Below are 124100 nucleotides of genomic sequence, written 5' to 3'. Positions count from 1 at the left end.
AGATTAAAAAGGTACCCTTTGAGTTTCGAACTGTGCAAATTGCAGAGGGTCTGAAAATGGCGTGGACAACAATGGAATCAAGGAATTCATGGAAATATTCACACACATTGAGACAGTACATCTTAATAAATTGTTCCCTGGAGTTTGGGCAAATCACAAAAGGTTTTAAAATGGCCACAGAAAGCTTGGCCAAAAGGACAAAGCAGCAAAACAGCTCACAGTGAGTTGCCTGTGTGAAAAAGTGGGAGGATACAGGGGCTGTGAGCCAGACCTGCCAATCAAAGGGAGTTTCCCTCTCAGCACTTGAAGTTGTTTGTTGACTTAAGCAATTGCCCACTTGAGAATTGACCACAGGACAATCAATTTGTAACTGCTATGTTTACACAGCAATTCAAGGCACTCACAGTCAATGAGACATTGAAACCATGGAACTGGATCTTGAATGGGAACCGTTTAAGCATTGAATGTGTTTAAATCACCCATCATTCTGGACAATAGAGCAGTTGAATATCCCTTTTGTTTTAGCCCAGGTGGGCTCTGGATGTGGGCGGGAACATTTCGGCCCCACAGTGCAGACACACTAACCCAGTCCAACCACGTTGAGTTAGCCAATCACAGCTTTTCTCTTGTGAATTGGAACTTTTTGGACGCAAATCTTCCAGACAGGCAAACAGCAGGCGGGGGCTTACCAGGTATATAAGATAGCTGCTGAGAAGCTATCGCTCTCTTTACTTCCTGGGACCACAGGTGAGCCTCTCTCTCTCTCTCTCTCTCTCACTTCACTGGACCACATGTGAGCAGAGTTTTTGACTCCTCAGCAAAGCAACCTAGTAAGGAGTTGGGGGATGGTAATTAAGGGGATATTGCTAAGACTGTTTAATTAACATTGTAGTCACTTACCCCTCGTTTTTACCGTCTGCATTCCCCCATTTAAGCAATTTTACTGTAATTACTGAGTTCGTGTGGTATAGTTTGATATTTGATTATAGTTTCTTGTAGTTAATAAAACTTGATTTTTCACTCATCCAAACCACGTGTCCATTGTAATATCATTAATTATAAGTCCTGCAGTCAGAACTGGAAGGTGGGGTAGCGATTCAAAACCGCTGTTTTAAAATTGGTTGATTTGGAATTGGTCAGAGTGCAGGCAAAGGCTGCAGACCAGGTGAATTACCTTAAACCAGTTAAATGAAGCCCCCCGCTACACATGCCTAACCCATCCCCCGTGATTGGAGAACACCCAGAAGACCTCTGATTGCCCGCACCAAGCCTGCACCCCACACAAGGCCTCCATCCACAACCAAGTCTCCGATACCTCCACACGAAGCCTCCGCCCCAGGCTTCCGATCGGCCCAAGAGGCCTCCCGACACCCCAGGTCTCCGATTTCACCCCCCCCACCTCTGACCCTCCTCATGCTGCTCCGCTCGGCCACCCCCATCTTTCTCCGGCCCCTGATCTTCTTGCCGTTCCTGGCCTGACCAATCGATCTCTCTCGACCCGACCCCCGACCCCTCGATCTTCTCCCAGCCCGACCCCTGACCTCTTGATCTTCTCTCGGCCCCCGACCCCTCAATCTTCTCCCGACCCCCGACCCCTTGATCTTCACTCGGCCCCCGACCTCTTGATCTTCTCCCGTCCCCCGACCCCTCGATCCTCTCATGGCCCGGCTCCCCCCACCCGATCTTCTCCTGGCCCCTCAATCTTCTCCTGGCCTGACACCTTGATCTTGTCCCAGCCCAGCCCACCCCCCTCCCCGCTGACCTTCTCCCAGCCCGATTACTAGAGGCTTCCCATTCAAATCAGGCCCTGCTGGTAAAGTTGGCAAGTCCTGCGGGAAACCCATTCTCCCGGGTTTCCAGACCGCCTCGGAGACCCACCCCCTCCCCCCACAACCCACCTTCCCCGTTAAAATTCAGCCCATTGTGTCTGATGCTGTGTTTGCCTTTTTCACCCTTTTTGCAGCACATCTCTACCTCCCTCACTTGAGCACTAAGAATGTCATGGGCGTGCAACTTACCCCACTGTGTCTCTGAGTATCTATCTATCTCTCTCTGCAATATCTCTTTTTTTGCCTCTCTTCCTCTCATAGTATCTCTCTCTCAAGCCTGTCTGTCCATTCACTTTGATTAATGCTCACATTTCCCACAGAAAGTCACACTTCTGTATGTTGGGTGTTTCTCCACTTAAATTGCCTCATACTTGGAATTATCGGCACAGCAGCTTGCTAAGAATTATTGTCGGTGTCACTTCAGCTGCCATTGGTCGCTCTGTGAAGATCGTGGTTTCAAGTTCTAGACTTTTCAGAGAGGCACAGGCCTCCAATGAAATTTTTTTTTTGAACACAGGAAAATGCTTGTGTTAATCATTTGTTTGTAAATTTTGTAATTTGTATGATATTGTTATTTTACTAACATTATTTGAAGAAACTGTTTCACAGTTAGTGAGAATTCAAAATGGTGGCCAAAGGAATTCTCACAAATATTTTGAGCAATCCAGTTGCTTTATCTTCTCACTCATTTTATTGGTTTAGTTTATTGACTGTTTGTGTTTAATCTGTTGTTTCATATAACAGTTTATTCATAGTTTTTCTGTCTGATTTACTTTTTTTAATTGAAATGTTCCCTACCGGTTCAGTTGTTAATGACTGTTTTATGAAATGTGAGTTGATAAGCTCCAGAAAAATTGCATTTATACAACTGATGCTCTGAAGTACAACACAGGAAGTGTAATAATGTGATGAATAGAATATGTGCCCAGATGCAACACTTTTAATTATTATACTAGCAAATCTCCTAGGGTGCAGCTCACAGCAAGTGAAAAATACAGTTTTATCAGGACAAGGACATTATACCAGGTGAAACTTAATGTATTATCCTTCTGCTAAAGTATGGATGTGTGTTTATTAAACCTGTAAAATCTAGTTGGTGTCAAGTCAACAGTGGGTGTTTTAATTTATTAAGACCACAATTTTGCCAGCGGAAGCAGGATCGTGGTGGGAGAGGTGGTTGGCGGGTCTCGGTCCTGCTCCCGGTGCCAGCCCGCTCTCAAAGAGATTTTACGTAGATTGGGCTTGTTAAGCCCGCCCTGCGTATTTCCCAGACAATTAAATGGAAGCGGGTCTGATGACATTATTTGATGATGCGTCATCAGCTGGTTTCCTTAAAGGGACCATGCCCACATTCATTTTGACAGTTGTTCTGTCAGTGTTCTGCAGCTTTGAGGTGCTGCAAACACTGATGAGCACTGCACAAAGGTGCCCGGCTAAACCCAGGCTCTCGCATGACTCCCTCCATGTGCTTATGGAGGGAGTCACAGCACGCAGGGATGTTCTCTTCCCTTCTCTTCTCCACCCGGGCAGAAATGTTGTTGGGTGCTGATGGCCTGTGTCCTGAGCAGCATCAGGTGATTGCAGAGAAGGTTGGTATTGTTGTTGGTGTGCCTGGTGATGTTGGTGTTGGGGCTGATCATGGAGGGATTCAGGGGACCAAGTAGAGAATTTTTGAAGGGCACTGATGTTGCTGGAATAGATGGCAGCTGAAGTTGAGATGACAGAAGTGATCTGTCAATGGTGAGAGAGCTTGCTCCAAGGAGGTGACAGTGGATAGGGAGTTTAATCCAAACACTTCCAAACTGCATAAAGCTCAAAAGTGTCTTCCAAGTCCTGAAGGCTCAAGCTTCTGACATTGGAAAGTGAACATCTGAGAAATGGTAGCTCTTATACCACTTTTACAGACGTCACCTATTCACAGCAATGGGGAAAGATAGAGAACCCAACCTACTTACCTGACATGATCGCCAAATGATGTGAACCCCGTTAAAAATGTGGTAAAATAGAAATAGGCTGGCAAAATAGTAGTTAACAAGCATTTAACTATCTTAAATGCCTCCCCCGCCGCTTGGTGTCGGGTCTGTTCTGAAATCGCAGACCCGACATTTTGGAAACTTACATGGATGTGGGTTGGGAGTGGGCTCCCAGGTGATTCCTGGCCTCACGGGCAGCAATGTGTTCGTGTAGTGGTGGCACTGGTACCGCCGGCTAATCAAGGTCTTCCTCATCATCGTCCTCAAACTCATCCTCCCCCTCTGCAGAGGCTGTGCGCTCTGCATGTTCTTCCTCATGCAGTGATAATCCTCGCTGCTGTGCTATGTTGTGCAGGGCGCACGTCCTTAATGGATAGCCCTGGTCTCTAAGCAGCCAGCCGGTAAGACTGTTCGGAGGAATGAAGAGCTGAGGAATGGTGGAGTGGTGCAGGATGTAGGAGTCAAGGCCACAAGAGCAGGTCAGAGGCTAGGTATTCTCCAGCGAGTGTCTCACCTCCTGACACCCCAAAGCTTTTCCACTATCTACAAGGCACAAGTAAGGAGTGTGATGGAATACTCTTCACTTGCCTGGATGGGTGCAGCTCCAACAACACTCAAGAAGCTCAACACCATCCAGGACAAAGCAGCCCGCTTGATTGGCACCCCATTTGCCACCTTAAACATCCACTCCCTCCACCACCAGCGTGCCGTGGCTGCAGTGTGTACCATCTACAAGATGCACTGCAGCAACTCACCAAGGCTTCTTTGGCAGCAGCTTCCAAACCCGCAACCTCTTCCACCTAGAAGGACAAGGGCAGCAGGCGCATGGGAACACCACCACCTCCAAGTTCCCCTCCAAGTCACACACCATCCTGACCTAGAAGTATATCGCCGATCCTTCATCGTTGCTGGGTCAAAATCCTGGAACTCTCTACCCAACAGCACTGTGGGCGTACCTTCACCACACACACTGCAGCAGTTCAAGAAGGTGGCTCACCACCACCCTCTCAAGGGCAATTAGGGATGTGCAATAAATGCTGGCCTTGCCAGCAATGCCCACATCCCATAAATGATTAAAAGAAAATCCTCCCAGGGAACTTGGCGCAAACATGGAGAATAACCTTCCTATGGTTGCAGACCAGTTGCACATTGAGAGAGTGGAAGCCCTTGCGGTTGATAAACACTGCTGGGTTATGATGGGATGCCCTGATGGCCATATGTGTGCAGTCGATTATGCCCTGCACCCATGCAAATCCAGCCAGAGCCGCAAAGCCAACCGCACACCCAGCAGCACTGGCTTCATCAGTTGCTCAGTTTACATAATTTGCTGACTTGTCAAATAGGGCATCATCACATGCGCAATACATCTGTGAGCAGCCGACTGCGAGATGCTGCAAATGTCTGCTGCAGATGCCTGGAAGGAGCCTGAGGCGAAGAAGTTGAAAGCAAGGGTGACTTTCACAGCTACTGGTAAGGGGTGTCCACCCACTCCTCTGGGCTGCAGCTCTTGCTCCAGCAATCTGGAAATGTCCACCACTTCCTGGCGCAATAGCCTAAGCAACCGTTGGCACTGCTGCTCAGTCATATTGAGGAAGCATGTTGAGGTCAAGCATGGGCAGGAAACCTCCTGCTGATTACCACCTACTGTCCTCCCTCAGCTGATGAATCGGTAGTCCTCCATGTTGAACACCACTTGGAAGAAGCACTGAGAGTAGCACGGGCACAGAATGCACACTGGATGGGAGACTTCAATGTCCATCACCAAGAGTGGCTCGGTAGCACCACTACTGACCGAGCTGGCCAAGTCCTGAAGGAGATAACTGCCAGTCTTAGCCTGCAACAGGTGGTGAGAGAGACAACACAAGGGAAAAACCTACTTGAACTCATCCTCACCAATCTACCTGTCGCCGATGCATCTGACCATGACAGTATTGGTAGCAGAGACCACCGCACAGCCACTGTGGAGACGAAGTTCCGTTTTCACACTGAGGACACCCTCCATCGTGTTGTGTGGCACTACCACCCTGCACGGTGGCATAGTGGTTAGCACTGTTGCCTCACAGCGCCAGGGACCCGGGTTCAAATCCGGCCTCGGGTGACTGTCTGTGTGGAGTTTGCACATTCTCCCCGTGTTTGCGTGGGTTTCCTCCGGGTGCTCCAGTTTCCTCCCACAGTCCAAAGATGTGCGGGTTAGGTTGATTGGCTGAGATAAATTGACCCTTAGTGTTAGGGGGATTAAATACGTGGGGTTACGGGGATAGGGTGGGATATGTGTTGGTGTAGGGGTTACGGGGATCGGGTGGGATATGTGTCGGTGCAGGCTTGATGGGCCGAAATGGCCTCTATCTGCACTGTGGGGTTTCTGTGATTTCTGTGATAAATGGGATAGATTCAGAACAGATCTAGCAGCTCAAAACGGGGCATCCATGAGGCGCTGTGGGTCATCAGCTGCAGCAGAATTGTATTCCACCACAATCTGTAACCTCATGGCCTGACATATCCCGCACTCTACCATTACCATCAAGCCAGGGTACCAACCCTGTGTAATGATCAGTAAAATGTCATTCTAGGATGGTACACTAGGTGGAGCTGTATGTATATAAGAGTGGGCTACCCACGATGCACCAGGCTACCCACAAGGCAGTAATCAAGATGGATGCTGTACAGAAGTCCACATGGCTGAATAAAGTGACTAGCTCAAGCTAGCTGTTCATAATAAGAATGTCTATTTATTTATGAACATAACATGGTACCATGATTGGTAAAATCTGCTGAATATTGTGTAACGTGACATGGAGAATTTGAAGCCACCGGAGGATTTGAAACTCACGGAGAATGTCGACTGCAATTGGCGGAATTTCAAAGAACAATTCGAACTCTACATTGCTGCCATCGGGTTCTGTATGATGCCAGACACAAGGAAAATAGCATTGCTGCTCATGGTTGCAGGCCCACAGGCGATAGAGGTATTTAATACATTTTTATTTGATCAAGAGAGGACAGAGAAAAACTGAACGATGTGCTAAAGGAATTTGATACACATTGTTCTCCCAAAAAGAATGAGACCTATGAGAGATACGTGTTCCGTTCACGGACACAGCAGCAAAATGAGATTTTGATAGCTTTGTGACCGATCTGAAACTGAAAGCACAGACATGTAATTTCTCTGAACTGAAATCATCCATGATTAGTGTCCAGATTGTGTTTGGTATTCATGATAAAAAGGTCAGGGAATGTTTGTTAAGAGAAACCAAACTAACATTGGAGAATGCTGTGAAAATATGCCATGCCAGTGAGCTAGGTCAAAAGCACACGAAGACTTTCAGTGAAATTAATAATAATGCAATTGTAGTAAGTGATAGTGCTGCTGTCGGTGCTGTGTCCTACAAAGGGAAGAAACGTGGGCAGAACAGAAATGCAAAGCAATCGGAGGAAGGAATTTTTAATTGTAAATGCTGTGGTTACAAACACCAGTCACGACAATGCCCTGCGTTTGGGAAAATGTGCACAAAATGTAATGGAAAGAATCACTTTGCCAAACAATGCTTTTCAAAAGTAAACAAAGAAAGGGCAACAAGTCAATGTGATTGAGGACACTGATTTAAGTGAGACATTTTTTGTAGGAATGGTGTCATGTGACAACATAGAAAAGGATACAGAAAATGTGCAGCCCTCAGGAATGGACAATGCTGAACATAAAGTTAATGCAGTAAAAGAGGACAAATGGATAATGTCACTGCAGGTAAATGGAGCATTAGTTACATTGAAACTAGATACTGGGGCAAAAGCAAACTTAATCAGTATGAGTGACATTAAAAATATGAAAGAAAAGCCCAAAATACAAAAAAAGTCAGTACTACTGAAGAACTATAATGGACAGAAAATAGATAGCTTAGGTGTATGCAGACTTAAAGTGACAATCAAAGACAAAATGCATCATCTCATGTTTTATGTTGTGGCTGAAGGATTGGATTCACTATTAGGTGACAAAGCTTGTGAGGACTTAGAACTGGTCAAGAGAGTCTACCATATAAACTGTGCCATAAGCAGACCAGATGACTTGGTGGACTCTGTAGTGAGTAATTTCCAGGATGTGTTCAAAGGATTTGGAGTTCTACAATTCACATACAAGATCCAGCTAAAGGAGGATGCTCAGCCAGTGGTACATGCTCCACAGAGAGTTCCAGCACCCCTGCGTGACCGGCTCAAGAAAGAACTGGGCAGAATGACCACACTAGAAGTCATCAGGAAAGTCAAAGAGCCAACAGACTGGGTTAACTCCATGGTATGTGTAAAGAAAAAGAACAATGATCCAAGAGTATGCATGGATCCAAAGGACTTAAATGCAAACATAAAACGTGAACACTACCAGATTCCCAAGCGAGAAGAAATCACCAGTGAAATGTCAGGTGCCAGATACTTCACAAAGCTCGATGCTTCACAAGGATTTTGGCAACTAAAACTGGATGAAGAGAGCACCAAATACTGTACCTCTGAATGAGATGTCTCCAAGGATTCAATGACTCATGATGCAGCTGCAAAGATATGACTTTGAACTGATCTACACACCAGGCAAACACATAGTGTTAGCAGATGCACTATCCCGAGCACCCACAATGAGTCATGTGAGCTCTGCTGAGGAAGGCGTGGATGTTCATGTGAGTAAGGTCACTGCTGCGCTGCCCGTGTCAGACACAAAATCAAAGCAAATAGCAGAAGAAACAGTAAGAGATACCATGTTACAAACAGTAATAGAGAACATTCATCATGGTTGGCCAAAAGGTTCCTGTCCAAAGTACTTTCACATCAGGTCAGAGTTGAGTGTCGCAAGTGGAATATTACTAAAACAGAACAGAATAGTCATTCCACAGGCCCTACGTCAAGACATGCTCAAAAAGATTCATGAGGGACACCTCAGAATTGAAAAATGCAAAAGGAGAGCAAGAGACACTGTTTATTGGCCTGGCATAAATAAGGACATTGAGAACATGATAGGTGAATGTGAGACATGTCAGAAACACCAAAACAAACAAGCAAAGGAACCAATGATAGTCGCTGACTTACCAACAGCACCATGGCAAAAGGTTGGTATGGACCTTTTTCATTTGAATGGTAAAGACTATCTAATAGTGATTGACTACTATTCTAACTATCCTGAGATGGCGCTGCTCTCAAGCACCACAGCAAGCAATGTCATAATGCATGTGAAATCCATCTTCGCCAGACATGAAATTCCCAGGATTGCCTTTAGCGACAATGGTCCGTGCTTCAACTGTAAGGAGTGGCAACAGTTTGCAGCACATTATGACTTTCAACACATCACATCCAGTCCTCTGTATGCTCAGTCGAATGGTAAGGCAGAGAAAGTTGTTCAAGTTCTCAAACAGCTACTGAAGAAAGCATCAGAAAGCAAGTCTGATCCTTATCTCGCCCTGCTGAGCTACCGAGCCTCACCTTTAGACTGTGGTTCTTCACCTGCTGAACTCCTAATGGGTCGCAAGTTTTGCACCATGCTACCCTGCTGTGCAAAAGAAAAGCAGAGTAAGGAACTGAGACAGAGACTTCAACTGTTAAAGCTGAAACAGAAATCACACTATGACAAGTCATCCAAAACTCTGAAACCATTGACAAGGGATGATGTTGTCAGGATTGAGGATCCAGATGCATGGAACAGGAAAGCTACAGTTCTTGAGGAAGTAGGACCAAGGTCATACACTGTTAGAACTGAGGAAGGACAGATTCTCAGGAGGAACCGCCGTTCCCTCCTGAAAACACAAGAAACTATCCAAGAGCAAATCGATGACAATGCCGCAACTGAATCTTGTCAATCACCATCAGAACAATCTAACACAAACACACATATAGGCTCTCATGAAAACACATCAGACTTACCTGTGCTGAGAAGATCCACACGTGAAGTAAAAAAGCCTGATAGACTTAATCTTTAAGTATAAAGTAAATCTTTGAAAATGTGTTGACTGTTGTGAAAATGTTTATGTTTATAGAGCACTAACAAAAGTGTTACTGATATCTTCTTTATTGTGTTTCTTGAAAGTTGATTGATATTGATTGATATTGATTTTGTTTAACCTCAAAGAAAGGGGATGTAATGGTCAGTAACATGTCATTCGAGGATGGTACACTAGGTGGAGCTGTATGTATATAGGAGTGGGCTACCCACGATGAACCAGGCCTCCCACAAGGCAGTAGTCAAGATGGATGCTGTACAGAAGTCCACATGGCTGAATAAAGTGACTAGCTCAAGCTAGCTGTTCATAATAAGAATGTTTATTTATTTATGAACATAACACCCTGGTTCAATAAGGAATGTAGAAGAGCATGCTAGGAGCAGCACCAGGCATACCTAAAAATGAGTTGCCAACCTGGGGAAGCTGTAACACAGGATTATATGCCTGCTAAACAGCAGAAGCAGCATGCTATAGACAGGGCTAAGCAATCCCACAATCAACGGATCAGATCAAAGCTCTGCAGTCCTGCCACATCCAGATGTGAATGGTGGTGGACCATTAAACAACTAACGGGAGGAGGAGTCTACATGAATATCCCCATCCTCAATGATGGTGGTGCCCAGCATGTGAGTGCAAAAGGCAAGCCTGAAGCGTTTGCAACCATCTTCAGCCAGAAGTGCTAAGTGGATGATTCATATCGGCCTCCTTCTGAGGTCGCCACCATCACAGAAGCCAATTCGATTCACTCGACGTGATATCAAGAAATGGCTGAGCACACTGGATACAGCAAAGGCTATGGGCCCTGACAACATCCTGGCTGTTGTGCTAAAGACTTGTGCTCCAGAACTAGCCACGCCTCTAGCTAAGCTGTTCCGGTACAGCTACAACACTGGCATCTATCCGGCAATGTGGAAAACTGCTCAAATTTGTTCTATCCACAAACAGCAGGACAAATCCAACCCGGCCAATTACCATCCCATCAGTCTACTCTCAATCATCAGCAAAGTGATGGAAGGTGTCATCGAGAGTGCTATCAAGTGGCACTTACTCACCAATAACCTGCTAACCGATGCACAGTTTAGGTTCCGCCAAGACCACTCAGCTCCCAACCTCATTACAGCCTTGGTCCAAACATGGAGAAAGGAGCTGAATTCCAGAGGTGAGGTGAGAGTGACTGCCCTTGACATCAAGGCAGCATTTGAACGAGTGTGGCATCAAGGATCACTAATTTAACTGAAGTCAATAGGAATGGGGGGGAAAATGCTCCAGTGGCTGGAGTCATACCGAGCACAAAGGAAGATGGTTGTGGTGGTTGAAGATCAATCATCACAGCCCCAGGAGTTCCTCAGGGCAGTGTCCTAGGCACAACCATCTTCAGCTGCTTCATCAACGATCTTCCCTCCAACATAAGGTCAGAAATTGGAATGTTCGCTGATGACTGCACAGTGTTCAGCACCATTTACAACTCCTCAGATAATGAAGCAGTCCATGCCCGCAGGCAGCAACAATTTGATGAGGTTCAGGCTTGAGCTGATAAGTGGCAGGTAACATTCGCACCACACAAGTACCAGGCAATGGCTATCTCCAACAAGCGAGAGTTTAACCACCGTTCCTTGACATTCAACGGCATTACCATCACTGAATCCCCCCACCATCAATATCCTGGGGGTCACCATTGACCAGAAACTTAACTGGACCAGCCACATAAATACTGTAGCAATAAGAGCAGGTCAGAGGCTAGGTATTCTGCAGTGAGTGTCGCACCTCCTGACTCCCCAAAGCCTTCCTGCCATCTACAAGGCACAAGTAAGGAGTGTGATGGAATACTCTCCACTTACCTGGATGGGTGCAGCTCCAACAACACTCAAGAAGCTCAACACCATCCAGGACAAAGCAACCCACTTGATTGGCACCCCATCCACCATTTTAAATATTCACTCCCTCCATCATCGGCATACCGTGGCTGCAGTGTGTACCATCTACAAGATGCACTGCAGCAACTCACCAAGGCTTCTTTGGCAGCACCTTCCAAACCTGCAACCTCTTCCACCTAGAAGGACAAGGGCCGCAGGCGCATGGGAACACCACCACCTCCAAGTTCCCCTCCAAGTCACACACCATCCAGACTTGGAAGTATATTGCCACTCCTTCATCATCGCAGGGTCAAAATCCTGGAACTCCCTCCCTAACAGCACTGTGGGAGTACCTTCAGCACACAGACTGCAGCGGTTCAAGAAGGCGGCTCACAACCACCTTTTCAAGGGCACTTAGGGCACCCTCCTGCCATCTGGGAGACGCTACAGATGCATTCGCACCCGTACGACCAGATTTAGGAACAGCTTCTTTCCCAGGGCTGTCATCCTACTGAACTCCACAAATAAACTCTGAAGCCTGCACATCTGCCAATGCACTTTATTATGGTTATGTTTATGTTAATGTATTACAAGCCAAATGTATGTTGAATGTTATAATGTCTTAATCTAAATGTACACTCTCGGGAGCCGCAAGCCTACATTTCGTTGTACTGCACTTGTGCACTAACAATGACAATAAAGTTGATTATGATTATTATGATTATGATTAAATGCTGGCCCTACCAGCGACGCCCACATCCCACAAATTAATTTTTAAAAAGCTCATCCTCTGCCTGTGAACCCTGTGCTGGGGGTATTGCCTCCGGCGAAGTCCAGCCCTGTGCTGATACCCTCTGTCCTGTGCAGCATCAGGTGGTTGAGGTGAAGCTTGGCGCTCTTGCTGTTGTTATGGCTGCTGGGGTGCCTGGTTCTGCTGGTGTTGGGGCTCTTTGTGGTCTGATTCTAAGGACCAAGTTGAGAGAGTGTAAACCGTAACCATTCTGATGTAATCGATGGCAGGTGAAAGAGAGATGACAGAAGCAAATCTGTGAATGCTGAGAGAGGTTGTCCCAATGAGGTGGAACTGGATAGAGAGTTGGCTCCAAACACTTACAAGCTGCCGAAGGCTGTATGGGGGAGAAATTCGGTATCGCCCCGATTGGGGCGCAATTATCGGCTGGGTGCAAAGTTTAGCGCCTGGCGCTAATTATCGCTTCCGACTGCAAACTTGGCTTTTATCGCCCCGGAGGTGATTGGAGCACTAAGTCAGGCGCTACACTACTGTCTTAAGGCTCAAAGGCCAAGGAGCGAGGCACTAACTCAGAGCGCAGGTGAAGCGCAGGTGTTGTCAGTTAGCAATGGAACACAGACACACTGGCGCCGGCCAGTTCTTAAAGGGAAGGGTCGATCTTGCTCTCCAGCCACACCCTGCTGATTGCAGGCTTGAATCTCATCGTGGACAGACCAGTGCCTGAAATTTCCAGCCAAGGACTGTGAAGAAGCTGAGGGAATGAGCTCAGCGCTTCAGTGACTGGGCCTTGGAGGCTCTGTGGCGTGGTGGAGCACAGAAGGGCTATACTGTACCCTGAGAGTGGCAGGAGGCCATTGCCGTGCGACTACAGAAGAATGTGGAAGGAGATGGCTCAGCATGTCTCCTCTAGGAGCATGGTGCCCAGGTCCCATACTCAATATCGTAAAAACTTCAACAACCTCACTCGGGTCATCAGGGTGAGTGGCTGTTTTTCAATACCTCTCCATCCCTCCATCTCAACCGCACTCTATGACCAGAGGTTCTTAAAACCCCAATGCCCAACACTCATCCAAGACCTACGGCCATCTCATAAAACACACACGCACATTCCACAACTTGCATACATTAAGGGCTATTCAACTATGGGAGGCACATCAGGGAAGGCCATGGATGCATACATTAAGGGCTATTCAACTATGGGAGGCACCTCAGGCAAGACCATGGCTGTATATTTACTCAAATGCCGTCTTTTTTCTTGCAGGCCAAGCTATCTCATAACAGGAGACAGCAGCAACGGACGGGTGGAGGACGGCTTCAGCTGCAACCCCTCAGCGATCTTGAGGCGCACATCCACAGGATTGTGGCAAGCCAGGTGATTGGTCCCGTTGCCCCTGGAGAGGCCGACCCCATTCGGGACAGCAATGATAAGGTCATCAGCTTTCTCTGCCCTCTCATTCCACTTGTCCATCACACCAGCCTTTGACACTTTCAATCTAACTTACTAAATTGCTGCGCTCCTTCCTCCCTTACTGCCCCCCTGTCCTCATGCTAAAGCCACTCTTGTACCTCCCTGTTTTCAGATGGTGATTCACCAGCTGAGGAGATGGGCCCTCAAGCTGCCAGTGGGAGCAAAGCCGCAGGCGAGGAGGAAAAGGAAGCCGGAGCCTCAGCAGCACCCTCTCCCGAGGAAGCCCATGTGCACACTGGGACCACGTCTTCCCTGGAGGGGAGCAGGGGGGGAAGGGTCTGATGAGGGTGAAGCTCTGGGGCCCAGCAGGCTGCAGCAATGCTATGGGGGTAGGGAAGTTCGGGGGCCTTCTCCCTGGTGGGGGAGTAGGCCAGCGAGTTCTGCTGCACTGGACGCAGAGGAGGAGCGGCTCATCGCTGAAATGAACACCCAGGCGGTGGACATGCACACTTAGCTCATGGGTGCAGTGGGAAGGGTGCCCGAAAGCATTGATGCACTGGCAATGAGTGTGGAGCACTACACTGTAGCACAGGCGGATGCCATGCAAATGCTTAGTGCTGCAGTTGAGTCACTGGCTGCCGTGATCCAAACTCAGACTGCTCTCATGCAGACTCAGATTGAGGCCGCGCAAGCACTGACTGCTGCCATCATTGCTGGTTTGGACACATTGCCCCAGGGCTCTCACGGCACTGGAGCAAGCCAGCAATCTGTGCTCCAGCAGATTGCTCCAGATGCTGAGGTGCTGCCCCGTAGGAGTGCCAGTGTGTTGGTCGAGCAGGGAGGTGCTGTTCTCTCTCAAGATGACAGCAGTCCTGCTGCCACCACTGTCACTTCCCAATTGCACTTGCCACCGCCTGTAGCCCAGACTGCTGTCGCCCATGCAGAGTTGGTGCAGTCTGCAGCCGAGCCCTACAGGCCCAGAGCTGGTCAAGGGCATCCTTCAAGGGCACCTGTAATCTCAGGATCTGACATTCAGCAACCTTCCACCAGTCTTGCTGCAGCCACTGGAGCCCCATTACAGAGGAGCAGTAGGGTGGGAAGGGAACAAGTGGGCAAGGGAAGGAGATCACCCTCGAAGGTCAAAAAGTAGGAGGTCTGGCGAAATGTTGGGAATGTTTTTATTAAAGACCGAGGTTCGTGTAATTACTTTTGTTTAGTGTTTTGTCCATTATCTCCAGCTTGTGAGAACCAGTTATGTTAATGAGTGATTTTTTGTGTTTGTTTCTATTAGTTTGTCATGAATAAATGACACACACTGACTTTGTAAAATAAAAAAGTTGTTGTATTCAAAATGTACATGTTTGGCCATTGAAATCATTTCTGCCTTGGCCGGCTATAGGGGTTGCGCGTTGCTTTCCATCATGTTGTTCTCCATGCCAGAAGCGATTTGCAGAGAAGGGGCCTGGAAGTGGCTTTTTATCAGTTTTTGACGGATGGCCCTTGCAGTTTCAGCATTGTGGGCCTCCCTCCTGCCTCAGTGCTGCTGCTGATCATCCTCCTCCTCTTCGTCCTCCTCTTCCTCCGGTGGTGCACCAAGGCCTGGTGGCATTGGCTGGGTCCTGAGGATTGCAAGGTTATAAAGATTGCAGCAAACAACTGTGAAGAGGGAGACTTGCTCAGGAGAGTACTGCAGGGTTCCTCCTGAGTGGCCCAGACAGCGGAACCGTTGCTTGAGCACACCGATCGTCTGCTCACTGATGTTCCTGGTGGTGAGATGGCTTTCATTATACCGCAGCTCGGCAGGGGTGTTGGGGTTACGGAGCGGTGTCATCAGCCAGGTGCAGAGTGGATAACCCTTGTCCCCGAGGAGCCAACCACTTGGCTGATGCACTGCCTGGAAAAGATGTGCCACACCAGTCTGACGCAGGATGAAAGCATCGTGGCTGCTGTCAGGATAGCAGGCATTGACAGTGAGTATCAGCTGTCTGTGGTCACACACCAACTTGAAATTTAAGGCATGGAACCCCTTGCGGTTTTGGAAAACCTCTGCATTCACCTGCGGTGTCCGCCATGCCACATACGAGCAGTCAATGGCGCCCTGCAACATGGGAATTGTCATAAATCGCAACTTCTACAAGAAGTAACACAGGAAGTACTACTGAACAGCCAGCTGAAGGCGCCGCCCGAGGAGTATAAATACTCGGGTGTGGGCCCAACTTGGCAAGAGACAATCTGGAAACAGGAAGCTAGTGAATATTAACTAGACCTCCATGTTTTGTTACAAGTCGATTAAAGCCTTGCTTTATGTACAACCAAGTGCGTAGTGAGTCTTTATTATGTCAGGGATGCCCGCTATCCTCGCAAAGCCCAATGCGCATTCATGCTGTTTGGCCCGGGTCATCGGGAAAGAGATGTACTGGTGTCACCTTTTATAGAGGGCAGTTGTGACCTGCCGGATACAGCAATGTACCACGAACTGGGAGATATTGGCGATGTCCCCAGTAGCTGCTTGAAAGGAGCCGGTGGCGTAAAAATTCAGAACAACTGTGACCTTCACTGCCACCGACAGAGCCGTCCTGGTCCTCAATTGAGGCTGCAGATCTGGTTGCAGCAGATGGCAGAGCTCAGTGAGCACCTCCTTGCTAAAGCGCAGCCTGCGCAAACACTGCTCCTCAGACAAATGGATGTAGGAGAATTGTTCCCGGAATACCCTGGAAGGGTAAGGTCTCCTGTGCAGAGGCCTGTTGACCCTCCTCCCTCTGGCCATGATTGCCACTCTCTCTCTGCGTTTCTAATGCCTCCGATTCTGCAGGCGCAGGACGATGCCCCTAATCAGTGCGGTCCCAATAGTCTCTTGACAATCGAAGTAATGAAGGTCAAATCCAAAAGAACCTGCAAAGTGATGCTCAGTAGCCAAAATTGCTTCACACAGTGTTGACTCTCTGCAGAAGTCTCTCTCTCTCTCTCTCTCTCAGAATATCTCTCTGTCAGAATGAGTGGTGCAAAAATTACTCCCACAAAAAAAGGCAGGAAGGGGCTGCCTTTAAATAGCGCTCCCCCAGCCCCTTACCGACTGGAAAATGTTCCAGTCTCCCTGTCGTTGCTTGCAGCAGGCGGAAAAGAGGGGGGCGCCACTCAATATCCGGTCTGGGGCATTGCACGCTCGACTGGCGTCATGATCTGCAGTCACAGGGGATCGGGGCAGTAGAGTTTAGCTCCACCACAAAAACTCTGGTCAATTTCACTAGCGGTGCAAACATCGCCACGCCCGGGCGCTAATTGTATTGCGACCCATTAGCGCCCTCTTTGGGCGCTAACGGGAGTCGCTAAGCAACCTAATTTTCCCCCCTATATGTCTTCCAATGGTTTCTGAGCTCTGAAAGTGAACAATTGCAACATGGTAACCTTTATAGAACTTCTGCAGCTGTCAGGTAATCAGATAATGTAATGCAGGCATGGTGAGCTGAAGTGTTCCCCGAGCAGCGGGTAACCCGTGGGGGAGCACGTATAATTGAAATTTAGCCTTAAAATAGAATTAATTGGATGTTAACTACCCAGTTAATGATGTGAATTGTCTCCCCCGCCGCTTGTTGCCAGGTCTGTTTTGCGCTGACTGACCCGTCACCTGGGACACTTGCGTGGAGGTGAGTTGACAGCGGGTTCCCTACCTGCTGTTAATCTTTGCCATTTTGACACCTGACCCATCTCCAAACCTGCCCTCTGAGCACGGCCTTTGTTTCTTTGTACCTTTTTGAAGTGTGAGTGTGAAGCTTGAATTGTGACAGACAGGAAATCCATGTTAAATGCACAATTTTTATGTTACGAATATGTACCACATAGTCCCAATATTCTAAAAAATATAAATTCTTAAAGACAAGAGAGAAAATGATGTCCTCATAAGGTGGCTTGATGGGGCTGATGTTGTGAGGCTCAGCTGCTGGAATGGAGCCTTGCTTTATAGGAGCACAGATCAGAGAAATGGCGCTTGGATCCTCTGATTTGTGACACTCCTGATGCTCCAGTGATAAATATTCAATCTGACCTCTTCGCACGGTTTTGTGACCCATGTTCCTATAGATAGGGTTTTGAGCAACAAAACAGCGTTTATATTCTTAATGTAAAGAGATCCATTCAATGTAAAACTACTGAATTTTAAAAAATCTTTTAAAATCTCACAGCTGCATCTTACTTACATCTTCCACACTGATTTCATTACTTTAATTTTACCACTGTTATTAAACTATAAGTTACCTTTCTCTACCAAGTGCACACTTACTTCGATATGCAAAAGCTGCATCCACGTTATTAGAAATTTCTGGAAAAACCTCGCTTATTGACCTTGGGTATCCACGGAACATTCGATTTCTATGTTGATTATTACTAAATAAGAAAGTACATGGTACAGTATGTTATGATCTCCGGGGAAACAAACAACAACAAAAACATCAGAAAATGGGTCAAAGATAGAAAAAGTTATGAAAGCACTTAATGCCAGATTTGATCTCTCACAAAGAACATTATCCTTCTACGAACTTTACGCATTGCGGCATCTATTTTATTAACACTGCTTGGAAAACCAAGGTCAGAGATGGGCTTTGGGTAACCTGATCTCAGAACAGTCCCATTGAAATGCCAGTATTGAGATCCTGCAAGATGAAAAGCAATTTATTGTAAAAATAATTGCAAAATGATTGGCCAATCCTCTCACTCAGTTTTATATTAAACAGACCTTATCTTGCTGTGTATAATTGTGATACTCACAGATGCAGATTGATTGGCCTCCAGTGATGGCACACAAACAGACTTCTGTTGTGCCAACAATATTTGGAAATGCCCATATTATTAACAACAATGAGGAGGAGCATCCTCTAATAATTTGAAAATCATTACTGGAAGGACAATCATGAGAATGTTGCAGTACTAAGGTCTAAAGAATATTTTTCTGCAACAACTTTTTGGTTTGTATGTACTTCAGCAGTGGCATGATGCATGTGCTGATACCAGTCTGATGTATCATTTTTACTGGTTTACAAAGCTGCTCATTAATACATTAAATACCACCTCAGCTGATCCCACACTCAACTTCACTTCGGTTTGCTATTTTTTTCCCTACTACATTTTTGTTTCGATGGTGCTGTGAATAATTGCAACCAGTTTGGGGAAGTTATTCCAGGTATTAACTCAAGAAGACAGGGGCATCAATCAACATCTGTGTGGTGAAACCGCCTACCCACCACTGAAACTTTAGTATTGTGGAAGTGGTGAGACACTGAAAGGCAGAGGGAAAAGAGATTCTGTAGGATTTCGCAATAATATTGAAATTTCCTACAGTTCTAAAAATTAATATTGATTAAAGAATACCTGGATAATATACCTTTGAAAATCCAGGGGATCAAAATGGCCGCCAGACCGCATGGCAAAAGACAAAGGACTTGACAAGGCAGCTTGTGTGTGTGTCTGTGAAAAAGGGGAAGATCAAAGATGGCTGACCAGTCTGCCAATCAAAGGCAGTTCAGGGAGTTTCCCCTCCCTGCAGAGACAATCGATGTGTTTACAGAAACTGCTACACAAAGGATTAACCACTTGAGACTGGTTTCAGTCTGACCACAAGGACAATGACTTTTTGTTTACAATACATTCAAGGCTATTTACTCAAGCAAGTGGGAATTTTGTTAGAACTGTGATTTTAGTCGATCTTCCCTCGTTGTGTCCATTCTCTCCTCTTAAGTAAGATGGTGTTGCACTGAGCAGAGAAGTGCTCCAGTGGACACTGAGTGGCTGTATTTAAAAGTGCTGTATTTTAATAAAGGAGTGTTGCACTGAGCAGAGAAGTGCTCCAGTGGACACTGAGTGGCTGTATTTAAAAGTGCTGTATATTTAAATAAAGGAGTGTTGCACTGAGCAAGGAGCGCTCTAGTGGACACTGAGTGTACTGCGTTAAGCAAAAGTGCTGTACCAGGCATAAGTGCTTTATAGATTCCATTTGAAGTTGTTTCTTTCTTTTTTATTCAATAAATACTGGTCTGTTTTGCACCCAAACCATGAGTCTCAGCATTTTTCTGTCCACATCGCTACCGAATAAGTCCTGCGGTCAGAACCAGGAATAGGGGAGCGCTTCAAAACCGCACGGGGGTCCCTGGAGCAGCTCAGAGGCTTCTGACTGGCCAGAGACAATAACCCCAACCCCACCAGCGTGTGCTAATTCCTTACAAAATGGCGACCATGGCAGAACCATCGGCAACGGTGTGCGATGTGGCAGACAGTGGTTTGAGTCTGGAAAGAACAGCAGTTATTGGGTCTCTTTTTCACCCACTGCTTTGTTTGTGGTTAGTTTCCCACAGGCTTGGGGAAGTCACCCGCAGGCTTAGGGAAGCCAGGGCAGAGAGTTGCGATAGGGAAAATGAGGTTGAAGAATACCAGGCCAAGATAGAGCACCTAGTGTTCCAGTTTAGTGAGGGCAAAAGCCACATGAGGCATGAGCCAGAGTACCTGAAGTGCCTAGTTGCAGAGGCCAAGATCAATGAGATGAGGGCACAGGAGTTGAACGCTCGCCTCATACAAGAATTAAAAGAGCAGGAGGAAAAGGTTAGGGAGGTAAAGGCAGCATATAAGCTGGCCTGCGAGCAAGGGTTTGAGGAAGCAGATCATGGCCCCTTTAGTTCAGAGATAGAAAGCCTGAGCATGGCTTTAAAAAGAGCAAAGGGGATGATATGTCTGATCAGCCCGAAGGCAGGTCAGCTGGAATTTACTGACAACCAAAGTAAAACCGTCCCACTGGCAGCACTCAAGGAAAGGTTGGTCAGGGAGTCAGAGGTCCCACAACCGCCACCCACGGCTCTGAGCTTTCGGGAGCTCTGGCAGCAAAGGGGGGTGGAGGATGGGAAGGCAGGGGAAGCACAGCAGGCCCCACTAGATAGGCCGGGACAAGGACCAGTGTACCCCCTCCGACAACAGAGGTACAGTCCGCCCATTGATGAAGCTGAGGGGAGCAGGCCCTATGTTGAGATGGGGGTGGAGATGGTGCAGGGGAGATATTCGGTGGACACAGGAGCCTCCAGCACAGTGGTCCACTCGGAAGATCTGACCAATTCACCCCGGTCTAACGGGGTCCCATCTAGCTTAATGGGACCCATAGGGAAACAGGCAGCTGGGAGTGAACCTGAGAATAGAAATCCCTAGCCCACAGCAGGTCCAAGTTCACAGGCTGCACAGGCAGGCGCTGTGGCTTGTGTTGGGGAGGAGCCATTCATGATTTTGAACAGGATTACTGGCAGGCAGCCAGTTATAGCAAATAACGTGGGTTGTTTAAGCAGGGGGCAGGGGAACAGGCAGCTGCGGTTGTAGAAGCTCCCCAGCAAATGGCCCGAGCGATTCACCCTCTCTTGTGGGACTCCGGGGAGGAGCCTGAACCAGGTTTTAGACCTGAAGGGGAAGGCTCTCAGCCACCGGCAGTCGGTGGCAAGGAATTGCCTGTCCCCAGCCCAGGTTTGGGAAGGGAGGGACCTGAAGGAGGAAGTCCCCAGCCAGCAGGGTGTGTGACCCGAGCTAAGGGTCTGCTCGCCAGGGTAGCCCCACCAGCGACACTCCCTAGGAGATCTCTTCGGTTACCCCAGCCCAAGAAAGTATGGTCACCCACTTTCCATTGAGGAAGTGCGGACTCCCAAGTCAGGGAGAGGCCAAAAGGCAGAGCTCCCCAACTAGCAGCCATAAGCTGCGAGGGACTATAAGCTGGAATCAGGCCAGCCATGCCACAGGGAGCAGCCTGTGGCAGCCCAACCAGGGATTAAGCTGTCTGCCCGCAGACAGGCGGCGCTTGTATATAGTTTGTTCAAGTAATGTGTATAAGGTTAAGGTAGAACGTGTTAATGTTAATTTTTATATTGCAATTTAAGGTAACGTAGAACATGTTAATTTTGTTTTTATATTGAAATGAATATTAGTGTATAAGTTTCAAGTGTGGTACCGTCCCAGAATTGTATTGTGGATGAAGGTCATGGGACCTGATTACGCTCCCCCCCGAGCCAGGGGACCTGGCGAGATGTTTTCTTTGTCTTTTTCAGAGTTCCGGAAAGCACAGGGGACCAGCGTGTCATGGGATTCAAGAGAGGAAGCACCCCTAGTCCACGAAGGAATGGGTCTGCAGGAAACAGATGCCCACAACATTTAAAAACTGCTGCTGGAAATACAATTTAAGACTAAGAATTTACAGAACTTGTTAATTATTTTACTGCTTGTTTGGAGTTAAAGGAAGCTCGTTTGTCTTCCATCTGTTTTTTTAGCAGATATGTTGGCTGGGTGACAATCCCTTTAAAGATGTTGGGGGAGAAATTTGTTTCGTAGCACCAGCGATTAGCGCCTAAAGAGGCCGAGAAGTGGGGCGTTAGCCAATTTTCGGCCGGGCGCAGTGAACCCAGTGCCTCCTGCCATATTGAGTGGGTTTTAGCGCCGGCGTTAAATCTTAACGTCCGCTCGCGGGCGCAGGCAGATCATGACATCATTTCAGTGTGCAATGCCTTTTTGGCGCCCCGGACCGGAAATTCAGTGGTGCACCCCTTCGTTCCCCCTGGCGCTAATAAGGACAGCTTACTGGAATGTTCCCCAGTCGCTCTCAGGCTTAGGGGGGGCGCTCTTTAAAGGGGACTGCACTGGTATAAAAGTGGCAGCCATTTTGGGAGCACAGCTTCTTTGAGATTTTCACAGAGTTGCAGAGTTGCACTCTGAGAGCCATATCACTAGTGACCCAGTGCTGCCAGAGGACCTTCAGCCTTCAGACCATCACCCTGCTGCTGGTGAGCATTTACACCCTGTATAATTTCTTGTTATCTATTATTATGGGGGCTGCTTTGGAGGGGAACGTCCTGCTACTCGACCATCTGGAAAGGGCACAGAGACGGAGGGAGAGAGGGCCAGGAATGGTCAGACGGAGGAGGGCCAACAGACGTCGCCACACCAGACCTTACACTGCCAGGGTATTCAGGCAGCAGTTCTCTTACCTCAACATGTCGGAGGAGCAGTGTTTTAGGAGGCTGCGATTCAGAAAGGAGGTGGTGACTGAGCTGTGCGACTTGCTTCAGGCAGATCTTCAGCCACAGATAAGGTACAGGACCTCTCTGTCGGTGGCTGTCAAGATTACAATAGCACTGAATTTCTATGCGACCGGCTCCTTTCAGGCAGCAACTGGGGACATTGCCGACATCTCCCAGTTTGCGGTGCATAGCTGCATCCAGCAAGTAACAGATGCCCTGTTTAAAAGGCGGCGGCAGTACAGCTCCTTCACTGCGACACCGGAGAAGCAGCGGGAGTGCGCAGAGGGCTTCGTGGCAATAGCCGACTTCCCCATGGTGCAGGGCGCCATTGACTGCACGCACATGGCTTTGCGGGCTCCTGTTTTGAATCCTGAGGACTTCCGCAACCGCAAGCGGTTCCACACCTTGAAAGTGCAGCTGGTCTGTGACAACCGGCAGCTGATCCTCGCGGTCAATGCTCAGTTCCCAGGCAGCAGCCACGACGCATTCATCCTGCGCCACACTTCAGTAGCCGACCTTTTCGAGGCCCCGGCTCACCCAGAAGGCTGGCTTCTCGGTGACAAGGGCTATCCTCTCTGCCCATGACTGATGACCCCACTCAGTTCGCCCAGCACCCCTGCAGAAGAGCACTACAACGTCAGCCATCAGGCGACAAGGAACATTGTGGAGCACACAATCGGCGCGCTGAAGCAACGGTTCCGCTGTTTGGACCATTCAGGAGGCGCCTTGCAGTACTCACCAGAGCGAGTCTCCCACTTCATCGTTGTCTGCTGCATGCTCCATAACCTCTCCACCCTGCGCACCCAGCCAATGCCAGCAGACATTGAAGGACCAGCAGAGGAGGAGGAGGAGGAGGAGGAGGAGCAGGAGGAGGAGCAGGAGGAGGAGGAGGAGGAGGAGGAAGAGGACCAAGACGGGAGGGTCCCAGAAACTGGAAGGGCCATCCGTCAGAGGCTGATAAGGAGTCGGTTCTAGGCCCCTCTCTCGGAATGCTTGGTGCCAATCGAAGACCAGGAATGGAACCATTCGGATAACCCAAAGCCTATGAAGGCCAGTATGAATGTAAATAGCAGACATGGCCAATGTCAATAAAATAATTTGTTTATTTTGAAAACTGTGCTTCCTTCCAACATGGAAAAGCAATGGCACCAGAAAGCTTAACTAACAAACTAACACATAAGTTCCTCGCACACCCGGGAGACTATCCAAAACATTACTAACATTCAGACCAAGTGCCTCGCACACCCGGGAGACTATCCACAACATTACTAACATTCAGACCAGCATCCACAGCCTTGATTTCTAGAAATAAGACGTCTCAGCAGCACCTTCTACTATTTCCCCTTTGATGGTGATCTACTTCTCTTGTGAGAACGGCCCCTTCCCTCCCTGCAGCTCCTCCGTAATGGGACCCCAGTGGCTGCATGAAGGCTGGGGGACGCCTGCTGACTGTTCAAAAGCACAGATGCCCCTGAGGAATGGCCTGGATGGACTCTGGGCTTGGAGGGCCCGGATGCTGACTGCTCCAACTGGGCATGGGTGGAAGCAGTCTGTCCTGCAGGTGATGGCAGCTGCAGTGGAGACGTGCCAGCGGTGGCATCAGGAATGCTGACATCATGAGAGCAGACACCTGCTCCGTGGTCGGCCGACACACTGGCACTCTGACGGGGCAGCACCGCAGCATGCGAACCAATCAGCTGGTCCACAGATTGCTGGCCTGCTGTGGTGCTGCAAGGGCCCCGGGTAATCCTGCCTGATCCATCGAGGGTGGCAGCAGTCAGTGCTTGCGTGGCCTCAATCTGCCTCTGCATGAGACCAGCGAATGACTGCGTGGCAGCACTCAGCACTTGCGTGGCAGGTGCCAGTGCTTCGGTCAAGCCCTGGACAGTCCTTTCCAGTGATGTACTGAAGCCCTGGACAGTCCTTTCCAGTGATGTACTGAAGCCCTGGACAGTCCTTTCCAGTGATGTACCGAAGCCCTGGGTACTCCTTTCCTGTGCTGCCCCGAAGCCCTGGGCACTCCTTTCCTGTGCTGCACAGAAGCCCTGGGCACTCCTTTCCTGTGCTGCCCCGAAGTCTTGTACACTCCTCGCCTGTGCTGCGCTGAAGTCTTGCACACTCCTTGCCAGTGTCTCGATGGATTCAGGCATCCTTGCCACTGCAGCCATGAGCTCGGTGTGCCTCAGCCCAGCCTGGGTGCTCATTTCTGCGAGGGAACGCACCTCTTCTGTGCTCTGTGCAGCAGTCATCGTGGCCTGACTCACCCTCCGGGGAGACGGCTCCCGAGCTTCCCTACCCGCCTTGTGTTGCTGGAGCCCGCTGGTTCCTGCAACTGGTTCCTCCTCAGAGCCATCCCCCCCACTCCCCTCCAGGGAAGCACTACCCCCAGTCTGCAGATGGGCTGTCTCGCCTGAAGGTGGTATGGATGGTCCGGCTTCCTCCTGCTCGTCGCCTCCGGAGTCAGTGTCCCTGGCAGCTTGATGGCCCGGCTCCCGAGCTGGTGATGCAGCATTTGAAAGCAGGGAGGTTGAAGAGTGGCTTTAGCAAAAGGACAGGGTGGCAGCAAGGGGTGCAAGAGTGCTGCAATGCTCTGACATTGTTCTAGAGTGGAAAAGCATGCTGGTGGGGGTAACAAGTGGAAGAAGACAGTTCAAAAAGGTGATGACCTTACCATCGCTGTGCACAATGGGGTCGGCAGCTCCAGTGGTGACAGGACCACTCATCCAGCCTCCAACAATCTGGTGGACTCTTTCCTCCAGGTCCGTCAGTGTCTGCAGCTGAGGAGGGCCTCCTCTGGTACGAATCTGTTCCCTCCGGTTCCTGGCCAGCTTGGCCTGCAGGAGAAAGGACGGGAAGTGATGAAACATGCTGCCCTGAGTTGTCATCTCATGCCCCCCATGGTGGAACAGCCCTTACAGTATGCCCTGAGTTGTAATCTCATGCCCCCCATGGTGGAACAGCCCTTACTGTATGCCCTGAGTTGAATGTGTGTGTGCGTTCCCAGAAAGGACCATGGGTGCTGGCTGACAGATGGCCATTGGGGCATCGCGCACCCTCTGGCCATAAAGTCAGATGCAGATGGAGGGATGAAGATTGCCAAAAGCCACTCACCCTAACGACCCGAGTGAGATCGTTGAACTTCTTCCTGCATTGCACAGGAGTCCTGGGTGCCACGCTGCTGGATTTGACTATTTGCGAAACTTCCCTCCAAGCTCTGCGGTACTCGTTCTGATGAGGCTTCCTGCCACTGTCAGGGTACAGCACTGCTCGCCGGCGCTGCACTGCACTAACCAAAGCATCCAATGCCCCATCGGTAAAGCGCTCCACTCTCTGCCTCACCCCCTCCATCTGGTCAAAGTTTGTAACGCCACAGAATGCACAGCACCGATTTTGAGGCCTACAGGGTGATGAGTGTGGCTGCTGATCCTAAATGACCTGCCCCTTTAAGAGCTGGCCGGCGCCAGCATGTCTCATGGTCATCGATAATTGACAGCACCTGTGCTGCGCCTGGCCGTCCAGATATTGAGTAGCGCCACCAGGTTAGCACCTTAGGAGTCCCGTGCAGCGCTTGATTTTACGCCGCAATCACCTCCAGGGGCGATGCAACCCAATATCGCTCGAGGTGGCAATAAGTTGCGCCTGGTGATAGAATTTGCGCACCGCCAATTTTAGTGCCCCAAGCAGGGCTATACCCAATTTCACCCCTGTTGTATCATGTTAAAATTATGTTACAAGTGGTACAGGGGCATAGGACCCCTCTGTGCTTGGCTTACTGTTAATATAAGTGGTGCAGGGGCATGGGTCCCCCTCCATGTATTGATTATAATTAATTTTGGGTTTTCTGTCAATAGATGCCTGCCATACTACGATTCTCTCTGGGCAGGGGAGATGGAGGTGTCAGGGGATCAAAGATAGATTTAGTTAAGTATAAGGGAAGGTTGTTTGTGGGGGGTCAGAAATTATTGCTCACTTTTGGCAAGGATACTACAGGCAAGTTTTAGTATCCGATGGGAGACTGTAGGATTTTGCAATAATTCGAAATTTTCTGCAGTTCTGAAGATTAATTTTGATTAAAGAATACCTGGATAATATACCTTTAAAAATCCAGGGGATCAAAATGGCCACCAGACCGCATGGCAAAAGACAAAGGACTTGAAAAGGCAGCTTGTGTGTGTGTTTGTGAAAAAGGGGAAGATCAAAGATGGCTGACCAGTCTGCCAATCAAAGGCAGTTCAGGGAGTTTCCCCTCCCTGCAGAGACAATCGATGTGTTTACAGAAACTGCTACACAAAGGATTAATCACTTGAGACTGGTTTCAGTCTGACCACAAGGACAATGACTTTCTGTTTACAATGCCTTCAAGGCTATTTACTCAAGCAGTCAAGGAATGGACACATTTCAAACCAATGCAGCTCTATTCGAATGCGCATCACAAACAATTGAAGACACATTTAAAACTGAAAAGGAACTGTTTAAACGAATGGGTAATTCATCCAAACCCATCCGAGGCAATGGGGCAGCTTGGATCCCTTTTGTTTTAGCCCAGATACATCCGGATCTGGGCGGGAACATTTTGGCCCCAAATTGGGGTATAAAAGATAGCTTCTCAGATGCCATCTCTCTCTCTGTGGCCTCGCCTCAATGCTCTCTACAATGTGAGAGCCTGCCTGAAGGAGTGGAACACCAGCAGTTTACTTTTAAAATACTGGGGTGTTTTTACTTTGGGGCAGTGAAGATCAAAGATCGTAAAGGCACGGGGAAGGCGTTTTCATTGGTGAGCATATATTTTTCTCGCCCCATTGCAAGGCAACTTAGAATAGGTATAGGGGTGGGAATTAAGTGGGAATTTTGTTAGAACTGTGATTTTAGTCGATCTTCCCTCATTGTGTCCGTTCTCTCCTCTTAAGTAAGATGGTGTTGCACTGAGCAGAGAAGTGCTCCAGTGGACACTGAGTGGCTGTATTTAAAAGTGCTGTATTTTAATAAAGGAGTGTTGCACTGAGCAGAGAAGTGCTCCAGTGGACACTGAGTGGCTGTATTTAAATGTGCTGTGTTTTAATAAAGGAGTGTTGCACTGAGCAGAGAAGTGCTCCAGTGGACACTGAGTGGCTGTATTTAAAGGTCCTGTGTTTTAATAAAGGAGTGTTGCACTGAGCAGAGAAGTGCTCCAGTGGACACTGAGTGGCTGTATTTAAAGGTCCTGTATATTTTAATAAAGGAGTGCTGCACTGAGCAGAGAAGTGCTCCAGTGGACACTGAGTGGCTGTATTTAAAGGTCCTGTATATTTTAATAAAGGAGTGTTGCACTGAGCAGAGAAGTGCTCCAGGGGACACTGAGTGGCTGTATTTAAAGTTCCTGTATATTTTAATAAAGGAGTGTTGCACTGAGCAGAGAAGTGCTCCAGTGGACACTGAGTGGCTGTATTTAAAGGTCCTGTGTTTTAATAAAGGAGTGTTGCACTGAGCAGAGAAGGGCTCCAGTGGACACTGAGTGGCTGTATTTAAAGGTCCTGTATATTTTAATAAAGGAGTGTTGCACTGAGCAGTGAAGTGCTCCAGGGGACACTGAGTGGCTGTATTTTTAAGTGCTGTATTTAAATAAAGGAGCGCTCTAGTGGACACTGAGTGTACTGCGTTGAGCAAAAGTGCTGTACCAGGCATAAGTGCTGTATCGATTCCATTTAAGTTGTTTCTTTATTTTTGTTTCAATAAATACTGGTCTGTTTTGCACCCAAACCACGAGTTTCAGCATTTTTCTGACCACATCGCTACCGAATAAGTCCAGCAGTCAGAACCAGGATTAGGGGAACGCTTTGAAACCGCACAGGGGTCCCTGGAGCAGCTCATAGGCTTCTGACCGGCCAGAGACAATAACCCCAACCCTGCTAGCGTGTGCTAATTCCTTACAATTCAGAGATGAAACAGAGGAGGAAAAGGAAAATGTAAAGAAAATCATAGTGAAGAGTGGTTAGGGGAAGGTGATGAGTGCAGGCTTAATAGCTTCTCTACAGGAATAGGAAAATAAATCAGCAGGTAAATCTGCAACCCCTCAGTCACTGCCTATTTACATAGAGTTGGATAAATTCCAACCTTTGCACTGGAATATGTTTTGCACCATTGCCTTTGTAGGGGGTGGCGTGTGCAGTCAGCTTTGCTCCTGGCTGTTTTCCAGTGGTTTGAATCACTCCCACACCCCTGGGTTCTAGACACCGGACTTAGGTACAGGCGGTGATACAGAATTGGAGTAGACAACTGGTTTGGTGCAAGAAAACTGTATTTTATTTAGAGTCACAATAAAATTACACACTCAAATTATTGGAATGATTACAGGCATACAAGAGTACACTTAATTAAGAATGGGGAGCACACGGCACAACAAAGGAAAATCACATTAATAATCCCCCTACCCTTGTCCCACCCCCAATATCTAACTAAATTGCACTACAAGAGCCAGGGATTACGCTCACCAATATCGGTTTCTTGACAGTTTGAATCCTGTCAATTAAGCCGGTTGCATTTTGGGGTTCGCTCCTTGTGTCCTTTGGGGCCTGCCATCGCCATGTGGTCCCAGCCTTAGAATCTGCGAAGATTCTTCAGTTGGGTGGAGTCCACAGATGCGGTAAGTGCGCGGTTGTGGATTTGTCTGGGTAAGTACCTTCTTTTCTCCGTTAGAGATAGGGAGTAAAGTCTTTGTTGGGTACTTTAGCTTGTAGAGTGGAAAACTTCGGGTTTTGTTCTTCTGGTGGTGGTCTGGTCGTCAACTTTTGTTGCGGTTGGGGTTCAGCTGGCGGTCTTCGGTGTCGGCTCGGTCGCGGTGGCCTAGATCATTACCTGTGCAGTGGTAATGATCTGAAGGTATGGTTTACCTGGCCCTTTGTTACCACGGCGCTTGTGGTCGGTCTCTTTGTAAGGCTGCGGTTGCGGCCTAGTCGTCTTTGGTCGAGCCTGTCCCACCGTGCCTCCTCTCCGTGATGTTCCGTGGGCCTTCCAGTTGGATGCCCCTGTGGCCTGAAGGTTTCTGCAAGTGTTGTCAGCGAGCCTAGCCATGTCCTGCTTCTTTGAGTTTTGAGCTTCCCTGGTCCCGAGCGTGTGCCTGCTTGCTAGTCTGCTTTTGGTTACCGGTGGGCCTACAATTATACTGTTTCCGAGTTCGTTATCTGCGCACCAATCAGGGCTAGTTCTTTGTCTGATTTTTTGGCGGGCTCGTTAAGGTGATTATAGTCGTTCACCTTAACTGGGTTTTGGGCAGTTGTCCCGTTGTTAAATGGTTTTTAATGTCTTGTTGTTTATTTATGCATAATGTAAATCGGTGTCTTCCTGGCTTGGTAGCAAGTTTGAACTGTAGGCGATTATATATGTATAGTCTTGATGGGTTTTAAGTTTGCGCAAGATTAAATCATTTCCTGGGTTGATTTGTTTTAAAGGGAAGAATGTGTGTTCTGTCTTCTTCAGGTGTCTGGTTTGAATTCACAAATTAAAGCTATCTTCCACAGGCCTGGGCATGTCAAGTTTGAGTTTTGAACTTGACAGGCTGCGCAGGGCCCTGCTTTTAACCTTGCAGGTCTTTGCCATAAAGTCCAAAAGCCATTGTCCTTCAGGGTTCCCTTATTTAATAACTTGGGAAATGTGGGAAATTTGTGAATCCTACACACCCCCCTGTGACACTTCAACTCACTTCAAGTATCACAGAAGGTGAGCAAAATTCCCGACACTCCATAGCCAATATTCCCCGGTAATTACCTATCTAAAATCCCATGACACCCATTCCCCATTCTTTAAGAATGTAGTGTACATAAGCATACATATGGAAACATACAATTATTTACATACATCCAAGCATGGAGGGGCCCAACACCCCTGCATCACTTGGTACACTTATAACTTTATTAAAAATAACACGTCAAAGTCTTTATTAAAAATAACAAAACACACAAAAACAACAATCTTTATTCAGAAACACAAAAAAATTCAAACAGGTGTATCTCTCTCCACCTTAACATAATGCTTCTTCCAAGTCCTTTGGTTTCGGAATTCTAGTGTTTTGCCTTTTCCCTTGCACTGAGTGCACAACAGATACAATACTATTCCCAGCTGGCAAAGCACGAGGATGTGGGAAGCCATTCTAACCCATGAAGGGACCTCTATATTTTCGAAAATGTCCCACCAGGGTGGAACTACAATATCCAATATCTTGGCCCCTATCTCTACTGTTTCCTGCTCTAACGTGTAGAAATGTTTTTGTGAGATGATTACTGCTTTTAGCAACCTGGTAAGATGTTCTGGTAGAGGGGGGATTTCGTAGCTGAAATGTGCTACATATTTTTGCAGGTTTGTAAAATTTTCTGTTACAGTGCGGTGAACAGCGGAGGGTTCAGGAATGGGAACAATCCATTCCTGGGCCACTTGAACTTCCACCTCGGGTTTAAAGCAGAAACTGCTGTCACTTGCCGGACACCAGCTATGCTGTCCAAGCTGATAGTGGGGCACACTGGTGGTGACACAATATGTCCCACCTCCTGTATATGCTACCTGTGGGGGAACATGGGCCTAGAAATTCAGTGGGCTGCGCCACCAGTTAGCACCTAAAGAGGGCACTCAGTGGCTTTAGCGCCACTGGCCACACCTCCCATGATATTTAGCGGGGTGCTAATGGCGGCGTTAGCCTGTAGCGTTGCGCCGCCACCGATGGTGTCATCGGTGTGCACAGCACCCCGCAACTGCCCCGATCGCGATATTTGGTAGCGCCCGCCTCTGTAACGCCGTTCGCAAATCGCACCCAGTTCACGGGGCATACCTGTGGCGGTAGTGGCGCAAATTAAGGTGGAGGTGCGGGGCGGCCATTTTTTCAGTGCCCGCCTGCCAGCACCTCCATCCCCGGCCTCCTGATCCACCCCCCCCTGGGCAGTGCCGGCTGTGTCCCGAGTGCCCGGCACTTCTCCTCGGTGCCGGGCTCTTTTGCCGGCACTCGCGATCGGTCATTGCGCTGGTGCAGGCCCCTCCCCCTTAAGAAGGGGAGGAAGGCCTGCAGTACCGCAGCAGGCCATGCCGCAGCGTGTGGCGCTGCGGCACGTTGCGCTGCGATATTCAGTTTCAGCGCCCCAAGAGGGACGCGGGACGCTTCGAACAGCGCCCCGCGTCCCTCTTGGGGCGCTCAAGCTGAATTTCTGGCAGACGCAACGGCTCCGATTGCAGCGGTAATTCCGGTGCCCAGGCGAGCTTGGTGCCCTGCTTGGGCCTCCACCGAATTTCTAGGCCATGGTCTTGAGCCATTACCTCCATGGTACAGTTTATAGGTCTTGCACCAGCGGCATTATGCCTGCACTGTGGTTTAGAATAGGTGTTCAAGTGCTGGGGACAGTGGAAGTACAGTTTCTCATTTAGACATAAAATGGCTTCCTGGGCATAGAATGAAATCCATTTAAACTTTAAAATGGCTAACAGCATGATTCACTAATCATGTTTCAAGGGAACGAGATAATTTAGGAATGCTATATACGTACTCCTTGTTTGTGATAAGCTTAACAAGGAGCCTCATTTACCAAACAAGCAGCCAAGGACATGATAAGGTAAACATCAGCCCACAGTCCCAGTTGGTACAGTGAGAGAACAGAGGGAACAGAGAGATCCCATAATAAAGGATTAGTTAATCTTATCCCAAGGTATTTCTGTTCGTTATTCTAACGCAGCCCGGAATACGTTGTTTCAATAATTCGCAAGGTCTGTGCCTTTGTAATCAGTTATGATTCAATACTATGTCATGTGGCATAGAAAGCCTGTTTTGCTTCTGTACTGTATAAATATACTACAACTCCTGTATTACTTTGAAGAGGTCTGATGTAGCCCTTGTCTACACAACTCTTCCCTTGCAAGCAAATAAAGCCTGTCTTTAACGATACTTTGGCCTATAAATTCGGTGATGCCCCGCCAGCACGTTTGTGCCGGAAATTTAGCGCCCGCCGCCGAGCCAGTTGTGCCCGCCCCAAATTCACTTTCAGCGCCCCAAAGCAGAAGCGGGCGCTGGTACAGGGTGTGCCCGCCCCGCTTGGGGAGCTGAAAGTGAATTTCAGCACTGCCGGTCCCGCTGCGCCACCCGATGCGGAGCGGCAGGCTGCTGTACTGCCGGCCTCCCCCTTCTCTTAAGGGGGAGGTGCCTGCAACGGCCGGAGCCCCGTTGAAAGTGCCGGCAAAAGAGCCCGGCACAACGGCGAAGTGCTGGGCTCCACGGAAACCAGCCGGCAATGCCGCGGGGGGGGTGGAGGAGGCCGGGGAAGGAGGTGCGGGCAGGCGGCTGCCGAAAAAGCGGCCGGCCGCACCTCCGCTTTAAATAGCGCCTCTAAGGCTGCAGCACGGCCAGGTTTTCAAAACGTTGTTAGCGGCCGACAGGGAAGAGGCGGCCACTACTGAAGATGGGGATCGGCGTGGTTTTGGGCGGTACCGGGGCACTGCGCACACCGATGACGTCATCGGTGCTGGCGCAGCGCTACCGGCTTACGCCGATTTAAAGGCCCACCTAATTTCAGCGGCGACGCAACTTCCGGCGCAACCCACTCTTGCGCCCCTAAATGGGCGCAAACCCAATGGAATTTCTCGGCCTTTGTGTTTAAGAGTCTTATTCGGGAGTCGAGACTTCGACAGTATTACTTGGAGGTTCCACCGAGATCGCTTGCTGCCTTTCGGTAAGTCACGGACAAAGGCATCGTGAATCTCTAATGACAGATCCTGAATGGCCACAGTGATGTTTTATCACATAAAAGGATTTCTCATTAGATATTAAGTTGGTGTGGTCTGTTTCTTCCGACGGGAGTACTGCGATCTAGTTAAGACTCGTGTTTCAGACTTGAGTTGAATCCTGTAACTTTTGCTTCTTTTATTGTTGACCACTGAAAGGAGGAGAATACTGACAACTCAACTCTTTAAAGAAAAAGTATCGGGCAAAGAAGGCAAGAGGAAAGTCGACAGGGCTGAGTCCCAGACAGATAAGGTACCAAGTTAAAACTGCAGTATCAAGGGTGGGTCCCTTGATCAAGGGTGGGTCCCTTGAGCCGGGGCTGAGTCCCACGGCAGAAAGTATCGTTTGAGAATTGCCACTGTAATTTTTTAAGATCTGTATTATCAGGCTCAGGATTTTTCTCCATTGAGATACCTTCTACGAGGGTTCAAGCCCCTCGCATTAAAGCATAAGGATTCTATATTGTTTTCCATTTTTGTTGACTATTGACAACATTAAGACAGAAAACTCTCACATAAAGTATAAGCTAAACGTTAAGGACTCAGCTTGTAGTGGCGTACAACGCAAACTGAGAATTGACTATTTGTTTAGTTTAAAGTATAAGATAAATGTCTGAATATTTGGTCTGTTTGCCTGTTTGGGCAGCTGCATTGCTTATCATTTCTTTGACTGTTGTTATTACTTGTTATTTTTCATCACTTGTGGTCCTTTGGACAGTCAGTAATAATCGTAAGGGGGTAAGGGGTGAAACTTGCGATCTAGAAGAAGAGAGCCTAGTTTAAAAAAAAAACAACAACAAACAGACTAAGATGGGAGCTGCACAGAGCAAGATCCCAGAAAAGGGAACTCCCGCTTCTTATGTCTTTACCTACTATGGTCAGATATCTACAAATGATTTACCTAAGTGGGCTAAATGGACAAAGAAAGACAGACACCCTTTCCCCTTGGATGGTACATTCAATCTAGATAGAATCACGTGTCTAGAAAACTGCCTAGCAGGCAGAGACCCACGTAGAAGGGGTGCAAAATCAGTAAATTGGTCTGCCTTCTCAGATTGGAAAAGGGAAGCAGAAAAACGTAAGGAACGCAGCATATTAGCTAGTAAAATTGAGAACAAAAATAAGAAAAGAGATCTAATGAATAAATTGATTAAACAAGAAAAGGTTACGCTAATGCCTTTAAGACAAAGCCCGAAGCCTACCGCTCCTCCCTGTGAATATCCTCCCATGCCCACGACTCATTCCAGTGATGACGAGGATCAGGGATGGTTCAGAAGACCAGCCCCGCCTCCTGAATACGAAGTGCAACAACAAGGCGCAGCGGGTAGTGAATCACCCGACCCCAGTGCTGTAAGTCAGGAGAATATAATCAACACTAGATAAGATAATTGAGACAACTCAGAAAAGGGATGAAGACGTTGAGGGTTGTATAGAAAGAATGGAAGCAGTTATGGGACAGCATTCGGGTATGACAAAAGAAAATTACCAAATCCCTTTAATTAACGCCCTTGTAAACAGCCTCAGAACAGAACTTAAGGAACTGTTGACTTTAGTTTGCCTTGACTGGAGACATAAAACCATTCCTGAATTGACACAAATCTTGAAAGGAATACAGGAAAGGAATAAAGATCAGAGTAAAATTTCTTTGTTAATGGAACAGGCAGCTTCTCCAGCCCCGACCGCCCAGACTACCATTTATTATCAGGGCCACTACAGAGGACGAGGTAGAGGGCGGATTTAGAGGAAATAGTAGAGGAGGGACTGGCAGAGGCCAGTGGAATGGAAGAGGCACAAACTCTCCGTGTTTTCAGAATCAAGAATGGGGAGGTGCCCCAAACAATGTAAATACCCAAGCCCAGGTTCACACTCGTCCGCAGGCAGGTTTTACAACAGGGAATCCTTGGGGATGTCAAAATACGGAAGGACAATTCGGATACCCAGGGCAAAATTATTCAGCATGACACGGAGAAATGGCCCCGAACAATACCCACACTCTCCAATTACCACTAGCATCGCTAAATTCTAGAGATGAGCCATATCTATCCATAAATATGCAAGGCAAGAAAGCCCCTTTTCTCGTCGACACAGGAGCCACAACCTCACTATTGACAAAACAATACGCTACAGGAATTCCATGCACTGACAAGGATGTTACCTGCATAGGACTTTCTGGTGTCTCACAGACTCTGACATGGTCACAACCGTTACAAATACGAGCAGATAATTTTTCTGGCCAACATGTTTTTTGTTATCAGACGATGTCCCCATGAACCTTTTAGGGAGAGACTTGTTGTGCAAAATGCAGGCAACAATAATTTGTTCAGAAAAGGGACTGCAGATACACGTTCCGACCAATAGATGTACTATGTGCCTTTTACAAGAATAGCTGGCACATGAATCTGCATTGCACTGCCTTTTATGAAGGCACGGGAAAAGACACGACTATAAAAGACAGTTACTCAATTGGATCCCGTTGCACGTGGGTTGCCTGGATGCCTGCCAAGTCTAGCTGCTGCCTATTACGCTGTACAACAGGCTCAAGGCATCACGCTTAATCACCGAACTGTTTTGTTTGTACCACATTCAGTGGAAGTTCTGTTATCAAAATACGCCACTCAGCATCTAACGTCAGCCCATAGCAGCAAATATGAGGTTGAACTGTTATCCAACTCCAATCTCATAATTCAAAGATGTTCAGTTTTGAATCCAGCCATGCTGCTACCAACAGAAGAGAACGGAATCCCACACTGCTGTGACACGGTTACCCAGTTAGCTACCAAGCCCCGAACAGATCTATCTGAAACTCCTGTTCCTAATAGTGACTTGGTATTCCACGTAGATGAATCGGCCCTTAGGGATGACAAGGGATCACCTAGGGCTGGGTATGCCATTTCTGATGATCATTCAGTTGTGGAAGCGCTCTCACTACCTCAATCATTTTCAGCGCAACAAGCAGAACTCTTCGCTCTTACCAGAGCTTGTATATTGGCTACTGATCAAACTGTTAACATTTATACCGACTCCAGGTATGCTTTTGGAGTTGCTCACGATTATGGACAGATCTGGAAATTAAGGGGGTTTCTAACTTCCTCAGGATCAACTATTAAGAATGCTGAGCAAATCAATAATCTTTTGAAGGCTCTAGTGTGTCCCACTAAGATTTCAGTTATTAAATGTCAGGCTCATACAGGTAGTCAGGATCAGATATCCCTGGGTAACGAGCGGTCAGATAGAGCTGCTAAATCAGCCGCTCTGTCGGACACAGGGCCACTGGTCTCAGCCTTTGTTTTGCGCCAACAGAAATCAGATAATGACCCAACTTCTATTAGTGATGTTTTAGCCTTTCAGTCACAGGCTAACTCGGACAAAGTGTTAAGTTGGGCAAGGGATTTTTGCTTTAAAATGCCTGAAGGGGTATGGGTTCACCATGACGGCCGCATGGTGGCTCCAAAGTCTTTACTTCCATGGATTGCCCGATGCGTTCATGTTTTCACGCATGTGGGCAAAGGGGGGATGGCAGACTATATTAATCAAACATGGTATGCACCAGGTATTTCGGCAATTGCAAAACAAATTAGTGAAAGGTGCACCATTTGCCAGGAAATGAATCCAGGCAAGACAGAGAAAGTACAGGCTGCCTCCCACCCAAATCCATCAGGCCCTTTCATACATTTACAAATGGATTTTATTGAATTACCTCCATGTTTAGGATTTAAGTATGTGTTAGTAATTATAGATATGTTTTCAAGATGGGTTGAAGCTTTCCCATGTAAAAAGAATGATGCTGTAACAGTAGCAAAGTGCTTGTTAAAAGAAATCATACCAAGGTTTGGAATACCTATGCAGCTTTCAAGCGACAGAGGATCGCATTTCACTGGAGCAATTATAAAAGAACTATGTAAAGCTTTACAGATTAACCAGCATCTTCACTGCAGTTATCATCCACAATCCGCAGGACTGGTGGAAAGACATAATGGAGTGCTGAAGAATAAACTTTCTAAACTTTGCAATGAAACTGGACTTAAATGGGTCGAACTATTGCCCTTAGCATTGATGATAATGCGAGCAGAAACTAACAGGACAAATGGACTGTCTCCACATGAGATTGTTATGGGACGACCCCTAAGACTGCCATTCTCAGCACCATTTACGGTGAAACAAATGGACATTCATAAAATGGACGAGACTATGCTAAACTATTGCATTGCATTAACTAAATGTATTTCCAGCTTTCACCAACAGGTAAAGGAAGCTCAAACGAGTCCAGCAGAGGGAAAGTGCCACGACTTGGAACCTGGAGATGACGTCTACGTGAAGGTTTTTAAAAGAAAGAACGGTCTACAACCACGCTTCGAAGGACCATATCAAGTGCTCCTAACAACAAACACAGCCGTAAAAGTCAAGGAAAGATCTTCCTGGATTCACGCATCCCACTGCAAGAAGGCGCCGAATAGAGACAATTGATTTTTTTTGAAAGACTCTAACAATGAAGGCGTTACTTATATTTTGTATACTAATCGGACTACTGAGTTTAAAATGCCAAGGAGATGGGGAAAGATCCCGAAAGAAACGAGAATTACACGTAAATACTTTTCTGTACATGTCTTACGAATATGCTAAAGCTGTTGGCAAATCCAGTTTTTGGGTCTGTGCCCATGTGCCTATTCACACCACGGGCGGAATTCCCCTAAGATTGGTTCCCTTTAATACATCTGAAACAGCAGAATGGGTGATAAGCAAAATATATACATATATATACTCCACATGCTCTCCTCTTTCTGCAAAACACATTTTCCATTTCAAATGGGAACTGCAGGCTAGGAAAAAGAGAGAGGACTTCCTTTCAACAACAAGCCAGTGTCGTCGACTTTGTATATCACTTGGTCCGCACTTTGGGGGCTTACATAGAAGCACTTGTGCTAAGGAGAACCCCACAGGTTAGTTATAAACTGTGTGGGCCATGAATTAGTCCTCCTCTATAAGCTGCTGTTCCCTGTCTTTTAGAAAGTGCATAGTGGCATTAGAACTGCAGGCTAATATAAGCTGCAGGGAAATTAGAACACTGCAGGCTAATATAAGCTGCAGAAATACAAAGACATAAACCTGGAATCAAATCAAACATAATTAAACCCTACAAAAACACACGCCCAAACACTAAGAATAGACAGAGAAGAAAAACGATCTTAAACAAGGTCAACCATCAATACAGGTAAATCCCGGGGATGGTTCCAAACGGAAAAGAAGTCGGTATCCTTGGCTAAAATCTAAATTTAGTACGAGGACCGATAGGAAGAGGTTAATTTCAGTTATGTTGTCCTAGTAAGGACAAAAGGGAAGAATGTGGAAGTACAGTTTCTCATTTAGACATAAAATGGCTTCCTGGGCATAGAATGAAATCCATTTAAACTTTAAAATGGCCAACAGCATGATTCACTAATCATGTTTCAAGGGAACGAGATAATTTAGGAATGCTATATACGTACTCCTTGTTTGTGATAAGCTTAACAAGGAGCCTCATTTACCAAACAAGCAGCCAAGGACATGATAAGGTAAACATCGGCCCACAGGCCCAGTTGGTACAGTGAGAGAACAGAGGGAACAGAGAGATCCCATAATAAAGGATTAGTTAATCTTATCCCAAGGTATTTCCGTTCGTTATTCTAACGCAGCCCGGAATACGTTGTTTCAATAATTCGCAAGGTCTGTGCCTTTGTAATCAGTTATGATTCAATAATATGTCATGTGGCATAGAAAGCCTGTTTTGCTTCTGTACTGTATAAATATACTACAACTCCTGTATTACTTTGAAGAGGTCTGATGTAGCCCTTGTCTACACAACTCTTCCCTTGCAAGCAAATAAAGCCTGCCTTTAACGATACTTTGTGTTTAAGAGTCTTACTCGGGAGTCGAGACTTCGACAGGACACAGTATTATGTGTGCTTCCTGGCTCCGGCACCCCAAGAGGTCAGTACCTGTCATAGCGTGCTCCTACTTTATGACATAAGGTGGGACCGCTGTAAAACGGATGTGTGCACCCCCTTGAATGACTCCAATGTTCTCTACCCTGTATGTGTGGTCGGGCTGTCTCACCCATGACCAGCATTCTCACTACTATCCCCATGATAGTGTGGTTAGAGTGCCTACAATCTACTGGGACAGGGTGGGCCTCAGAAGCTAGCCGGATTTGACATGGGCTCAATGCATTCTCAAATAGGTGGAGGGCTGCGAGGTGCTTGTTGCTGATCCAGGAGGAGACTAAACCCTGTTTTAAATCTCCAGGTTTCTGCGGCCCTCGCCTAGCAACCATGCCTCGTACAGTATGCACACCTCGTTCTGAGCAGCCTGATCTGAAGCTTTCATGACCTCTCTTATGAGGGCATTTACAGTTCTTGCGTGCTTCTCCAGCTCAGCAATGATCTCTTTTAAATGGGCCACCATAGCAAGGTCCTTGTGTAATTCTGAGCCTACTACTGTATTTTCATCCATTAAGATTTTTCGTAACTGTGTTTTTAAACCATTTAACTGTGTCTGCAATTCTATGTCATCCAGGCTGTTTATGACAGAGGATCCTGTGTTATATGCAGTAAAGACATCATTCCAGGCTCCCCTTCTTTGTCTCCCCGTGTTACTAATGTACTCTGTGTGTGTAGTGTCTACGTCGGCAAAATCGAATTCGTAGAATTTCCTGAACATTTCTCTTAACAGGGCCTGGTATAGCTGTTCTGTCTCTGTGGGGCACCACTCAGGTAAGTGTACCTCGGTAAGGTTTAAAATCACGGAAGCTACCATGTAGTGTACCCCGTGGTATAGCACCTGTTCCATCGGCACTAGCACCAGCCCATTCCCTGGTCCCTTGGTGGTGGCAGGGCAACCCTCTATGTGTGTCCTTTCTGTCTGAGTCGTGGGCAGGGGCTTTCAGGCGCATGCCACAAGTTCAGTGGCTTTGACTGGGGCTGGGGAGTTTGGGACTATGCAGGTGTGTAGGTGAGAATCCCATTCCACCCCCTTCCCCTTATCCTGCCATGGTGCAGAGAAGATGATGGATATACTTGTGGAGCAGCCACTTTGCGACCCCCACATGAAGACATAAATTCCCTGTTCCGACTCCCACCACTTATCCCAGCACACTCTTGTCCCCCCTCGGGTCCCTGTGACCGTCCGGTAGGTATCATTCACTAGTCATTCCCAGTCAGCTGTACGGTCCCCCATGTCTCTGCTCAGCTTCCTGAGCCACCACCACCTTCCCAGGGGAATCTGTCCTCTGCAGGTCAGGCACACGCGTTTCCCCTCAGTGACCCCGACCCGTGAGGCCACAGCCTATAAGCTGGGGCAGGGGAGGGAGGCCTCCCCGTAGATGAACCTGGTCTGGCTGGAGTACCGGGTGGAGTTAGATCCCAGCCACCCTGGCCATCTTCCCTCATGGGAATAGATAGCGAGCTCCTCCATGCCTCTTTCGCCGCCCCCAGCAGTCACAACCGGTGCTCTCCTGAGCACCCATAAATGTGGGAGTCCTCCACGTCACCTCGCTTCCCAGTGCTCATTCCTATCAGGGCTAGTAGGAGTATGCCCCCCTTCATTTCAAAATCCCTTCTGTAAAGAGACACAAGAGCATATTGCCAGGTCCCAAGAAGATTCTCTGGCTTGGGTAAAGCATAGTCGAGTCTTGCGGCCTCGACTCAACACAACAGTCTTCAAACAATAATATTTAAACTACCTATCACCTTGTAAAAATTAAACTAAAACACCCAAACTTGTAGGGCCCCATGGAATTCCGATCCGGGGCCTGTTCCAGCCGCCGGCGCACTGTGCTTGCGTATCCCAGGGGCGTAGTTAGTGCAATGCATCCCCTGGGATCACGTAAGCCATGGTCAGCCAATCAAAGCAGGGAAAGGCCCATTCATAAGGTTGACAGGAAGACCTATCAAAACTTATGAATACTACGGCCCCAAAATAGCAGTAAATCTTCAAATAATTTTTTTTTAAAAAGCACACTTTCTAAATAAACTATAAATTACATTAAATAACTATTTAAAACAATAATTAAATTTTTGAAAAAAATAATTTTATATTCTAACGGGGCTAAAAATAAAATTACCTTGCTTTAAAGTGTTTAGAAATAATAAACCTGTGGAAAAAATGTTTTAATTTTAATTAATTCACCACTTACCTTGTAAAAAGCAGGCCTTACGCCTGCTTTTTACATTTCTAAATCCTGCAGGCTTACGATCCCGGGAAAACCTGCAAAAAAAACCTAAGTTCAAAGCGTACGCGCAGCCCCTCCTGCGCGCGCATTCGACCTCTGAACCCCTTCGTTCAGAGGATCGGGAGTGCCGGTTTCCCATGCAGGCGCAGTGCATGCAGAAAACCGGCACTTCCATTCGGCCTACGGGTGAGTACCCAGCGCATACTCACCCGTGGAGACCCGAATTTCTGGGCCAATAACAAAATTACATTATAGAAGCTATGTACATCTGCAGCCCGTTTCCGGGCGGCCAGCCTAATCCCTGTTCGGGCTGCAGCACACTATTCCCTTTGGTGTGGCTGTCTTGTCCTGTCCCTTTGGTCCCTCGCAGCCTGCGGCTGCTGGCTGGGAACCTCTGTCCACAGATCGGTCCCTGACTTGAGAGGCTGCCCATTTAAACTGGGGAGCCAGTGACCATTGTTTCTTTGGCCGTGGCATTCGTGGTGACCTTCTAGGGACTTTGGCTGGTGGGGGTTTTCTGGCTGGTGGTTCTTTAACATGAGCCACTGCCCCCTCCTGCGCGGTCTGTGAACTTTCCACTACCGCTGGCTGGGGATTTTTCTCCGCAGGTTTTTCCTCTCCTAAACCTGTGCTAGGGGCGGGTAACTCTCTGCAGCCTAATACTGCAGGCTGGGGGGTCTCTGCCCCCAGGTTGTAGGGGTTCGCAAAATCCCCTCAGCCCCCGAAGATCGGGAAATATTAATCCACATCGTGGACGAAGACTTTGCGTGATTTAAATTGTCTCTGGGTTGGACAATGTTTTAAAACATACCCAGAACCGCAAGAAGGCTGTGTTAAGCTAGGCAGCTCTTGGACAACACCGGAATCAAAGAACTTTGTAAAAGAAATCGCACACCTTAAGACAGTACATTTTTATTAAAAAAAGGTACTCTTGAGTTTGGTCATTTACCCAGGGATAAAATGGCCGTCAGAAAGCATGGCCAAGGACAAAGGGCCTGGAAGCAGCTTTCTGTGTCTGTGATGCAACGGCAGCCAAATTCTGTCAATCAAAAGGGGAGTTTCCCCTCCCTGCAGAGACAATCGATGTTTGTTTACAGAAACTGCTACAAGGATGTTTGCATAAGGGATTAAACCAATTGACTGTGGTTTCAGTGACCACAAGATAATGAGTTTCTGTTTTCGTAGTAATACAACTCCATTCAAAACCCATCAGGGTGAATGGAGATGGTTCGAAGGCTCAGCACAGACATTTGAAAAGAAACACTTAAACTGAGGAAGGGAACAGTTTAAAATGAATGGGTTTGAATCACCCATTACTGGACAATGGGGACAGTTGGATCCCTTTTGTTTTAGCCCAGAAAATTCCGGATCTGGGCGGGAACATTTCGGCCCCAAAACTGGGGTGTAAGAGATAGCTTCTCAGAGGCATCTCTCTCTCTCTGGCTTGCCTCTGTGTGCTCTCTACAGTGTGGGAGTCTGTCTGAAGAAGTAAGAACACCAGCAGTTTACTTTTAAAACACTGGGGTGTTTCTTTACGTCAGGACAGTGAATATCTCGTGGGACACGGAGCTTGCACTGCAGTGGTGAGCATATATTTTTCTGGCCTTCCACAAGGCAACTTAGGATAGTCTTAGGGGTGGGAGTAAAGTGGGGATTTCGTTAGAGTTGTATTTTAGTCGATTTTCCTCGTTGTGTCCGTTTTTTTCCTCCCCTATTTAAGCAATTTTACCGTGATTACAAGATCGTGTGGTGTAGTTTCTTAGTTTTAATAAAGTTTGACTTTCCTGCATCCAGACCATTTCTCCATTTTAGTACATCATTAAATATAAGTTCCTCCAGTCAGAACTGGAAGGAGGGGTTTAGCGATTTGAAGCCGCTGCTTGGAGCTGGTCAAGGTGCAGTGGCAAAAGGGCTGCCTGACCAGGTAAATTACCGTAAACCAGGTAAAGGAAGGTAAATTACCGTAAACCAGGTAAAGGAAGGTAAATTACCGTAAACCAGGTAAAGGATGCCCCCCTACAAAGCCCCACCCCGTCTAAGTCCCAGATGAGTGGGGGAGTGTCCCAAACAGTGGGTGGGATGGTCCCTCCCTTAAAACAAGCCACTGCACCTGCCTCTGCAGTCTGTGAGGTTGCTCCTGCTGCAGGCTGAGGATCTCTATCCTCAGGCCTTGCCCTAACTGGCTGTTCCCTTCTCTCAGGCTTAAACAATTTGCATTGGTTAATGAGGAACCATTTGACGCGCCGAGGCATCTATATGGCGTATACCATGGGGCTTGCCTTGTCTACAATGCTGTCGGGCCCCATGTATAATGGTTCTAGATTTCCTACCCGAGCAAAGTTCCTCACCATAAACTGATCCCCTGTCTCCCACTCGTGGTGTGTTCAGGGTTCTAACAGCAATCGGTTACTCCGATGCTGCCTTCCCATGTTCCCAGCAGCCTGCCCATGGACCTGTTTAAGGTGCTTAAATAGGTTCCTGGCGAACCTGTCCCAGTTCACCTCCCTGAGCTGACCTTCTGTGAGCACCGGGGCCAGTACATGGGTGGGGGTCCGCATAACTCTGCCAGTCATCAGCTCATGTGGGGAATAACCCGTGCTTTTTGACTGGCTGGCTCGGATCCCCAACACAACTAACGGTAGGACCTCCACCCACTTTCTAGGTGAGTCTACCGCCTCTTTCCTCAGCCTTTCTTTCAAGGTCCTGTTCATCCTCTCCACAATCCCTGAGGACAGTGGGTTGTGTGCAACTTGCAACTTTCCCTCAATGCCGAGCACCATAAGGGTATTCTGCAAGACCTGCCTGGTAAAGTGACTCCCTTGGTTGGACCCCACATACTGTGGTAGCCCCCATCGCGAGAACACCTCCGTGACCAGGATCCTGGCTCTACCCAGAGCTGTGGCTGTTCAGCAGGGGAAGGCTTCTACCAACTTTGGGAACACATCTGCCAGAACTAGGCAGTTCTTATAGCCTCCCTGGGCGGTGGGTAGGGGCCCGATGTAGTCGACCTGGATCGACTGCCATGGTCCCTCTACCCTCCTGATGTGTCCCATAGGTACCTTCCTTTTGTGGGGGTCAGGGTTGTTAGCAGCACACACCAGACATCTGGCACAGAACTCGCAGACATCTTCCCTGAGTCCTGGCCACCATCCCGCCTGTTCCACCCACTGCCAGGTGGTCTCAGGCCCGGGATGCTCCGCTCCTGGACCCTCATGGGCCAGTTGAAGAAATTCCCTCCTGTGCTGCGGTGGTACTACCCATTGTTCCCCCCTAAACAGCATGCCTTCCTTCATGGAGAGGGCTGCTGTGCTGTAAGGGCCCTCTACCCTTTTACCCTCAGTCACTGCACTGAGGACAGCCTTGAGGGTGGGATCTTGGGTTTGGACTGTCTTAAGGTCCGGGGTTAAAACTACCCCTGCACTCCCTTGTGTCCCATTCCTACCCCTGACTGCTGCTACAGGACTGGACCCATATGGGTCCCAGAAAGTGCCTGTGCGGGCACCCTCCTTAGCTAGCACGTCGGTCTGCTGGTTGCCCTGACTACGGGGTTCTGTGGAGGAATGGCCTTTCACCTTATGGATGAAAACCTCCCCTTCCTCCCTCACTGCTGCTAAGATTTTCTCCAGCAGGGGCTTTACTGTGAGGGGTCTCCCGTCAGCGAAGGTGTATCCGCGGCGGGACCAGATGGCCAGTTACTCCGTACACGAGGTGCATGTGAACATGCTGTCTGAGCAAATCGTGTATGGGATGGGGAAGATTTTGGGGTGTGTAACAACGTACACTACCACGGACAGTTCAGCCTGCTGGGCACTCATGGTGCTGGGGAGCTTAATTGCCAGGGCAATGTTTGCTGCTGGGTCATAAACTCCACACCCCGTGAGTCGCTCACCAGCAGATACTGTGCTAGAGCCTTCCACATCGATTTCGCGGTCTGTGGGGTGTATCCCGGCCCACAAACCTATGTCTACTTCCCAAACTCCTTCTATGGAACACCGGTGGGCTGTTCCAGGATATACCAAGTTAGCTGCGAGCTTTGGCTCGCAGAGCCCTTTTACTTTCAGGTCCATCTGTGAGAGAAGCAGGGTCCAGCGGACAATGCGGGCACTGCTCACTGTCCCATCCTTGATTCTCCTATCCAGGAGCATCTGGGTGGGCGTGTTATGGGTGAGGAGGGTGATGGGAGAGGTGCCTGTAAAGATCAATGATCTTTTCACTGCCCAATGTGTGGCCAAAAGGTGCCTCTCACAATTGGAGTAGCTCTTCTCCACATCCGTGAGTATCCTGGAGGAGCAGACCACCGGCCGCAGCCTGCCATGCCGCTCTTGGAGCAGCACAGCACTCAGGCTGTCCCCGCTGGCTGCTACTTCCAAGAAGAACTCTTTCCCCCCATCTATGACCCCTAGAGCTGATGCTGTCTTCAGGTCTTTCTTGAGCCTGACAAATGCTGCCTGGCAATCCTCATCCCAAACCCACTCCACTCCCTTATGTAGGAGTCAGAGCAGAGGGGCTGCTGTGGCTGCATAGTCCTCAATGAAGTCTCTGCAGTACCCGGTTAGCTCTAGAAAAGATCGCACTCTCATGACTGTGTTGGGGACTGGTAACTCCTGTACCACTTCCCTTCTCGCATTGTCTATGGCCCTTTCCCCAGCGCATACGGTCAGGCCCAGGAATTTCACCTCCTGCTGGCCGATCTGCGCTTTCTTTGGGTTCACTTTGAAACCCTCCTGCCTGAGCAGCTCCAGCAGTTCGGCCAGTAGTGGGCCATGCTCCTCTCTCGAATCAGTGAATAGGAGCAAGTCATCCACATACTGTACCAGCTGCCTGGGCTGGCTGAAGCCCTTTAGACAGTTTGCCATGCATTGGTGGAGAATGCTAGGGCTATTGTGGAAGCCCTGAGGCAAACAGTTCCAGGTGTACTGTTGCCCTTTAAAAGTAAAGGCAAACTTGTACTGATCCTCTCTCCTTAAATGGATGGACCAAAACCCGTTGGACATATCCAGCACCGTGAAAGTGGTCGTGGATGCTGGGATACTTCCTATCAGGTCGGCAACTGCTGCTACCGTGGGTGCACAGGCTGGAATGTTGCTGTTGAGCACCTGATAGTCCACTGTGGCCCTCCAGGAGTTGTCCAGTTTTCTAACCAGCCACAGTGGAGACTTCACGTGAGTGGCTATTGATCTCAGGACTCCCTGTTGCATTAAGGAGGACATGGCTGCTTCCATGTCTGGCTCCGCTTCCCTGGGGAAGTTATACTAAATGTGGCTAGGTGGGCTCGCACAAATACCTGGAACTCCCTTGGGGTATTACTGACCATGAGCTCGAGGTTATAACCCTCTTTAGGCTTCATGGTGCACAGGCTCTCCTTCCCCTGTTTCCCTGGAATGACTACTACTCCACCTTCCTTTCCTGTATTTGCCCCCCAAAGGCAATGATTCCTTAAATCCACCAGGATCCCGTGGCCTACAATAAAGTCAGCTCCCAGGATTCCATTTCCACCCTCCACTTCCCACTTCATTAGGACACAGGTCCACTTAGAGCGGTGTGTTCATAAGCGAATGGACAGCGGGATGGAAAACGAGCCAACCTGTTCTTTACCCGTGAATCCCCACAGACTGTATGGAACCCCGTTAGATAGAGGTGAGGTGGTGGGGTTAGCTGAATGGATCATGGAGCATGATGCTCCCGTGTCCAACAGATAGGTCCCTTTCACCTCTTCTACCTCCACCTCCACGAGGGGTCTCTTCCATAAGTCGTACTTGAGGGAACACAGGTAAACAGGCTGCGCTGGCTCTCGTCAGGGCTGTGGGTTGGATGGGGCGGATGGGGTCAGAGCACCAGTGGTGGCTGCTACCTTCCCTTGGCCAGTCAATAGGGACCTCATTGCGTCCAAAAATGACTCGACCACGGCGGGAGGGATTCCTGTCTCTGTCTTTTGGGCTGGGGCTGAGGAATTCTTTCCCTTGTTATCCTTCCAGGTATTTCTACATTCCTTCCTCCAGTGACCATCCTTCCCACACCCGTAACAGTTAAGCTTTGTGTTGGAAGGGTTATTCCCTTCCTGATGCCACTCCTTCCTACCATGGCCGGGTTTTACTTCATGCACCTTCCCCTTTGGTGGGTGTGCTTCGGTTCCCTTACCATTCCGGTAAGCTATGGTCAATTGTCTGATCACCATCTGTTCGGTAGTTAGGGGATGCTTTGGGTCAAACCACATTTCTGCCTTGGCCCTGACCTGTGGCAAGCTGTTTGCCACCAGGCAACGGAGCCAGTGGGCCAGCTGATCCTGGTCCAGGTTAGCCCGGTCAGGTTCCCCAGTACAGGCACTCCTATACACTGGCCACAACCTGTCCGCGAAAGCCTGCGGGGTTTCCCCTGCGAGCTGCACTGTTTTCTCCACCCGGGAGAAAGGACTTCCCTGATTCATCCCCATGGCCTCAAGAACTTCCTCGAGTTCCCCATACTCGCACTGTCCCTTCTTACACTGGTCAGAGAGGGACTGGGAGAGCTTACTCTCCATGGAAAATAGCAGCATTTTGGCCTGTTCAGCATCATCGCACTCGTTGATGCTGACTGCCTGCTCCACTTCCCTGAAGTGGACCGAGGGGTCCCCATTTTCTGCGAGCTTCGGTATATGGCTTACCATGGCCCTAAGCTGTTGGGTGCCGTAGGGAACTACGAACTGGTTTTGGAGGGCTCCCTCTTCTCCGTCCTCAATAGGTGGGCCAAACCTTCGCTGCCGGGCCGGGCACATTGGCCCTGGTCCCGGCCTCTCTTGCGGGGTTTTTTCCACCTCAGCTTCTACCCCTAGCTCCACCCCCCCTTGCTGCCAGACCTCGCTGAAACCTGGCGCTACCAGTGGTGGTCATGGGATCTCCTGTTCCTGAACTGGGTCATCCCTTGGCACTACCAGTGGCGTCTGAACCGTTCTCCCCTCGTTCCCTGTAAAATCCATCTGGGCTGCCTTCGGGCTTATGAGGCACACCATGCCCTTTGCCTTCCTTAGGGCAAGGCTCAGATTCTCTCTCTGCTCCTGGCAGGGGCCATGATCTGCATCCTCAAACCCCTGTGCGCTCGCTATCTTATAGGCTGCCTTTATGTCTTTTACTTTCTCCTCCTGCTCTCTTACTTGTCTCGCTAGGCGGGCATTTTTTTCACGCAACCTCAGCTCATTGCTCTTGGCCTCGGTGACCTGACACTGTAGGTACTCCTGCCTGGCCTTATGCTCCTGCAGTAACTGCAACCTTTCCTGGTTCAGAGCCTGCAATCCTGCCAGCTGTTAAGTATGTGTATTGTATTGAACAATTAACACAAAGACTTAAACGTATAACTCAAACAGGTCTTTACTGGTTGGAGGTAGGGACTATACATAGGTCTTTACTTCATGCCCACAGGCGGGAACTGAGGGGGATCAGTACCCACAGTACTATTTATACCCCTATGGCCAGGAGTGGTACTGCGTATCACTACGCCCAACAAGTAGTGCAGTCCTGTCCATAGGTTCAAAGTAGCACACATATTACATACACAACATTCCTCCCTTCCTAGCTTTACAGTCACCTCCCCATTTAACATAACGTAATAACATATATACATATATAACTTCAGGTTTACATAACAGAATAACATAGATACATAGATAACTTCATGTCAAAACAGATCACAGATTCAGTCTCTGCGGAAAACAGTTCACAGATTCAATCTCTGTGGTGTAGTCGGTTCACATTGCTGGAGTGACTCATTCAATAGTCCTTCCATGGATTTAACAGTTTGAACTTCCGAACTGAATTGGCTCCGTTCGGAGGGACCACGTGTGTGATCTGGTAGAGGTGATAATGGTTCAGATGGGTCATCTTCTGTTTTTACTTTTCCTTTTCTGCTTCTTGGAGACTCTCTGGGCTCCATTGTCAGCTGCCACAGCTGCCAGCTGCATGCGCAGTTCCTCCTTCTCTTCCTCCTGTTTCCGTCGTAGAGCCAGCTTCTCCCGATGTTCCGTAGACTTTTGGTGCTCCTCCATGATTTCTGCACTTTGGGAGTCGAAGTTACAAGCTGGGCAGGACAGGACATCGTAATATTCAGTGTCGTCCTGAGCTAGACCAGTGAGAGGGTCGTCTATTTCCTCCATACCCAGCTGGACGTTAGCCAGCTCTTGTTCCAAATCCAGACATCTTTCCTGAAGAGACTTCTTCATGTGTACCTCTGCATCCAGCTTTTTCTGGGCTTTCAGCAAGTCGTTTACTAGTGACCTCATTTGTGATTTTAATACTTCAACTTCCTTTGGAGATTGATTGATCGGACTATGCAATCCCTCTACCGGAGCAGCTGTTTCAGCGGTCTGTTGTTCTACGTTGACGTGAGTCAGCGTACTTTTGGCATCCAAGGGCTGCTCTGTTGCAGTCATCTCAGTCTGTGTTGCCACCTCAGCTCTTCCAATAACCTTTGAGAGCTCCGAACCCCTTTCATTTGAATATTGAAGTTCATGTTCAAGTTTTTCCCATTTCAGAGTCCTGTCCTTCAGCATATGCAGGAGTTGGCTGACCGTTAACTCCTCTGACATCAGACGTTTTGTGTGCTCCTGCTCCATTTTCTCCATCAGCTGCTTCTGTTGTCTTTCCAGATTCTCCAACTCTATATCAAAGAACTCTTTCGTTGCATTCAACTCTTGCTCAAAACGGCGAAGCATTTGTTCTAATTGCTGTTGTAGTTTGAAATGGAGTTGAGTTCGAGCCCGGTGTCCCTCAGAAATGGACACATCAGTAGACTTGCCAGACTCAGAATCCACAGTTAAACTATGTTGTTGTTGCTCAGTGGAATTCTGTGCTGAAACTTTGTCTTTTGCACCTGAGTTGGGCTTACCATCATCCGTTCCAGAGTCTGGGCCGACTATCTTCACCGAGTTCTCACTCGTTATTGTTTGTAGGAAATGTCAGTCCATATTCATTTTCCTAATCCACTCCCGTCCTAGTAGTGGAGGACCTCCTTCAGATATCACATATAAGTCCATTATTTGACTGTCTTCGCCCTTGTGGACCACTGCAACCTCTATTTTCCCGATGGGGTACACTCTTTGCCCCGTGTATGTTTTCAATATAATCCCCGTATCCTGTAGGGGAATATGTTGGAATAACTTTCCGTAATCTTTCTTATTTATGACCGTCAATGCCGATCCAGTGTCCAATTCCAGTTTTACTTGGACTCCTTCTATCTGAAGAGTGACCCAAATTGTCTGGAGGTCTGCACCCTTACCAGCGTTGAGTACTCTTAAGCTAGCCAGTTCATTACAGCTTAAGCTAGCCAGTTCATTACTGCTAGCGTCTGAATCGGACTCCTGTTCGGTCACCTTGTGTACCTTTGCGTATTTTCCTTGCGGTGACTTCTTGTTGCTGGTCTTCTTCCCTGACCTGCATACTCTAGCTATATGTCCAAGCCTACCACAAGTTCTACATTCTTGGTTTTTAAACCAACACTGGTTCTGATCATGCGTTGTCTTTCCACAACGATAACATTTGCCAGAACTCACACCCAATTTGTGTGCACTGAGCTCCGGTGACCGTAGCTGCATTACTGCCGTGCCTCTCGCTGCGGCTTCGTGCGCTGCTGCCATAGTGACCGCCTTCTCAAGCGTCAGCTCATTCTCCTCGAGCAGTCGCTTTTGTGTATCCTGTTTAAATAAACCACACACAAATTTGTCTCGAAGTGCCTCTGTCAGTCCCGTTCCAAACTGGCAATATTTCGCTAATTTACGCAATTCCAGCAAATAATCAGCATTGCTTTCATGCTGTAGCTGCCTTCTGTCGTAAAATTTAAATCGTTCCGCTAGCATCAGCGGCGTGGGGTTTAGATGATCTTTCAGGACAGTAACAATCTCATCGAACGTCTTATCCGCCGGTTCATCTGGTGATAACAGGTGTTTCAATTGCCCGTATGTCTTCGCACCCATTAAATTTAATAATGTTAGTGCTTTATCAGCCTCACGAATTTTATTGGCCTTACAATAATTTTTAACTCGTTCAACATATATGGCCCAATCTTCGATGTCACTATCAAAGTTGCTAATATTCCCGTGTTTAGGCATTGTAGTACTTTAACAGATTTGCAATTTCTCAGATTTTTTTTTTTTTACTGTTATCCAAGATGGCAGCTTCCCGCTCTTGCCGTCGTCCTCCGCCCACAAAATGGCGGTTTTCCCGCTTCTGCCTTCTTCCCCAGCGGTTTTCCCGTGAAAAATGGCGGCTTTCCCGCGCTTCTCGCTCTCCCCGCCCACTTCAATGGCGGTTTTCCCGCGCTTCTCATCGCTGACTTTCAGCCCGACTGCGGCTCTTATCTCCTGTGCGATCGCTGGTGCGCCGCCCGCCCGAAACGGTTCTCAGCCCTTATCACCGGTGCGATCGCTGGCCCGCTAAGCGCCTCCCGCTTGAAGCGGCTCCCGGCCTCTGGCTCACCCGCTCGGCGGCTCTTGCTCGCTCCCTCCCGGGCTCTGGCTTACCCGCTCGTGCCCTCCCGGGCTCTGGCTTACCCACGAGGTTATGGAGGCTTCAGGGTCCTAATGCCTGTCGCTTCCAGTCGCTGGCAGCTGTCAGGATTTCTGCTGCCCTTCAGTTTTCAGTGGGGTGTTGAGGATTGGAACCTCTCTTCAACGTCCTGTCTTTGGACGAAGCCGCTGTGGAATAACTGCCGCAGGGTTCGAACCGACTCGTCGCCAGTGTTAAGTATGTGTATTGTATTGAACAATTAACACAAAGACTTAAACGTATAACTCAAACAGGTCTTTACTGGTTGGAGGTAGGGACTATACATAGGTCTTTACTTCATGCCCACAGGCGGGAACTGAGGGGGATCAGTACCCACAGTACTATTTATACCCCTATGGCCAGGAGCAGTACTGCGTATCACTACGCCCAACAAGTAGTGCAGTCCTGTCCATAGGTTCAAAGTAGCACACATATTACATACACAACACCAGCAACCTTGCTTGGGCTTCCAGGGCTGACTCCCGTATCTCGGCTGCCTGTACTTCAATGAGCCTATCCAAAAGCTGGATCTGTTTCTTGAAGCACATCAGCCAGACTGCCTTTTCTATGGATTTCTTATGATCCTTCCCTTCTGTCCATTTAGCTGCAGCATCTACTGGACACCCAGCCTTTAACAGATTAGTGATCAACTTCTTAGTGATATTCACTTTACTGAATACATAATTAGAAATCCTCTCTTCCATTACAGTTTGCTCTTCCGAATCAGTGTCTACTATATCGCACCACTGTTGCCGGAGTGCTGCCGCTGTCGCCATTCTGTAGAGGGTGGTGTGTGAAGTCAGCTTTGTCCCTGACTGTTTTTGAGCAGTTCGAATCGCTCCCACACCCCTGGGTTCTAGACACTGGACTTAGGAACAGGTGGAATTGGAGTAGACAACTGGTTTGGTGCAAGAAAACTGTATTTTATTTAGAGTCACAATAAAATGACACACTTAAATTACTGGAATGATTACAGGCATACAAGAGTACACTTAATTAAGAATGGGGAGCACATGGCACAATGAGGGAAAATCACGTTAATAATCCTCCTACCCTTGTCCCACCCCCAATATCTAACTAAATTGCACTACAAGAGCCAGGGATTATTCTCACCAATATGGATTTCTTGACAGTTCAAATCCTGTCAATTAAGCCGGTTGCGTTTTGGGGTTCGCTCTTTGTGTCCTTTGGGGCCTGCCATCGCCACGTGATCCCAGCCTTAGAATCTGCAATGATTCTTCAGTTGGGTGGAGTCCGCAGATGCGGTAAGGGTGCGGTTGTGGATTTGTCTGGGTAAGTACCTTCTTTTCTCTGTTAGAGATAGGGAGTCAAGTCTTTGTTGGGTACTTTAGCTTGTAGAGTGGAAAACTTCGGGTTTTGTTCTTCTGGTGGTGGTCTGGTCGTCAAGTTTGAGTTTTGAACTTGACATGCTGCGCAGGGCCCTGCTTTTAACCTTGCAAGTCTTTGCCATAAAGTCCAAAAGCCATTGTCCTTCAGGGTTCCCTTATTTAATAACTTAGGAAATGTGGGAATTTTGTGAATCCTACACCTTATAGAACGTATACATAAGTGAGCGATTGGTCAATCTATGGAACAGACTCCCGAGGGACGACGGTGGAAGCAATTAGTATTGGTTCATTCAAATGCAAATTAGATTGATTTCTTTCAGAAAACAACATTATTGGATACAGAATATGAGTAATTTGAGACATGACATGTGTAGCATAATTGAGAGGGAAAAGTTGACTTTGAACCTATGGTTCTCAAAGTTTCCCACCACTGTGGTTTTGTGTCATTTCTGGGTTTGTTGTAGACTAATTGATAGAGATTGATTTCTATGTTCAGTCAACAACTCCATTACCATTGTACCAGGATGCTAGAAGGTGAACTAGATGGACCATGGTCTTTTTTCATCCAGGAATTCCAATGTTCCTATGTTGATTTGATATGAACATACGAAATATTTATATTTCTGAAGATTCTTAACTTTGTTGAAAAGCCTCAAAGATTCATTTTAAAGCATGTAAGCTCCATGTTTTCTGTTGTACCGCTGTACAGGAGACTCAAGTAGTGCAGATTAATATACATTCTCAGTGGAATTGCTTATTTAAGAAAAGATATACTTGCTCTTGAGGCGGTTCAGAGAAGGTTCACTTGGTTGATTCCAGAGATGAGGGGGTTGATGTATGAGGAAAGGTTGAGTAGGTTGGGACTCTACTCATTGGAGTTCAGAAGAATGAGAGGCGATCTTATCGAAACATATAAGATTGTGAGGGGGCTTGATCGGGTGGATGCGGTGAGGATGGGTGAGACTAGAACTAGGGGGCATAATCTTAGAATAAGGGGCTGCCCTTTCAAAACTGAGATGAGGAGAAACTTCTTCACTCAGAGGGTAGTAAATCTATGGAATTTGCTACCCCAGAGAGCTGTGGAAGCTGCAACATTAAATAAATTTAAAATGGAGATAGACATTTTCCTAGCAGATAAGGGAATTAGGGGTTACGGGGAGAGGGCAGGGAAGCAGACGTGAGTCTAGATTCAGATCAGCCATGATCCTATTGAATGGCAGAGCAGGCCCGAGGGGCCGTATGGCCTACTCCTGCTCCTATTTCTTATGTTCTTATGTTCTTATGTTCCACGTTTGTCTTTGTGCCACGATTTCAGTCTGATAGACAAATCTGACATATTATAGAGACAACAGTCTACTCCTGATAATTCAAAGTCATTTTTTGTGCTAAAAAATTTAATTTTCCAACAATTTGAATTAAACAATGTGGATAATACAGCAAAGTGGGAATTTAATGTGAATTATCGGATACCTTGAATTAGGAACAGTAAACTCTATGGGCCGAATTGTCCTGGAAAAATAATGGCGAGTTCAGGACACACGCCGTCATTAATGCACAAATCAGCCAGCATGTTCAGGGGGTTAAGAGACACTCTGAGTGTTGCGAATCTCCAGAAATTGCTGGTCAATTCATGCTGCTCCGCCATTTGCTTCACACAAAAGGCATCTCGACCTCAGCTTCCCCATTATTTTTAAGAACTTGCTGGATTGCACATTAATTGCCCATTAAACTCGCCGCAAAAAGTTAGGGCTCACAATTAACAGCGTAAGTACCCTTTTAACAACGTGATCATTGTTAATGCAATGCCAATCAATCTCTGCAGCCCAGAAAGAGAACAATTTAAACTGTTGAGTCTCATTTCGGATTGTAGTAAATTCTTCTTACAGATTTTAACTATTTCAAATTTCACTAAGGTTCCAGATGCTGTGTTGACCTTGTCACGTCGTTATCAGCTCTCACTTCCAGCAAGTTACAGCGCTAATTATATTCGAGCTGAACAGTGAAGGAAAAAGAATCAATAACAGTGCTTGCTCCAGCAGGATTTGGCCCATGCATTATGCTTGATTTGAAAAAAAATTATCGAGCAAAATCCAAATTAACTATAGTTTATGTATGATTTTTATACATCGTCGACAATAGAGTATTAGTAACATAGTAATACATTTATTATTAAAATATATGGGCAACATTTAACCTGTAAAAAAATACAGGTGTCTCCTGTTGATTGCATAGGCACCATCGACATTTGATGGGAGACTTGGCCAAGTGACTTCAACTGGGATTACCACTGAAGACCGTGCATTCCTATAGAACCTATATCACAATGAACAAAATTGCATCACTGGTTATCCTGGTGCAGAACTTGGTGGGATGATTGTCTACATATGAGTTCATGGCTGGAAACCACACCAGCTGTCAGTATATACTCAGAAATGACCTCAATATGCTTTAATTGATCTTTATCGGGGAAGAATTGCTGTGGTTGCTTTGTGTATCAAAGTTGTAAAAGTCTTGGCCTGGAGTTTCCACTTTGTTGCGCTGTTTGTTTCAGCACAATCCACCTAAGATCGGCCAAACCTGCGCAAAAGATCGAGGAATTTCAAGCACTAATTATGTCCAGTGCAAATCAAGGTTCTGTGATCTATTGCGCTAGTTTAAAAAGCATTACGCTAGAAGCCCCACCCCCCACCCACCCAATACTGACCATGCCCTCACATCGAATTAATCCCCACTGTGATTTTCCAGTAATTGCCTCCATTTGCTGGCCTTCGAGGAGGCTTTTAAAAGTAAGCTGTTTTCTTTTTAGACACAAGGACACAAATAGACATGTTTTAGAAGCTTTTAAATATTAAAAAAATATTTAAGTTACTAAGAAACTGACTACTGTACACCAATGTAAGTAGTAAATGGTTCTGTATAATTTGTTAAAGTCATTTTCAGTTATTTAAAATTGGATTACTCACAGGTGGTTGACAAGACATGCTGATTAAAAAGGCTTATTTTTTGTGATAAACCCATTTCTGCTGTAATAACAAAACTGTAACAAGTTACCACTCTTAAATATATCAAGGAATATATTGAAATGCAAAATAATTTTTAAAAGATATAATGGTCCGAAATTTGCGGTCGGTTTGGTGGAGTACTCTCAGAGTACCGACCGGATGCACGAAATCCAGAACTTACAGTCTGTCAATGTATGCATTGACAGTCATCCGGCGGGCCACGAAAAAGCAATTACTCATGCAGAGTTCCGACTGGCCAGCAATTGCACACCGCAATATTACTGTTCCCACGGACAGGTACAGGGTCTGTTTGCTTCAGCGTAAGGGGATTTATTTTCAGACATGATTGAAACATTTTCATATCAGAAATGATACACATATACTGTATCAAATGAGTTTCTGCAAATATTGGCCTGGATTAGAGTTTTAATGATGTTGAAAATTATTGTCAAAAAGTTAAATTTTTAGTGAGGTTGGTGGAATGAAGCTAAATATGATTTAAATTCCAATTCTGTAAATTGTAATTCGATCATATTTTGGGATTCCATTACATAAGAACATAAGATGTAGGAGCAGGAGTAGGTCATTTAGCCCCTCGAGCCTTCTCTGCCATTCAATAAGATCATGGCTGATCGGATCTTGGCCTCAACTCCACTTCCTTGCCCGTTCCCCATAACCCTTGACTCTCTTATCATTCAAAAATCTGTCTATCTCCACCTTAAATATATTCAATGACCCAGCCTCCACAGCTGTCCGGGGAAGAGAATTCCACAGATTCACGACCCTCTGAGAGAAGAAATTCCTCCACATTTCCGATTGAATAGGGTTTCCCCTTATTCTGAAATGATGCCCCCTAGCTCTAGATTCCCTCATGAGGGGTAACATCCTCTCCGCATCTACCCTGTCAAGCCCCTTCAGAAACTTATATGTTTCAATAAGATCCCCTCTCATTCTCCTAAACTTCAATGAGTATAGGCCCAACCTGCTCAACCTTTCTTCATAAGACAACCCCTTCATCTCCGGAATCAACCTCGTGAACCTTCTCTAAACTGCCTCCAATGCAAGTATATCCTTCCTTAAATAAGGAGACCAAAACTGTACACAGCACTCCAGGTGTGGTCTCACCAATGCCCTGTACAGTTGTAACAGGACTTCTCTACTTTTATACTCCATTCCCTTTGCAATAAAGGCCAACATTCCATTTGCCTTCCTAATTACTTGCGGTACCTGCATGCTAACTTTTTGTGATTCATGTACAAGGACCCCCAGATCTCTCTGTACCTCAGCATTTTGTAATCTCTCCCCATTTACATAATAATTTTCTTTTTTTTTTCCTACCAAGGTGGACAAACCTTGCATTTTCCCACATTAAACTCCATCTGCCAGATTTTTGCCCACTCAGCCTATCTATACCCCTTTGGAGATTCTTTGAATCCTCCACACATTTTGCTTTCCCACCTATCTTTGTATCATCAGCAAATTTGGCTACATTACACTCAGTCCCTTCATCCAAGTCATTAATATAGATTGTAAATAGTTGAGGCCCCAGCCCTGATCCCTGCGGCACCCCACTAGTTACAGTTTGCCAATCTGAAAATGACCCATTTATCCCGACTCTCTGTTTTCTGTTAGTTAGCCAATCCTCTATTCATGCTAATATCTTACCCCCAACCCTGTGAGCTATTATCTTGTGTAGTAACCTTTTATGTGGCACCTTATCAAATGCCTTCTGGAAATTCAAATACACAACATCTACCAGTTCCCCTTTATCCACCCTGCTCGTTACATCCTCAGAGAACTCCAGCAAGTTTGTCAAACATGATTTCGCTTTCATAAAACCATGCTGACTCTGCTTGACTATATTATGATTTTCTAAATGTCACTTCCTTAATGATGGACTCCAACATTTTCCCAATGACAGATGTTAGGCTAACTGGTTGATAGTTGACCACTTTCTGTCTCCCTCCTTTCTTAAATAGGGGTGTTACATTTGCAGTTTTCCAGTCTGCTGGGACCTCTCCAGAATCCAGGGAATTTTGTTAGATTGCAACCAATGCATTCATTATCTCTGCAGCCACCTCTTTTAAGACTCTAGGATGCAAGCCATCGGGTCCAGAGGGTTGTCCACCTTTAGTCCCATTAGTTTGCCTAGTACTTTCTCTCTAGTGATAGTGATAGTTTTAAGTTCTCCTTCACCCCAATAGCCCCTTGATTATCCATTATTGAAATGCTTTTCGTGTCTTCTACCGTGAAGACCGATACAAAATATTTGTCAAATTCTCCACCATTTCTCTGTTTCCCATTATTAATTCCCCAGACTCTTCCTCTAGGGGACCAATGTTTACTTTAGCTACTCTCTTCCTTTTTATATACCTGTAGAAGCTCTTACTGTCTGTTTTTATATTTCTTGGTAGCTTACTCTCCTAAGCTATCTTCTCTCTCTTTATCATTTTTTAGTCATCCTTTGCTGGTTTTTAAAAATTTCCCAATCCTCTGTCCTTTCACTATTCTTCGCAACATTGTATGCTTTTGTTTTCAATTTGATACCATCCTTTACTTCCTTAGTTAGCCACGGATGGTTCACCCTTCTCTTAGAGTCTGTCTTTCTCACTGGAATATATCTTTGCTGAGAGTTATGAAATATCTCCTTAAATGTTTGCCACTGCTTTTCGACAGTTTTACCCTGTAATATATTTATTACATTTCATTGCAGGATTCCCATCGGAAATGACTAAAATTGAATTCTGCTTTGTGATTGGAGGACCAGGCCCACGTGATCCCAGGCAAGCTTCTGCACCGCCTGTGTCCCTGGGATCCGTGGGCCATTTCACTGCCCTCCACCACGCAACCTCAGACCACAGGTTTTCACAGCTTTGCCACCATCCAGTAGGTGTGTCATTCTTTCGCAGTCAGAGGCGTGCTCCGGAGGTATGTGTTAAAACACTGCCAGGTTGCCCTGGGTCATGGAAGATTTTATGTTTGGCAATGTGCAAATGAATTTTAGCAGAAACGTGAGCAAAAAGAACACTTCTGAAAACTGGAGCAATTTTGAGCACAATTTGTGCCCAGATTGTCGATTGCGTCCAAAGCGAAACACTTGGCCAATCTTTTTAAATGTATTTATGATGTTGCTACACATAGAACTCTTTCCCCTATAAATGACCTCATTGCAGAGAAAAAAAAAAATTAATTTATTAATAGCTTCATTTAAATAAAGCTCAGTTGCAGAAAAGATGTTGGGGGAGAAATTCAGTTGGTTGCGCCACCCATTAGCGCCTTAACAGGGCGATAAGTGGGGCACGAGGCGGCTAGTGCCCGGGCACAGCAAGACCAGCGCCTCTCACGAAATTGAGCGGACATTTAGCGGTGGCGCGAATCTGCAATGCCCGCTCAGCTGTGCGCGCAGATCCTGACGTCATTTCATGGTGCAACGCCCTTGGGGCGCCCCGAACTGGAAATTCAGTGGCGCCCCCCTGCTTTCCGCCTGTCGCTCCCAGCGACTGGTTGACTGGAGCGGTTCCCAGTCGCTGTGGGGTGGGGGGCGCTGTTTAAAGGGGGCTCTTCCTGGCTTCTTTGTGGAAGCCATTTTTGGACCACTCCTTCTGTGAGAGAGAGATTTGCAGAGAGACAAAGGGAGAGCGCTTTCTGCATTGAGTCAGCGCTTGCAGAGGTACTATAGCAAAATACTGCAGATGTTGGAAATCCGAAATAACAACAGAAAATGCTGGAAAAACTCAGCAGGCCAGGCAACATCCGTGGAGAGAAATTTGAGTTGACGTTTCGGGTCGAACCCTTCTTCAAAACTGGAAAGAAAAGAAATTAGATCGAAGGCAGGGCTGCGATCGGACAAAAGAAGTGAAAGAAACAAAAGAGCTAGATGAGATGGTAATAGGCTGAGATTAGGTGTAAAGTGTACTGGCAGGGCAAGAGATAGCTGCCAGGTGTGAGAGAGAAACAAAAGGAAAGGGGGGTGGGGGAAAGGGGTGGAAAAATTACAAGAAAAATTGTGTAATAGGGGCCGAGGTTATGACCTGTAATTGTTGAACTCGATATTGAGTCCAGAAGGCTGCAGAGCACCTAATCGGAAGGTGAGGTGCTGTTCCTCGAGTTTACGTTGAGCCTCCATGGAACAATAGAAGAGGCCAAGGATGGTGAGGTCCGAGTGGGAATGGAGCGGTGAATTAAAATGACAGGCGACCTGGAGCTCGGGGTCACCCTTATGGACTGAATGGAGGTGTTCCGCAAAGCGGTCACCCAATCTGCATTTGGTCTCCTCTACATTGGGGAGATCAAACGCAGATTGGGTGACCGCTTTGCGGAACACCTCCGTTCAGTCCGTAAGGGTGACCCCGAGCTTTCGGTCGCCTGTCATTTTAATTCACCACTCCATTCCCACTCGGACCTCACCGTCCTTGGCCTCTTGTATTGTTCCACGGAAGCTCAACGTAAACTCGAGGAACAGTACCTCATCTTCCGATTAGGCACTCTGCAGCCTTCTGGACTCAATATCGAGTTCAACAATTTCAGGTCATAACCTCGGCCCCTATTACACAATTTTTCTTGTAATTTTTCCACTCCTTCCCCCCCCCTTTCCTTTTGTTTCACTCTCACACCTGGCAGCTATCTCTTGCCCTGCCAGTACACTTTACACCTAATCTCATCCTATTACCATCTCGTCTATCTCTTTTGTTTCTTTCACTTCTTTTGTCCGATCGCAGCCATGCCTTCAATCTAATTTCTTTTCTTTCCAGTTTTGAAGAAGGGTTCGACCTGAAACGTTAACTCAAATTTCTCTCCACGGATGTTGCCTGACCTGCTGAGTTTTTCCAGCATTTTCTGTTGTTCTTGCAGAGGTACTTTTGGATTCTGACCAGAACTTTGTAGTTGTTTAGCTTTTTCACTGGCATAACCTTGAGTGGCCACATACTATGGGGGCTGCAATGGGTCGGAACATTGGGCTTCTCCATTACATTGAGAGTGCTCAGAGATGCCGAGAGGGAGTGCCAATCATGGCCACACGGAGGAGGGCCAACAGGCATTGGCACAGGAGACATTACCGTCCCAGGGTTTTCCGCCAACAGTTCTCGTACCTCAACATATCTGAGGAGCAGTGTTTTCGGAGGCTGCGATTCAGCAGGGAGGTGGTCACTGAGCTCTGCCACCTGCTTCAGCCAGATCTGCAGCCTCAATTGAGGAGCAGGACATCTCTGTCGGTGGCAGTGAAGGTCACAGTGGCTCTCAACTTCTATGCCACCGGCTCCTTCCAATCCGCTACTGGGGACATTGACAATATCTCCCAGTTCGCGGTGCATTGCTGCATCCATCAAGTCATGAATGCCCTCTTTAAAAGGAGACGTCAGTACATTTCCTTCCCCATGACCCCGGACAAACAGCAAGAGCGCGCAATGGGATTGCAAGAATAGCGGGCTTCCCCATGGTCCGGGGCGCCATTGACTGCACGCATGTGGCTTTGCAGGCCCTGTAAGAGAATGCTGAGGATTACCACAACCGGAAGGGGTTCCATTTGTTGAATGTCCAGTTGGTCTGTGACCACAGAGAGTTGATACTCACTGTCAATGCCCGCTTTCCAGGCAGCAGCCACGATGCCTTCATCCTGCGCCAGACTTCTGTGGCAGACCTTTTTGAGGCCCTGGCTCACCCAGGAGGCTGGCTTCTCGGGGCCAAGGGCTATCCTCTGTGCACCTGGCTGATGACCCCGCTCCGTTCACCCAGCACCCCTGCTGAACAATGATACAATGAGAGCCATCAAGCGACCAGGAACATCATTGATCACACAATCGGCATGCTCAAGCAATGGTTCCGCTGTCTGGACCATTCCGGGGGAGCCCTTCAGTACTCACCTGAGCGAGTCTCCCATTTCGTTGTTGTGTGCTGCATGCTGCATAACCTGGCAATCCTCTGGACTCAGCCACTGCCACTAGACATTGGAGCACCAGCAGAAGAGGAGGAGGAGGAGGAGGAGCACCAACATGGGAGAGAGGCACAAAGTTCAAGGGCCGCCTGTCAACGGCTGATAACGAGTTGGTTCTAGGCCCCCTCTGAGGGAATGGCTTCTGCCATTGAAAGAACATGAATGGAACCATGCCGCAACCCCTAAGCCGGTCAAGGCAACAAATACTTCAAAGAGCAAACATACACATTCTGAATAAAGACACTTCTTTATTGAACAAACTGTGTGCCCTTCCGGCATGACAAAGTAATAGAGAGAAACCCAAAAAAAAGCAGTCAGTCACATAACTGGCTCTCACAACCTGGAGACAATGAACAAAACAGTAACCAAAAATGACCATGATCCTCGGCCTTCAATAAAACATTTAACAGCATTTTGCCACACCTCCTACTTTTTGCCCTTCGAGGGTGATCTGCTTCACTTGCGAGATTCGCCCCTTCCCACCCTGCAGCTCCTCCGCAATGGGACGCCAGTGGCTTCAGCAAGGCTGGGGGAAGGCTGCTGATTTTCAGAAACTGAGACTGCAGTTGCCCTTGAGGAATGGCCTGGACCAGCTCTGGGCCTAGAGGGCCCGGCTGCTGACTGCTCCAACTCTGCATGGGCGGCAGCAGTCTGTCCTACAGGTGGTAGCAGCTGCAGTGGAGAAGTGACAGTGTTGGCAGCAGGAATGCTGTCATCCTGACAGAGGGCAGCAACTCCCTGGTCGGACGACACCCTGGCACTCCCACGAGGCAAAACTGCAGCATGTGGAGCAATCTGCTGAAGCACAGACTGTGAGGGCCCCGGCAATTCGTGCCCGATCCAGCAAGGGGGGCAACAGTCAGTGCTCGTGTGGCCTCAATCTGCATCTGCATGAGACCAGCCACTGACTGCATTGCAGCACTAAGCACTTGCGTGGCAGCTGCCTGTGCTGCACCGAAGTCCTGGAGACTCCTTGCCTGTGCTGCGCCAATGTCCTGGACACTCCTTGCCTGTGCTGCGCTGAAGTCCCTCCTTGCCAGTGACACGCTGAAGTCCTGGACACTCCTTGCCAGTGACTCTATGGATTCGAGCATCCTTGCAATTGCAGCCATGAGCTCAGTGTGCCTGTGCTCCGCCTGGGCGCTCATTTCAGTGAGGAGCTGCACCTCTTCTGCGCTCACTGTAGCAGGACTCGAGGCCAGACTCTCCCTCCGGGGAGAAGGCCGCCGAGCTTCCCTACCCCCGCCCCCCCCCACCGTGTTGCTGCAGCCCGCTGGGCCCCGGAGCTTCACCCTCCTCACACCATTCCCCCCTGCTCCCCTCCAGGGAAGACGTGCCCCCATTATGGCCATGGGCTGCTTCAGCTGAGGGTGGCACTGATGGTCCAGCTTCCTCCTCGTCGTCGCCTTCAGAATCATTCACAGTGGCAGCTTGAGGGCCCACCTCCTCACCTGGCGAATCAGCATATGAAAGCAGGGAGGTACAAGAGTGGCTTTAGCGTGAGGACAGGGTGGCAGCGAGGGAGGCATGAGTGCTGCAATGTACTGTATTGGTTCAATAGTGGCAAAGGATGCTGGTGTGAGGCACAAGTGGAAGGAGAGAGGTCAAAAAGGTGATGACATTACCATTGCTGTCCAGAATGGGGTAGGCATCTCCAGTGGCGATGGGGCCAATCATCTGGCCTGCCATAATCCGCTGGACTCACTGCTCCAGATCGGTGAGGGCTTGAAGGTGAGGCCAGCCTCCCCTGGTCCGTTGCTGCTGCCTCCTGTTATGGGCCAGTTTGCCTTGCAAAAGAAAGGATGGGCTCTGAGTACAGTGTGAAGCCCTGATCTAGGCTGCACTGCCTCCCATGGTGGAATAGCCCTTACAGTGTGAAGCCCTGATCTTGGCTGCACTGCCTTCCATGGTCGATTAGCCCTTACAGTGTGTAAAGTGCTGAATGTGCGTGTGAGTTTCATGAAAGGCCCATAGGTGTTGGATGAGGGTTGGGCATTGGGGCTTTCAGGACCCTTTGGCCACAAAGTGAGGTGCACATTCAGGGATGAAGAGGATTCTGAAAAGGGTACTCACCTTGACGACCCGAGTGAGGTTGTTGAACTTCTTCCTGCATTGCACAGGGGTCCTAGGCACCATGCAGCTGGAGGTCACTCTGTGAGCCACCTCCCTCCAAATTTTGCACTAGTCATTGGGCAGAGGCCTCGTGCCACTGTCTGGGAACAGGATAGATCGCCTGCACTCCACCACGCCAACCAGAACCTGCAAGGCCCCCTTGCTGAACCGCTGCACTCGCTCCCTGGCCATCTCCATGGTCCTAGGCGTAAGAATGTGGCAGCAGGTCTGTCCAGGCCGAGAATCAGGGCTCTGATGCATTGGGTGTGGCTGCAATCCAAGATGGAACCTCCCCTTTATGAGCTGACCGGCGCCAGTGTGTCTGCGTCCAATTGCTAACTAGCCGCACCTGCGCTGTGCCCGCCCTCGGTGGTAGCGCCTTGCTTCTCAGGCTTATCACCTTAAGACAGTCATGCAGCGCCTGTTTTAGCGCTCCAAGCACCTCCTGGGGCGAAGCAGGTCAATTTAGCAGTAGGTGGCGATAATTTGCGCCGGGCGCAAAATTTCGCGCCCGCTCGATACTAACGCCCCAAACGGGGCAATACTGAATTTCTCCCCCGTTATATATTAAAGAAGAAGAACTAGAAGAAAAATTGTTAGAAATACACAGCAGTTCCAACAGCTTCTGAAAAGGGTTTAACCTTCATCAGGTGTGGACCCTGCTGGCAAATATCCAGCTCCTGTATTTCTAGCAATTTGATTTTTTATAGCAAAGATGTTGCACTTTTTTTTAGCTTGCTACCAGTTGCTTGCGGTCTTTTCACTTTTACACAGCCTAACATGAAGGTTAGACATGTTATTGGCGCTCTATGGCTGATATTAGGTTCACCGGGTGGAAAGGGGGAGGTAGCAGCCCTGAAATCAGACCACTGCAAATCCCACCCCATTCCCACTCCGATCCTGCCCACTGCCTGGTCCTTCACAAGGGCAGCCCAATGTAAGGGGTGGTGTGTGTGGTCAGCTTCACCTCTGACTCCCTGAGTGATTCGAATCACTCCCACTCCCTTGGTTCTAGATTTTGGACTTATTTGGGGGTTGCAATGAAATTGCAACAGACAACTGAGTTCGTGAAAAGAATTTAGATTTTATTTTGATACAGGAAAATATACAATACAATAATCTTATTACTCTAAAAGGGGGAACACTTTGGAATATGTGAGGGAGAATGACAATAGACTACCTTACCCCTCCCAATCCCACTACACTAACTAGGTTGGATTCCAGAGGACCAGCGAAATGCTCACCAAATGACTTTCTTGACAGTTGTAGAGGTTCGCGATTTCAGGGTACTCTTTAGTTGTGGCAGTTGGGGCCTGCTGTACCCTGGATGTGGTGGAAGACTTCACCTGCATTGGGTTTTCAGTCTTCGCGTGTCCGCTGATGCGGTTGGGTGCATATTTGGATTTATCGGGTAAGTACCCAATTTCCTTTGTTTAGGTATAGTTTTTAGAGTTTTCTTTTACATTATATCTTACCCAGGGGTAAGCCAGGCTAGATTGTAGGGTGGAAACAAACTTGCAAATCTTCGGTTTCTTCCAGGTTGGTTTCTTGTTGGTCCCGGTGGCCCAATATTCCCTAGTTGTTGGCAATATTGTTAGTTATTGGTTTCTAGAGGCCTTTGGTTGCCACGATTCCTTTTTCCTTTCATTTCAGTCTTCTTTCCTCAAGTCTCCGATTCTCCGACTGTGTGCGGTGATGATGATGAGTAGTACTCCTTCTGAACCATGCTTTCTGAACTGCTCTTCTTTCAACTACTGATTTCCAACAACTGTTTTCTGTGTAAAAGCAGTCCTCAATTATACTGTTTTGAAGCCTTGTTTATCTGCCCACCAAATCTCCTCTGGCCCATTGTTAATTTTGGCGGGATCGTTAACTTTAATAGTTTTAAAATTCTTATCGAGTTTCGGGGCTGGTCCCATCTATTTTTAATTGACTTTTAACTGCTTTTGGGATTGCTTCGAAATCAGTTTAAGTGTGCAAAGTGGTTTTGGATGTTTCTCTGAGTGGTTAATCTATTGTTCGATTGTCTTCTCCTGCTGGGGCCAGGGTCTCTTTTGTTGATTAGTGGCATGTATTGTATTATTCATATACTTGATGGCCCTGTAGTTTTTGGCAGGAACTGTCCTTCCGTGGGCCTATTATTTTTATGTGGAATGACTGAGACAGTCCAGAACATTCCTAGACAATATGGCCTTTGCAAATACTCAAACTGTTTGTATTACAGTGCCCAACCCAACTCATTTTGTCGCAGCCTTCCACAGGCCTGGACATGCCTTTTTAAAATAGCCAAATCTTCCTGGGGTCTTGACTTTAAGTCCCTTTTGGCCCAATATTATTTTAAACAGTCCAATATCTCTTCTTTTCTTGTTTTGGGGGATTCTGTAGAATTTTGCGAGCCTTAAACCAAGTGCCACCTGAATCAGGTGGTGACTCATTAAATTATGCAAATCGGGGTCCTATGATGTAGATAGGTTGCCAATTGCAATTTCGAGGTACAAATGGGTGGAACATATGCCGCACACACTCTGTCCATTGGTACCGGGCAGTGAGCAGTCTAACTAGCGGCCCTTCAAGGGACAGCTGACGGCAGCTCACAAACTGGACCAGGAAATATCTCATTCTTTTTGGTGGAGCCAGGAGCAGCAGGAGCTTCCACTCTCCCTCCACAGTGTCCGACTATTTGTCAACTCAACATGGGAGCCAGCAAATATACCGCCCTCCCTTACAGTAGACTGTCCGCTTGACGTCTGCAGTTTGCTAGCAGAATGGAAATGAGGCCTGGACCCCTAAATAGCTCGGGCTTCCTCCTGGCAAGAAAGGGTGGCCTAGAAATTGAGTGGGCTTAGCGCCCATTTTGCGGCGCTAGAGGGCATTGCGCTGGACTTACAGCCGGTTTTGAAATTGACTAGGGCCCAACATCGGCGTTACACCGGTAGCGTTGCGCCGGCACCGATGACGTCATCGGTGTGCGCAGCGTCCCGGTTGCCGTGGTGACGGGCCCCAGCGCCGAAATTCAGTTGCGGCCGCCTCGCCCGTGGCAGCCGCAACTAAGACTCTGGCAACAGAGTCTTACACGACTTTGCGCCGGCGCATAAAGGTGGAGCGGCGGCCGGCCGCTTTCCCGCCGGCCGCCTGCCCGCACCTCCCTCCCCGGACTCCCCCATCCCCCCCCCCCCGCGGAACAGATGCTTCTCGGCTGCGAGCCCGGCACTTCCCCGAGGTGCCGGGCTCATTTTTGTGGCGATTTAACCGGCCAGCGGGCGGGTGCAGGCAGCTCCTCCTTAACTGAAGGAGGAGGCCTGCACTTCCCAAGCCTGCCGCACTGCATCGGGCGCCGCAGCGCCGGAATAGCGCCGCAATGCGGCGCGTAGCGCCAGTTTTCAGGCGCAAACAGCCTTCAGTAGCGCCGGCAGCCGTTTGGGCGCGGCGCTACTGAATTTTTGGCGCGCGCAGCGCGACTTAGCACCGGCGCTAAATTTCCGCCGTTAAGCCCCGGCGCAGCGCAAACTCAATTTCTAGGCCGGTATGTGGTATCATTCTCTACTGGGAGTTAAAATCAGCTCATCTGAAATTTGTAGTTCAGCTGTGTATAGTATAAATAATGTAAAATTAACATGAGATTTAAAAAGTACATTATTTACCCATTCTTAAAATAATAAATATTTCTTCGTATTCTTAAGGCAGCATCCGTGAACCGGTTTGGGTCACATGTTGGTGGTTCCTCTGTTGGAGGCTGGCTTGTTGTTTGTGTTGGAGGCTGGCTTGTTGTTTGTGTTGGAGGCTGGCTTGTTGTTTGTGTTGGAGGCTGGCTTGGTGTTTGTGTTGGAGGCTGGCTTGTTGTTTGTGTTGGAGGCTGGCTTGGTGTTTGTGTTGGAGGCTGGCTTGGGTCTGTGTTGGAGGCTGGCTTGTTGTTTGTGTTGGAGGCTGGCTTGGGTCTGTGTTGGAGGCTGGCTTGGTGCTTGTGTTGGAGGCTAGCTTGGGTCTGTGTTGGAGGCTGGCTTGTTGTTTGTGTTGGAGGCTGGCTTGGTGTTTGTGTTGGAGGCTGGCTTGGTGCTTGTGTTGGAGGCTAGCTTGGGTCTGTGTTGGAGGCTGGCTTGTTGTTTGTGTTGGAGGCTGGCTTGGTGTTTGTGTTGGAGGCTGGCTTGGTGCTTGTGTTGGAGGCTGGCTTGGTGCTTGTGTTGGAGGCTGGCTTGGTGTTTGTGTTGGAGGCTGGCTTGGTGTTTGTGTTGGAGGCTGGCTTGGTGCCTGTGTTGGAGGCTTGCTTATTGTTTGTGTTGGAGGCTGGCTTGGTGTCTGTGTTGTCGCAAATGCGGGTCCTGAATTTAAAGAAATATGATTACAATATCATGGAATTAAAGGAAAAAAGTTATTACAATGTAAGTACAGTAATTTGGCACACAGAGGGAAAGGCCTATTGTCACTTGAATTTTTAAAAATTCGTTCATGGGATCTGGGCACTGGCAAGGCCAGCATTTATTGCCCATCCCTAATTTCCCTTGAGATTCATTTTCATCCTCAGGAGTATTAACTATTGGACTATAAACTTTGCTGGAATACTCTACCTTTGTTCAATTCACTTGGTTTGAACATATTTTGCAAAATTGGTGTATTTTAAAATCTGTTTTCATGTATTGAAAATTCAATAAATAATTCACAAATTAATCTGTCATATTTTGTCTTGTTTGGACTGAAATGCACTGCCAAAACATGAGCAGAACTTGCATTTATATAGTACTTTTAACATAGAAAATATACTGAGGTGCTTGTAAGAGCTGGAATTTCCGTGGGGGTTCTCCAGAACTCCTGCTTAACTTCAGTGGAAAATTGTCAGAAACCTCAGAAAAACGGCATAAAGAACTGTTTACACTGTTACACTGAAGTTTCCACTGATCATCTGCTGAGGTTATGGCAAGAGATTGAGAGAACACCTGCGGAAATTTTACCCCCAAATTGATAAAAGGGAGAAGGAAACAAACACCAAACCAGGTGGAGGAATTAGGAGCAGTGACAAAAGCTTGGTTGACAATAGTTTAGAGGCAGTTTGAAAGGTGGAGAGAAAAGTGGAAATGAGGAGGGTCTTGAGGAGGGAATTCCAGAGGATAAAGCAAGGCGGGTAAAAGGCTCTGCAACCAATGGTGGGACAAAGGGAGGTTGGGAAGCACAAGTTTTGGGTGCACCATATTAAGTCTGGATTCCTCGAACATCATCATTTGGAAGAGTATACCCATCTGTGTTCACAAAGTTATAGAAGGGAAACATCAAAGCGTTTTCATCCTTAGAGTGACCGAGTCCCAGAGAATGTCCAAACTCATGGCCAGCAACAAGGAACAAGTTGATTCCTAGAAAAACAATGTTGAAGTATTGTGCTCAAACCTGCTTAAACTGAAGATTATTAAGCAAACATTTTCATTATTTAGATGCATGATATCTGTTAGAATAAAATTTTGCTGGACAAGATTTTGCTGGAAAAGACCATTTTGCTGGACAAGATTTTGCTGGAAAAGACACAAACAACAAATTCGCTGACTGGGACTAATTGAATCAATGCACAATGAGACATGCCACACTTACGCATGGCTGGAACAAAGTTCATCTCGTGTCCTGACTGGGACTAATTGAATCACTGAGGACTAACAAGGTTCACTGGTATCCTATTATCGAACTAATCACATTCCGCCAGTGACGCGGACGGAACAAGGTGGAACGAAGACCTTTCGCAATCGCTGAAGAGGCAGAATTGGCAACACGAGGGTGTAAACTCCTGACTGGAGGAAAATAACGATATGCGTGATGCGCTATCAATTACTCAAAAGACTGAGGTTAAGCGAGTAACTAACAGGCTTTTATTAACAAGAGAATGAAGGTGTGCCTCGAGTGGTCGACCAGTCCAGAATACAGAGGGACTGTGGAGCAGTCACCTTTATACCTGGACTCATGGGAGGAGTCAGCCGAGGCATGTACAGACATGTACACAGTGGAATACAAACACCCACACAGGTAGGTATAACAGTGGTTTACCACATTCACCCCTTGTTTAAAAATGAGTCCGGCGGGGTGAAGTGTATTAAAAGTTTGTGTATTGGAGTCTCTTCGGAGGTCTTGCCTGCCGCTGTGATCGGCGTGGCGACGGCAGGGGTAGTGACGCTTCCGGCGTCGAGTCCCGCGTAGGCTGGGGCACTGGTGTGTAGTCCTCGTGGGTGTCGAGCGGGTCGTGGGGCCCAGGTGTGCCGTCTGCTGGGGTTGGATATTGGATCGTGGGGGGGGGTGGTAGTGGGTAGTGGGTTACTGGGGCCCCCGAGGGTGCGAGGTCTCGTATGGAGACTGTGTCCTCCCGCCCGTCAGGGTACGCAATGTAAGCATACTGGGGGTTGGCGTGGAGGAGGTCGACCCTCTCGACCAGAGGGTCCGTTTTATGGGTCCTCACGTGTCTTCTCAGTAGGACCGGCCCTGGGGACGTCAGCCATGGCGGTAGCGATGTCCCCGATGTGGACTTCCTTGGGAAGACAAACATTTTCTCATGAGGGGTGGCGTTAGTGGCAGTGCAGAGCAGTGACCGAATAGAGTGGAGCGCATCGGGGAGCACATCCTGCCAGCGGGAGGTCGGAAGGCCCCTAGACTTTAAGGCTAGCAGGGCGGCCTTCCAAACTGTCGCATTCTCTCTTTCCACCTGTCCGTTCCCCCGGGGGTTGTAACTGGTGGTCCTGCTTGTGGCAATACCCCTAGCGAGCAGGTACTGCCGGAGTTCGTCGCTCATAAATGATGAGCCCCGGTGGCTATGGATATAGCTGGGGAAACCGAACAGGGTGAAGAGGTCATTCAGACATTTAATGACCGTGGCACTGATCATGTCCGGGCAGGGGATGGCGAATGGGAAACGGGAGTACTCATCAATAATGTTGAGGAAGTACACATTGTGGTCGGAGGAGGGGAGAGGCCCTTTAAAATCAACGCTCAGGCGCTCGAAGGGGCGAGTGGCTTTTATCAGGTAAGCCCTGTCTGGTCTATAAAAGTGCGGTTTGCACTCAGCGCAGACTTGGCAGTTCCTGGTCATGGTCCTGACCTCCTCAATGGAGTAAGGCAGGTTGCGGGCCTTGATGAAGTGGAAGAACCTGGTGACCCCCGGGTGGCAGAGGTCATTGTGGAGGGCCCGCAGTCTATCGATCTGCGCGCTGGCGCAGGTGCCACGCGATAGAGCATCCGGGGGTTCATTGAGCTTCCCGGGCCGGTACAAGATCTCGTAATTGTAGGTGGAAAGTTCGATTCTCCACCTCAAGATCTTGTCGTTTTTGATTTTGCCCCTCTGCTTGTTGTTAAACATAAAAGCAACTGAACGCTGGTCAGTGAGCAGGGTAAATCGTTTTCCGGCCAGGTAGTGCCTCCAATGACGCACAGCCTCCACAATAGCCTGGGCCTCCTTCTCAACAGTGGAGTGTCTGGTCTCCGGGCCCTGGAGGGTTCGTGAAAAGAAGGCCACGGGTCTCCCCGCCTGATTAAGGGTAGCGGCCAGGGCAAAGTCGGACGCGTCGCTTTCCACCTGGAAGGGGATGGATTTGTCCACTGCGTGCATGGTGGCTTTGGCAATGTCTTCCTTGATACGGTGGAAGGCTAAGCGGGCCTCTGCCGTCAAGGGAAAAGAGGTGGACTTGATCAGCGGACGGGCCTTGTCCGCATAGTAGGGGACCCACTGGGCATAATAGGAGAAAAACCCTAGGCACCTCTTCAGGGCCTTGAGGCAGTGGGGCAGTGGGAGTTCCATAAGGGGACGCATCCGGTCGGGGTCGGGACCGATGACTCCGTTTTCCACAACACAGCCAAGGATGGCGAGGCGGGTTGTGCGGAATATGCACTTCTCCTTGTTATACGTCAGGTTCAGGAGTTGGGCGGTGCAGAGGAATTTTTTGAGGTTTGCGTCATGGTCCTGCAAGTCATGGCCGCAGATGGTCGCATTGTCCAGATATGGGAAAGTGGCCTGCAACGCATTTTGATCGACCATCCGGTCCATCTCCCTTTGGAAGACGGAGGCCCCATTGGTGATGCCAAAGGGAACCCTAAGGAAGTGATAGAGGCGGCCGTTTGCCTCAAAGGCAGTATACTGGCGGTCCTCAGGACGGATAGGGAGCTGGTGGTATGCTGATTTCAGGTCAATGGTCGAGAAGACGCGGTACTGCGCGATCTGGTTGACCATATCAGCTATGCGGGGGAATGGGTAAGCGTCCAGCAGGGTGTAGCGATTGATTGTCTGGCTGTAGTCGATGACCAGGCGCTGCTTCTCGCCGGTCTTAACGACCACAACCTGGGCTCGCCGGGGGCTGGTGCTGCCCTCAATAATCCCCTCCTTCAGGAGCCACTCCACTTCGGTTTTAATGAAAACCCTGTCCCCGGCACTGTATCGCCTGCTCTTTGTGGCGATGGGCTTACAGTCGGGGGTGAGGTTAGCAAACAGTGGGGGGGGGGTGACTCTGAGTGTGGAGAGGTTGCACCTGGTGCGCGGCGGGCAATTTGGAAGCTGCTGGCTGCGGACTGTGAGTGGGAGGAGGGGTCCACCGTACGCCATCGTAACACTTTTAAGGTGGCACTGAAAATCTAACCCCAGCAGAACGGCAGCGCAGAGGTGGGGCAGGACCAGAAGTTTAAAATTATCGTACACAGTCCCGTCTGCTAAGAGTGTCACCACGCAGTAGCCGCCAATGTCTGCCGACTGGGACTCGGAGGCCATAGAAATCTGTTGGTGCGCAGGCAGGACTGGGAGAGAGCAACGCCGCACCGTGTCGGGGTGGATGAAGCTCTCCGTGCTCCCAGAGTCAAAAAGGCAGGTTGTTTCGTGACCATTTACCTTAATGTCCATTGTGGACCGGGCCAGTTGGTGCGGTCTCGCTTGGTCCAGCGTAACGGAGGCCAGCGTAGGGGTCGGTGTGTCGCTGCGGGTATCAGATGAGGCGGTGTTGGGGGCCTGCTGCGTCCATGTGCCTGGAGGCGTCCAAAATGGCTGCTGTTCCGGTGGTTCGCACATGGCTGGGGAGGCCCAAGATGGCGGCCCGCACGGCCCACACGTGTCGCTGCTGGGGTTCGGGGTGGCTTTGGCCCTGCAGATGCTGGCGTAGTGTCCCTTCTTCCCGCAGCCCGAGCAGATCGCATTTTTCGCCGGGCAGCGCGCTCTGGGGTGTTTGGCCTGGCCACAGAAGTAGCATTTCTGGCCTTGGGACACTGCTGCGGTAGTTGGGCCGTTGCTGGGATGTGGCTGGGGTGGCACGGCGCTATGAGACGGTCCTACCGTGTCCCAGGCTGTCGTTCCCTGCGGCATCCACGGTGCAGAGGAGTAGGCATCCATGCCCCGGTAGGCTGCGTCCAATGATAGTGTGAGTTCAGAGGCCTTGTTGAGGTCGAGGTCACTCTGCTCCAACAGTCGCTGTCGGGTGTAATTGGACCTGTGGCCCGCTACAAAAGCGTCCCAGATAAGTTCCTCTGTGTACACGGCGGCCTTTACATCCTTACAACCACAGGCCCGGCCAAGCACAGACAGTGCCTGAAGGTATTCCTCGGTCGATTCCCCAGGTTGTTGTTTACGACTCCCCAGGAGGTGCCTGGCGTACACCTCGTTCACTGGGCGTGTGTACTGGTCCTTGAGGAGATTGAGAGCAGCCGTGTACGAGGTCGCATCCTGGATGACCGAGTACGCTCGGTGGTTCACTTTGGAGGTCAGGACATCCAGTTTGTCCTCATCCGATTTGACAGTTGCAGCGGAGGCGATCAGGAATCTTTCAAAGCACCTAAGCCAGTGAGCAAACTTGGTGGATGCGCCCGCCTCCCGATGGTCTAAGTCCAGGCATGCTGGTGTGAGGATCTTCTCCATTATAAAAAAATCTTGTTAATAAAATTGATGCGCTATCAATTACTCAAAAGACTGAGGTTAAGCGAGTAACTAACAGGCTTTTATTAACAAGAGAATGAAGGTGTGCCTCGAGTGGTCGACCAGTCCAGAATACAGAGGGACTGTGGAGCAGTCACCTTTATACCTGGACTCATGGGAGGAGTCAGCCGAGGCATGTACAGACATGTACACAGTGGAATACAAACACCCACACAGGCAGGTATAACAGTGGTTTACCACAATGCGCTACTAAACGAATTGATTGGATGAATGTAAATGATCTAAAACCAACTTCTTGGAATTGTATATAAGCTCAGCATGTACTACAATCGAAGAGAAGGTGCTCTCGCAGACCGTGTGGTTGCAGACGCTTCTCCCAGAGCTCTGTCATTTAATAAAGTTGTCTCTCTTACTCAAAGTCTAGTTTCCGAGGAATCATTTTTCCTACAACAATATCTTAGTTCTTTTGTCAATCATGTATGTTGCTACTGAAATTGATTCTAAAATTACAGATCAACAAATTTACAGTGATGATACTGAGTCTACTGCCTCTCATCAATATGTATCAGGTAGGTAACATCACCAATTAAATACATACTTTGGTTCTGTCTTTACAAAGGAGGACACTGTAATGTATGTACCTTTAAGGGGAGAACTACTTTTTACAGCTCCTGTATACTGTAGTACCAGTAGTGACCTCACCGGTATATAAACACTGAGTAGTGATCTGTACAATTAGTTCTACAATAACCCTCATTCAGTAAACACCTGTTGAATCATTCCCTGCAGTCTTGTTGTCTAATTATTGAAGGACACAACATCAAGATACACGGATCTAACATTGGCGACGAGCAGATTTGACCCTACCTGCAACTCTGCATCACCTCCCAAGGATTCGCTCCTGGAGAACAGTGGAAGAAGGCCGAGTCCAGAAGCACGGGCGTCGACCACGGGCAACCCCCCAGTCATCCAGCGGAGATTTGAGCATCGCAGGGGAGGCTGTCGAGAGCCAGGCTTGGCTTTCCAGTCACGGTGGTCCAGCGAAACGGGCTGGCAACAGGTACAGCGCAGACCCTTCCCGGACAGCGGCGGCTAGAGCCGACCAAGCGGCGTCAACGGGGGAGAGAGGCGAGAGAGAGCAGAGCGCAGCCGGTGTTCAAGGGCCAAGCAGCGTCAACGGGGGAGAGAGGTGCGCAGGAAAATGCAAGGTGCTGCCATTGCCACGAGGACCGCAGAGAGCGGCATTGGCAGCAGCGCAGGAGCAGCGCACGAAACCCACAGGGCGTCGCCATTTGCCACGAGGACCGCCGAGAGCGGCGTTGGCAGCAGCGCGGGAGATGCCATTTTAAGCCGCAGCGGGGAAGAAAGGAAAGAGCAGGAGACGCCATTTTAAGCCAGTCTAACCACACCCAAAAATGTCGAAGAGTGGTGGTATCACAGCGTTCGACAATGAAGTCGAAGATTGGACGACATATGTCGAACGCATAGAAGTATACTGCAAGGCGAATGAAGTGCCAGATGACAAGAAAGCGCTGGTATTGTTGAATTCAATGGGTGCAAAAACATATGGCTTACTACGAAACCTAGTAACCCCAGAGAAGCCAGTAGAAAAGGATTTTGAAAACATAGTGTCAATCCTACAGGACCACTTAAACCCCACACCGCTACTGATAGCAGAAAGATTTAAGTTTCACAAAGGGAACCAGCATAAAGATGAAAGTAATGCTGAGTATGTAACGGAACTGCGCAAGCTATCAAAACACTGCCAGTTTGGAACGGGACTAGCAGATATTTTAAGAGACAAGTTTGTGTGTGGGCTTCAAAGTGAAGGAACCCAGAAAGGGCTTCTATCAGAAAAGGATCTTACGCTGGACAAGGCTTTCAGCATTGCAGTATCACACGAAGCAGCAGCACAGGGCGCGGCAGAGATACAACAGAGACTGCAAGAATATGGCACAAATGAAACGTCATACGGAGCAGGGAAGTGCTATCGCTGCGGCAGAACAACACACGACCATAAGGATTGCTGGCTCAAGGACAAAGTGTGCAGACAGTGTGGAAAATAGAACACATAGCAAGAGTCTGCAGGTCGAGAAAGAAAACCAGCTGCAAGAAATCTCCACAGGAGAAGTACAAGAAGGTACATAAGGTGACGGAGAGTAGTGCAGATGAACAGAAAAGTGATACAGACTCTGGAAGCAAGGAGCTGGGTTGTCTGAAATTACATAATGTGATCATAACGGAGGATCACCAAACTATCTGGGTCACGCTCAAGATAGCAGGAGTCCAAGTGAAAATGGAATTGGACACAGGATCAGCCCTAACAGTCATAAATCGAAGGGACTACAAGTGGCTATTCTCACATATACCCTTGAGAGATACAAAGATTGTCTTGAAGACGTACACGGAGCAAAAAGTCTACCCCAAAGGAAAAATAAGGGTGAACGTTATATATAACGGCAAGGAAACACCAAAAATGGACCTATATGTATTGCCAGATGGAGAACCACCACTACTAGGACGTGAATGGATCCGGAAGATACAGCTAGATTGGCATTCCATACAAGCACTGACTGTAGATGCAAAAAGGATGACGAAGTCACACCTGGACAACTGTCAAAACTGTTAACTGATGCAAAAGAAGTGTTCCAGCAGGGACTCGGAACACTAAAAGGCATAACAGCAATGATCAAAATAGAGGAAATTGCAAGCCCAAAGTTTTTAAGGCCAGACCGTTACCTTATGCGATCTGCCCAGCCGTTGAAGCAGAGCTGGAAGGTTTGGAACGTTCAGGAGTACTGGCCAAAGTGGACTGGAGCGAGTGGGCTACACCCATCATTCCTGTAATGAAGAGGTCGTTGAGTAATACGCCTGGGGAACCAAAGAAGGTTCGCATCTGTGGGGACTTTAAGGTGACAGTGAACCCAGTCCTTCACACTGTACAATATCCGCTTCCGCGGATTGAAGATATTTTCGCCTCGCTATCTGGAGGGAAACACTTCACTAAGATTGATCTGGCTCAGGTGTACCTGCAAATGGAGGTAGAAGAAGCCTCGAAACAGTACCTCATGATCAACACTCATAAAGGTCTCTACCAATACAACCGGCTGGTGTTCGGGGTAGCATCAGCTCCGGCTATTTGGCAAAGGGCAATGGATCAAGTTCTGCAAGGGATTCCAGGGACCCAGTGTTATTTGGACGACATCCTGGTCACGGGCGAAAATGACAGTGATCACCCCGCCAACCTGGAGCAGGTGCTCACTAGATTGAATGAATATGGGCTCCGAGCTAATCGCCACAAATGCGAGTTTTTCCAGAAGCAGATCTCGTATTGTGGCCACGTTATTGATAAAGAGGGGTTACCTAAGTCCCCTGAAAAGATTGAAGTAGTAGTCAAGGCTCCAGCACCGGAAAATGTGTCACAACTGAGGTCGTTCCTCGGGCTGGTGAACTACTAACATAAGTTCTTGCCAAATTTGTCTACAGTATTACACCCACTGAACACCCTACTGCAAACGGGGGTACCATGGAAGTGGAGTGACGAATGTAAATGAACTTTACAGAAGAGCAAAGCATTGATCACATCAAAAGAGGTGTTGGCTCATTTCAACCCAGCACTACCAATTCGGTTGGCGTGTGATGCATCACCCGATGGCATTGGAGCGGTGCTGTCGCACAAATTCCCGGACGGCTCGGAGAGGCCAGTAGCCTTTGCATCTCAGTCACTAACCTCAGCCGAGCGTAACTATGCCCAGATTGACAGGGAGGCCCTCAGCCTAGTGTGGGGAGTGAAAAAGTTGAATCACTATCTGCACGGGCAGAAGTTCACCTTGCTGACTGATCACCAACCACTTGTCTCCATCTTTAATCCAAAGATGGGCGTTCCGGTGATGACTGCGCAACGGCTACAAAGATGGTCCCTTTTTCTAGGGGCGCACCAATATGAAATCGAGTATAAGGGCACGAAACAGCATGGAAACGCTGATGGGCTATCACGCCTGCCACTGCCTACTGTGGAGGAAGCACCAGCAGTGGATCCTGTCGAAATATTTCATTCGACTATAATTGAATGCTTGCCAGTAACTAACGCTGGTATAGAGAAGGAGACCCGAAATGACCCGACACTGTCTCGGGAATATGATTTGACGGTGAAGGGATGGCCAGCACATGGCGACTCACTGTTGCCAGCATTCTCATCCAGAAGAGAACAGCTGTCAGTATGCCAGGGTATCTTGATGTATGGATCCCGAGTGGTTCTTCCACCCAAGTTAAGGGAGAGAGTGCTCAATGAGCTTCACGAAGGTCATCTGGGAGGGGTGAAAATGAAAAGCCTTGCTAGGGCTTATGTGTGGTGGCCGGGGATCGATCAGCAAATCGAGGACCTGACAAAGAGCTGCTCAGGATGCCAGAAGGTCCAAAATGCACCATCACATGCCCCTTTACACCCATGGGAGTGGCCCTCATCTCCATGGCAATGGGTGCATATTGATTTTGCTGGTCCATTCATGGACTCAATGTTTTTCATAGCCGTGGATGCGCACTCGAAATGACCTGAGGTGATCAAAATGTCCTCCACCACCACAGAGAAAACTATTGCAGTCCTACAGACCATTTTTGCCAGGAACGGCTTGCCAGAGCAGATTTGCTCTGATAACGGACCACAGTTTGTGTCCGAAGAGTTTCGAAGATTTATGAAAAGGAATGGGGTGAGGCATTACACATCCGCCCCGTATCATCCAGCCACAAATGGATTGGCTGAGAGGTTCGTACAAACCTTTAAAAAAGCAGTAAAGGCCATGTGCGATGACGACATTCCACTGCAGCATAAGGTGGACAATTTCCTGTTAGCCTACAGAAATGTGACACATGCAGTCACCAACCAGGCCCCAGCCATGATGTTCTTTAACCGAAGGTTGAGATCTCGTCTGGATTTGCTCAGACCAAATGTACGAAGAGATGTTGAGAATAAGCAATTCCAGCACATCAATGAGAAGCCGACAAGGAGCTTCAATGTAGGGCAACCAGTCTTGGCCCGCGACTACCGAACAGAGAAATGGCAACCAGGAACGATAAGCACATGACAGGGGCCACTAATGTACACAGTGGATGTTGGGGAGAACATTGTGAGACGCCATGCTGACCAGGTCCCAGAGTCACAGGAACGAGTCAACCCCATGTCTCGGCCATACGTACCTGGTGAGGATCCCGACGTACAGGTCGCATCTACTTCAGAAACAATAGCTTTGGAAGCTGATGAATCAACTGACGACAGGGTGTTAGAATCGCCTCCGCACCAAGAGTGAGACACTCAGGAAAGGCGTTATCCAGAAAGAATCAGGAAGCCTCCCCAAGACTGAATTTATAAATAGACTATTTTCAGTTAATGTTGCATGTTAAAAGTGTTAATTGTAATTAGTTTGATATTTAATTGTTAAATGAGTGTTATGGTACTGTTAATCTAAAAGGGGAGGAATTGTAATGTATGTACCTTTAAGGGGAGAACTACTTTTTACAGCTCCTGTATACTGTAGTACTGGCAGTGACCACACCTGTATATAAACCCTGAGTAGTGATCTGTATAGTTAGTTCTAGAGTAACCCTCATTCAGTAAACACCTGTTGATCGTTCCCTGCAGTCTCTTGTCTAATTATTGAAGGACACAACATCAAGATACACGGGTCTAACAGTATTTGCTGTACAACAGCAATAAGTGGGACCCACAATGCCAGAAAAATGTGGCAAATTATCAAAGGAGCACATCTGGAGGTGATTTTCTTTTTCAGCTACTTCAGCCGCGGTGTCTAGCATAAAGTTACTACTGTAACGGTTAACATTTTTTATTTCTTGCTGCCGTTCCATACTCCAACTCCTCATGTTTGCTTTTCCCCCTCCCCCAGGATTTACATCAGGGACACTGCTGGCATCACAGCCGGCGTAAATCACAGACAAAATTGGTGAGCTGCCTCGAGAGGCCCGAATGACATTGGAGTTCACCAGAATTATTCAGATGAAGCCTGAGGCCCAATTTCAGACAAACCTCAGGTCTCCACCTTCTGGGGCATTCTCCGAGTGCAATGACAATTTTGCACCCAAAATCGGGCCTGAACGAATTTACCCCCAACTTTCACTTTCATTGATGACATGTGCAGGTACCTCAGTTCCCTACACCATGCACACAATATACGTTAAATCTAACACACGATTATATGATGGGTTTTAGCTAAGAATGAAATATATCAAGAAAGAGCAGAGATTTTATTTAACTTTAATCTCATGAATTTAAATATCATCATCTGCACCATTATTTTTCAGTCTAAGTGGTGTGGTGAGAAAAATTGTGTAAATCCAGGAAATTGATGATTGCCATTGACTTGTTGGGGAGGAGGGACTATGATAATCAACTTTTCACAGTTTTGGCGAGGGTATTGGCAGAGCGATGCAAAAGTCCCAGGAAAATGTGGCGAGGCATGAATATTGGCGTAACTCACTTACACCATAATTTCCTGGGACATTTGCATTGGGAAACAAACCCAACACCGCAGATGCTCAGATTACACTGGCGCAAGTCTCCTGGAAATTGAGGGCCTCTATGTTGATAAACCCAGTAAAACTGTTTTTATATGCTGCAATATATTTAGATATTATGTTGCCAGTTCAGATTCCTAAGGGACAAATTCAAAGTCACAAAATTGCCTGAGTAATCTTCCAGCACAGAGTCTTGCCCAGATAGGTCAGTGTCGAATTCACCACTTTGGTCAGAAATTCAGCAGTGGTGCAATCCAAGCATGCTGAGCTCTTTGCCCAGTTCTCTGATCTGTGCTCCTGCCAAGTTAGACTCTGCAGGCTCATCTGTAACACATTTTCTGTTAAATACAATGGCCTGGTAATTGTGCTGTGCAACATCGTGGTAAATTTCCGAAATGTGCGCTCCCACTGCAGAGCCTGGCCAATGGGAGTGTAAGGGGTTTTAGATTGCAAAGGTTTCTTTCTCCAGAGGCCTCGCTCTCTTGCACAGTAAAACCTTGAGTGGTTCGACCCACTCGCCACTTAGATTCTGTACTCTGGACTTTGGGGCAGGAAATACAATGTAGAGAAAACTCTTATAGACCAAGTTTGATGAAACGAAATGAAATGTTATTGCATATGGCAACACAAATCAAATGCAAGTGAATAAGAGAGTACATGGGAGGGAAAAACACAAACAAATCATAACGACACAATACTAACTAAGGCTAATACAGGCATATTATACTCTGCAAAAATCATCATGAAATAGGGAAACACACAGAACATCGAGGGATAACAACTCATGTTAATTATACCCTTAAATATCCACCCCCTTAAACCTATCTAGATCTGATTATGAAGGGCCAGAAACGTGCTCACTAATCCAACTAGGAAGTGCAAGGTTTTGAAACCGGTCTGCGTTTGATCCTTTCAGACGCCCTGTCTCCACGTGGATCATGGAGTCCCAGCGAGCTGCGCCTCACCTCTCTCCTGAGGTGGGGGGTCGGGGGCGGCTGGACACCGGCTGGTCTGGATGTCGGTGGGGTCGGGGATCACCGGCTTGACCCCGGTCAGAGGAGCCTTGGGCTGGCCCCCATCATTTCTTCAGTTTTATTTTATCTCTTCTCCCGAGCCGGAGCGGGTTGATGGCCTCTCGTTTTGTCAACGGCCCGGGGTTGGTCGATGATCCCCCGATGTTTTACCCCGGGGCGGGACGCCGGCTCGAACAATCTTCTTGATGGCGGCTTAGTCTTCTTCTTCTTCCTCTCCGACGATGGAGAGGAGTCCCGCTGATCTTCTCCCGAAGCGACTCCTCTTTACCCAGCTCAAAAGCTGGACAGGCCTGCAAGCTGGAAAGCTGACGAGTGGTCACCCCTTCCCGTGTGTTCTCACAATTATACTTCTTTTCCAGAAGCTCTTATCTCGCGCCAAGTCAGGTTAGTCTTTGTTTAACTTTTGGCGGGCTTGTTGCACAACAGGGTAGTTATTATATTTTAAACTGTTCTTGGATGGCCGGTAATGGGCCATCTCTGGTCTCGAATGACCTTCATTGTTTTTAATGTCCTGGTGATGTCCTTAACGGGTCCTTGATGTTCTTCTCATGAATATGAAACTGTTCCCTTTTGTCTGGGTCAACATTTAGATGGCCTTTATCTACAGGCTGATCTTGGCTGGATCTGCATCCAATCTATATGTATATGTGGGTGTCTGGTTTCGTTCTCTCAGAAACGGCTTCCAGAACTTACTTTGGGCTGAATCCACAAAGCTGTCTGAGGATTTGCAGGAACCATTTTAAAGTGTCCCAATACGTTGTTCACGGGGTCTGGTGGCCATTTTGAATGCCCCTTTTTCCTAGGCTTCTGTTAAAACAGACTTTAAATTCATGGCCCCTTCTGCCATTCGATCATTTATAATATAAAGTTCAATTTTATGAATACTACACTCCCCCCGATGATAATGTAACTTGCTTGATGTATCATAATTCTGGGTGAGCAAAATTTTCTGACTTCCCATAATCTAACCATCCCCAGTATTTACCTATGTATGACCCCACGACACATGCATTTCCCATTTCAGAAAATCCTAGTGTACATTAAGCATCTATAGATGGCAATACCTTAGAGTTAAAATCTGACAACTTACTTCCAGGCATGGAGGGGGACCTTATATCCCTACATCACCTGGTGCATACACACTATCTTTTAATAATAACAACCCATCTAATATACTTCCATAAGAAAAAAAAAGTACACACCTGAAAATTAAAATGCACACGAATACATGTCAAAAATAATACAGAGGAGAGAGGGAAAACTTTAACTTTATACAAAGCAGCAAAAATCTAAACGGGTGTCTCTTCTTCTACCCGCACATAATGCTCCCTCCATTCCCCTCTATTCTCGTACTTTTGCGAATGTTTGACCATTTTACAGTGTACAAACAGTAAATAAACTACAATGATAACCTGGCACACTACAAGAATGTGGGAGGCTATGCTAATCCAAGAAGGGACTTCTATATTAGTTAACAGGTCCCACCACGGTTGGGTCACTTTATCCAATATGTTTGCCCCTATCTCTAAAGTCTTCTGCTCCAGTGTATAGAAATGTTTCTGTGAAACAACACCGGCTTTTAATATCTTGGTGAGGTATTCAGGGAGAGCTAGAATGATATATCCAAAATGTGCAACGAATCGCTGCTGATCGGTGAAATTCTCTTTAACAGTGATGTGAACAGGGGAAGGTTCAGGAATGGGGACAATCCGCTCTTGGGCCACTTGAACTTCTGCCCTGGGCTTGAAGAAGAAGCTGCTGTCACTAACCGGACACCAACCGTGCTGTCCATGTTGGTAGTGGGGCGCTGCAGTGGTGACACAGTATGTCCCACCTCCTATATATGCCACCTGCGGGGGCACATGGCCTTGTGCCATTGCCTCCATGGTGCAATTTATAGGCTTCGTGCCAGCAGTTCTGAACCCGCACTGTGGTTTTGAATGGGCATTCAAGTGCTGGGGGCACAGGATGATGTGTGCTCCCTGGCTCCAGTACCCCGAGAGGTCGGTACCCATCATTGCATGCTCCCATCGAATGACATAAGGTGGGACCCCTGTGTAGCAAATGTGTGCACCCCCCTGAATGACTCCAATGTTCTCCACCCTGTATATCGGTACAGGTTTAGCTGTCTTTCCCATCACTGGCATTCTTACCACTATACGCATAATGGTGTGATTAGACCATCCACAGTCCACTGGGACTGGGTAGCCCTCTGAAGCTAGTCTGAGCTGGCACGGACTCAATTCATTCTCAAAAGGGTGGAGGGCTGCGAGGTGCTTGTTGCTGATCCAGGAGGGGACTAAACCTTGTTTCAAATCCTTCAGGTAACTGCGGCCCTCGCCCAGTAACCACGCCCCGTATAGCACACAAGCTTCGTTCCGCGCAGCCTGATCGGACACGTTCCGATCCTCCCTGATGAGAGCATTTACCGTTTTCGCGTGTTTCTCCAGCTCAGCTATTATCTCTTTTAACTGTAGTGTCATGGCCTGGTCCTCATGTAACTCAGAACCAACTACCTTATTCTCGTCAGTCAGTATCTTTCTTAACTGTGTTTTCAAACCATTGATCTGGGTTTGCAGCTCCACATCATCCAGTGTGTTGATGACAGAAGTTCATGTATTAAAAGCTGTGAAAATATCATTTACTGCACCTCTTCTTTGCCTCATTATCCTGTCCAAGACCTCATGTGGTGTGGTGTATATTTCGGCTCTGTCAACATCGGCAAAGTCGAATTTGTAAAACGTTTTAAACATGTTTGTTAACAGGACCTGGTATAATTGCTCCGTTTCCCTGGGGCACCACCCTGGCAACCGCACCTCGGTGAGTTTTAAAATCACCGAAGCCACCGCATAGTGCACCCCTTGGTACAGCACCTGACCTGTGGGTACCAATACCAATCCATTCCCGGGTCCCTTTGTTGTGGTGGGGCATCCTTCCTTGAGGGCTTTAGCTACCGGAATTGTGGGCAGGGGCTTTTGGGGTCGGGTGATGAGCTCAGTGGCGTTTACTGGGATCTGAGAGTATGGGACTCCGCACGCCCGTGTGCTGACGTCCCACCTCATTCCTTGTCCAGCACCCTGCCACTGCCTTTGGAAAAGGATGGAGACGCCTGTGGGGCAAGCGCATTCCGAACCCCACATACAGATGTAGATCCCCTCATCTGGTTCCCAATATTTGTCCCAACAGACACACAACCCCCCATGACTCCCCGTAATAGTCCGATGGGTGTTGTTACCCAGTCTCTCCCACTCGATCGTGGAGTTCTTCATGGTCTTACTCAGCTTCCTGAGCCACCACCAGTGACTCAAACGTACATGTCCCAGACAGTTCAAATAAACCCTTTCCCCAACGGTGACGCTGATTCTTGGTGCGATGATCCTCACCCTGGGGCACATCAGAGACGTTTCTCTGTATGCAAACCCCGTCTGGCTGGAGTATTCAGTAGAGTTCGACCCCAGACAGCCTGGCCATCTCCCTTCATGGAAGTAGACAGCAGTCTCTTCAGCGTCCCTTGGGCCGGTTCCATCAGTCGCGACGGGGCCTCTGCTGCCAGAGCACCCATAAATGCTGGAGTCCTTAGTGCGGCCCCGATAGGCCCAGCTCCATCCGGTCAGCATGAACACGACGAGGATCCCTCTCATCTTTCTCCTGGTTCCTGCAACAAATTAATCAATGCTGCCAGGCTCCCGAGAGATCTTGCTTAGGTGAAGGCATGATCGGGTCTTTCGACCTCGATCCAAAACAACACACATACTGAGCAGATTCCAAAACTACTTATAACCCTTCATTTTAATATTTACACACCTTAAATTAAAACTTAAACTTAACTTATGTACAGCACCGCCCGTCCCCAGGCGGCTTGCCTAGACCCTGATTGAACTGCAGCTCGCCACTCCCTGCGGTGGGGCTGCAGTGACCTGTGGCTCGGGTTCCCCGCAGCCTTTTGCTGTCAATCGGGGACTGCGTTTTGTCAGGGATTTCTCAAGTTGGCGTTTACTGATAACGGGGGAATCGGGCCAAGGTTTTACCGGCAGAGGAGTTCGAGTCGACCTGCGAAGAGGTACTTTGGGCGTGGCTCCCTTAGCGAATGGACCTTCGGGTAGGACTTTAGCTCTCACAGCCCGTGGCTCCTCCACGGTTGCCGGCTTTGGCTCCCTTCCCTCAGGCTCCGCCCCTTTGGGATTTGGGCAGGCTCCCTTGGCGAGTGGTCCTTCAGGTGTGGCTTTAGCTCTCACAGCCTGTGGCTCTTCCACGACTGTGGGCTTCGGCTCCCTCCCCTCAGGCTCCGCCCCTTCGTGAATTGGGTCTGTGGCAGACGGCTCCTCCTCACCTGTCCCTACAGGTGGAGGATCTCTGCCTCCAATTTCTACCTCCCCCACGCTTGAGTCAAGGGCGGGACCTCCGTCCTCCGACTCCACCTCCTCCAGAATCATGTCGAGGGCGGGGCCTTGCTGTTCGGGCTCCTCCTCGTCCGAGTCCCAGGCCATAGGGGAAGCCTCCCCCCAGGTGGGCGGGGCAGCTTCTCCTTCCAAGCAGGCTACAACGCCAGCTTGTGTGGTCTGTGACTCATCGCACGCCTCAGGCTGAGGATCTTTACCCTCAGACCTGGCTTTGGTTGCTGATACTCTAGCACCCGGTTTAAACAGTTTGCACTGATTGATGTGAAACCACTTGTTGTGTCGGGACACCTCCACTGCGCGACTGGCGGGGGCCGGTGGATTTTGCACCGATTCCTGTCTATCCTGGTCTGTGCCTCTCTCGCCAGCGCGGAGGGTCATACCCAGTAATGTGACTTCCCACCGGCTGACCTGTGCTTTCGTTGGGTTTTCCTTGACACTCTCTATCCCTTTCACACTTGTACCCGCTCCCCAGAGACAATGATTTCTTATGTCCACGTGGATCCTGTGGGCTACCAAGAAATCAGATCCAAGAAGCCCCGTTCCATCCCCTGCCTCCCACTTCATTAGTGTACATCTCCACGTGGTGCGGAGTGGTCCTAAATGAATGGAGAGGGGAAGGGAATGCGCGCCAGTCTGTTCCTCGCCCATGAAGTCCGATAGAAGGTATGGAATCCCGGTGGATAGAGGCGAGGCACTCGGGTCATCTGCATGGATCACGGTGCACTATGCTCCCGTATCCAGCAGATAGGTCCCTTTCACCTCTTCCACCTCCATCTCCATGAGGGGTCGTCTCCATTCATCATATCGCAGCGCACACAAGTAAACAGGCTGTGACGGCTCTAGTCAAGTGGGCACAGCAGTCGAGGTTTCAGGAGCGACAAGACCAGTGGTGACAGCTATCTTACCCTGCGAAATCATCAGAGACCGCATTGTCTCTATGATTGATTCAATCGCAGTGGGATCCATAACTGCACCAGCTCCTTGTGCTTGGGCAGGAGCTACGGCTTGGGTTTGGGCTGGTGCTGGGGCGGCGGTCTGGGCTTGGGCTTGGGCTGCGGGAAATTTTCCCTTATTATCCTTCCACAGATTTCTACAGTCCTTGCGCCAATGTCCATTCTTCCCACACCCGTAGCAATTGAGCTTGGCTTGGGTAGGGTGATTCCTCTCCTGACGCCACTCCTTCTTGCTTGGGGCTGCGGGTTTTGCCTCATGCACCTTTCCCTTCTGGTGAGGTGTTTCCTGACCTCTACAATTCTTATACGTAACATTGAGCTGGCGGAGCACCGTCTCCTCCATGACACCGGGACCTTGGGGATCAAACCAAGATCTGGCTAGGGCCCGTATCTGCGGCAAGCTGCTGGTAACCAAGCAACGGAGCCAATGAACCTGCTGTTCATCGTTCATTGCAACCCATTCAGGCATGCCCGGACAGCTGCGTTGATACACTGGCCACTGCCTTTCTGCGAAAACCCGTGGGGGTTCTCCAGATAGTGGCATGGTCCCTTCCACACGGTCGAACGGACTACCGTCGTCCACTCCCATCACTTCTAATACTTCCTCCCCGAGATCCGTATACCCTTTCCGTCCCCTCTTACTCTCAACTGAGAGGCACTGAAGGATTGTGCAATCCAGGGAGAAAACCAACAGTTTCATCTGTTCCTGTTCATCAGAGTCATTAATGGCTGCTGTTTCCTCTATCTCCCTGAAATGAATCGAGGGATCTCCCTTTACCTGGAGTCGTGCAAGGTGGCTCACCATGGACCTTAATTGCGGGGCAGCGTAGGGCACCACGAGCTGGTGCTGGTGGGGTCCGACATCGCCATTGGCTGCGTTGGGACCGAACCTCTGGTGCCGAGCGGGACACATTGGTGCCGGTCCCGGCTTCGCTACCAGTGGCTGTTCTTCCTCATATTCCACCTCGGCTACCTCCTCTTTTAACACTCCCTGTTTTTCCGGCCAAGTCTCACTATAGCTCGGCGGTGCTGAAGGCTCGGTGGCGGGTACCACAACTACTTCAGCTGGAATCGGCTGTTTTGATTCCTTTAAAAAGTCCATGTGACTGGCTTTCGGGCTGACGAGACACACCATGCCTTTTGCCTTAACCAGGGCCGTTCTTAGGTCCTCTATGGTCTTTTGGCAGGGGCCGTGGTCTGTGCTCTCAAACCCGTGCTCGAGGGCTAGCTTGTAAGCTGCCTTAACCTCCACTACTCTCTCCTCCTGCGCTCTTAGCTGTTGTGCAAGGTGGGCATTTTTCTCCCGGATCCTCGTTTCTTTAATCTTTGCCTCAGTAACCTGGCACTCCAGGTATTCTATCCTAGCCTGATGTTGACTAGTTACCACTTGGTGTTCCTGATTCAGCGCTTGAAGCGCTGTGATGAGTTTTTCCCCACCCATGGCATTTTCCTCTAACTCTGCTGCCTGGGTTTTGTTCCTGGCTGCCTGTGCTGCAACGACCCAGTCCAAGATCTGGACCTGCTTCTTGTAACACATCAGCCACACTGCCTTCTCCACTGAATTCTTATGCTCTTTGCTCTCTGTCCACCTGACGGCTGCGTCCACCAGACGCCCATCCAGTAAGAGATCGGAAATCCACTGCTTAGTGAGATTTACCTTGCCAAAGACATAATCCGCTATCCTCTCATCCATTGCATTTCGACCATTCAAACTTGGATCTATTACATTGCAATCCTGCTGCCAGAGTCATGCCGCGGTCGCCATTTTCTGTAGGGGGTTTTAGATCGCAGAGGTTTCTCTCTCTAGAGGCCTCTCTCTCTTGCACAGTAAAACCTTGAGTGCTTCGACCCACTCATCCCTTAGATTCTGTACTCTGGACTTTGGGGCAGGAACTACAATGTAGAGAAAACTCTTATAGACCAAGTTTGATTAAACAAAATGAAATTTTATTGCATATGGTAACACAAATCAAATGCAAGCAAATAAGAGAGTACATGGGAGGGAAAAACACAAAAAATCATAATGACACAATACTAACTAAGGCAAATACAGGCATATTATACTCTGCAAAAATCATCATGAAATAGGGAAACACACAGAACATCGAGGGATAACAACTCATGAAAATTATACCCTTAAATATCCACCCCCTTAAACCTATCTAGATCTGATTATGGAGGGCCAGAAACATGCTCACCAATCCAACTAGGAAGTGCAAGGTTTTGAAACCGGTCTGTGTTTGATCCTTTCAGGCGTCCCGTCTCCACGTGGATTGTGGCGCCCCAATGAGCTGCGCCTCACCTCTCTCCTGAGGTGGGGGTCGGGGGTGGCTGGACACCGGCTGGCCTGGATGTTGGCGGGGTCGGGGATCGTTGGCTCGACCCCGGTCAGAGGAGCCTTGGGCCGGCCCCCATCGTTTCTTCAGTTTTATTTTATCTCTTCTCCCGAGCCGGAGCGGGTCGATGGCCTCTCGTTTTGCCAACGGCCCGGGGTTGGTCGATGATCTCCTGATGTTTTACTCCAGGGCGGGACACCGGCTCGAACGATCTTCTTGATGGCGGCTTAGTCTTCTTCTTCTTCCTCTCCGACGATGGAGAGGAGTCCCGCTGATCTTCTCCCGAAGTGACTCCTCTTTACCCAGCTCAAAAGCTGGACAGGCCTGCAAGCTGGAAAGCTGACGATAACCCCCCTCCTACCCGTGTGTTCTCACAATTATACTTCTTTTCCAGAAGCTCTTATCTCGCTCCAAATCAGGTTAGTCTTTGTTTAACTTTTGGCGGGCTTGTTGCACAACGGGGCAGTTATTATATTTTAAACTGTTCATGGATGGCCGGTAACAGGCCATCTCTGGTCTCGAATGACCTTCATTGTTTTTAATGTCCTGGTGATGTCCTTAACGGGCCCTTGATGCTCTTCTCATGAATATGAAACTGTTCCCTTTTGTCTGGGTCAACATTTAGATGACCTTTATCTACAGGCCGATCTTGACTGGATCTGCATCCAATCTATATGTATATGTGGGTGTCTGGTTTCGTTCTCTCAGAAACGGCTTCCAGAACTTACTTTGGACTGAATCCACAAAGCTGTCTGAGGATTTGCAGGAACCATTTTAAAGTGTCCCAATAAGTTGGTCACGGGGTCTGGTGGCCATTTTGAATGCCCCTTTTTCCTAGGCTTCTTTTAAAACAGTCTTTAAAATCATGGCCCCTTCTGCCATTCGACCCTTTATAATATAAAGTTCAATTTTGCGAATCCTACAGGAGCACAGATTGTGAAATCTGACTAGGTGAAACTTCATGGGCTACACATGTGATTTCCTGACACACCCTCCTGGGTTATGGCTCTGTGCCCGGAACAGGTTATCACAAAATGTTCCATTTATTGACCGAATACTTAATTTTTTGTGTCAAATTGCTCTGTGCTATTTTAAAGAAGACTTTATTTTAAACAGGTTAATGCCGGTGTTAAAATAGAGAACATCGAAATTTGATACAAATGTATTAAGCACTTATATGAAAATAGTACACAGTGTAATTTCAAGGTTGTACAATCTTAGATTTCTTTGCATTCCAGGATAATTCTTGCCAAGGAATAATTCCAAGTTAGAGAGCAATACATCACCTTTCAATATGTTTATCTATTCAGCTAAATTTTCAAATCCACGCTGGTGGCAAGTAACATGCCCATGAATTTTGAAGATGCACTCGTGGCAGACAACAGGGCACAGGCGCAAGGCTTTCTTTCAACATCTCAGACCGGTGAGCATTATACTTCTGACCCATCACAAGATAATCTAGTTCGGTATAGAGGGTGGAAGTTAAGGGGATTGCTGAATTGTCATTTTAGCCATTTTCCCTTGATGTGCCATTTTCTCCTCCCCTGTTAAGTGTAAGTGTACCGCATTCATATCATCCTTTTGTATAGTATTGTTATCTTATTTTCTCTGTTAATAAATTTTGGTTTTCAAACAACTGGTCTGCTCGTTTGTCTATATCGCTATCTGCCAATAAGCCCGGGGATCAGAACTAAGGGGTGAGTGATTCAAACTGCTCAGAGATAAGGCAGCTGGAGACAGAACCGACTGGCCAAAGCAGATAGAAAAAAAAAACTTACAGAATGGCGACCGCGTCAGGACCCCAGCAGCAGTGTGTGATATAGCAGACAGTGGTGCGGACAAAGTAGCCATAATGGAAGAGAGGTTGTCCGATTATGTGTTTATAAAGGTGAATATCACCAAGAAGTGGATACTCACCCTATTACAGGCTGAGCGTCCCATAGATGCAGCCGCCCAGTGGACGGCCAGTAAAAACATACGGGGTCAATAGAGAAAGCAGTGTGGCTTATGTGCTACAAGAAACAAGTCCTACTGTTGGACAGAGTTGTAGCAGCACAGGCTGCCAAGCTTAAGAAATCAGCCCTAGAAACCCAGGACAAGGAGATAGAGATACAGGATAAGACTTTAGCAGAGGAGAAATTGATAGTGGCGCTTCAGGCGCTAAACCAAGAAAGAGGGCACACGGCAAAAGAACACCAGGCAAAAATAGAGCGCCTGGAGAGCCGGGCCGCTGAAGTTAAGAATAATACAAGAGCAAAAATAGAGCGCCTGGAATGCCAGACCACCGAAATCAAAGGTAGCGCAAGGCCCAAGGTGGAGTGTTTGGAGTTCCAGGTCAGAGAGGCAAGAGGTGGTGAGATAAGGTTACAGGACACAATTGCCCGCCTAACCCAAAACATAAGAGAACAGGAGGAGAAGGTTAAAGGAGTAAAATCAGCATATAGGCTGGCTTGCGACCGAGGCTTTGAGGAAGCAGATCATGGCCCCTGTAGGGAAGAGATAGAAACCTTGAGTATGGCTTTAGTGAGGGGTAAGGGGATGATATGCCTTATCAGCCCAAAGGCAGGCCAGTCAGACTTTACTGGCAACCCAAGCAGAACGGTCCCACAGGCAGCGCAAAGAGATGAGCCAGCAAGGGAACCACAGGTTTTACAGCCACCACCCATAGCTCCGAGCTTTCAGGAGGTCTGGCAGCATAGGGGGGTGGAAGATGAAGTGGTAGGGGTGGTACAGCAGCCCCCACTTGATAGGCCGAGACCGGGACCAGTGTACTCCCTCCGACAACAGAGGAACGGATCGCCCGGTGATGACGACGAACAAGGAGCCATCCAAAACCAGTTTGTGGTACCACATGGCACCCAGCAACTCAGGGCCATGGTTAGTCACATCCCCAAGCTCTCCGAAAAGGGAGCTCCCTCACTGCATTTTAGAGAGATTGAACAGGCAGCTTGCATTAATGACTGCGATGACGCAGAGCAAGCCAAGATGCTGCTGTTTTCTCTGGAGAACATAAGAACATAAGAACATAAGAAATAGGAGCAGGAGTAGGCCATACGGCCCCCCGGGCCTGCTCCACCATTCAATAGGATCATGGCTGATCTGAATCTAGACTCACGTCCACTTCCCTGCCCTCTCCCCGTAACCCCTAATTCCCTTACCTGCTAGGACAATGTCTATCTCCATTTTAAATTTATTTAATGTTGCAGCTTCCACAGCTCTCTGGGGTAGCAAATTCCATAGATTTACTACCCTCTGAGTGAAGAAGTTTCTCCTCATCTCAGTTTTGAAAGGGCAGCCCCTTATTCTAAGATTATGCCCCCTAGTTCTAGTCTCACCCATCAGTGGAAACATCCTCACCGCATCCACACGATCAAGCCCCCTCACAATCTTATATGTTTCGATAAGATCGCCTCTCATTTTTCTGAACTCCAATGAGTAGAGTCCCAACCTATTCAACCTTTCCTCATACATCAACCCCTTCATCTCTGGAATCAACCGAGTGAACCTTCTCTGAACCGTCTCGAGAGCAAGTATATCTTATCTTAAATATGGAAACCAAAACTGCACGCAGTATTCCAGGTGTGGCCTCACCAATACCCTGTATAACTGCAGCAAGACTTCCCTGTTTTTATACTCCATCCCCCTTGCAATAAAACCCAAGATTCCATTGGCCTTCCTGATCACCTGCTGCACCTGCATACTAGCTTTTTGTGTTTCATGTACCAGGACCCCCAGATCCCTTTGTACTGTAGCACTTTGCAGTTTCTCTCCATTTAGATAATAAGTTGCTCTTTGATTTTTTCTGCCAAAGTGCATAACCTCACACTTTCCAACATTATATTGCATCTGCCAAATCTCTGCCCACTCACTTAGCCTGTCTATGTCCTTTTGCAGGTTTTTTATGTCCTCCTCACTCACTGCTTTCCCTCCCATCTTTGTATCGTCGGCAACTTGGATATGTTGCACTCGGTCCCTTCCTCCAAATCGTTAATATAGATTGTAAAGAGTTGGGGTCCCAGCACTGATCCCTGTGGGACACCACCAGTTACTGATTGCCAGCCCGAGAATGAACCATTTATCCCAACTCTTTGTTTTCTGTTAGATAGCCAATCTTCCACCGATGCCAGTATATTACGCCCAATCCCGTGATTTTTTATCTTGATCAGTAATCTTTTGTGTGGAACCTTGTCAAATGCCTTTTGGAAGTCCAAATACACTACATCCACTGGTTTCCCTTTATCCACCCTGTATGTTACATCCTCAAATAATTCGAGCAAATTTGTCAAACATGACTTCCCCTTCGTAAAACCATGCTGACTCTGTCCTATTAAATTATGTTTATCCAAATGCTCTGACACTGTTTCCTTAATAATGGACTCCAACATTTTACCAACCACAGATGTTAGGCTAACTGGTCTATAGTTTCCAGCTTTTTGTCTACTTCCCTTCTTAAATAAGGGTGTTACATTAGCATTTTTCCAATCTGCCAGGACCTTTCCTGAGTCCAGGGAGTTCTGGAAAATGATCACTAATGCATCCACAATCCCTACCGCCACTTCTCTCAAGACCCTAGGATGTAGGGCATCAGGTCCAAGGGATTTATTCGCCTTAAGTCCCATTATTTTACTGAGTACCATCTCTTTAGTGATTTTAATCGTGTTTAGCTCCTCCCCCCCAATTGCCCCCTGTTTGTCCAGTGTTGGGATATTTTTAGTGTCCTCTACTGTAAAGACTGATACAAAATATTTGTTCAGCGTCTTTGCCATCTCCATGTTCCCCACCACTAGTTTCCCGGTCCCATCCTCTAAGGGACCAATGTTCATTTTAGCCACCCTTTTTCTTTTTATATAGTTGTAGAAACTCTTGCTATCTGTTTTTATATTTTTTGCTAGTTTACTTTCATAATCTATCTTCCCTTTCTTAATTAATCTTTCAGTTATTGTTTGCTGGTGTTTAAATGCTTCCCAATCTTCTATCCACCCACTAGATTTGGCTAATTTATATGCCCTTGTTTTCAGTCGAATACTATCCTTTTTTACTTTACTAAGCCACGGATGGCTGTCTTTTCTTTTACTCCCCTTTTTCCTCAGTGGAATATATTTATCTTGAAAGATGTGAAATATCTCCTTGAATGTAGACCACTGCACTTGTACCGTCTTACACTTTAATCTGTTTTCCCAGTCCACTTTAGTCAATTCTACTCTCATACCTTCATAGTCTCCTTTATTTAAGCTTAGTACGCTGATTTGAGATCCAACTCTCCCGCCCTCAAACTGAATTTGGAATTCAACCATATTATGGTCACTCATTCCAAGGGGATCCTTTACTAGGACATTTTTTATTAATCCTGTTTCATTACACAGGACCAGATCTAAGATTGCCTGCCCCCTGGTTGGTTCAGTTACATACTGCTCAAGGAACCCGTCCCTAATACACTCTATGAACTCTTCCTCAAGGCTGCCATGCCCAATTTGATTAGTCCAGTCAATATGAAAGTTAAAATCCCCCATGATTATAGCTGTTCCCTTATTACAAGCCCCAACTATTTCCTGATTTATACTCCGACCAACAGAGTTGCAACTGTTAGGAGGCCTATAGACTACACCCACTCGTGACTTTTTCCCCTTATTATTCCTTATCTCCACCCAAACTGTTTCACTATCCTGATCCTTTGACCCAATATCATTTCTGACTATTGCAGTGATTCCATCCTTGATTAACATAGCAACCCCACCTCCCTTTCCTTTCTGTCTGTCCTTCCTAATTCTCAAATAGCCTTGTATGTTTAGTTCCCAGTCATGATTATCTTGCAGCCATGTTTCCGTAATGTCCACCAGATCATACCCATGTGTAGTTATTTGCACTGTCAACTCATCAATTTTGTTACGAATGCTGCGTGCATTCAGATAAAGAACTTTCAAATATGTTTTCTGACAATTTATTCCTGCTTTTACCCCTTTTACTACTTTACCTTTATCATTATACATTCTGTCCCTTCCTGACATGCTCTGGTTTTTAATTCCCCCACTGCTACCTTGCTCTATTGCCTTCTCCACTGTCATTTTTATTTTTCGCTCTCTTAAAACCTCCCCCCCACAATTAGTTTAAAGCCCTCTCTACAGCCCTAGTTATTCAATTCGCCAGGATTCTAGTCGCGGCACTGGCCAAGTGAAGTCCGTCCCAACGGAAGAGCTCTCTCCTGTCCCAGTACTGATGCCAGTGTCCCAGGAAGCAAAACCCATTTCTCCCACACCAGTCTTTGAGCCACGCATTTAACTCTCTAATTTTATTTACCCTTGCCAAATTTGCACGTGGCTCAGGTAGTAATCCAGAGATTATTACCCTTGTGGTCCTGCTTTTTAATTTGGCCCCTAGCTGCTCAAACTCCCTCAGCAGAGCATCCTTCCTTGTCCTATCTATGTTGTTGGTACCAACATGGACCACGACAACTGGATCCTCCCCCTCCCACTCCAAGTTTCTCTCCAGCCCAGAGGAGATGTCCTTAACCCTGGCACTGGGCAGGCAACACAGCCTTCGGGACTCTCGCTCTCGGCTGCAAAGAACTCTCTCTATCCCCCTAACAATACTATCCCCTACCACTACAACATTTCTTTTAACTCCCCCCACTTGAATGGCCCCCTGCTCCACGGTGCTGTGGCCAGGTTGCTCATCCTCCCCGCAGTCCCTGTTCCCATCCTCACAGGGAGTAAGAGCCTCAAACCTGTTGGACAAGAGCAAGGGCTGCGGCTCCTCCAACACTACCTCCTGGTTCCCAATACCTGCCTCACTTCTAGTCACACCATCCTGACCCTGACCACGGACTACATCTGGATTAATTAATCTAATCGGTGTGACTACCTCGTGATACACAGAGTCCAGGTAACTCTCCCCCTCCCTGATGTGTCTCACTGTTTGAAGCTTGGACTCCAGCTCTTCAACACGGAGCCGGAATTCCTCGAGCAGCCAACACTTACTGCAAATGTGATCACCGTGAGCATCAATGGTGTCCACCAGCTCCCACATATTGCAGCAGCAACACATCACCTGATCTCCCATTCTATGTAATGAATTAAATTTATTGATATTATTTTTAAATACCCTCTGCCCCGATTCTAGATGAATATCGCACCTTAGAAACTATAAACCAAAGAGTTTAAGCTTAAAAAAGAGAGAAATACTTACAAACCAATCACTCCTCCAGACCCTATCAGATGAATGTATGAAGGGGCATAAGGGATACGATGATTTAAGGGATGAGATATTGGAGGCCATGGGTATGAATGATGGCAGCCCCTTCCCATGTAGAAAGAATGGTACAGCTCCCAGGGGATTCCCCGCAGGCGTTCACAGATAGGCTGTGGCCAGTCTACCGGAGGGTGTGCCCGGGAACGCCGGCACGAACGTTGATGGACTAAGACCAACTGGCCCACTGGCTCCGTTGTCTAATGACAAACTGCCTGCCCCAAATCCGAGTTCAGGCCGCGGCCTGGTTTGACCCCTGTAGCCCCCAGACCACCGAGAAATGCTGACCCGCCAGCTCACGATAGCATTTAAAAATATAAGGGATATTGAGACACCCCAACCCAAGGGGAAAGTCCATGAGGTTAAACCTGGGGGCCGGAATAAGAAAGAGTGGCACCAGGAGGGAAACTGTCCCTCCCAGAATAAGCTGAACTGTTACGGGTGCGGGAAGGACGGCCACTGTCGAAAGGACTGTAAGAATCACTGGAAGGAGAATAAGGGGAAGAATTCACCAGCCCCAGCCCAAAAGGCAGGGCCAGGTCTCCCTCCCGCTGTGATCGAGCCACTCCTGGAGTCGATACAGTCCCTACGATCTCTCCTCCTGACCAGCCAGGGGAAAATAGCTGCCACCACCGGTGTTGTAGTTCCCTCAGCCCCATCTGACTCCCCGCAATGACTAGAACCAGTGCAGCCTGTCGACCTGTATCCCCGCGAAAATGCTGAGGGGAGCAGGCCCTATGTTAAGATGGGGATGAAGACGGTGCAGGGGAGATATTCGGTGGACACTGGAGCTTCCAGCACAGTGGTCCATTCGGAAGACCTGACCAATTCACCCCGGTCTAACAAGGTCCCATTTAGCTTAATGGGATCCACAGGGAATGAGCAGGCTGGGGAAAGGTCAAAACCTTTGGCCATAGGTTTAGGATCCCTCCATACCACGTGGGAGGGTAACCAAAAGACCGATGAGGTGGCCAAGCAGGGGGGCATGGAAAGAGAGTTCTGGGATCCCTGTAGAGCAGGCCCGATAGCAGCAATCTGGGACAAGGGAGGCACACAGCGGGTAGCTTTGGCCCCGGACCAAAACCAGGTTCAAGCCCAAGATTCTGCCTTTAAGGCTGCCCTGGTACGGAGAAAGAATTTAGAACAGGGTTACCGGCAGGCTGCTAGTTATATTAAACAATGTATGTTGTTTAAACCCGAAAAGAAAGAGCAGCCAGATAGGACAAGGTCTGAGGATAGAGATCCTCAGCCCGCAGCGGGTATAAGCTCACAGGCTGCACAGGCAAGTGCTGTGGCTTGTGTTAGGGGAGGAGCCATTCTGCCCACCATTCAGGACACTCCCCCAATCCTCTGGGATTCAGATGGGGAGGAGTCCGAGCGCGAGAATCCCGCCCCCGACCCAGGTTTGGAACCTAGGGGCGGAGACTCAAAGCCTGCTGCAACAGGCGGCAGAAGGTTACCTGCCCTCAGCCCAAGTTTGGGAGAGGTGAAACCTTAGGGAAAGGACCCCCAGCCAGTGGTCGTGGAAAACCCACAGACCGCGCTAGTAAAGGCTGCGGTCCGAGCCAAAGGTCCACCAGCCAAGAAAACCCCTAGAAGGTCCCCTCAGACACCCCAGCCTAGGAAACCATGGTCACCGGCTCCCCAGTTTAAAAGGGCAGCCTCCCGAGTTAGGGATAGGTCAAAGGATAGAGGCCCCCAGCCAGCAGCCACAGGCTGCGAGGGACCGGAAGTGCAGGTCAGTGCGACCACGCCGCAGGAAGCGGTGTGCCGCAGCCCAAACAGGGATTAGGCTGGCCACCCAGAGATGGGCCGCGAATGTATATAGTTTAGGTAATTTAATTTTTAAGTTTATATAGTGTTAAGTTTAGGGTGTTTAATTTAATTCTAATTAAGGTGATGGTTAGTTTTAAGTAATCTGCTCAGAGTGTGTATATTTGAGTCGAGGTCACAAGGCCCGACCATGCTTCACCCAAGCCAGCGAATCTCTAGTGAACCTGGCTGTGTGCTTCTATATCTATTACAGGAAAATTTACGGAATGAAGGGGGGCGTAATCCTACTCGCCCTGATAGGACTGAGCTTTGGAAGGAGAGGTGACGTGGGGGATTCCCACCTCTATGGGTGCTCCGGAGACACAGCACTGATAGCGATCGATGGGAGCACCGAACGGGATGCAGAGGAGAATTTTACCAATTATGGGAATAGTAGTCAGAATGCCGGTTATGGGTAGGACAGCCCGACACGCGCCGGTATACAGGGTGGCGAACATTGGAGTCATTCAAGGGGGTGAACACATTCGTTTCACAGCGGTCCCGCCGTACATCATAAAAATGATGGGTACCGACCTCTCAGGGTGCCATAGCCGGGGACCACACATCATCCTATGCCCCCAGCACTTGAATGCCTATTACAAACCACAGTGCGGGTTCAGAGCTGCTGGCGCGAAACCTATAAATTGCACCATGGAAACAATGGCACAAGGCCATGTTCCCCCCCAGGTAGCATATATAGGAGGTGGGACATATTGTGTCACCACAGGAGCACCTCACTACCAGTACGGACAGCATAGCTGGTGTGCGGTGAGTGACAGCCGTTTCTGTTTCAAACCCGAGGCAGAAGTTCAAGTGGCACAACTACGAATTGTCCCCATTCCTGAACCCTCCACTGTTCACCTCACTGTGAAAGAGAATTGCACCCACCTGCAGAAATATGTTGCGCATTTCGGTTATCAGATTCCCCCTCTCCCAGAACACCTCACCAAATTGCTAAAAGCCGTTTTTTGTCACAAAAACACTTCTATACCCTGGAACAGAAGACTGTCCAGATAGGGGCTGACATTTTAGATATTACGACCCCACCCTGGTGGGACATTTTTGAAAATATAGAGGTCCCAACCTGGATCCGTATGGCATCCCACATCCTGGCTGTGTGTCAGTTAGGGATAGTTCTCTACCTGGTGTGCATCCAGTGTAGGAGAAAGGGTCCCAGATTAGAGTTTAAAACTAAAAAGGTGTGGAAGGAACATTATGCCCAGACTTCACCAATAATCAGGGAAACAATTACGTATTCGGGAATAACCACTTTGACATCCCTTCCCTTCCATACAGGCATAACTGCGACAAGCAGTCAAATACCAACGGTAAACAGCTACTACAGCTCTGTCGAAACCTGGGTCTGTACATTGTCAATGGTAGGTTCATAGGAGACCTCCTAGGAAGATCGACCTACTGCTCACCTCTTGGCTGCAGCACAGTAGACTATATGATTACAGACTTGGACCCATCCTCTTTCAGAGCATTCACAGTCAAACCACAAACAACACTGTCAGATCACAGTCAAATTACTATGTTTCTCAAAAAGACAGAAACAAACAACATAGAAACACAACCCAGTAAACTGTACAACACCAAAAAATCGTACAGATGGGCCAAAAACGACACGGAAAAATACCAGAAAACAATTAGCAATGCATCAACTCAAGCTCTCTTAGACACCTTTCTGGATAACATATACACTCACAATAAAGAAGGCGTAAACCGGGCAGTTAGTAAACTAAACAATATTTTTGATAATTTGGCAACAAATGCAAACTTGAAAGCTCGCAAGAACAAACCCAAAACAAAAAACTATGAAAAATGGTTTGACCATGATTGCCATAACATGAGGAAAAAACTTAGAAAACTATCAAACCAAAAACACAGACATCCAGAAAACGAGGAATTACGCCTTACTTATTGTCAGACGCTAACACAATACAGAAACACACTCAGGACCAAAAAAGAGCAATTTATTAAGAATACACTCAGCTCCATGGAGGAATCCATTGAGTCGAATTGTTTCTGGGACAACTTGAAAACACTACACAAAAAACAACACGACGATTTGTCCATTCAAAATGGGGACACATGGGTAAACCACTTTGAAAAATTATACCAGAAAAACACACTAGGACCAGAGCAACACCAAATACGCAAAAAACTTGAAAAGCTTGAAATGGCCATAAAAGATAACCAAAACCCGCTAGACGCCATAATAACAGAAAAAGAACTTCTTGAAAAACTCAAGGACCTGCGACCAGGAAAAGCTTGCGGGACAGACGGCATACTAAACGAGATGATTAAACACGCAGACGACAAACTGAAACTGGCTATCCTAAAACTCTTCAACTTGGTTCTGAGTGTCGGTTATTTCCCTGACATCTGGAACAAAGGACTCATAACACCCATATACAAAAGTGGGGACAAAATCGACCCAAACAACTATCAAGGCATCTGTGTAAACAGTAACCTGGGGAAGGTATTCTGCAGCATCATAAACAAAAGACTTATAAACTTCCTTGAAGAGCACAATGTCTTGAGTAAAAGCCAAATTGGATTCCTGCCAAACTATAGAACATCCGATCATATCTTCACCCTACAGACCCTAATTGACAAACACGTTCACCATAACAAAAGCAAAATCTACGCATGCTTTGTAGATTTCCAGAAGGCTTTCGACTCCATCTGGCATGACGGTTTATTCCTGAAACTTATCGAAAGCGGGGTAGGAGGTAAAACATATGATGTAATTAAATCAATGTATACAAACAATAAATGTGCAGTTAAAATTGGAGACAAACAAACAAAATACTTCCCACAGGGGCGGGGGGTGACGCAGGGCTCGCCAATCTCACCGACACTCTTTAATATTTACATTAATGGATTGGCAAAACTACTTGAACAATCTACAGCACCCGGCCTCACCCTATATGAATCCAAGGTTAAATTCCTCCTCTATGCCGACGACCTGGTTCTGCTGTCACCAACTAAGGAGGGCCTACAGCAGAACCTGGACCTGCTGGAGTCGTACTGCCAGACTTGGGCCCTGACAATAAATCCCCAAAAAACCAAAGTCCTTGTGTTCCAGCAAAGATCCAAACAACATGGACCCACAATAAATTTCACAGTAGGAACAACCAAAATTGAACAAACCACTCACTACACATACTTGGGCTTAAAAATCAGTTCTACGGGAAACTTCAAACTGGCTGTGAATGAACTGAAAGAGAAAGCAAGAAGGGCTTTCTATGCCATCAAAAAGTCAATCCAAATAGAAATCCCAATTAGCATTTGGCTCAAAATTTTCAAATCAGTAATTGAACCAATTGCACTCTATGGCAGTGAGGTCTGGGGACCACTAACACAACAAGATTTTGCAAAATGGGACAAACACCCAATTGAGATCCTACATGCGGAATTCTGTAAAAGTATCCTCCGGACTCAAAGGAAAACAGTAAACAACGCATGCAGGGCGGAACTAGGCCAATACCCATTAATAATCACTATCCAAAAAAGAGCCACCAAATTTTGGAATCACCTACAAATGAGCAACCCCCAATGCTATCACTACGACGCCCTGAAATGCCAAGAGCTGACCATAAAGAAGAATACCCTCAGTCAACTAGTCCTGGGACTCAATAAAGTAACTAATAACAATACTAACAATAACCAGCCCCAGGACAGTGACAGGGTAACACAAAGAATTCGACCCAACACAATCGTCGCTAAGCAAAAGGAAAAATATCTGTCATATTGGGCAGAAACAACAAAAACCCAAAGCAAACTCAATTGCTACTTGGCCCTAAACAGACAATACAACATAGCTGATTACCTGACCATGGTAAAGGATAACAAACTGAGAAGAACCTTGACAAGATACAGACTTAGCGAACATAGCCTAGCGATCGAAAAAGGCAGACACAGGCAGACCAGGCTGCCAAGAGAAGACAGGATATGCTCTCACTGCAGTCAGGGAGTAGTTGAGACAGAGATGCACTTCCTCACAGCCTGTGGAAAATATCAGGGCATCAGAGAGAATTTCTATCAAAAATTCTCACAAATATGCCCTGAATTCAGAAATCTGACTGACAACCAAAAACTCCCATTCCTACTGGGGGAGGAGAGAAGCTGTGTAACACTGGCGGCACACTATGTTACAGCTTGCCATGAACAGAGGGACAACCAGTAAACTAAGACAAGAGTATATATAAACAAGGCGAAAATATATTTATAAACTCAGGGATATACCTGTTTATACACTGTATGAATGGAACCGCGTTTATGTGTTCAACCATAAATGTATTTTGATGCTTTGGCAACATAAGATGTACCTTATCATGCCAATAAAGCGATTTGTATTGTATTGTATTGGAAGAAGAGACACCCGTTTAAGTTTTGCATTGCATCACTTAAACGTGATGGTCGTTGTTTGTTATTTTTAATGAAGATTGTTTCTTCATTTCATTGTGTTATTTTAATAAAGATTGTGACTGTTTGATGCTACAGAATAAAAATGTTGTAATGTACCAAGTGGCACAGGGGTGTTGGACCCCGTCCACGCTTGGATTGTTTGTAACGAATCGAATTTGCCATCTGTAGATGCCTGTCGTACACCGCGTTTTCTCTAAGTACGGGAAATGTGGGCTGAAGGATTATGGATAGATAACAGGGGACAGTTATTTGTGGGGGGTCAGTAATTTTGCTCACCTTGGTTGGAAACTTCAAGCAAGTTTCAGTATCCTAGGGGGTACTGAAGGATTCAAAAATTTGATACATCTCTCAGCCCCCCCGCCGAAGATTTATTTGGTTTTTAAAAGAAACCCTGGTCAGGCTGAGTTTTAAAATCCAGGGCACAACAAAATGGCTGTGGTCAGGCCTCGTGACTGAAAGCCTGTCAGTTTCAATTCAGACCCTGGCAAGCTAACAGCTTGTGTATTTCAATGTCTGCAGCAAGGAGATCACGAAACCAGACAAGGCTTTTGCATATGCATTGGGGTCAAATCCAATTGCAATCAGACCTACGCATAAAGGCCATCAAGGTGTTTGCTCAAACAATCAAAATAATCAGCGGGGCCATCGAGACTGGGCTGGCCCCCATCAAAGGATCTGTTGGACAAAGGAGAGCAGTTGCTGAACCGGCAGGAACCGATTACCGGCCATCCAAGTCGATGGGCCAAGATCGATACCTTTTGTTTTAAACGAGCACAACCAAATCATACAACAGAATGAGCTGATTGAACATAGAGATAAGGGCTACCAAGGGGGGTATAACTAGCCTCTCGAGAAGCCATTCTCGCTCTCTCTCCTCACTTCCTGTGCCCCTGCCTTGCCATCAACCCAGGAAGAAGACCATCGAAGGAGAGCCCGTCCAGAGAGGTAGGATACCCTGTCAGAAAACTTTTAATTGCTGGGGTATCTCTACCTGGACGGTGAAGTCTGTGCAACAGCGGGACCACGTGACATCGGCAGGCAACAGGGCAAAGGAGCAAGGCTTTCTTTCAACATCTCAGACCGGTGAGCATTATATTTCTGACCCATCGCAAGATAATCTAGCTAGGTGTAGAGGGTGGAAGTTAAGGGGATTGCTGAATTGTCATTTTAGCCATTTTCCCTCAATGTGCCGTTTTCTCCTCCCCTGTTAAGTGTAAGTGTACTGCATTCATATCATCCTTTTGTACAGTATTGTTAGCTTATTTACCCTGTTAATAAACTTTGGTTTTATTTGTACCAAACCAGTGGTCTGCTCGTTTGTCTCTATCGCTATCTGCCAATAAGTCCGGGGATCAGAACTAAGGGGTGAGCGATTCAAACCGCTCAGAGATAAGGCAGCCGGAGACATAACCGACTGGCCAAAGCAAGTAGCAAAAAACCCCCCTTACATCTGCAGTAAGTCACTTGTATATTGATTTACTCTTTGTAGAGACAAAGTCAAACACATCACTGTTCTAAAACCGTAAGTGATAATTATGCTGATCGTACGCAGTTGTGTCTGAGATCAATGTCTGCCCATCAGAAAACACCTCACAGCACCTGCGTCAGTCACTTCTACTGTGGCATCCAATCAGGGGGTTCAGCTGGCGAGTTGCAGGGGGAGCACTATGGCCCAGAAATTCGTGTCGGGGGCTTCCCGCAGGTGCAAGCCCCCGACCTACACTTACCTAGCGCGCCGGCAGTTGAGGCCTGGGCCTGCATGGATTTCCTCTCTGTGGCCCGGTCCAGCTCCCAGCACGCTGTGCTTGCGTGATCCAGCAGCGTAGTTAGTGCGATGCGTCCGCTGGGATCACGTGAGCCATGGGCAACCAATGGGAGGAGGGAAAAGCCCATTCATGAGATTGACAGAAAGAAATGTCAAACTAATGAAAACTCCAGCCCCCAAAACAGTACTTACCCTTCAAATAAATATTTTAAAAAATCACACTTTTTAAATAAACTATAAATTACATTAAATAACTATTTTAAACAATAATTTAAACTTTTGAAAAAAATAATTTTATCAAAAAAGGGGCAAACTCCTACTTTCCTTCAAATGCTGAGCCCGGGGATTTAGATCTCAAAGGGCCTGCCTACAAATTCAGTTTGGAAGCTCAGCATAAGCACTTTATAAATTCATTTGAGAGTGTGCCAAGCATCATGAAAGGTTTGGGGGCATCTATGGAGGAAACCACAGTCTGCATCCGTACAGTGCTGCACGGCTGTCTGACTGAGCTGTAGACCACTATGCGGATCATGGTCTTCTACAGCAGACCCTCTCGGCCAAGGTCCTAAACACAGACAAAGCTTCCTTCAGGGGTATGGTGGCCCAGTGGTTATGGTACTACTTGTATCCCAGAGGTTATGAGTTCAAATCACTCCATGGCAATTATTTTCTTGCGTCGCGGCTTAACATAAAAAATGTGAAAAAGTGATATTTTATATCACAAAGTATTAGAGAAACAATAGGCTAATTAAGAGAATAGTTGTATATGGATAGATATTTTACTTGGAATGTTCTACAAACCTACACGGTGATGGCATTTTTCAGCCCTGTACTCTTACACTTGATTCAGTACATACATATATTTTTAAGTAAATTAGAGGAGGATTGCCAGAGTTCACCCTTTCTGACATCAAAGAGAAACATACCCAACAATAGACTGCCAGGGACAACAACAACAGGAAGAACTTGCATTTATATAGCACCTTTAACATAGCAAAGCATCTCAAGGCATTTCATAGGAGCATTAGCAAACAAAACTTGACACCGAGCCATATACGGAAAAATAAGGACAGGTGACCAAAAGCTTGGCCAAAGATATACGTCCTAAGGAGAGTCTTAAAGGAGAAGAGAGAGGTAGAGGCAAAGAGATTTAGGGAAGAAATACCAGAGCTTAGGGCCTTGACAGCTGAAGGGAGAGCCACCAAAATTGAGGCGTTGCTTACCTGGGAGCTAATGTAGGTCAGAGAGCACAGGGGTGATGGGTGAATGGGACTTGGTGCGAGTTAGGACACAGGCAGCCGAGTTTTGGATGACCTCAAGTTTATGTTGGTTAGAATGAGGGAGGTCAGCCAGGAGTGCATTGGAATAGTCAAATCTAGAGGTAACAAAGGCATTGATGAGAGTTTCAGCAGCAGATGAACTGAGGCAAGGGCCAACACAGGCGATGTTACGGCGGTAGAAATAGGCGGTCTTAGTTATGGTGCGGATATGTGGTCGGAAGCTCATTTCAGGGTCAACTATGACACCAAGATTGCGAACAGCCTGGTTCAGCCTCAGACAGATGATAGGAAGTTGGATGGAGTCGGTGGCTAAAGAACGGTGTTTGTGGCGGGGAACGAAAACAATGGCTTCGGTCTTCCCAATATTTAATTGGAAAAAATTTCTGCTCATCCAGTACTGGATGTCAGAGAAGCAGTCTGACAATTTAGAGACAGTGGAGGGGTCGAGAGAAGTGGTGGTGAGGTAGAGCTGGGTGTGGTCAGCGTACATGTGGAAACTTACGCTGTGTTTTCGGATGATGTTGCTAAGGGGCAGGATGTAGATGAGCAATAGGAGGGGGCCAAGAATAGATCCTTGGGGGATACTAGAGGTAACGATGTGGGAGTGGGAAGAGAAACCATTGCAGGTGATTCTCTGGCTATGATTACATAGATAAGAATGGATGATGTTGGAGAGACTTTGGAGGAGGATGGAGTAGTCAACCGTGTCAAAGGTTGCAGACAGGTCAAGAAGGATGAGGAGGGATAGTTTATCTTTGTCACAGACACAAAAGATGTCATTTGTGACTGTGGTGAGAGCCATTTTCGTACTGTGGCTGTGGCGGAATCCTGATTGGAGGGATTCAAATATGGAGTTCCTGAAAAGATGGGCACGGATTTGGGAGGTGACAACACGTTCAATGTCTTTGGAGGCTGGCGATGGGGTGGTAGTTTGTAAGGACGGAAGGATCAAGGGTTTTTTTTTGAGGAGAATGGTGATGGCAGCAAATTTGAAGAAGAGAGGGACAGTACCTGAGGAGACAGAACCGATAACAATATCATCTAACATGAGAACCAGAAAAGGAAGTTGATTGGTCAGCAGTTTAGTGGGAATAGGGTTGAGGGTGCAGGAGGTTGGTCTCATGGACAAGATGAGCACGGAGAGGTCATGAGGAGAGATCGGAGAGAAACTGGAGAAAGATGCGACTTCAGGACAAGGGCAGGGGGGAACCTTAGAGGAAGTTTTGCCCGGTGGGCTAGCGGAAGGAAGGGAAGTGGCAGAGGCAGCTGATCAGATGGTCTCAATCTTAGTGACAAAGAAGTCCATGAGCTCCTTGCACTTGCTAGAGGTGTGGGTGTTGGAGACAGGGGACAGGAGTTTAAGAAGATGGTTAACAGTAGAGACAAGAAGTCGGGATTTTATATTTGCATTTCAGAATGATTCTGGAATATTGAGCGGTTTTGGCAGATGAAAGTAGGACCTGATAATGATTTATGTGCTTCGGCCAGATCTGGCAGTGAATGGCTAAACCTTGTCCACCATATCCATTCAAGTCTGCATCCTTTGGACTTAAGGGAGCGTAGATGAGGGCCATACCAGGGGGAACGGCCAGGGTGTGAGAGAGTAATGGTTTTAATAGGGACTAGGGCATCATAGGTGGTGGTGAGGATGTAGTTGAGCAGATCGGTAGCTGCATAACCGTCATGGTGGATGGAGAGCCAAAGGCTGAACAGTTAGGATTACATAAGTGCATTTGTAAGTGAGTTGGGAGAGTTTTTTCATGGGGCAGGCACAGAAGGAAGTAAGGTTGGGGTGGGGGTGAAGGGGTGTGGAGGTGGATGTTGGTGGAGAGCGATACAAGGAAGTGGTCAGAGATGGCCTTATCTGTGATTGACACAATGGGAGTAGCGAGGCCATGAGAGATGGCACGATCAAGGGGGCGGATGTGAATATGGGTTTGGGAGTTTACATGAGGGAGAGATTAAGGGAGGATAGGAGGGTAGTGAACTAAGAGTAGCGAGAGTATGATGAATTAAGATGGAGGTTGAAATCTCTGAGGATGAGAAGTCGCCCGGTGCAGAGGCTGAGGGAGGAAAGCAGTGAAGATATCTCAGTGATAACATTTTTATGGTACTTTGGTGGGCGGTAGAGAATGAGAATTTTAAATGAGAGGTGAAAGGGGTGGAAAAAGTTGAGATGCTCAAAGGAGGATAGACTAGAGAAGCTGGAGTTGTTCTCCATGGAGCAGAGAAGGTTGAGAGGAGATCTGATAGAGGGGTTCAAAAATGATGGGTGTAGATAGAGAGAAACTGTTCCCATTGGTGGAACGGTTGAGAACCAGAGAACACAGACTTAAGGCGATTGGCAAAAGAACCAAAGGTGAAATGGGCAAAAACATTTTTATGCAGTGAGTGGTTAGGATCACTCCTGGAATGCATTGCCTGAAAGGGTGGTGGAGGCAGACTCAATTGTGGCTTTCAAAAGGGAATTGGATAACTACCTGAAGGAAAAGAATTTGCAGGGCTATGGGGAAAGGGCGGGGGAGTGAGACTACCTGAAGTGCTCTTGCAGAGAGCCGGCACAAGCTCAACGGGCTGAATGGCCTACTTTTGTGCTGTAACCATTCTATGATTATAGGAGAAAGTACCAGATGAGTAGGGGGACAGACCAAGGTGTGATTTGGTGATGAGAGCCACGCCACCACCGCGGTGGTCTGGGTGGGGCAAGTTGTGGAAGGTATCGCCAGGTGGGGAGGCTTCATTTAGTGGTAAGGTGTCATTACCTCTCAGCCAGGTTTCCGTCAGGGCCATGATGTTGATGCAATCATCCATGATAAGCTCATAGATGTCAAGGGCCTTGTTCATGTTACGTATTGTGTGTTCTCCTCCCACCTGTGGTGGCACTGTCACAACAGATAAATGGTTGGGTGTTCTCTTGGTTAAGTTTAGCTCTCTTTGTTTGGAACTCTCCAGAACTTCCCTTTCCCTTCGAATAAAGCACTTCATGTTTGAATCTCTGAGTTCTGAGTTCTAATTGTGTCTAGGTAAAAAGGTACCGACACAACAGTTCGCAAGTGAACGGCCATTCTGGAGGGAGATGCGGAGATGGTCAGTGATGGCTGATCCACTGCCAGAGTCCACAGCGTCAGCACTGGGAGGGGTGAGTTGGACGGGGAGGAGATTGGCAAGATTATCTCCAGCGAGCGCGCTGGGTGGGGAAGCCGATGAGAGAGTAAGATGGGACAGTTGGGGTTGCTGTTCATGAGGAGGAAGTGATGGGTGCCTCGATGGACCCTTTGGAGGATGCCAAGAGAGGCACAGAGGGAAGCTGTAGGCTTATTGTTAGATCCGTGATTCTTTAAATAGGATGTTTCCCCAAGAACTACACGGAGGCTGTAACTTAACAATCAACAGGTGTTTACTAGAGTACAGTAGTCTCATGACTGAAGTACAGAAGCCTGCTCCGGCATTATATACAGGTGTGGTCACTGCCGGTACTACAGTATACAGGAGCTGTAAAACAGTTCTCTCTTAAAGGTATATACACAACAATTCCTCCCCTTTTAGATTAACAGGACCATAACATTCATTTAACAATTAACATTTTTAACATGCAGCATTAACTGAAAATAGTCCATTTATAAATTCAGTCTTTGGGGCGGCTTCCTGATCCTTTCTGGATAGCGCCTTCCCTGAGGTTCTTGTTCTTGGTGCAGAGACAATTCTGGCCCCCTTTCGTCGGTTAGTTCATCAGTTTCCACTGCTACTGTTTCTGAGGTAAATGCTACCGGTATGTCGGGTTCATCCCCAGGTACGCGAGACATGGGGTTGACTCGTTCCTGTGACACTAAGATCTGGTCGCCGTGGCGTCTCACAATGTTCTCCCTGACATCCACTGTGTACATTAATGGCCCCTGCCATGTGCATATCGTTCCGGGTTGCCATTTCTCTGTTCGGTAGTCACGGGCCAAGACTGGTTGTCCTACATTGAAGCTCCTTGTCGGCTTCTCATTGGTGTGCTGGAATTGTTTATCCTCAACATTTCTTCGCACATTTGGTCTGAGCAAATCCAGATGAGATCTCAACCTTCGGTTAAAGAACATCATGGCCGGTGTCTGGTTGGTAACTGCATGTGTCGCATTTCTGTAGGCTAACAGGAAATTGTCCACCTTATGCTGTAGTGGAATTTCATTATCGCACATGGCCTTTATCACCTTTTTGAAGGTTTGTACGAACCTCTCAGCCAATCCATTTGTGGCTGGATGATACGGGACAGATGTGTAATGCCTTACCCCATTCCTTCTCATAAATTTCCAAAACTCTTCGGACACAAACTGTGGTCCATTATCAGAGCAAATCTGCTCTGGCAAGCCGTTCCTGGCAAATATGGTCCGTAGGACTGCAATCGTTTTCTCTGTAGTGGTTGAGGGCATTTTTATCACCACAGGCCATTTCGAGTGCGCATCCACTGCTATTAAGAACATTGAGGCTGTAACTTATCAAAGAGGGAATTGAGTCTGGGATGGCAGCAGGAGAGTAGGAAGGTCGAAGAGTAATGAGGGGTTGGGGTAGGGATTTGGGAAGGCAGAATACCCGAGAGAGGAGAGATGAAAAGAAGCATGATGACAGGGGAGAGTGATCAAGGAGGGATAGAGAGAAAAGAAAAAGGGGGAGAAAAAAGTGGAAATAGAAGTGATCGGTTCGGGTCAAGTTACATACTCCTGGTAGTAACAGGGAATAGGTAGGCGACAATAGGAGGGAGTCCAGAGTTAAATTCAGAGGTCCCATGGAGGGATAAAGTTGACGTAGGTAGAATGACATTGGTATGGAGCATCGACAAACTATTGTTCAAGTTCGGAGACTGGTATAGCAGGCGAGTAAAATCCAGAAGCTATTTAAAGGGTACAACAACTGGGAATCCCTGGCCCAGGACGGCACAAAGTGGAGGAGAAGCATCCGGGAAGGTGCCAAACACCTCGAGTCTCTTCGCCGGGAACTAACGGAAGTCAAGCGCTAGCAGCGCAAGGAGCGCACATCAATCCAAGCACCCCACCCACCCGTCCCTTCAAACATCGTCTGCCCCACCTGTGACAGAGACTGTAGCTCCCACATTGGACTCATCAGTCACCTGAGAACTAATTTTTAACGTGGAAGCATGTCATCCTTGGTTCCGAGGGACTGCCTAAGAAGAGAGAATTGGAGGATGGAGGTTATTCCATGGGAATGAGAATCCAGGAGATGTGCAGAATCGCTTGCAGTGCAGAAAGATGATGGCGAAGTTGATGCGAAGTTGGAGGTCACCGTAGATCAAAAGTGGTGGAGAAATGTAACCCACTAGTCAGCAATGAACAAAGGTGAAAAACCAGTAGAACGACTCACCCAGCTCAGCAGAGAAACAGCAGCAGTGGGGGAAGGGCTACAGATTGCCAAAATTACTTTAAAATTCTTTAGCAGCAGAATCAGAGACACAGCAGATGAGTCCTATGGTGTAACCCAGTGTAGGAGCGTAGTCTTGATGTCCAGAGAAGTCCAGGATATCGGAAACCAAATTTGAGATGTGATATCCGAGTGGTAAGGTCAGAAACTGAGAGAAGCGAGATATTGGGAACAAAACCCAACTCTTTATTTACATGGTGTAGCAGAGAGACATAGCTCTTACAAGCTGGAGGCAAGGCACACAATTCTTACTGCACGAGCCAAGATGGAGGATGAACTTTGAGTCATACCCATAATGCAATGCCACATTACTGTATAAAATGGTGTACCAGGACATTGAATACATGACCCATTACCTTAAATACTGGTGAATGTGAACCCTTAATATTTGGCTCCATCTGGTGGATAGCTTAATCATTACATCCCAGATTATTATATCCCTCCCCTCTTAAGTTGAACATTAATTTCTTAACAACATTCTTAAAAAGTCCCGTAAGGAAACTCCTTTAACGATAGTCCATACTGAACAAATCTAGCAGGTCGTTATCAATCTCTCTGGCGGCTTGTGAGCCCTTGGTGAACGTCTTACAGTCAAGTCCCTGCTTGGTTGTGGTAGAGCCACCTGCTGCTCCTGAGCAGTACTCAGAGTATCTGACTCTGCTACGATGGTTTCCTCTTGATGAAGGGGTCCAGGTGGAACTGGCTCTGTTCGTGGTGGTGGTACCCCCGATGCCTTTGGATAACTGGGGGCCAACTTGTCCTCCGACATCTCTGGAACCTCCATTTTGATTTCCCCTTGTCTGGTCAGTATCTGATCTACATGTCTGCGTACTACCTGACCAGTTCCCACCATGGCCGTATATGATACTGGACTGGTCATTGAGTCTATGACGCCAGGAATCCATTTTGGACCATAACTGAAATTCATGGTAAGGACCGCATCTCCTTCTCCAAAACTGCAGCTCTTTGTCCTTCTGTCATGGTTCTCCTTTTGTTTGATTTGGCGGTTTTCCACCTTCCTTTTTAGGTCTGGGTGAACCAGGTCAAGAGTGGAGCGTAGTCGGTGTCCTAACAACAGCTCAGCAGGAGAGAGTCCTGTGGTGGATTGAGGTGTTATTCTGTAGCTGAACAGAACTTGTGACACCTTGGCTGCCAAATTCCCTTCCGCACTTTCTTTCATCATCTCCTTAAATGTTTGTATGGCTCTTTCCGCAAGTACATTTGAAGACGGATGATATGGAGCTGAGGTCACGTGCACTATGCCATTGTTTCTCATGAACTCTTTTGTTTCGGTACTCACAAAACATGTGGCATTGTCACTTACTGCGAACTCCGGTAGCCCTTGATTACTAAAACTCCGACGCAGACAGTCTATAGCAACAGTAGATGAAGCAGAATTTACAGGATAAACATCCATCCATTTGGAATGGGCATCAATGATTATGAGGAACATCTTTCCCATGAATGGACCCGCATAATCTGCATGTAATCTTCTCCATGGTTTATCCGGCCACTCCCAGGGGTGGAGAGGAGCCGCTGCTGGTGCCTTCCTGTGTTCTTGACAAGTGCTGCATGTCTTGACTAGATTTTCTATCTCCTCATCTAGCTTTGGCCACCACAAGTAACTCCTTGCCAAGGCTTTCATACGCGAAACTCCAGGATGACACTGATGTAGTTGCCTTAGGATAGACTGTCGTGCTGGCTGTGGAATAATCACTCGTGCTCCCCACAACACGCAACCATCCTGCACACCCAGCTCTGCCTTCCTGACACTGTAAGGTGTGAAATCAGTCCCATCCGGATGCTGTGGCCAACCCCTCATCACATATTCTTGGACTCTAGACAGTATTGGATCTTTACCGGTCCATGTCCTTACTTGTTCTGCGGTCACAATTGCCGTGTCCGTGTCCTCCAACATCAAAACTCTGTCCTCTGCAGCTGCACGGATAGGTGCTTCTGGCAGTGGAAGGTGGCTCAAGGCATTTGCGTTCCCATGGTACTTGCCCGCCTTGTAAACGATGACATACTCATATGCCCTCAATGTCACTGCCCACCTCTGGATACGGGGTGACACCATCTGTGGTAATGCTTTCATTTCATTAAAAAGAGATAGAAGAGGTTTATGATCGGTGCATATGGTGAATTTCCTGCCATATGTACTTGTGAAACCTCTGTAACCCAAACATTACTGCTAACCCCTCTTTATCTAACTGGGAATAGTTCTTTTCCGCTGGTGTCAGAGTTCGAGACATAAACCCTATTGGTCTTTCTGTTCCATCTTCCAAGCTGTGTGAAAGAACTGCCCCCACCCCGTAAGGTGAAGCATCACAAGAGAGAATGATGTCTTTCTCTGCATTGTAGTGAACCAGCACATACGAGGACAGCATCAGTTTCTTGGACTGTTCAAATGAAACCCTCTGTTCCTCTTCCCACTGCCACTGTGTCTCCTTGCGCAGAAGTTTGTGAAGAGGTGCTAACACTGTTGCCAAGTTTGGTAAAAATCTGTTATATTGGCCCAGAAATTCGGGTCGGGGGCTTCCCGTGGGTGCAAGCCCCTGACCTACACTTACATATTGCGCTGACATTTGAAGACTGGGCCTGCTTGGATTTCCGGTCTGTGGCCCGGTTCAGCTCCCGGCGCGCTGTGCGTGCATGATCCAGCGGCGTACTTAGTGCGATGAGCCTGCTGGGATCATGTGAGCACTGGGCAACCAATGGGAGTTTACAGAAGTCCATTCATGAGTTAGACATAAGACCTCTCAAACTCATGAAAAGTACGGGCTCCCAAAATACTACTTAAACTTTAAATAAAAGTTAAAAAAACATTCCATTAATTAAATTAACTATTAATAACTTTAAAAAACTAATTTAAACAATTATTCAAATTTCTGCCAGAAATTTTTTTCAAGAAATCGGGTCCAAAAATACAGTTACCTTACTGTAAATTCTTTAAAAATAATAAAACTGTGGAAAAAAAATTCTAACTTTAATTATTAGACCACTTACCTTATAAAACTAAGTCCTTACGTCTGCTTTTTGCATTCGTAAAAAGTGGAGGCCTTCACGCACAGACAAACCTGTCAAAAAAAACAAAGTTCAACACATACCCGCTGCCTCAAACGCCGCTAGGGAACCGCCTCGTTACCCCTTGGTTCAGAGGAGAGGAAATGTCAGTTTTCCGCACATGCGCTGTGCATGCTGAAATCCAGCACTTCCAACGGGCCCACGCGTGAGTACCCCGTCCGTACTCATGCGTTGGGACCGGAATTACTGGGCCAATAGTTTAGCAGTCCCAGGTAAGCTTTTAACTCAGTCACATTGGTAGGAGCTGGGGCCTCCTGCAGTGCTTGTACCTTCTCCTTGATTGGATGGAGCCCGGTGGCATCCACTCGGTGCCCCAGGAGCACGGCCTCATTCCCCAGGAAAGTGCACTTACTCCTCTTGAGCTGTAACCCAGCCTTATCCAATCTTTGTAGTACTTCTCTCAGAGTGCTCAGATGCTCCTGGTCAGTTCTTCCCATCACCAGAATGTCATCCAGATAGATTGAAACATGTGGGATCCCTTGCAGTACACCCTCGATAGTCCTCTGGAAAATAGCTGGACTAGATGAGACACCGAATGGTAAGCGGTTATAGGTAAACAAACCCTTGTGTGTATTTATGGTTACATACTTCTTGGATTCCTCATCTAGTGTAATCTGCAAGTATGCATGACTCATATCCAGCTTCGTGAATTTCTTCCCTCCAGCCAGGTTCGCAAAGAGATCCTCTGTTTTGGGAATAGGATGCTGTTCTAGTTTAGACACCCTTATAATCTCCACAGAGTCTTACCAAATTGTCCGGTTTTAAAACAGGTACAATGGGAGCTGCCCATTCTGAACATTTCATGGGTTCCAGTATGTCCTCTCTCAAAAGACGATCAAGCTCAACCTCTACCTTCAGTTTCATGGCATACGGCACAGGTCGTTGTTTAAAAAACCTTGGCAGTGCCTCCTTGTCAACATAAATCTTAGCTGGGGGGCCATTAAATGTGCCAAGTTCTTCCTTGAACACGTTCTCATGTTCAATCAACACTTCTTGCAAAGACAACTGTTTGCCTCCCTCTATTTGATTTATTGCTCCCCAATCTAATTTAAGTTCTTGTATCCAGCCCCGACCTAACAGGTTTGGTCCGGAACCCGATACTACAACTACAGGTAGCTGTTCCACAGTGTCCCTGTGTTGCACAGTTACAGTAGCTGTGCCCACTGTCACCACTCGTTCACTGGTATGTTTTAAGCTGCATAGAGCAAGACTTTAACTCTGGAACTTTTGCACGGTTCCACAATTTTGAGTACTCCTCCCTGTTCATTATAGTCACACTGCATCCTGTATCCACTTCAAAGTTGACCTTAGAGTCATTTACTGTCAGTTGCAAAGTGATAGGATCCACTTTTGGAATGTTCTCTACCATACTATGCATTATGAACATGTTGTCTTCTTGCTCAGCTTCTCCGCTGATGTGATGTGCTCCCTGTTTTTTCACTTCTCTTCCTAGGTTTTGCTTTCCTCCCCCTTTTGGATTGTATTCCTCCACAGTTGCTTTTGCCCTGCATGCACGTTTTATATGTCCTTTCTTCCCACACTTGTGGCACTTTTTCTCCAGAAACCTGCATTCCCTCACCAGGTGATCGCCATTGCATCTATAACATGCCTTTACATGCTCACGTTGTGGTTTCTGACACATATTTAACTTGTGCACAACAACCTGACCTCCAACTTGCTTTGTAGTAGCTCAGTCTGAACCTTGTATTTCTTTTACATCTCAGTTCGCTGTCTATATGGCTTGAGCAAGTTCCAATGCTTTTTCATACGTATGCCCAGTCTCAGACAATAATCTCCGCTGCATTCGATCATCCATTATCCCGCAAACTAGCCTATCTCTCAGCATGTCTTTCAGGTTGTTGCCGTAATTGCAATCGTGTGCCAATTTCCTCAACACCGCTACATAATCCAATACAGTCTCTCCCGGTTTTCTGTTTCATGAATTAAATTTGAAATGCTGTACAATCTCACTCGGTCTGGGATTGAAATGGTCCTTCAGCAAGGCCACTAAGTTAGCAAATGATCTGTCTCCAGGCTTTTCAGGACTGCATAAGTTTCTCATTAAACTATACGTCTGACTTCCCATGGAAGTGAGCAAAATAGCTCTCCTTTTTCTGACATCATCCATATCATTTGCTGCAAAGAAATGCATCAACACCTCGCAGTATTCATCCCAGGTCTGCATCTGAACATCAAAAGCAGAGATATTTCCTAGCATAGCAGCCATGATCCGTTATTCAGTGCTCTTATTTTTTTTTCTCCGTCACGATGTGATCTGTTGATCCTCGTCGCCAATATGTGATATCCGAGTGTTAAGGTCAGAAACTGAGTGAAGCGAGATATTAGGAACAAAGCCCAACTCTTTATTTACATGGTGTAGCAGAGAGAAATAGCTCTTACAAGCTGGAGGCAAGGCACACAATTCTTACTGCACGAGCCAAGATGGAGGATGAACCTCTGAGTCATACCCATAATGCAATGCCACATTATTGTATAAACTGGTCTACCAGGACATTGAATGCATGACCCATTACCTTAAATACTGGTGAATGTAAACCCTTAATATTTGGCTCCATCTGGTGGATAACTTAATCATTACATCCCAGATTACTATAGAGAAGAGATTCAGCAACTCAGTGAGAGAAGCAGAGTGAAGGCATAGAGGTGGGGGATGGGTAATGGTGGTTTAAAATAGCAGTTGACTTGTAGTTAGGGCAAAAAGGCACCAAATAATGGAGCCAGGGAAACTTGTACAGTGGAAACAAGGAGTTTTGGGAAAGAGCGGGCAAAGGATGGCAGAAGATTCCCATGGACAGAGGTGAAGAAATGAAGAGCTCTTTATGGAACTGCCGGCCTAGCAGCAGATATCTTAGACATTCAAAAGATTTAGGCTCCAAGATGTCTGTCTTGTCTGGATTCACCATTCTGGGGAATCAGATTGGCACAGCAATAATTCAGGGCTTCAATTGCCACTTTGCTGCCCAATGGTTTGCTGCCAAATAGATCTTTAGGCACGATGATAGAGAGCCATCAGACATTGGTACAGGACAATGCTGCATCTGTATCACCCAGTTATCATGCTCAAGTAACTCCAGATATGCTGAATAGCATGCAGACCCAGGCAGTCACTATAATACATGTTGTGCTTGCAGTCACATGGCTATCTGATTACCCAGTGCAACAAAGTACTTTGCCACCTCCATCCCTAGATGCACAGACTGAAATCCAGCTCATTTCATCTTTTCACAGGGGTGCTACTTAGAAGGAGCACAGGATTAGGAAGTTGAAGACACACACAGTAATCACTCAGAGAAATGAAGAACTGGTGTAAAACCCCTGAACACAGATGAATCGCACACTGTTTGGATTACTAACATTTCGGTTAACTGGAACTCTGTCACGAGAGATCATTTTGCTCAGGCAGAATGAGGGTAGTTGTGGAGAAATGCACTGGTATTCATTGGTCTTGATGTAAGGCTGAGGGACATGGTGAGAAGCCTGTGCTTTTCAGTGTAATGGGCACATGTACACTTTGATTTGTCCATTGGCTATTACACACACTTAAATTCAGTGGTTGTCTATTAGAACCTGTGCAGCAGACTACAATAACATTTAAGAGCTTGGCTGGACTATATTGCAAAAATCCCCTCGATTGATTACAACATCAGTACTTTTGTTTTAATATTCTGATAGTTGTGTGTCTCCCATTGCATCTCGATTCAGGTCTTGTCAGTTGCTCTCTCAAAGGGGTATTGAGTTATGGCTCCAGATAATATCCTTGGTCACTGAACCTCCATCCATCTATTCTCTCAAACACATGAAATAATGCTGATATCACTGATTGCTTTAAAATGAATGAATTGTAATAGCTAACAGGGTAGCAGGCATTAATATGCATGATCCTCTACTTATGGTTACAGACTTGCTGCATATTCATGGAGTGCATCCCCTTCCTGGTCATGAAGGGAGTGGCATTGTGGGGAAAGGGCTTGTATGGTCACATACATGCCACTAATAATGCCCTGCACTTTGGGGAAACCTGCCAAATGGTACATTGCTGTTTCAAAAGCAGGTTTGCACTGGGAAAATAATGAAATTCATGGCCTAGGTAAAACATGCCTAATTCAGCTATGGACTGCAGGTTTTACAGATATCCCCTGTTGTTGCTTGGAAAGTACAGTGGCAAAAAGCTCAAGGCAATGATCACTCCAACAGCCATTGACAAAACTGTCCTTGTTTCACAAAGTGGTTTGAAGATGTTTCTTCATGATTCTGCAATCTGCACATATCTGTCATAGCCTCACTCAAAGATTATAGTCTTCCCTTACAGATCTCCTTGGACATGTCCAGGTACAATTATCATGGACTGTATATTGAGGGGTAGGGGGCAGGGAAAGGACGGCTACATCTTGAGCACCTAAGGTGCAAATGAACTTGGTGTGTATGTCTTTTCTGATCCTCCTCTTCCTCCTCCTCCAGAACCAGTGGAAAGAGTGGTTTGCCTGGTGAGATAGACATGCATACCACTGTGGTTCTGGACATTTAGAGTGCCTTTTTCAAACACTCTCAGACTGGAGATCAGGTTTAACTTTAACAAATTAATATCCCCCAAAAAAGCACAGAAACTGGCAATTTGCTATGCTACTTTGTAGAAACTTTATTCCAACACCTACCAAGCAGATTGCCTTTTAGAGGACACAAATGGCTAAATGAACATATAAAGCAGTGGCCCTTTTATAAGGGTGATGAGCAACTGGAATACAGTTCTCAAGGCTTTGGTTGCATTGAAACCATCGGTTATTTTACTTAATTTTCTGGGTCTTAACGAGCCTGCCCATGCCAAGTGTGCAGGCACTCAGTGCCACATGTTCTACCCAGTTGCAGAAGAGTGCGCTAAGTGGAACGGACACAGAGGAAGCCTAGTGCCTAAGTGATGGATAGGCTGCATCATTTGTGCCTGATGTACTTGCTACTGAGACCGATCCTCGCAAAATTGACCAGTGTTACTGAATGAACAGGGCATGTCACATGACAAGAACCATACCTGTAGGTGAGATCATTCCGTTCAAACTTGGATCGATCTGGAAATAAATTGAACTCTTTGGGATCAACTACTCTGCATTGAGGATGATTAGCTGCTTCCACTGTTCCATTGACCAGGCTTTCAGTTATTTTCATACTATAGGTTTTCTGTGTTCCCTTGATGCAAAAAAAGGGCTTATTTTCATGTGAAACTATTTCATTCTTTTTCGTCTTTTGTCATTAGGGGTTGAAATTCCATTTTAATGAAAGACAAATTATGCCTGTTTTATCCATTATTAGCAACCCACAAAATCACAAAAAAACACAACTTTGAAAAGTGGGATTTTTTGAGATCACAATTTTGTTCCTGGATTGTTATTTATGGGAAAACTGGCATTGTCCCACTTTTCATTAAAGGAAAAACTTCTTCCCAATCTTTAGGTTATTTAAATGAATACTTTCGCTAGTTTGAGTTGATTTCTGAAAAGTTAAACATTTTAGAATCTTTTTAGTAGCAATTCATTTTCAAATCCTTTTATATAGGGAAACTAAATAACTCCGTAAAAGACTACAGCATAGAAATTGGGTGGTTTAACGCCACCCATTACCACCATAATCAGCTGCCGGCGGGTCCCGCGGCAGTCGCCATTTTTGGATGGCCAGCATCGCTGCCAATATCAGTGATGGTGAAAATCATGGAAATGAAGCAGATCGTGACGTCAGTGAGTGTGCAATGCTCACTTGACGCCCGAACTGCGAGTTTGGAGTTCGTCGTTCAACTGCTGCCAGGCCGTAAGTACGACAAGCTGAGCAAGCATTGCCAAGCAGGAAGGAGGCTCCAGCAGTGGTATTTAAATGGATCATCAGCAATCATTTGCACCTGACATGTTTGTTCAGTTTGACTGGCTCTGGCAACTTTCTGCAAAGCCAGCAGATTTATAAACTTCTTGCAAAGTTCCAAGTAACGTTCCCTCTAATTTATATTTGTACTGAGCAGGCCACAAACTCGGCTGAGCACGATTTTTTTGTCCATGGGCAAATTATACAACAACAACTTTCAATCACCTGAGCCAAATGTAACCGGAACAGCCTCCTCTTAAAGCTTGGTTTTATTACACACTTAATGTGTCTCGCTCACAAATAACCAGTTGATTCTAACTTGCGGAAGTCAAAATTGACACAGATCTCATACACCATTAGCTGCACATATGTCTTCATTGCTCTTATCTGCATTAACAGAAAGGAGAGAGCTGAAACCTACTTTTCTGAACAAGCAAGGTCGTTGCCAAGTGATTGGCAGCTCTACTTGTTAAGAAAGGATGGCAGGAATAAAATACCGCACAGTTCTTCAATCATAGAATCATAGACTGGTTACATCACAGGAGGAGGCCATTTGGCCTGTTGAGCCATTGCAGGCTCTCTGCAAGGGCACTTCAGGTAGCTCCACTGCCCCGCTCTTTCCCCGTAGTCCTGCAAATTTTTTCCACTCAGGAACTTATCCAATTCCCTTTTGAAAGCCATGATTCAGTCTGCCTCTCCCACCCTTTCAGACAGTGCATTCCAGATCCTAACCATTCACTGCATAAAAAAGTTTTTCCTCATATCGCCTTTAGTTCTTTTTCCAATCAACTTAAATGTCCTCTGGTTCTCGTGGTCGGAAACTCATTTCAGTGTCAAATATGACACCAAGGTGGCGAAATGCAACAGCTTTTTGATATTCAATGGAAATCACCACGACCATTGATGTAATAAAACTCACTACGCACTTGTTTTGAGCATAAAGCAAGGCTTTAATCAACTTGTTTCAGAGCATGGAAGTCTAGTTGAATTTCACTAGCTCCTTGTCTTACAAAATAGCCCTGGCAAGTTGGGGCCGATGCCCAAATATTTATAATCCTTGGACGGCGCCACTAGCTGGCCGTCCAGCGTTATTTCATAAGTAGTTTCTTGTCGATGAGATTTATAACAACCATTACATTTTAATGCATTTTATTACTAACCCGCTGTTCGACTGAGGTTTTATAAAAAACAAAAATTGTGTATTTCATTTTTTGAAGTTTTTTTGGGGAATGTGGCAGTTTCTAAACAACCCTTCTACCTCCCTGCAAACATCAGAATTCCATTGAAATCCTGCGATATTTAAATCAGGAGTCACAATTTTTCCATGTAGCTATTACAAATAGTTTGTAAAATTGATGGAGTTTTGAAATCTGGTATTGGAGCTGGGTTTGTGGTGGAGGAGCAGCTGGAAACTTACTGACGGCATGCTTTGCCGAAGCCGCTGCTCTCTGGGCAGCCGTGTTTTCACAGGCAGGTCTCAGTGAAAAGGTTTGGCTTTTCCCTCACTTCCTTCAGTCTGTATTTTACACATTTGCACAAAGAGCCACTTGCGCTGAGCCCGCGCTTACAGAGCACAACAATCCCACCGGGCCATGCCCGAGAGCACGTTCATCTCCTCCAATCAAGACAGACTGACTGCACTATGCAAGAGCTGAAAGCCAATCAAATGAAACTCTCCCCCCCAACATAGTGTAGGGTTCTCAAAATCCCCACATTCCTCGAAATTATGGATCAAGGGGCCCTGTTTGGACAAGTGGCCTAGAAATTCAGTAGCGTTCGCCAGCCGTTAACGCCTTAAGAGGGGTAGATTTCCAGCGCTAGGCACTTAGCGCCCGGGCGCAGTCCGATCTGCGCCTACGCCCAACTTCAGTTGACATTTAGCGCCGGCGCAAAGTGTTTGCGCCCGCTCAGCTGCGCGTGCAGCTTATGACGTCATTTCGTCGTGCAACGCTGTTTGTGCGCCCCAAGCCGGAAATTCAGTGGCGCCCGCCCAATGTGGGCGTGGCGCTGTTAAGAACTGTTAACTGGAACGCAGCAGAGGCCCTGCGGGCCTCGGGGAGCGCTAATTAAAGGGCACTTAGACTGACCTATAAAGGCCAGCCATTTTGCTGCAATGACTTTAGTGCTTTGGATTTCTGGACAGAGACCAAGGAACAGACCTTACTGATTTGGGACAACATAGGAGAGGTATTTTTGGCTTCTGGCCAGAGCTTGGAAATTAGACTCATTGTGATTTCACTGTTTGCAAGTTTATTATGGGGGCTGCATGGGGTTCCAACCCTCAGTTCCAGCACTATGTGCGAAGGGCTCGCAGACGCTGTGTGAGAGGGCCAGCCATGCCTAGACGCAGAGGGGCCATCAGGCGTCGGCAACGTAGGCCTTACCCACTCAGGGAATACCGGCAGCAGGTGTCCTATCTCACCATGACTGCCGCGCATTGTGTTAAGAGGCTGCGCTTCAGAAGGGAGGTGGTTGCAGAGATCTGCCAGCTGCTTCACAGAGATCTGCGTCCACAGCTGATGTGCAGGACGTCTCTGTCGGTGGAAGTGAAGGTCACGGTGGCTCTGAACTTTTATGCAAGCGGCTCCTTCCAAGCCGCTGCTGGGGACATAGCGAACATCTCCCAGTTCGCCGTGCATCGCTGCATCCGGCAGGTCACTGATGCCCTTTTCGCAAGGAGACACCAATTCATCTCCTTCCCCATGACCCTAGAGAGGCAGGAGCAGCGTGCAGTCGGATTTGCCAGGATCGCCGACTTCCCCATGGTGCAGGGCGCCATTGACTGCACGCATGTGGCTATGCGGGCACCTATCGACAATGCCGAGGATTACTGCAACCGGAAGGGCTACCATTCCCTCAATGTACAGCTGGTGTGTGACCACAGGCAGCGCATCCTAGCTGTCAATGCCCGCTTTCCAGGAAGCAGCCACGATGCATTTATCCTGCGCCAGACTACTGTGGCTGACATGTTCGAGGCACAGCCTCCACCAAGGGGATGGCTTATTGGGGACAAGGGCTACCCTTTGTGTACATGGCTCATGACCCCGCTCCGCGCGCCCAGGACCCCTGCGGAGGAGGCATACAACGAAAGCCATCAAGCCACAAGGAACATCATAGAGCAAACGATTGGCGTCCTCAAGCAACGGTTCTGCTGCCTGGATCGTTCCGGCGGATCTCTGCAGTATTCGCCGGATAGAGTCTCCCAGTTCGTCGTCGTTTGCTGCATGCTGCACAACCTGGCTATCCGCAGGACTCAGGCACTGCCACCTCGCGTTGGACCACCACCTCAGGAGGACGAGCAGGAGGACCATGAGGAGGAGGAGGAGGAGTACCAGCCCAGGAAGGAGCCACAAGGTCCAAGGGCCATCCGCCGGCAGCTTATTGAACGACACTTCTATGCCCCCTGTCAGGGAATGGCTTGTGGCAATGAACGCACCTGAATGC

The 124100-nt window shown here is 47.6% G+C and overlaps 1 protein-coding gene across 1 annotated transcript; it reads right to left on the bottom strand.

The window, feature by feature from the left end:
* Positions 1-4037: 4037 nt before the first annotated feature.
* LOC147111622 (neutrophil collagenase-like) lies at positions 4038-109085 on the bottom strand. The gene is given in 7 exon segments (XM_085998285.1): positions 4038-4209; positions 18035-18161; positions 18271-18429; positions 55792-55910; positions 68285-68400; positions 69804-69982; positions 109058-109085. Coding segments are annotated over 7 exon segments (900 nt in total).
* Positions 109086-124100: the final 15015 nt, after the last annotated feature.

The sequence above is a fragment of the Somniosus microcephalus genome, chromosome 10 (genome assembly GCF_052327205.1).
Source record: "Somniosus microcephalus isolate GS21.2 chromosome 10, FLI_Smic_1.0, whole genome shotgun sequence".
Lineage (NCBI taxonomy): Eukaryota > Metazoa > Chordata > Chondrichthyes > Squaliformes > Somniosidae > Somniosus > Somniosus microcephalus.
This window is presented reverse-complemented; position numbering and strand designations above follow the sequence as displayed.